This window comes from Pinus tabuliformis, chromosome 2_2 (genome assembly GCF_031772625.1).
Source record: "Pinus tabuliformis cultivar Carrire ecotype Pingquan chromosome 2_2, CPIR1, whole genome shotgun sequence".
Taxonomy (NCBI): Eukaryota; Viridiplantae; Streptophyta; class Pinopsida; order Pinales; family Pinaceae; genus Pinus; species Pinus tabuliformis.
The window spans coordinates 720515897-720660075 of NC_142300.1; the positions used below are offsets into that span (position 1 = coordinate 720515897).

The following is a 144179-nucleotide window of genomic DNA, read 5'->3' on the forward strand; positions in this document are numbered from 1 at the left end:
CCTTTCCTTCCTTCCTCCCTCCGCCATATCGTCTTGCTTTCGTTTAAGTCGATGCCCCAAGTCTCTCTGCCAACCTGCTTCGCTCTTCGCCACCTTTCCGGTCTTCAGATTATCTGTCTTTCTGCTTGCTCCTGCTCTTGAATGAATACCGCCACCTAACCCTTGTTGCACCAGATGATCGCCGCCGATCTTCTCCCCTGCCATTTTCATAATTCTACCTGTTTCTTGTCTTGGTATGCGTTCTCCTCTGCATGCCGTCGCTGCTAGCCTAATAATGATAGCTTTGATGTGTGGCGTGTACTGCCCTGTACTACATCCCATCACGGCCTTATGTTGTCCATCTTTCTCCACCCCGATCGGGGTCCTAAGATAAATATTATAAACTCAAGGGATTAAAACTAAAAACCCAAGTGATTATATAACCAAGGAAGTAATATCAAACCCAAGGGATAAATATTGTAAACCCAAGGTATATAAACCTTAAAATAAATATAATAAACCCTAAAATAAACATGTTTGACCATGGTTTACTTTTATAATGACACGATCTTTGTCACAACGTGACATTGGACTATGGTTGACCATGAATGATTTTCATATTGTGACTACATTTGTCACAATGCGACATTAGATAATGGTTGGCCATGGTTGAAAATGGTTCATTTTCATATTGAGACAATATTTTTCACAATCCGATATTGTACCATGGTTGACCATGGTTATCACAATGTGACATTGGACCAAGAGACAATTTTCCGTGCAATGTATAATTGGACCATTGTTGACCATGGTTGGCTATGATTATAAACAAAAGGGATTTATATTAAGCCCTAGAATTAATATTATAAACCCTCTGAATAATATTATACCTTAGGAATATGAACCCTTAGATTAATAAACCTAGGGGATTGATAATATAAACCCAAGGGAATAATAAACCCAAAAGATCAATTCTAAAACCCCAAGGTATTATAAACCATAGGGAATAATACTAAAGATTAATATTATAAACTCAATGTATATAAAGCCAAAGATAAATATTATAAACCCTAAAATAAACATGCTTGATGACGATTAATTTTCATATTGAGACAATATTTGTCACAATGTGATGCAGCACTGTGGTTGGCCATTATTCATATTCATATTGAGACAATCTTTGTCACAATTCGACATTGGACCATTGTTGAACATGGATGACCATGGTTGTCACAATGTGACCTTGGACCAAGAGAAAATCTTTGTCAGAATGTGACCATGGTTGGTTTCCATATTGAGACAATCTTTGTCACAATGCAACGTTGGAACATGGTTAACCTTGGTTGATCTCCATATTGATACAATCATTGTCACAAGGCGACATTGGTTGATTTTCATATTGAGAAAATATTTGTGATAATGTGATGTTGGACCATGGTTGACCATGATTATAAGCCCAATGGATTTATATTAAACACAAAGATTAATATTATAAACCCTATGAATAATATTATACCCTAGGTATATGATCCCTTAGATAAATAAACCCAAGTGATGGATATTATAAACCCAAGGTATATAAAACTTAAGATAAATATTATAAAACTTAAAATAGACATGGTACATCACAATTTATTTTAATATTGACACAATCTTTGGCATAATGTGACATGGAATGCAGTTTACCGTGTTTGACCATGATTCTAAACTGACAGGATTTATATAAAACTCTAGGATTAATATTATAAACCCTATGAAAAATATCGTACCCTAGGAATATGAACCCTTAGGTTAATAAACAAAAGGGATTGATATTATAAACCCAAGGGAATAATAATCCCGATGGATCAATTCTAAAACCCCAAGGTAGTATAAACCTAAGGGAATAATATTACACCCAAGGGATGAATATTCTAAACTGAAGGTATATAAACCCTAAGATAAATATTATAAACACCAAAATAAATATCGTTGACCATAGTTGACCACAGTTAATTTTCATATTGACAAAATCTTTGTCACAATCTGGCGTTGGACTATGGTTTACAATGATTAATTTTCATATGGAGACAACGTTTCTCACGATGTGACGTTGGACATTAGTTAGCCATGGTTGACCATGGTTGGTTTCTATATTGAGGCAATCTTTGTCACAATGCGACGTTGGACCATGGCTGACCATCTCTGTAAGGGACCACGTTTGACCATGATTCACCATGGTTCATTTTAGTATTGAGACAATCTTTTGTCACAATGCTATGTTTGAACATCATTGACCATGGTTGATTTTCATATTGAGACAATCAATGTCACAATGCTACATTGGTTGATTTTGATATTGATCAAATCTTTGTAATAATATGATTTTGGACCATGGTTGACCATGATTATAAACCAAATGGATTTATAATAAACCCAAATATTAATATTATAAACCCTATGACTAATATTATACCCTAGGAGTATGAACCCTTATATTAGTAAACCCAAGGGATTGATATTAATACTAAAAACCCAAGAAAATAATATTAAACCTAAGGGATAAATATTATAAAACCAATGTATAAAACCCTAAGATAAAAATTATAAATCCTAAAATAAACATGGTTTACCATGCCTTACCATCATTGATTTTAATATTGAGATAATATTTGTCACAATGCGATGTTCTACCATGGTTTTCCATGGTTGATTTCCATATTGAGACAATCTTTTGGAACAATGTAACATTGGACCATCATTGACCATGATTGATCATGATTCTAAACCCAAGGGATTTATATTAAACCCTAGGATTAATATTATAATTCATATGAATAATATTATATGCCAGGAATATGAATCCTTAGATTAATAAATCCAATGGATTGATATTATAAACCCAAGGGATTGATATTATAACTCCAAGGGTATAATAAACCCAAGGGATTAATTCTAAAACCCCAGGGTATTATAAACCTAAGGAAATAATATTAAACCCAAGGGATTAATGTTATAAACCCAAGGTATATAATCAGTAAGACAAATATTATAAACCCTAAAATAAACATGGTTAACCATGACTGACCATGATTGATTTTCATACTGGCGGAATCTTTGTCACAATATGATGTTGGACTATGTTTTACCATGATTGATTTTCATATTGAGACAACATTTGTCACATTTTGACATTGGACAATGGTTTGCCATGTTTCACCATGGTTGATTTTCATATTGAGACAATCTTTATCACAATGAAACATTGGACCATGGTTGACCATGGATGACCATGCTTACCACAATGTGACATTAAACCAAGAGACAATATTTCTCACAATGTGACCATGTTTATTTTCCATGGTTTACCATGATTGAACATGGTTTATTTTCATATTGAAACAATATTTTTCATAATGCGACATTGGAACATGGCTAACCACATTTGATTTTCATATTGAGACAATCATTGTCACAATGCGACATTAGTTGATTTTCCTATTGAAAAAATCTTTGTCACAATGTGTCGTTGGAGCATGGTTGACCATGATTATAAACCAAATGGATTTATATTAAACCTTATTATAAATGTTATAAACCCTATGAATAATATTATACCGTAAGAATATTAACCCTTAGATTAATAAACCCCAGTGAATAATACTAAAAACCCAATAGATTATAAACCCAAGGGATAACTATTATAAACTCAAGCTATAAAACCCCAAGATGAATATGATAAACCCTAAAATTAACATGGTTAACCATGCCTTACCATCATTGATTTTCATACCATTACGGGCTTTGTCTTAATGCGGCGTTGGACCATGGTTGATTTTCATATTGAGACAATATTTGGAAAATGTGACATTGGACAATCATTGACCATTTTTTACCATGATTGTAAACCATGGGATTTAAACTATGATGGTTGACCATGGTTGATTTTCATATTGAAACAATCATTACCACAATGCAATATTAGTTGATTTTGATATTGACAATTTTTTTTCACAAATGTGATCTTGGACCACGGTTGACCATGATTATAAACCTAATGGATTTATATTAAACCTAAAGATTAATATTATAAACCCTAATATTATGCCCTAGGAATATGAACGCTTAGATTAATAAACCAAAGAGATTGATCTTATAAACCTAAGGGATCAACTCTAAAACCCAATGGTATTATAAACCCGCGGGAATAATATTAATCCAAGGTATTAATATTATAAACTCAAGGTATATAAACCCTAAGATAAATATTATAAACCCTAAAATAAACATGCTTGAATGTTGTTGACAATGGTTCATGTTCATATTGAGACAATCTTTGTCACAGCATGACGTTAGACCATGGTTGATCATGGTTGAGCATCATTGATTTTCATATGGAGACGATCTTTGTGACATCGTGACATTGGACCATGGTTGACCATGTTTGAGACTATGATTGTAAACCCAAGGGCTAAACCCTTACATTAATAAACCCAAGGAATTGATATTAGAAATCTAAGGGACTAATAAATACAAGTGACTAATACTAAAAACCCAAGGGAATAATATTAAACCCTTGGGTTGAATATTATAAAACCAAGGTATATAAACCCTATTAAATACTATAAACCCTAAAATAACCATGTTTGACCATTGTTTGTTTACATATTGACAGAATCTTTGTCACAATGTTATTTTTTACCATCGTTGACTGTGATTGATTTTCATACCAAGACAACCTTTGTTACAATGTGGCTTTGGACCATCGCTGATTTTTATATTGATATAATGTTTGTCACAATGCGATGTTGGACCATGGTTGGCCATGATTGATTTGTATATTGAGACAATCTTTGTCATAATAATATGTTGAGCCATGTTTGACCATGGTTGATTTCATATTGAAATAATCTTTGCAACAATGTAACGTTTGACCATTGTTGACCATTAATTACCATGGTTGTCGTAATGTAACTTTGGACCAAGAAATAATCTTCCTCACAATGTGACAATGATTATTGACCATTGTTAACGATGGTTGATTTTCATATTGAGACAATCTTTGTCACGATATGACGTTGTAGCATGGCTGGCCATGCCTGACCATAGATGACAATGGCTGATTTTCATTTTTAATAATATTTAGTAATTAATGAATAATCAAATATTATTGATAATTAATTAATGATTATTGATTAATTAATTATTGTTTATTATTGAAAAACATATTTCAAAACAATAGAGGCGAACTAGGATTTTTGTAACCTGTCCTAGGGTTTCTGCAGCACCTGCTACGGCATGCTTGACTGACAAAGCTTAGTACTTAAGGAAACAGGGCGGATTGGAGGTTTTCGTGGTCCAGCCATAAGTGCGAAGGAAAATGCAGCCCCCTTAAGGGGAGGGCGATGCGCCTCCCCCAAAAAAGGACAACCAAAACCAGTAGACCGAAGACATTGACAAAGAAAATAGACAGAATGAGGGCAATACGGACAACAGCAAGCAATAGGACAATGAACAAGATCAGAAAGACAAAAATAAAGCAAGTTCCTCCACATGCAGACTGGTGGCAACTCACAGGCCAAAAGTGGAATTTCCCAGTCACCAAATTAATGCCAGAATACAATTTATGAGAGATCATGCGCTGATTGGAAAGTTTATTGGAATATGGCTAACTGAGAGAGCATTAAGAAGCTGGATAAGTACCAAATGGAACCCAAAGGGACACATCACTTTGCATCTAGGTCCAAAGGGGTTTTTCACTGCCATTTTTAACTGCTTGGAAGATCACAACAGGATTCTGGATGGGGGTCCTTAGTTTTTCAATTCTGCAGGACTATATATCAAAGGGTGGGTTGAACGATTCAATCCAAACAAGGAAGACCTTAATTATGCTCCCGTCTGGATAAGGTTGTACTCACTTCCTTGGGAATATTGGGAAGAAAACTCCCTCCAGGAGATTGGAAATGCTCTGGGCGAATTCGTTAAGGTGGTTGAGGAAACAAAATTATTCTGATACACGTATTATGCCCGGATCTGCATTTATATGGACCTCAAGCAAGCCCTTCCAGACACGGTAAGTCTCTTCCATGAAGATGTTGAATGGATTCAATTAATAGACTATGAGCACGTACCGTTTAGATGCAGGAAATTCCATGATCTAGGACACCTCTATAGAGATTGTCCTCTGAATAGGAAACCCCCTCCTCAAATGAACTCAGAAAACCAGGCGTCTAACAGTTTTACCAAAGTGGTAAACCGCAGAAGAGGGAACAAAAAATCGATAGCCAATCCCAAGACCAGGCAAGTTAATATGACAAAACCCTCAACGAGTAACAGCTTTGAGGCCCTGGCCAGTAATGATATGCAAGATCCTGATAATGGACCTCAAAATGACAAAGAATCCAACAAAGAGCAGCCGGAGGGAACTTCACAGCAACCAGGGGATATCTTATTCAATAAATCAACTCTTCAATCCCAAACCAAAACTCAAGCCTGGCATTTTCAAGGAATGGAAGTTGATAATCCTGAACCAAGCACCAAGACGCTGAAGGAAAGAGAGGAAGCCTCTCAAGAACCCCAGATCATGGAGGAAGACCCTGAGAATATTGACATTGGTGAACTGGATATCCTAGGACTCGAGCAAGCATGCAAGACAGGGAACTTTGACAAAATACCAGACCGGCAAGTGGACAACCTGGTGGAGGTCCTCAATCGAGCACAAAAGAAATACTCTCTAGGAGTCCAGATTGGAAGTCAATGGGATGGTAAGTTCATCACCAAAGACAACAAGAAGCGAGGAAGAAAAACAACCCTTAAAAGAACCATCAAGATAGGTGAAGTGCTAGTTGAGTCAGGTAGGTACGCCAAGCTGACCAAGTACTTCAATATCAATCTCAATCCTTCTCAATGAAGCTGATATCATGGAACATAAGGGGGCTCAACAGCCCTAGGAAAGACAGACTATTAAAAAATATGCTTATGCAGGAAAAACCAAATATACTCTTTTTGCAAGAAACTAAATGTAATTCGACAGTTTTGGAAAAAATAGCAGCGAAAGCCTAGCCAGGAGGGCTAGTAATAGGTGTTGATGCTCAAGGGGTGTCCGGAGGACTAGCAATTCTCTGGGATGCACGAGTAATTCAACTCGACAATATACATGCAAACAAGAACTTCGTTCAGGAAATATTTCATATAATTGGCACCAACACTCATGGTCATATAACTAATGTATATTTCCCTCACGAAACCATACAAAAAGCTAAAATTTTGGATACCTTGTCGGAGCTTAACTCAAATAGGCTATACCCGCTTTGGATATTTGGAGGAGATTTTAACATGATAGCAAGAATGGAGGAAAAGCAGGGAGGCAGAAGCAGAAGGAATAGAGATGGGAACCTACTAAAAGACTTTATTCAAAACAACTGGCTGGTAGATCTTCCTTCAAACAACGACGTGTTCACTTGGAACAATAAAAGAGAGGGATTGCAACAAATAGCTTTGCGTCTCGATAGATTTCTAATATCAGACAATGCAACTCACCTGGGAGGGGAATTCACTGCTTCCATCCTTCCAGTATCAGGTTCAGATCACTGGCCCATAGCTCTCCAATGGAACCGGCCAGGCAACAGTATTAGGCGTCCCTTCCGGTTTGAGGCCTTCTGGTTAACTCATCCGGATTTCTATGAATTTGTTAGATCAACTTGGCTCAAGTTCAATCCCACTAGTGGTACCGAGATGTCTATATTCCAGCAGAAACTAAAGCACCTCAAAGGAGAAATCAAACATTGGAATAATACCACTTTTGGCAATATTTTCAAAGCACAAGCTGCACTCAATCAAGAAATGAAGATTGTCCAGCAAAGGATCATCATCGAAGGTCGCTCCGAGGAACTCGTAAAGCAGTAACAAGCTATCAAATCCCAAATTCTAGATAGAGCACAATAGGAGGAAACCCTTTGGAGGCAGAAATCGAGAATCAGATGGCTCAAGGACGGGGAAAAGAATACAATTTTTTTCATAAAACCACAGTGCAGCGCAGAATGAATAATTACATTTCCCACATAAAAAACGAGCAGGGAGACAGAATTGAGATGCATGAAGGCATTGAAAATGAGTTTCTCAGATACTTTAAGAAAGCTCACTGATGAGCCCCAATTTTTGGTACAATTTGGGCTCATATTGGCCTACTTACCTTGCTCAACCATTCATCTTTTATCACTTATGCATTCATTTCTTAGTATATTCGTGTTGTTTGTAGGAAGAAGGGCAGACATTATATCTATGTGGCTAATACATGATGATTTCAGGTTTTTTGGCATTAAAGAGAGAAAAAGGCCACGCAAAAGGAGACAAGGAGACAGCAAAGGTGACATTGCGGGTTCATAGGGAGGTTGTCCACGGTCTTGATGACCTTCCTCGTGATTTTCACCTTAACTCCGAGCTCCAACAGCTCTCCCCACCGAGCTTAAAGGCAGCCAACACGTTCTACAGGATCAGTAGTTTTACAGCAGTTTGACTTTCAGTTGGACAGCCAAGCTCCACGAATGGAGGAAGCCAGCTTGATCTTCGTTTTGTATAAATATGAAGGTCGTAGCCTTTGTTAGGAGCTTTTTGAACTTTTGGACTGATATTGTAATTTCTGAGCACAGCTCGGTGTTTGTTTTTGTAAGCCAGTTTTGGCATGACATTAGACTTTTGATTATGAATAAAGGCAAGCAGATTTGGATCTAATTCTGAGCTTTTAAGGGAGCTATATCTCTCAGGCTAGGGCCCAACCTGAGAGCAATAGATATCCTCTTCTTGTAGTGTTATTTGCCTTTCTTTCCAGCACTTTGTTTCCTTGTTTGATATGCACTTCAAGAACACAGTCTGCTGATTTGATTTCTTTAATAAGATTGAGTAGGATTAGCTTATGGTTAAATCACTTTCAGTTGCTTAGATCAAAATAGGAGGTTTGTAATTCACTGGAGCTCCAAGAAAAGGTTGTTAGTGCCTTCACTTCCATCTCTGTTTAGGGATTGGGGTGCAGTCTATACCAACCAACAAAAAAATGCAGTCTTTTTCCACTTTTATCCAAGCTGCAACACAGTCGTTTTAATCGTGGATCCTTCCATGCATTTTGCTCTTGAGCCATACTTCTTCATTATAATTCCATGCACGACTTTTCTTCATGATTTACATCGTTGTTCATTGGTTTAATAGCACAGGTAGCACAAGTTAATGGATTCTCGTTTTTGGTGCAAGACATAAGTAATTTGTTTTATTTACACTGCTCAATATCATTCCACTTCCTTCTTCTTCTTCTTAACCACGCCGAAAGCCACTTACTCGACCTCTGTTCAGCTCGTTCACCTTCCAACTCTTCCATTGCCCACGTAGCTCCATCTTTTTGACCTTTCGTTGTTTTCATCCTTCTATTCACCAACCAACTCCGTGCACTCTCTCTCCATCCTATTTCTCTGCCCCTGAGCCATCACAAGCTCCATCTCCACCTTACCTATCCACCCATACCGCTCCATCACCTCACCATCACCCAAAACTCCCACAGTAGAACATCCTGTAGAAGTTAGCAGATTTCCTGTAGAATTCCTTAGTTTCCTGTAGGATCCCCTGCAGACATCCTGTAGAAGCCTACAAACTTGGTTTCCGAGCACCTGAACGTTGTAGACTTATGTGGACTAATGCTAGGGACCCTCTGGGACCTCTCCTAGCCCTCCTGACCTTTCCCAAGCTTTCTCTCCCTTCGCACCACCTCTGCACAGCCAAACCCTAATAAGAAACAAAACCATAATCACTCCAACCACTTAAGCAAAAATACAAAAACAATGTTCTTTTCATGGAAGTAGTTTGAGTTCATGCATTTCACATCATTAGAAGTAATGGCATCATTTTTAGACATTTGCACTCTCACTATTGCATCATAGAGGTTAAACTAGTCAGATTAGGGTTTACTAGGGTTTCCATGCTTTGGTTGGCTTTCAGTTCATTTTTGCACAGTAGATCAATTTCCCTTGAGATAGCCTTCATCCATCATTTAGAAAGCTTCTTCTGAGAGCATATAGAAGTTGGCTTGAGCCCTAGCGGACTTGTGCCAGCTGACCAAGTGACAGCTGCGACAAGAGCTAGTACTTGTGCATACAACACCGTCGCTTCCAAGTTTGTACGAACTACCGGGTTGATAAAATTAGAGATAGGAAGTTCCAGGAGTTGTAGCATTATTGCTACAATACTGGAGCCCACCATCTTTTTGGCGCCGTTGCCGGGGAAGCGTCAAAGTATTAGTAATTGTTGCTTTTCTTCTATTTTCTTACTCTTGCCTTCTGCTAAGTAGTTTATTTCATTTCCATTCTGCAAAAGTAGCATAGACATTTCCTGCTTTCATAGATTAGCATTTCCTGCTTTCATAGATTAGCATTTCCTGCTTTCATAGACTAGCATTTCATTTCTGCAAGCGTAGATTAGTGTTTCATTTCTGCAAGTGTATACTAGTGTTTCAATTCTGCAAGCGTAGACTAGCATTTCCATTCCTGCAATTTCATTTGAGCAAAGTAGATTACTTCTTTCCTGCTTTCAGTTTAATTCTGCATCTTTTATAGTTAGTTGTAGATCAATCTGTTTCAGTTTTACAGGTACCAAAGAAAAAAGCAAAAGCAATCTAAAAAAAAAAAAAAAGGTCTTTTCCATTTCATGCCTCGTAGAAACCGAGATAAATCAGGCAAATTCCTACCCAACACCCCCACCACATCACTGAGTCGCCCTTCTCTCTTCTTTGGTGACAGTGATCCAGAAGAACCTATAGGTGAACATCCCGAGATATACGAAGATCCTATAGTAGAAGAAGAGTTAGAGACCACTCCATCTGAAGCTATGGCTGACAATAGAAGAGAAGATGAGAGAATAGAAGGTGCCTTCCCCATTTGAGAGACCAATGGAGAGATGAAAATGAAGGACATTAGCCCCTCCGCCTTACCTCACTTCCATGGACTGACTACTGAAGATCCTGATACCTTCCTGTTTGAGTTTGTTGTCCTTTGTAGAACCTATGACTATACTGAAGATGAGCAAAAGCTGAAACTCTTCCCTTCAACTCTTAAGGATGCAGCATTACGCTGGTTCATGGGCTTACCTGGGAATAGTATCACCACTTGGGCTTAGATGCAACAAGCTTTCAATACCAAGTACAGGGATTACTGTAGGTCCAAGGAAACCAAGGGAGAAATCTTTCGGATGACCATGGGAAATGATGAGTCCTTAGAGGATTATGAGGAGAGGTTCCAACTTAGCTATAAGCGGGCCAGGTGCACACTTGACCCTGAATCCCTCAAGTTGGTCCTGCTCCGAGGAGTCCCCTAAGACCTCTTAGATACCCTTCACATGTTAGCTAGGGGGGACATTTACCAACTGCCTTATGAGGACATCAAGACTGTGTTTAGAAACCACTCTAGGGCAGCACGGAAACGAGGTAGAGGAAACCTCCTCTCAACTGGTGTCCCTTTCTCCAAACATGAGCTTGCAAATCAATTAGAAGATCTCAAGAGTGAGGTGAGACAGACCATTGCCATGCAGCTGGACACATTCAGGATCCAGCAGAAGAAAGGAGAAGCTGAGAGAGCCTTGGTTGTCTTCTGCCCTAGGTGCACAAGGAGACACCCTAAGAACAAATGCCCATTGCATTCGATTGAAGTATGTTTCGTTTGTGAGGAGGACCATCCCACAAATCAGTGTCCAACCTTACCTGGGTTTAAAGCCATGTATCAAGGGACAGAAGCTCCCACTGAACCTCTCTATTACCTCAACCAAAGGAGGCCACAAGGATCTAGACCTTATCAGCAGGGAATGCAAGGGGCAACTCAAGCTTATTACAGCCCCAACCAATCGACTCCTATGCCTTCCTGGGGTCCCCCTGCTCATCCTGCCTGGTCCATGCCTCCTCCACGGTCTTATCCACCTCAGTACCCTACTCAACCTACTTCTCATTCATATCATTCACATGCCCAGCCACAGCCTTAGTGGAATGCACCTCAGTCGGGGTGGAGGCCCCAGTACAATACTCCTCCCGCCATTTTGCCTCCACCACCAGTTCAACCTCAGCCATTACCTCCTGCTCCTCCAAGGCAACCTCAAATGCCTGCTCAACCGAACCCAAACCCCAACAATAGACAGGCCCAACAGGTATACACTGGGGAAACCTCATGCCCTACCTATGCTGTGGAGATCCAGGAGATCAACCTTCGATCTGGAAAGACTCTACCAGATCGCCAACCTCCTCCCCCAGAGGATGAGGAAGATAAATAGGAAAGTGAACCAAAGGCTATTCCACCCTTTCCTGAGAGACTGACAGCCACCACACAACCCAACCCAGAGGAGGATGAGCTTTTGGGTGAGCTCAAGCAGTTGTGTGTAAAAATACCACTTCTCCAAGCCATCAAGGATGTGCCAATATACAACAAACTGGTTAGGGAAAAGTGTTTCAAACACCCAGGCAGGAGGAAGAAAGATGCTTCAACCATCAATGTCATAGGACAACTGTCTGACCTTATGTTAGGACAAGTCATCTGCCCAAAGTACCTAGATCCTGGAAGTCCTGTAGTAGATGTCCACATCAATGGCACCATCATACCTCACACCTTGATTGATCTGGGGGCTGCCATTAATGTGATGACTAGGGATACCATGCTCAAACTCAATCTTCAGGGTTCCTTGAGGAAGACCTCGACAGTACTGCAATTAGCAGATCGCTCCACTGTGACTCCCGAAGGGATTGTGGAGGATGTCTTGGTCTCTATCGACTCTTGGGAATATCCTGCAGATTTCTTGGTTCTGCAACCCAAGACAAAGCTTACTGGATATCCTCTCATTTTGGGATGGCCTTGGTTAGCCACTGCAGATGCTTACATAAGTTGCCGTGCAGGAAATATGACCATAAAAAATGGTCCTATGTCCAAACAGCTAGTCCTATACCCTCCTGCCCAACCCTCCTTAGAGCATGACTTACCACTCTGGTTAGAGGAAGGAGAGGAAGACGAGGTGTACTCAGCACCTCTGTGCACCTTAGATACCACTAGAAGAGAGCCCCCAACCGAGGATGACTTGATCGAGACCTTGATCCAGAATCCACCTTCCAGTGCTCTATCCTTAGAGAAATTGGTGGAGGATGCCCAAGCTAGCGCCTTAGTGGATCTTTGACAACCAACCCTGTCACTCCCAGAGTCAAGACTGTGGAGTTCGGCCTTGAGAGAACGTTGAAGATCAGCTCCTCCCTATCTCCTTCCCAGGAAAAGGAGTTGTGTAGCCTGTTGGCCAGTCACCTAGATGCTTTTGCTTGGAGCTATAAGGAGATGAAAGGAGTCCATCCTTCGGTCTGTACCCATCACATATACATCAAAGAGGATTGTAAGCCGGTTAGGCAACCCCAGAGGAGAATGAATCCAGCTCTTAAGGACATTGTCAAGGAAGAATTGCAAAAACTGTTGGATGCCGGATTCATCTACCCCATCTCAGATAGTGAATGGTTGTCCCCTCTGGTGTTGGTTCCCAAGAAAAATGGGAAATGGAGAATCTGTGTGGACTACCGAGAACTGAACAAAGCTAACAAGAAAGACCATTTCCCTCTACCTTTCATAGATCAAGTGTTGGATGGACTGGCAAGAAAGAAGTTCTTCTCTTTCCTGGATGGGTTTAGCGGGTACAACCAAATCCAAATCAGCCCGGAAGACCAAGATAAGACCACCTTCACTTGTCCTTGGGACACCTTTGCCTACCGAGTCCTTCCCTTTGGGCTATGCAATGCTCCTGCTACCTTCCAGAGAGCTGTCTTAAGCATCTTCTCTGAGCTGGTCCATGATGCAGTGGAAATCTATATGGATGACTTTACTCCTTATGGGGCGAACTTTCAGGAAGCATTGTCCAATCTGGGAAAAGTCCTAACCAAATGCATTGAGATGAACTTGTCCCTTAGTCCTGAAAAATGTGAATTCCTAATGACCGAAGGGACCGTGCTAGGCCATACCATTTCTTGCCAAGGGTTACAGGTGGATCCTAACAAAATTGCTCTCATCAAGAAGGTTCCACCTCCTCAAAAGGTAAGGGATGTTCGGAGTTTCTTGGGATTAGCAGGATATTACCAGAGATTCATTAAAGACTTCAGCAAGCTAGCCTCGCCATTGTTTGGCTTGTTGGCAAAAGATGTGGAGTTTAAATGGACTGACGATTGTCAGAGGGCTTTAAATGAATTGAAGGACAAGTTGGTGTCAGCCCCAATCCTGAGAGGTCCAAACTGGGCCCTACCTTTCCACATCCACACTGATGCCTCGAACAAAGCCATAGGTGTAGCTTTAGGACAAGTTGAGCAAAAACTTCCATATGCCATTTACTTTGTTAGCAAAAACTTGTCCAAAGCTGAGCTGAATTACACTGTAACTGAGAAAGAATTCTTGGCTGTGGTCCATGCACTGAACAAGTTCCGACATTATATTACTGGCTATCAAACCTTTGTACATACAGACCATGCTGCAATTAGATATTTAATGAATAAAGCAGATGTGAATGCTCGTATTATTAGATGGTTACTTTTATTGCAGCAGCTTGATTTGACCATTGTTGACAAACCAGGTAGAGAAAATGTTGTTGCTGACTTTTTATCTAGATTGGATTCGTCTGCAGATGAGGATGGAACAGTGGATGACCAGATGCCCGATGAACCTCTGTTTGCTATTTCAATACTCTCTCCATGGTTTGCTGATATAGCAAACTACCTTGTTTCAGCACAGTTCCCTCCGCACCTATCTTCAAAAGAGAAGAGCAGAATCATCAGAAAAAGTGCCTCATTTACCTGGATCGGGGGCAATCTGTTCAAGCTTGGCCCCGATCAGATCTTAAGGCATTGTGTAAGGGAGGAGGAAGTCTTTGATATCCTCCTCACTTGTCATGATGGGCCTTGTGGAGGACATTTTGCAGCAAAGAGAACTGCCTTCAAAATCCTGCAGGCAGGCTACTATTGGCCCACACTTCATCAAGATGTCAGAAGATATGTCAGCTAGTGTGACCAATGCCAAAGAATGGGGAAACCGACCCAAAGGGATGAGATGCCTCTCCAACCTCAGGTGACTCTTGAGCCATTTGAGAAGTGGGGTATGGACTTTGTGGGCCCAATCAACCCTCCTTCGAGGCAAAGGTCTTACATCATTGTGTGCACTGACTACCTGACAAAGTGGGCAGAGACCAAAGCAATCAAAGCAACAACAGAAGAAAAGGTGGCCGAGTTCCTAAGAGAAAACATCTTCTATAAGTTTGGCTATCCAAGAGAGTTGGTCACTGATCAAGGGAGCCAGTTCACCTCCAACCTGGTTGAAGATCTACTAGCTCATCACAAGATCAAGCATAGGACTTCCACCCCCTATCACCCTCAAGCAAATGGGTAGGTGGAAGTCACCAATAGAGCATTAGAAGGGATCTTGACTAAGGTGGTGAGCAGCAGCAGAAAGGACTGGGCAGATCGCCTAGTTGAAGCCACATGGGCTTACAACACCACTTGGAAGACCACCACCGGCTTCACACCTTATGAGCTAGTCTATGGGAAGAAAGCTTTGCTGTCCATTGAGTTTGAATACAACACTTTGAGGATGGCAGCTCAGCTGGACCTAGATCTCAGCCATGCACAAAAAGAAAGGCTATTGCAGCTGAATGGACTGGATGAGCACCGAATGCAGGCCCTCCTTCACTCAGAAGTGGTTCAACTTCAGAGAAAGGTGTGGCATGACCAACATCTCCATGACAAGCAATTTCAGCCGGGAGATTGGGCTATGACTCCAGATACAAAGATTTCAAGGGGAAGCTGAGAACCAGATGGCTAGGGCCATATTCAGTGGAAAAATGTCATGACAATGGATCTGTTCTTATTCGGACCATTGATGAGGAAGCCATCCCCATGCTTGTCAATGGGCATCGATTGAAGATCTACAGGAAGTCTCTCTCAAGACAAGAGTTCATCAAAACTATGGAGAAGGCAGTGTTGGTCATAGAGAAGGGTTCTGCCCCTGCTTTGGGCATACCCTAAAAAATCTAAAAAAAAAATCTAAAAAAAGAAAAAATAAAATAAAAAATTAAAAAAAATTAAAAAATAAAGAAATAATAAAGATCCTTGGGTGAAAACCTTTCTGAGGCGCCCAAGGCAGGTGTTAGGGGTGAAAACCTCATTGAGGCGCCCCTATTGTCTTTTCAAAAAAAAAGGGAGATTGGAAAAAGATCCTTGAGTGAAAACCTCTTTCAGGCGCTTAAGGCAGATGGCAAGGGTGAAAACCTCAATGAGGTGCCCCTGTTATCTTTCAAAAAAAAAGAGAGAAAAAAAAAAAGAAAAAAGAAGAAAAAGAAACACAAGAAAAAACAAGGTCAGCAGATTCATTATGTAAAATTGCATGCAGGTGTTCTATGGAGGAGAGGAAGCCTCTCAACTCAAAGCCAAGGGTCCTCATCATGCAGTCAGGACACCTCACCAGCACCTCCTCCAAGAATACTCATTTTCTCCAAGGTATGTGCAGTTTTATTACAGCTTGAGTCTTCTACAGGAAGACGCAGATTTTCTACAGGAAGATGTAGAGTTTCTACAGGAAGATGCAGATTTTCTACAGGAAGGTGCAGACTCTCTACAGGAACGCAACCTTTCTACAGGAAGCGCTGTATTTCTACAGGAAACTTCCTGTAGAAGCCCAGAACGGCCCAGAATTCATTTCATGAGGAGATCTAACGGCTAAGGATCGGTTGGGACGCATGCAAGCCACTGTTGTCACCCTTGCACATTGTTGTTATCTTGTTCCACCATCCTTGTCGACATGCAACAAAGTTACCTGCACCAGTAAAGCAGATCGATGAGTCTCGAGAAAAAGCAAATTATAAATGGAAAAAACGCTAGAGATCTCACACCATGTGCATCCCAGTCATCCAGAAGCTCCGGGAGCGTGATCGTGAGGCCATCCATCGTCGTGCAGCATGCACCCAAGGAGGAAGAACTGTTCTAAGACATCCCGCGGGAGTCCTGTAACAGTTAAGCCTGCTAGAGTGGATACCATTCACAGCGCAGGCCATATGCAATGAAACGTGGGCGCATGCAACTAAAGCATCCCATCCATCATCGGTAGCTCGTGAACATGGACCTCCGGGCCTGTGTAAGTTCGCCAGCAGCAGGTAAATCGACTCATCAGCGTCCAAAGAACCGAAACATCGTGTGGAGCCGCGCAGGTAAGTGTCTCGACCCTTCCTTCCATCAGATTGCATGAATGTTACTTTGATTGATTGCTAAGTGTAAAGGTGAATGGGTTGAGCGGCCGTATGGCCATTTGGCCGGTCACGTCGGCCAGTTAATGGTCTAGTGGATGTGTGGGTGGCGGCCATGACAAAAAGAATAACAGCACACACGTGAGAGCAATCCCGTCGAAAAAAAAATGAGTTTAACCGAAGAGGCGGTGGCAGATCTGCGGGAATTGATGCGGCAGCAAGTGAACGCGCAGTTGAATGATGGGATGACGTCACCCAACGGTTCGGCGGGGACAGCTCACCCCCGCGCCACGGATTCCGCCGAATTCAAAATCTAATCGGCTAGATTGCACTCATGCATTTATCAACCACCGTTTTGAACTCGAGCGGCTATCCTGATCTTTCTGCAGTTCGATACGCCGAGCCTTTGGCTATCAGAATGATTTTGAAGCATACCCAAGGCGCAGACCGACTGCAGTCTTCCCGAAAATCGCGCGCTGCATTCTACAGGAACGCTGTCATTCTACAGGAACACTGTCATCCTACAGGAACGCAGTTTCTACATGAAAGCGGGTGCCTCACGTAAAAAGGTGGCAAATTAAAAAGGTAACCCTGAACTCTTCATGCACTGGTTATTAAAGGTGGCAGAATTGTCATCCACAGTCTGGTCATAGAAAAACGGTGAAATTGTTGTCTGCTGTGCCTATACTGTCATTCTACAGGATGTCGATTAATTAAACTGTGTTAAGTTCCTCAGGGATAAGTTTTGTGGGTTATGTGCATGACATTCTACGCTCTGTCTCAGTAAACCAAATTTCTTCCACAATCACCACCTCTGGTTAAGGAAACTGTTTTATCATGCCGGGTGGGTTTATAAGACGAGAACCCACTAATTCAACCAAGTTAAGGGAAAACCAGGAAGTGGTAGAGCTCTTCACACGGGTTCAATGGATATCTTTTTGTGACAAATTGCAGGGGTACGATGATGAAGTGGCAGAAGAATTTTTGCAGGCTCTGAGGCTGAAATCCAAGACACTGGCCACAGTGAACTTCAGGGGTCTAAGCCTCAAGCTCACCCCGCAATATATCAGTCGAATTACTGAACTTCCAATGGGTTTGCCATGGGATAAGGAAGAAAGGAAGTTGAGCCAGCAGGCCAAGAAAGAATTCTTTCCACCTGAGGAGGAATTCTCGGAGGACAAAACTGGGGTGCAAAGAACAAGCTTGCTGCCACCATGGAATGAAGTCAGCCTGCAAATCATGAAGTATATAACCTGTGAAGGCCGTTTTAGCATCGTGTACGCGTATCACTTTCGGTTGCTCACTGAATTGAGGCACCGGGTTGATCTTCCTGTAGAACAGACACTGAGCATTCCTTATTTCCTGTTATAGTCTCTAATTGAGTGTGCCACAAAATTAAAAGAAGGCATACCAGATCAGGTAGCCCACCATGGGTTGATCAAACTTCTTGTGGAGGATGCGCTTCATTCATATAAGGTTCCCCTCTCATGGGAATCATTCAGGAATTTGACAAGAGATGGAGACATAAAAATGTTGATTGAAGAAACGGGTTCCTCCAGCAGTGAGGAAAAAGAAGCAGTGGCCGAGGGAAAGAAAGAAAAAGGCTAGAAGACCCCGACCACAGTGCAGAAGAAAGAACAAAAGAAGAAGCATGAGGAAAAGGATGACAAAGAAAAAGGTGGCACACCCATCTTGTCAGCAAGAGAAAAGAGGTTGAAGAGCAGAACGGACAAAGCTGAGGTGGTCCACATCAGCCCAAGTACCTCATCAGCACCTACAACCAAACCAAAAAGCAAAACCCATGCAGCAAAGCAAGCAAAGGTGGCGACACCCGTGTCTATAGGAAAGCAGAAACAGGCTTCTACAGGAAGCCCGAAAACATAGAAAGGGTCTTCTACAGGAAGCCCGGAATTGGCAAAAGGGTCTTCTACAGGAAGCCCGAAAATTACCAAAACAGGGGCTTCTACAGGAAGCCTGAAAGAGGCTAAAACAGGGTCTTCTACAGGAAGCCCAAAATTGGTAAAGAAAGGGTCTTCTACAGGAGGCCCGAAAGTGGGTAAAGCAGGGCCTTCTACAGGAAGCCCGAAAATTACCAAAACAGGGGCTTCTACAGGAAGCCTTGAAAAGGTGAAACCCAAGGAGAAGAAGGTGGACATTCTGGCAAGGGAGGCAGCAGCTGTATTAGCTGGCCTCAGCACGCCACCTAAGCCAAAATAAAAGAGGAAGAGGGAGACCCCTCTATACTTTAAAGCTCGAAGAAGTGTTAGGATAAAGATGGGCAAGCCACAGCCTCTGTCCAGCAGCCCGATTGTCATCGAAGATACCCCTGCTTCTCCCAGGGAAAAGTCCCCCTCAAGGATAACAGTCACCTACGAAAAGGGGAGTCCAAATAAAAATACGTGGCAAGAAAGGTTAGACCTATTGACTGAAAAAACTCGGCTATAGGAAGCTGAAAATGTTCTACAGGACACTCTGGCCTGGCTACAGGAAACGGAAAAGAGGAAGAAGAAGTACATATACCAGAGCCCAGCCCTCAGCCTAGTCTGAGTTCATACTACACCTTTTTAGAGGCGGGCAAAATCATACCGCAGAAATTTACTGTACCCCTATTTTTTGCATTGGAGGAAGAAAGAGTCCGTACCCACACATGGATGCAGATCACCAAGTCAAAGGGTGTGGCGGACATAGGCCCCTTACAAGAGCAACTCAAGGAGGTCAGGAGTGAATTCACCATGGCTAAACATGTGGCCAATTGCCAACGTGTGCTTCTACAGGAAGAAAACCAGAAGCTGAGATTGCAGCTACAGGAACTAAGGGCAGGGGCAGGTACATCCTCCAAAGACACCACAGAGGAACAACAAGGCAAAAAGGAGCTGACCACCGGTCTTGAAGAGCCAATGACACTTCTACAGGAAGCAAGATAGCAGGCACAAATTGAAGTGCAAGCTCTAAAAGAACAGCTGCAGCAAAAGGAAGCACAATTGGCCTGCATGGCCAGCTGGGCCATGGAGGCAATACAGTGCAGACAACCTGCAAAATCCTATGGATTGTACTTAAAATATCAATGGCTGCAGTTCCAAATAAATACCTTGGCACAAAGAGGTATTTCTCAGATCCAAAACCCACAACAATTTTCTGAATTGTGCAGTACTAGTTCGTCAGAAGACAAAGCCAAATTAGCAGAGTTCTACCTCCACAATTTGGCTTTGCCTAATGAAGTCTCCTGGGATCCCAATATTGCCTTGGGTGATATGCAATTGATGGCATTCGCTTCATGGTTGAACCATGAGGATCAAAGAGCATCTGAAGCAAAATCGGTCATGAACCGAGAATTGAGCAAGCCACTGTTCATTCGAGCAGAACAAGAGGATCCGGTTGCACTCATCTCAGCACACCAACAGTTGTCTATTGATCCCACAGCTTCCTTGAGATTTATGGACCAACAGGCCCAAGCCATAGCTCATTTTGAAGACATGGAAATATTGTTAGGAGAAAGTGCTGCCCAAGCATGTACACGCAGATGGAATACCTTGGCACACAATTTGAAAATCCGAGAGTACCATACCCCAATTCGGATGAGGGAAGCTTTGGCAAGGGTAGACCTTTACAAGAAATCCATGCAAAGCCTCCAGGCCAGTTGGATTGGCCTTAAACTCAGCCCACCACTACTGCTGGGGTTGACTGAAGGCAATACAGAGGAGGATGACAGTGAACAATGGGAGGAGGTGAACAGGAAAGCAGGGTTTCATATCAGCAAGGAGGACACTACCACAGAGGCATGGGATGTAAGGGAAACAGTAAAAGCAATGAAGGATGAAGATTTGGATTAAGTTGCTCAAGGATGAGCAAATATTTTAGCTGGGGGGTGATGATGAGCCCCAATTTTTGGTACAATTTGGGCTCATATTGGCCTACTTACCTTGCTCAACCATTCATCTTTTATCACTTATGCATTCATTTCTTAGTATATTCGTGTTGTTTGTAGGAAGAAGGGCAGACATTATATCTATGTGGCTAATACATGATGATTTCAGGTTTTTTGGCATTAAAGAGAGCAAAAGACCATGCAAAAGGAGACAAGGAGACAGCAAAGGTGACATTGCGGGTTCATAGGGAGGTTGTCCACGGTCTTGATGACCTTCCTCGTGATTTTCACCTTAACTTCGAGCTCCAACAGCTCTCCCCACCGAGCTTAAAGGCAGCCAACACGTTCTACATGATCAGCAGTTTTACAGCAGTTTGACTTTCAGTTGGACAGCCAAGCTCCACGAATGGAGGAAGCCAGCTTGATCTTCATTTTGTATAAATATGAAGGCCGTAGCCTTTGTTAGGAGCTTTTTGAACTTTTGGACTGATATTATAATTTCTGAGCACAGCTCGGTGTTTGCTTTTGTAAGCCAGTTTTGGCATGACATTAGACTTTTGATTATGAATAAAGGCAAGCAGATTTGGATCTAATTCTGAGCTTTTAAGGGAGCTATAGCTCTCAGGTTGGGGCCCAACCTGAGAGCAATAGATCTCCTCTTCTTGTAGTGTTATTTGCCTTTCTTTCCAGCACTTTGTTTCCTTGTTTGATATGCAATTCAAGAACACAGTTTGCTGATTTGATTTCTTTAATAAGATTGAGTAGGATTAGCTTATGGTTAAATCACTTTCAGTTGCTTAGATCAGAATAGGAGGTTTGTAATTCACTGGAGCTCCAAGAAAAGGTTGTTAGTGCCTTCACTGCCATCTCTGTTTAGGGATTGGGGTGCAGTCTATACCAACCACCAAAAAAACGCAGTCTTTTTCCACTTTTATGCAAGCTGCAACACAGTCCTTTTAATCATGGATCCTTCCATGCATTTTGCTCTTGAGCCATACTTCTTCATTACAATTCCATGCACGAATTTTCTTCATGATTTACATCGTTGTTCATTGATTTAATAGCATAGGTAGCACAGGTTAATGGATTCTCGTTTTTGGTGCAAGACATAAGTAATTTGTTTTATTTACACTGCTCAATATCATTCCACTTCCTTCTTCTTCTTCTTAACCACGCAGAAAGCCACTTACTCGACCTCTGTTCAGCTCGTTCACCTTCCAACTCTTCCATTTCCCACGTAGCTCCATCTTTTTGACCTTTCGTTGTTTTCATCCTTCTATTCACCAACCAACTCCATGCACTCTCTCTCCATCCTATTTCTCTGCCCCTGAGCCATCACAAGCTCCATCTCCACCTTACATATCCACCCATACTGCTCCATCACCTCACCATCACCCAAAACTCCCACGGTAGAACATCCTGTAGAAGTTAGCAGATTTCCTGTAGAATTCCTTAGTTTCCGGTAGGATCCCCTTTAGACATCCTGTAGAAGCCTACAAACTTGGTTGTCGAGCACCTGAACGTTGTAGACTTCTGTGGATTGATGCTAGGGACCCTCTGGGACCTCTCCTAGCCCTCCTGACCTTTCCCAAGATTTCTCTCCCTTCGCAACACCTCTACACAGCCAAACCCTAATAAGAAACAAAACCATAATCACTCCAACCACTTAAGCAAAAATACAAAAACAATGTTCTTTTCATGGAAGTAGTTTGAGTTCATGCATTTCACATCATTAGAAATAATGGCATCATTTTTAGACATTTGCACTCTCACTATTGCATCATAGAGGTTAAACTAGTCAGATTAGGGTTTACTAGGGTTTCCATGCTTTGGTTGGCTTTCAGTTCATTTTTGCACAGTAGATCAATTTCCCTTGAGATAGCCTTCATCCATCATTTAGAAAGCTTCTTCTGAGAGCATATAGAAGTTGGCTTGAGCCCTAGCGGACTTGTGCCAGCTGACCAAGGGACAGATGCAACAAGAGCTAGTACTTGTGCATACAACACCATTGCTTCCAAGTTTGTACGAACTACCGGGTTGATAAAATTAGAGATAGGAAGCTCCAGGAGTTGTAGCATTATTGCTACAATACTGGAGCCCACCACTCACCAGGAACCCAACATAGATAGAATGCCTGCTATAAACAAAATTCTAAGGAACATTCGAAAATTAATCACAGAGGAGCATAATCTTCTCCTCCTCAAGCCCACAACTATGCAGGAAGTCAAAAATGTTGTTCATCAGTTGAAAACAGGGAAAGCGTCGGTTCTGGATCAATTCACCTCCAACTTCTTTCATAACTTTTGGGATCTTATCAAAGTGGAGGTCTAGCAAGTTGTTGAGGAATCTTGCACTTTACGATGGATGTAGCCAGGGTTGAATGCCACCTTCATCACTTTAATACCCAAGACAGAGGAATCCAATACTCCAGACAAGTACAGACCGATTGCTCTATGCAACATCATCTACAAAATTGTCTCAAAAGTGATAGCTACCAGACTGAAACCGCTGCTCCCTCTCATTATCTCGCCTGAGCAATCTGGTTATGTAGAAGGCCGGCAGATAACGGATGGTATCATTTTAACTCATGAATTAATCCACTCTTTGAAGCAAACCAAAAAACCAGGTATGCTGCCTAAAATTGATTTGTCTAAAACTTTTGATAGTATCAGCTGGGTTTACATTCAAAAAATTCTTACTGCCTTTGGCTTTGCCCCTTCCTGGGTTAGATGGATTATCAATATTTTGTCTTCCTCATTCTTTTCTGTGCTTATCAATGGTATCCCATCAGCTACGTTTCATCCTTCCAGGGGTATCAGGCAGGGAGATCCCCTTTCACCTTTTCTTTTTGTTATTATGGTAGAAGGACTAGGTAGGAGTCTAAATTCCTCTCTGCTTTCCCAGCGTCTCAAAGGCCTATCTTTCAGCAATTCTCCTGCCTATTCCCACTAGTAATTTATGGACGATAACATGCTTTTTGGTCATTCCTCGGTCCAAGAATCTCACCTTCTCAAAGCCCTCCTATCGAACTTCTCTGATTCTTCCGGAGCGCTTATCAATCATGTCATATCTCAAATCTTTTTCTTTAATACCCCTGCTCCCACTCAAAAAGCCATTTCCCGTATTCTCGGTTTTACCATTGCTTCCCTTCCCTCCAAATACCTAGGAGCCCCACTAATAGCCTCGGCCCTCAAGGAATCCTCTTGGAAAGACCTGTTAGAAAAGCTAGAGGCAAGGCTTTCCCTCTGGACTCATAGAGCTCTTAATATGGCCAACAAACTTGTTCTCATTAAGGCGGTTCTCCATTCCATGCCCTTGTATCTTTTCTCTATTCTTGCAGCTCCTAAATGGGTTCTCAAGGAGATAAAGAATCTCTGGCGCAACTTCGTATGGGGCAGTTCAAGCCCTAATCGAAAGTGGGCTCTGGTTAAATGGGACAATGTGTGTCTTCTGAAGAATGCTGGGGGTATTGGGCTAAGAGATCTAGGGCACAGTAATAAGGCAATGGGAGCTAAAATATGGTGGAGGTGGCTTGCAAATTCTAACACCCTCGCTTTGGACAACAAAATATCGGAATAATAGCCCTATTGAAGAAAGAATTCGAATGTCAAAGGTAAGCATTGGGTCTGTAATTTGGAATTTGGCAATTCAACATAGGGATCTAATACAACAACATAGTTTCTGGGAAGTTAAGAGTGGCAACACAGCAAGATTTTGGGAAGACTCCTGGCAGCAGCTCCCAAAGATAAAGGGCACACTCTCTAACCTTCCCTTACCAGAGCAAGGTATAAATCAACTAGAAAAGGTTAATCGGTTCTGGGACCCCTCTTCCACACAGGGATATAGACAATGGATGGATGCCAAACAAATTATGATGCACGGCTCTGAGCAAACTCAGCGCTCTCTCTCCTTAGAATTACAAATACGGCAAATCCTCATCTCAGAAGGATCGGACATACTAAGATGGGGATATGAAGAGAAAGGTACCTTCACCACAAGGGAAACATATAAGATAATTATCAAAGAACAGATAATCAAAGACACTTTATGGGATAAAATCTGGCATTCCTCAAATTGGTCGAAGGTGTCTACTTTTTTATGGCTCCTATGTCACAATAAAATTCTCACATGTGATAATCTTAGAAAAATAAGCTACTCTGTCCCATCTATATGTCTCAACTATAAGCAAGAAAAGGAATCAGCTATACATCTAATCCAAAAATGTCAAATAGGACGGAAGCTGTGGGAAAAGGTTACCTTCCAATGCCAAAAAGAAGGTAGAGTGCAAGGGGATATTAGAGCTACTATTCACAATTGGAGTCACGAGCCATATCAAAGAAAACTCCTCAACACACTATGGCAGCTTATTCTTGGTCTACTGATGTGGAACATCTGGAAGGAGCGGAATATAAGAGTTTTTAAGGATCAATCTATGTCTATAGAGCATATATGGACCAAATTACATCAGAACATTAAGGAGTCATTATCTATTAAAGGTTGGTCCCCAGAAGCTTTTCCTTCATTGCAGCAGGAACAATCAGTGTGGAACAATTGGAAGATACATTTAAATCAATAGCCTACCCTTAAAAACAATCCTACTAAGAAGAAACAAAAGTCAACAAAATGGACTCCGCTGCCCAGCAACATGTTCTAGCTCAACTTCGATGGAGCTTCAAAGGGTAATTTGGGAAAAGCAGGTTATGGGGGAGTCTTCAGGGATCATTATGGCACTCCTCAACTCATCTTTCTTGGCTCAAAAGGTTGGGACTGCAACAACTCAGTGGAATTGGAAGGACTATGGCGAGGTCTCACCCTGGCTCAGGACAAAAGTTTTTTTCCACTTATCATAGAAGGGGACTCGCAAATCATCATAAATATGGTCAGAAAACTAATGCAGGGGTCCCCCATACATAAGGTCAGTAACAGTTGGAGGATGGCTCAAAGGCTCGAGCTAATAGATAGATGGCTTTCTCAACATCAAGCAATTTCTTTCAAGCACACTAAGCAGGAAGGAAATAAGCTTGCTGATTTTCTTGCTAATATAGGAGTGGAAATTGGGGTAGATCTCTTTGTAGGCTCAATCTCCAGCATAGCCTCCGAGGATAAACTCTATGAGTTCCAGAATATTGTGAAGGATGATATGCTTCAGGAGGATGATACACACCCAGATGCGGGTGTTAATGTGCTGCATTTATGAGGGCTCGCTCAATGCAGGCAGCTGGCCCTGCACCTGGCTGGCGAACGAAGACTGTAGATCTCAATGGCATGCACATTTATTTGGATGCTGGACGGGATGATGGTCGCACAAATAATCATTAATGTGAGCCTGGCTCGAGAGTTCATGCTCAAGGTTTTATGTATGGCTCGGTATTTGGTTCACGCCATTGCTCCTGGTTCTTTTCACCTCCACCCGTTGTTCTTCCCGCACCCCTGCCTCGCTCAGGTAGTCTGGAAGCACGCCTGGGTTATCTATATCATCGGGTTCCTCTATGCTCAGTCCCTCTCTCGTCGACTCCGCCATTTTCCCTTTCTTAGCTGCTCTGTCAATTCGAGGATGCCTCGCTGTCGAGGAGTCTCTCACCGAGGAGGTAATACCGGTAACAGAGGCAGAGCCTCTCGTTCTACTCCTCAGAATGTAATCGCCATTGCTTCAGCCTCCCCGTCCTCAATGCCCTCTGGCCATGCTGGGCCTCTCCCGCACAATTCCTTTCAAACTACCCGCTTCACCTTCCATAGCAGGCTCAACAGGCCAGTTTTGTCTGCCAGTATCACGGTTATTCTTGCTGAGGAAGAGGACAATCCCAATTGCTCAGCCCACACCACCACCTCTCAATCTCAGGAAGACAGCGTCCTTCAGGGTGAGATGGCTAGGGTTGTGTTTAATGCAGATAATATGCAGGAAGATAGCCCTATTCCTGAAGCGTCTCCCCATACGACTGATTCAACTCAGCACGAGATCCTTGCTTGTAGGCCGGTTCATCATGTAGGCAGCATCCTCAACCTGGTAACTCCTCTAGAAGGTGGTATCGAAGGAAATGAAGATAATGGATTCGTCACCTGGGTTGCCTCGTCTAGCCAGGTGGACAAGGATGTGCCCGACTCTCCGCAACATGCCGATTGATGCTGGTTCATTACCGACGGGTGGCACTCTTGCCTTCGCTCTGTTTGATTTTATGCTATGTGTCTATGTTTTTGGGTCTCTGGTTATGGGTCTGGTCTCAGTTCTTGTTTGGTTTCGGCGCGAGCCAACCTGTTCTTGATCTGCAGCAACAACTCTGGGTTTGGCGAGTTCTGTTTTGCCTCTTTTTGTCCATGACGGGTATGACAGCATGCTTCTCAGTAAAGCCTCTGTAGGCGATAGTTATGATGTGTTAGACTCAGAACAGAATTATCTTTTGGTGGGTTAATGTCTAACAAATCAAGTTTTGAAGTCTTTAATCCTGAAAGGGCAGATAGTAGGATATGTATGTCTCAGAATCTCTGGCTGAGGGCTGGCCTCTGCCCCCTCTGAGGTCTCAACCTCCATGTACATATTTTTCTCTTTTTTAATAGAATTAGTATTTACGCAGAAAAAAATAAAATAAAATAAAATAAAAATAAAAAAATATAGTTTATTATTATGAACAATTAAATATTATTACTATTAATTATTAATTATTTTATATTCATTAATTATTTTTAATAATCGATTATAAATTATTGATTAATTAATTATTGATTATTATTATTAACAATTAAATATTATTAGTAATAGTTTTTATTTTTTTTTCTAAATTAGGCTAATTCTATTAAAGTAAGAAAACTGTCATACATAGAGGCTGAAGCCTATACTTAGCTATCCCAGAAGAGAGACATCAACCAGCTAAAAAGCTATAATTGAACTGCCAAGAAGGGAAACCAGTTCTTAACCCAAGGTTTTCAAAAATATAGTTTTCCTACCCACGCAGGGGAAACTAGCGAAATAACAAGTTTTGAATTATTGTATCTAAAAAAATTGAAAAAGAAAACCCAGATGAAGATCTTAGAATTGTAGTGTTCACCCAAAAAACACCCATTAAAAGACAAAAATTGAAAAACAAGTCCCAGTGCACCTGAGACACGTGGCGGTTAAGTGGCAAGCACATGGCACATTGAAGGTCCGCAAGGTGGCAGTTCAGGTAGCGAGCACAAGTCATCGAGGTTCCTGTTAGGGACATGGTGGCAATAGAGGCTGCTCCTCCAGAATGAAACATATGTAATGTTCCATGGTGCCACTTGCCAGTGGCTGAGCTTCCGTGTCACCCGCCTGCGTCTCTGGTTGCTCTTCGTCGATGATGCAACAATATTCATCAATGACCTAATGCTTCTGTTGAGCCGGATCCATTTCCTTCCCTACGCATCTGGTTGGTAGTTCTGAGCTTCGTTCCCCTGCACCCTAAAGACTAGACTAAGCCAAATCCATTTTGGCCTTGGGTTGGTTACTCCCAGTAGCGATGTTGCCTCCCACCGCAATACTAGAGAGCCTCATTGCTTCTGTCTGGGTCTCACACGTTGCTCTGTGTTCCTCAGGTGCAGTAGTTTGAATGCCAATCTCAGAGTCACGAGCCTCCATATTTTGCTTCTCCTCATGAAAACTGATAGTAATGGTTGCAATGATGAGGGGCTGGTTCAGGGCAGAGCGAAAGGAAAATTTAGCGGTCTGGGAGTTTGGCAGAGGAGCTGGTGGAGTGCTGCTGGGAGAAGGGCCGGAGGTGGAGGGAGGCATAGCAGCGGCCCCTGAATGGAAGCGTCCTCTGCCACTACAAGTATTGGGGTAGCAGTGCGAGTGCTGCTCAGCCAGGGAGGAGGTGGTCTCCGAAGCCGGTGAGTGCCTGGAGTGGGATAGGCTACCTCTGTTCCCACCTCTACAACTACACATCCTGTGGTGCACCATTCTTTCGGAACTGGAAGGTGGGTTGTTATCCGAATTGGGCTCATAGGGCTGTCGCGTTGCAGCGGAGCTAACAGGAAAATCAATAGAAGGATGAGCTACCAGGGCTGTGGGGATATGAATTTGCAGATTCAAGCTGTGGGTAAAATGGATGCCCAAACTGAAGTCGATACAGCAATAAAGATAGCATCGTCTACCACTGGATGTGCGGGAGCTGGGCGCTGCCATTGCATGACAGCAAAAGCCTTGCAGGGGTTGAGGTTGCAGAGGAGGAATTGCAGGAGCGACAGAGGTGTTTTCCCAAGAGCCCATTGTTGCTTTGAGCCGATGTTGAGGTCAATTACCAGCGTGGTAGCAATATTCATTCAAGGCGCATTCATGGTTGTAGTTAATGCCTTGAATTTCTGTGCCATCTTGTGGGAGGCCATGTGCGTTCTCCACATGCCAACCCAGTTGGCAGCCACCTTGGCTACCACCATTTCCACCCGCATCCAGGGTATTATTAATAATTAATAAATATTAATACTAACAATTAATTATTATTATTATGAAATATTAAATATAATTATTAATTAATTATTACTTATAATGATTTATTGTTATTGATGAATTTTTAATTTTATATTATTAATTGTTAATTAATTCTTTTCTCTTCTTTTCTTTTTTGTTAATTAAATGTAAACTTAAAGTTATTAACTAATTATTAATTATTAATGATAATTAATATTAATTAGAATCAATAGTTACAACACACCGAGTATCATTTGTAATTAATTGATCAATTAATTAAGTTATTAGTTAATTTATTAATTAATTAATAGTTCATTGTTAAGTACCAATTAATTAGTTCATTATTAATTATCAAATAAACTTAACCTTATTTTATTTCATTAATTAATAATTATTATTATTTAATAGTAATTGATATTAATTAGTAATATATATATATTAATTAATTAATAATTAACAATATTTAATTATTAATTAACAAAAATTAATAATGGTTAACTACTTATTTTCAATTGTGATTCATAGTCACTAAGTGGCTATTTATCCGTCTGAAGAGATCTATCCACCGGCTTATCAATTCTAAAACCCCAAGGTATTATAAACCCAAGGGAATAATATTAAACCCAAGGTATTATAAACCCAAGGTATATAAACCTTAAGAGAAATATTATAAACACTAAACTAAACATGGTTTGACTAAGGTTGACCACTGTTAATTTTCATATTGACACAATATTTGTCACAATGTGATGCTGGAATATGGTTGACCACGATTTATTTTCATATTGAGGCAACATTTCTCACAATGCGACGTCAGACATTGGTTGGCCATGGTTGATCATGGTTCATTTCCATATTGAGACAATCTTTGTCACAATGTGGCATTAGACCATGGGTGACCTTGTATGGCCATGGTTGTCTCAATGTGATTTTGGACAAAGAGAAAATATTTGTCACAATGTGACCATGGTTATTGACCATGGTTGACCAATATTGACAATGGTCGATTTCCATATTGAGACAATATTTGTCACAATGCGACGTGATAACATCGCTGACCATGGTTCATTTTAATATTGAGACAATCGTTGTCAAAATGTGACATTAGTTGATTTTCATATTGAGGAAATATTTTTGATAATGTAGCATTGGACCATGGTTGAGCATGATTATAAACCCAATGGATTTATAATAAACCCAAAGATTAATATGATCTACCCCATGAATAATATTATACCCTAGGAATATCAACCCTTAGGTTAATAAAATGAAGGGATTGATATTATAAACTAAAGGGATTAATATTATAAGCTGAAGGGATTGATATTAAAAACCCAAGGGAATAGTATCAAACCGAAGGGATAAATATTATAAAACCAAGGTATAATACCCTAAAATAAACATGGTTGACCATCATATTGAGATAATATTTTGCACAATGTGACATTCGGCCATCGTTGACCATGGTTGATCATGATTCTAAACCCAAAGGTTTGGTATTAAACCCTAGTATTAATATTATAAATCCTATGAATAATTTTATACCATAGGAATATGAATCCTTAGATTAATAAACCAAAGGGATTGATATTATCAACCCAAGAGTATAATAAACCCAAGCGATTGATATTATAAACCCAAGGGACCAATTCTAAAACACCATGATATTATAAACACTAAAATAAGCATGGTTAACCATGACGAACCATGGTTGATTTTCATACTAGCACAATCTTTGTCACAATGTGATGTTGGACTATGCTTGACCATGATTGATTTTCATATTGAAACATTTATCACAAAGCAAGGCCAGATAATTGTTGACCATGGTTGACAATGGTTGATTTTAATATTGACAAAATCGTTGTCACAATGTGGCATTGGTTGATTTTCCTATTAAGAAAATCTTTGTCATAATGTGATGTTGGACCATGGTTGACCATGATTATAAAATAAATTGATTTATATTAAACCTAATGATTAATATTATAAATCTTATGAATAATATTATACCCTAAGAATATGAACCCTTAGATTAATAAACCCAAGGGAATAGTATTTAAAACCCAAGAGATTATAAAAGCAACGAAATTAAATTAAGCCAAATGGATAAATAGTATAAACGCAAGGTATAAAAGCCATAACATAAATATTATAAACCCTGAAATAAATATGTTTTGCCCATGTTTTACCATAATTGATTTTCATACCGAGACAATCTTTGTTACAATGCGGTGTGAGAACATGGTTGACAATAGTTGGTTTCCATAGTGAGACAATCTTTGGTAAAATATGACATTGGACCATCGTTGACCATGCTTCACCATGATTGTAAATGAGGGAATTTAAATTATGATGGCTGACCATGGTTTATTTTCACATTGAGACAATCATTGTCACAATTCGACATTAGTTGATTTTCATATTGATAAATATTTTTAAGAATGTGACTTTTGACCATGGTTGACCATGATTATAAACCTAATGGATTTATTGTAAACTCAAAGGTTAATATTATAGACCCTATGAACAATATTATACCCTAGGACTATGAACCCTTAGATTAATAAACCCAACTGATTGATATTATAAATCCAAGGGAATAATAAACCTAAGGGATTAATTATAAAACCCAAAGATATTATAAAACCGTGAGAAAAATATTAAACCCAAAGGATTAATATTATAAACTCAAGGTATATAAACACTAAGATGAATATTATAAACCCTAACATAAACATGCTTCACTGCAGTTGACCATGGTTCATTATCATATTGAGACAATCTCTGTCACAACGTGACGTTGGGTCATGGTCGACCATCATTGATTTTCATATCAAGACGATCGTTGTCACATGGCGACGTTGGATCATGTTTGATTTTCATATTGAGAAAGTATTTGTCATAATATCATGTTGGACCATGGTTCACCATGGTTGAAACCATGCTTATAAACACAACAAATTTACATTAAACACGAGGATTTATATTTTAAACCCTATGAATAATATTTCACCCTAGGAGAATGAACCCTTAAATTAATAAACCCAAGAGATTAATATTATAAACTCAACGAAATAATAAACTGAATGGAGTAATATTAAACCCAAGGGATTAATACTAAAATCCCAAGGGATTACAAACCCAAGGTAGTCATACTAAACTGAAGGGATAATGCCTTACATTAATAAGTCCAAGGGATTGATATTATAAACCCAGTGGGCTAATAAACGCGAGGGATTAATACTAAAAACAAAAGGAATAATATTAAACGCTTAGGTTTAATATCATTAATCCAAGGTATATAAACCCTATGATAAATATTATAAACCCTAAAATAAACATGGTTGGCCATGGTTGATTTACATCTCAACAAAATCTTTGTCACAATGTGATGCTTGACCATCGTTGACCATGATTGATTTTCATACCAACACAATCTTTGTTACAAAGTGACACTTGACCATGGTTGATTTTTATATTGAGATAATGTTTGTTACAATGCGATGTTGGACCATGGTTGACCATGATTGATTTTTTCATTCAGATAATTTTTTTCACAATAATATGTTGAACCATGTTTAACTATGGCTGACCATAGTTCATTTTCATAGTGAAACAATCTTTGCAACAATGTGACGTTGGACCATGGTTGACCATTGGTGACCATGGTTGTCATAATGTAATGTTGGATTAAGAGATAATGTTCATCACAATGTGACGATGATTATTAACCACGGTTAACTATGGTTGACCATGGGTAGCCATGGTTGATTTACATATTAAGATAATATTTGTCACAATGTGATCATGATTTTTGGCCACGGTTAACCATGGCTAACCATGACTGAGTGTTAATCTTAGGTATGTTCTATGCTAGAGCAATTTATTTTAATTTTCACAATTAGCTCAATATCTTTTCCACATTAGCAATCACATCATCATTAAAGTAAACTGCAGATAGAACATAAATATAAAATGCAAAAGACAAGCCAAGACAAGAAGACACAAGATGTGGCACTAGCCAGGAACAAACCCCAATGCGGGGAAACCCTTAATAAATTATTCTTCTGTGTTCTTTAATATTCTAGCAGAGAGAGAGAGAGAGATAGTACATTTACAACAGAAGTCAACATTTTGACTTTCTATATCTACATGAGATTAGTTGAAGACATGTTGCTTCAACTAATTCTCCAAGGTGACTCCTTCACCCATCACAGTTCTGCATCTCATCCACTTGTTGCACCTCACCATGCTGCACCATGTTGTACTTATCATCACAGGGCTAGACCTTAATGACCATGCTATGCACTTCATGATGTTGTTTCTGTTACTATGCTGCTTCAATCATTGAGTTTCTCCTATCACGGATCTGCACCCAATGTTGTACTCATCGCTGATCTGCACTCAATGACTGCTATGCTGCATTTCATCATAATTTATTAATTATGATTGTACCTATCACTGTACTGCATTATGTGCTATTGCTGCACCATGTTGTCATCCTGAAATATGTGTTGGCTGCACCTTTCTTGCTTGTTGTCCCTACCTTTCTTGTTGTCCTTAGCATGCTAACTGTCCCTTGCATGCTTGTTGTTGCATGCTAACTGTCCCTTGCATGCTAGCTATAACATTTCATGCTTGGTGTATTTGCTGCTAAGTACCATACAACTATCCCAATGTTAGTTAGTTATCCCTTGCATGCTGCCCTCCTCCAAAGATAGATGTTCCAGTTGTTCTGGCAGTTCCTGGTAGTTTCGGCAGTTCTGGTAGTTAAGGCTTTTCCGACAATTCTGACTTTTCTGGCTTTTCAGGTAGTTTAGGCTTTTTCGCCAGTTTCGGCTTTTCCGACTCTTCCGACAGTTCTGCTTTTTTGGCAATTTCAGCTTTCTGGTAGTTCTGCCTTTTCAGGCAGTTCTGACTTCCAGTAGTTCCGGCTTTTCCAGCAATTCCAGCTTTTATGGCAGTTCAGGCTTTTCCGACAGTTCTGGCTTTCCTGACTTTTCTGGCTTTTCCGGAAGTTCCAGATTTTCTAGTAGTTCCAGCTTTTCTGGCAATTCCGGCTTTTCCGGTAGTTTCAACTTTTCCAGCAGTTCCGGTAGTTCCAACTTTTCCGGCAATTCTGGCTTTTCCGACACTTCCAGCTTTTTGAGAAATGTAGAGTGAATGTGTGTGTGACAAATGACTTCGAGTCCTATTCTATTTATACTAAATATAGAGGTTGAATAGACATGATTGTTGGGCTTTTGAGAGTACATAAGTTGCTGGCCGACTTGACAATTTGTCCATAATCAAAATAAATTCATATCTTCATAAATACTTATCTGAATCGGATGATCTTTAGATTAATCCTACACGTCTCGATGAGAGGGATCCAAGAAAAATATCAATTTCCATAAATAAGATGACCCACATGGAGTTTGGCCCTGGTTGCCAATTTTAACACTCAACATGGCTGATTTTCATATTTAATAATTCATTAATAATAAAATATTTTATTGAATTATTGATTAATTAATCGTTAATTATTATTCTTACCAACTAAATATTATTATTAATAATTATGAGATATTAATTATTAATTATTATTATTATTACCAAATAAATATTATTATTAACAACTATGAGATATTAATTATTAATTATTTATTTGTAATAATCGATTATTAATGGTGTTTTCTTTAAGAATATCAATTAATATTAGTTTTTGTGACACCATAGTGTTCCACCTCTCAATGGGAGTATGCTACAATCAGTAGTTTAACTTATGGGATGATGGACTTGTGTTATAGCCATGTATCATATTGTTTAAGCCTTGTATCTCATGTATTATCACTGTGATTATTTTCAAACCATTTTTCCATGTATGTGCTGAGTCTCTTATATGTGATTCAATGGAAATGGGAAAGAAAATATGACATACAGTAGAGTGGAGAAGATGTTTGTAGCCCATGACATTTTCATAGGGAGTATGATCAACTTGGAGAAGGCATGGTGTTATACCTATTATGCATTTCCCCTTTACATTGATGTCAAAGGGGGAGAGAGTATTCATCTTAGTTTCGAAATTTAGGTTTAGGAAGGAAGATTAGGTTTAGGTTAACATAAATGTCAAATGAGAATCTTGTTGGAATTGTATTGTTTCCATCTTAGCTTTGTAATTATGACTTCTATGCTTTGTAGTGGTCCAACGTATGATTTTCCATGAGTATTATAGTATCTAAAGCTTGTGCGTTGATGTCCTAAATTTGAATTACAAATGTGGTTGGAGAGGGTGTCTTTGGAAGAGTTAATGTAGGTAACAACCTCAAAGGCATGCTACAATGAAGAAAAGTGCCTCAAAGGTGTGTTGTAGCAATAATGAAGTTATATTCCTAGAAAGTGTGTTACAACACATGTTATGTGTATCGATGGTGTTTTATGACCAGTAAGTGGAATTTCCTAAACTATGCAAGCACTAAAGCCAACTCCAAGGAAAATTCTTATGGTATTTTCTCACAGTAAAGGGTTTAATAGTATAAGAAGGTTTTCTCCTCATCTATAAGGTGATCAAAGTTTAAAAGTGAAGGAGAAACATTATATATAGGAGAATTACTTGAGGAGTTATGTTCGGATGGACAAAAAGAGTGTGCCATTGAGAGGGAATTGAGAGAAGCAGTGTGGTTGTAGGACCATATTAAATATCTAAATTAAATGATATTTTACTATGCATGTCCCAGACAGTGTTGTTTGTAAGTAGCAATTATTAGAGAGGAGAATAAGTTGTACAGGATTTTGTGATAAAGAGAGAGGACTTTCTATTGAGATTTATTGATAATTTATCGAGATTGTGCTATAGAGAGAGTTCCTTTGATGATTGGGGTACAATCTGAAATATTTTAAAAAGTGGCCACAGAGACTTTGAGGAGGTAGTGGAATCCAACAAGTCATGCATTTCCAAGATAGGGGTAGTGGCTCCTTGATGGTAGTGGCCAACTAAATTTTTAAAGGGGTGGTGGTTCCTTGACTAAATTGTTACAGGGGTACTGGCTCCTTGCTAGTGGTAGCCAACTAATCTTTGTATTACAAGATTACTAATTAATAATAGATTTATAGGAATGAAATAGTGATACGGTGGTTTTTCTCCCTTCGAGGTTTCCACCAAAAATATATTATATCTCATTGTTAATTATTGTTTTATGTGTGATGTCTCTTATATGTTGATTCTTGATGTAGTTGAATGTTCAAATTACTACTTATATGTTGAGTTATTAGTCATTTAATATATTAGTGAACAAAAATAAAAAATAAAAGTTTATAATTTCCGCCACTACTGACTCATCCCCTCCATCTCAGTAGTGATCTACATTTATAATACTTGGCAGTGGAAAGACCTCCCCTTCCCATTTTTATCATTTGGCAATGAATTTTGTCAAACAGAAATTGTAGAAAATACAATTTGTTTTAGGCTTTAGTGATAGATGACATAGGGATGTTAAGAGACCTAGAATTGTCTAGGTTACATAGACATTAGTATGAAGACCAAGAACTTGGGAAACCATGGAAAAACACAACTTGGGCATAGAACTAGGATATATAATGTCATAAGGGGGATAACTGAACAGGGAAAACACTCATTCTTTAAAATAGTTTTTGACCATTTTTTGCTTGACATATGGAGCGAGAATTCCACTTTTATTACAATGTAGGCTTTGTTTATTCCTTGTAGACCGCCCTTTTCTGGAAAAAACAACATGTTTTCAATAAAATATGTTTTGTTTTAATTATTACCTTTCCCTCTTGAGATGAGACAATAACTATTTTATTTGAAAAGTACCGGTTTACATACCAGGACACCATTTATGTAAAGTGATATACTTGTGGGACAACAACCGGGAAATGTTTTGATGTAGATAGGTTATTGTGTCCCCCTATCACATCACAGGTACTCCGAACCACCCAAATCCATTTTTTCATATCATAAGTGGTTATCAAATGATACAAAATAATGTATCCCCTGTTGGAAACAATGTTAACACTAAAAGGGGAGTGAATTAGCATTAAGTCTAATTTTTAACTTTTTATGCCAATTTACTTTTCATATTTAAACTTGGAAAAATTCCATATAACCAACAACAACATATCATGTGGCAATAATATGAAATCAACATACAAGCACACACCATGAGCATCATACATGTGAGACACAAGGATTTATGTGGAAACCCTTTCGGGAGGAACCACCAAATCTTTTTGTTGTTATTGATGTAAAATGAGAGCACTTACTTTATTACATCAATATGTTTTGTGAGCCACCACTGACAGGAAGCACCAACTCCCTCATTTTTTAGACACGTATCCAAATTACTAAAAGCATCATTATAATTCCAAGGTAATAATATTAAACCTAGGGGATCAATATTATAAACCAAGGCATATAAACCCTAAGATAAATATTATAAACTCAAGGGGTTAAAACTAAAAACCCAAGGGATTATAAAACCAAGGAAGTAATATTAAAACCAAGGGATAAATATTGCAAACCTAGGGTATATAAACCTTAAAATAAATATTATAAACCCTAAAATAAACATGTTTGACCATGGTTTATTTTTATAATGACACAACCTTTGTCACAATGTGACATTGGACTATGGTTTACCATGATTGATTTTCATATTGTGACTACATTTGTCACAATGTGACATTAGATAATGGTTGGCCATGGTTGACAATGGTTCATTTTCATATTGAGACAATATTTGTCAAAATCTGATATTGGACCATGGTTGACCATGGTTATCACAATGTGACATTGGACCAAAAGACAATCTTTCATATAATGTAAAATTGGACCATCGTTGACCATGGTTGGCTATGATCTTAAACAAAAGGGATTTATATTAAGCGCTAGAATTAATATTATAAACCTTATGAATAATATTATACCCTAGGAATATGAACCCTTAGATTAATAAACCTAGGGGATTGATAATATAAACCCAAGGGAATAATAAACCCAAAAGATCAATTCTAAAACCCCAAGGTATTATAAACCAAAGGGAATAATATTAAAGATCAATATTATAAACTCAATGTATATAAAGCCTAAGATAAATACCATAAACCCTAAAATAAACATGCTTGATGACAATTGATTTTCAAATTGACATAATCTTTTTCACAATGTGAAGTTGGACTGTGGTTGGTCATGATTGATATTTATATTGAGACAATCTTTGTCACAATTTGATATTGGACTATGGTTGACCATGAATGACCATGGTTGCCATAATGTGGCATTGGACCAAGAGACAATCTTTGTCAGAATGTGACCATGGTCGGTTTCCATATTGAGACAATCGTTGTCAAAATGTGACCATGGTTGGTTTCCATATTGAGACAATCTTTGTCACAATGCAATGCTAGAACATGGTTAACCATGGTTTATTTTCATATTGATACAATCATTGTCACAATGCAACATTGGTTGATTTTCATATTGAGAAATTTGTGATAATGTGATGTTGGACCTTGGTTGACCATGATTATAAGCCCAATAGATTTATATTAAACCCAAAGATTAATATTATAAACCCTATGATAAATATTATACCCTAGCTATATAAGCCCTTAGATTAATAAACCCAAGCGATGTATATTGTAAACCCAAGGTATATAAAACTTAACATAAATACTATAAAACATAAAATAAACATGGTACATCATGATTTATTTTAATATTGACATGATGTTTGGCATAATGTGCCATGGATTAGCGTTGACCATGTTTGACCATGATTCTAAACCCACGAGATTTATATAAAATGCTAGGATTAATATTTTACACCCTATGAAAAATATTATACCCTAGGAATATGAACCCTTAGATTAATAAACACATGGAATTGATATTATAAACCCAAGGGAATAATAATCCCAATGGATCAATTCTAAAACCTCAAGGTATTATAAACCCAAGGGAATAATATTACACCCAAGGGAATAATATTACACACAAGGGATTAATATTATAAACTGAAGGTATATAAAGCCTATGATAAATATTATAAACCCTAAAATAAATATCATTGACTATAGTTGACCACAATTAGTTTTCATATTGACAAAATCTTTGTCAAAATCTAACGTTGGACTATGGTTGACCATGATTGATTTTCATATTGAGACAACATTTCTCACGATGTGACGTTGGACATTAGTTAGCAATCGTTGACCATGGTTGACTTCTATATTGAGACAATCTCTGTCACAATGTGACATTGGACAATGGCTGACCATCTTTGTAACAATGGGACCATGTTTGACCATGATTCACCATGGTTCATTTTGATATTGAGCCAATCTTTGTCACAATGCTATGTTGGAACATCATTGTCCGTGGTTGATTTTTGTATTGAGACAATCAATGTCACAATGCTACGTTGTTTGATTTTCATATTGATCAAAGCTTTGTAATCATATGATGTTGGACCATGGTTGACCATGATTATAAACCCAATGGATTTATAATAAACCGAAATATTAATATTATAAACCCTATGACTAATATTATACCCTAGGAATGTGAACCCTTAGATTAGTAAACCCAAGGGATTGATATTATAAACCCAAGGGATTAATACTAAAAACCCAAGAAAATAATATTAAACCTAAGGGATAAATATTATAAAACCAAGGTATAAAACCCTAAGATAAATATTATAAATCGTAAAATAGACATGGTCTACAATGCCTTACCATCATTGATTTTAATACTATGACAATCTTTGTCACTATGCGACATTCTACCATGGTTTAGCATGGTTATTTTCCATATTGAGACAATCTTTTGGAACAATGTAACATTGGACCATCATTGACCATGGTTGATCATGATTCTAAACCCAAGGGATTTATATTAAACCCTAGGATTAATATTATAAACCATATGAATAATATTATACCCTAGGAATATGAATCCTTAGATTAATAAACCCAATGGATTGATATTAAAATCCCAAGGGTATAATAAACCCAAGGGATTGATATTATAACCCCAAGGGTATAATAAACGCAAGGGATCAATTCTAAAACCCCAGGGTATTATGAACCTAAGGAAATAATATTAAACCCAAGGGATTAATATTATAAACCCAAGGTATATAATCAATAAGACAAATATTATAAACCATAAAATAAACTTGGTTAACGATGATTGACCACGATTGATTTTCATATTGGCAGAATCTTTGTCACAATGTGACGTTGGACTATGTTTTACCATGATTGATTTTCATATTGAGACAAAATTTGTTACAATGTGACATTGGACAATGGTTGGCCATGTTTCACCATGGTTGATTTTCATATTGAGACAATCTTTATCACAATGCGACATTGCACCATAGCTAATCATGGATGACCATGGTTGTCACAATTCATTAGACCAAGAGACAATATTTCTCATAATGTGACCATGTTTATTTAGCATGGTTTACCATGATTTACAATGGCTTATTTTCATATTGAAACAATATTTCTCATAATGTGACCATGTTGATTTACCATGGTTTACCATGATTTACCATGGTTTATTTTCATATTGAAACAATATTTTTCAGAATGCGACATTAGAACATGGTTAACCATGTTTGATTCTCATATTGAGACAAGCATTGTCACAATGCGACATTGGTTGATTTTCCTATTGAGAAAATATCTGTCACAATGTGTCGTTGGACCATGGTTGACCATGGTTATAAACCAAATGGATTTATATTAAACCTAATGTTTAATATTATAAACCCTATGAATAATATTATACCGTAAGAAGATTAACCCTTACATTAATAAACCCAAGGGAATAATACTAAAAACCCAAGAGATTATAAACCCAAGGGAATAAAATTAAACCCAAGGGATAAATATTATAAACTCAAGGTATAAAAACCCTAGATAAATATTATAAACCCTAAAATTAACATGGTTAACCATGCCTTACCATCATTGATTTTCATACCATGGCTGTCTTTGTCATAATGTGGCATTGGACCATGGTTGATTTTCATATTGAGACAGTCTTTGGAAAATGTGACATCGGACAATCATTGACCATTTTTTACCATGATTGTAAACCATGGGATTTAAACTATGATGGTTGACCATGGTTGATTTTTATATTGATACAATCATTGCCACAATGCGATATTAGTTGATTTTGATATTGACATTTTTTTTTTCACAAATGTGATCTTCGACCATGGTTGACCATGATTACAAACCTAATGGATTCATATTAAACCTAAAGATTAATATTATAAACCCTATGAATAATATTATACATAGGAATATGAACCCTTAGATTAATAAACAAAAGAGATTGATATTATATACCTCAGGGATCAATTCTAAAACCCAATGGTATTATAAACCATTGGGAATAATATTAATCCATGGTATTAATATTATGAACTCAAGGTATATAAACCCTAAGATAAATATTATAAACCCTAAAATAAACATTATTACGACTGTAGTTGACCATGGCTCATTTTCATATTGAGACAATCTTTGTCATAACATGACATTAGACCATGGTTGATCATGGTTGAGCATCATTGGTTTTCATATGGAGATGATCTTTATGACATCGCGACATTGGACCATGTTTGCTTTTCATATTTTGAAAATATTTGTCACATTGTGATGTTGGAATGTGGTTGACCATGTTTGCAATTTTGATTATAAACCCAAGGTCTAAACCCTTACATTAATAAACCCAAGGAATTGATATTATAAATCCAAGGGACTAATAAATGCAAGGGATTAATACTAAAAACCAAAGGGAATAATATTAAACCCTTGGGTTTAATATTATAAACCCAAGGTATATAAACCCTATTAAATATTATAAACCCTAAAATAAACATGGTTGACCATTGTTTATTTACATATTGACAAAATCTTTATCACAATGTTATGTTTGACCATCGTTGACCATGATTGATTTTCATACCAAGACAACCTTTGTTACAATGTGACTTTGGACCATCGTTGATTTTTATATTGAGATAATATTTGTCACAGTGCGATGTTGGACCATGGTTGGCCATGATTGATTTGTATATTGAGACAATCTTTGTCACAATAATATGTTGAGCCATGTTTGACCATGGTTGAATTCATACTGAAACAATATTTGCAACAATGTGACGTTTGAGCATCGTTGACCATTAATGACCATGGTTGTCATAATGTAACTTTGGACCAAGAAATAATCTTCCTCATAATGTGACAATGATTATTGACCATTGTTAACGATGATTTATTTTCATATTGAGACAATCTTTGTCACAATACGACGTTGGAGCACGGCTGACCATAGATGAAAATGGTTGATTTTCATATTTAATAATAATTAGTAATTAATGAATAATCAAATATTATTAATTATTGATCAAATAATTATTGTCTATTATTATTGACAATTAAATATTATTATTAATAATTATTATATATTAATTATTAATTAATAATTTTTCATAATTGATTATTAATTATTGATTAGTTAATTATTAAATATTAATACTAATATTATTAATCATTGATAATCTAGTCCTCAGCCACAAGCAAAGAAGTTTCTTATTATTGAAATGATAGAGACGATTACAGTAGGTGGTTTTCACCCACATTGTATTTCCACCTTATATCTTGTTTTCATGTGTGTGATTATTTGTTCTATTTTTACTGCACTTGGTTATTGTTTATATGGCTCTGATGCACTGATTAAAGATCAAACATTTGATGAATTAATTGAATCATAAGTTTGCAGGATATACACTAGTTTCCTTAAACACAGTTGCGTATACATGCGAGTTCCATTAATTGAAGTAGCGTATATAAATCTGAATTTGGAAATGAAAAATAATTGACTTGATAATACTAATTTGCCCCCCCACCCTCAGTATTATTTCCAACAATTGGAATCTGAGCAGGTCCTTCAGAAGAATCTTGATCGCTTGAAGGAAGATCCATGATCATGATTGATCAAGAAAGAGAGGGATCCATCAAACCACCAATCTTTGACGGAAGAAAATTTGATTATTACAAGATAAGAACCACAACCTATCTTCAGTCTCTTGGAACAGATGTCTGGGAAATTATGGAAGGAGGATATGCATTTCCATCAGAAATTCCTACAGATGCGGAAGGTAAAAAGAAATATGAAACCAATGCCAAAGTTTTTACTACATTATTGGGAACTCTGTCACAATCACAATTTGTCAATGTTATGCAGCTCAAATCTGCCAAAGAAATATGGGTCAAAATTGTTCTAAGCTATGAAGGAGACTCTCAGGTAAAACGTACAAAACTGCAAACTCTCAGAATTCAATATGGAACTCTCAAAATGCACAATGATGAAAGTATATCTAGTTACTTCTTACGTATAGATGAGATTGTTAATTGCATGAAGAATTTGGGTGAAGAGATAAAATAAGTTACTTTAGTTGAAAAGGTTTTAAGATCCTTGTCTGCTAAGTTTGAATCAAAAGTATCTGCCATAGAAGAAAAGAAAGATCTTCAGACTATTACTATGACACAACTGCATGGAATCTTAACTACTTTAAAGATGAGAAAAGGAGGTCCATCAGATATGAGAGAAGCCACATTCAAAGCTTCAAGAAAAGAAGAACTTAACGGATCTGAAGGAGAAGAAGACGCAAACTTTGTCAAGAACCTTCAATGGGGTTCCGAAAGATTCAGTGGTAAACTACCCTTCAAATTTTTTTCTTGTGGAAGAGTCAATCATTATGCTTCCAAATTTCCTCATAAAGATAAGGTTGATAAAGGTAAGGAAACTACAAAATGGAATAGAAAACAAAATGTAAGTAAGAAGAGCTACTATACGCATGAAGATAGCGATGGTTTATCAAATAGTGATGGAGATGAAAATAGTAATGACTATAGACATCTGATGGATTTTGAAGATGGTGATTTGTTGGATGATTTAGATGAAGATGACCTTTATGAAGAAACATATAAACTCAAAATCTATATAGAAGAAAAGAATATGATTATAGATATTGAGAAAACAAAAGCTCTCAATCTTAGATTTACTAAAGGATCAGAAACCTTAAATGAAATCATGAAAGTGAAGCATTCTCCTCTGATAAAGACAGGTCTTGGATATACTGAAGAAGCATCTCAAGCATAGAAGTCGTCAACCTCCACTAAAAGCTACCTTGATGCAGCAAAGAGAAGTGAACAGTTTTACAAGCAAAGGCATAACGAAGATCATCAAGTAAATTGGGTTCAATCTACTTCAAGGATGAACAGAAGCTACAACCAACCTCAGGTAAAACATGCTCAATCTGCTTCAAGAATGAATATCAATAGAAACTACAATCACCAGTTCAATATATTTGATAATCGCAGGAACTTCTTTAATGGCCAATGTTTTTCATGTCATAACTTTGGACACAAAGCTGCTCAATGTGTTGCTTACAAAACCATCATGACTAGAGAAGCACAAAATCAAAGGAATGTGACAAGGGTCATGAAAAGGGCCTACAATAACTTTTCTCTTCTTGAAAATGAAATAGAATGCTCTATCTATAAAAACTTCGGTCATGAAGAAACTGAATACATGACTAAATTTCGGCAAAAATCTCAGAAGGAGCAAACTTCATTAAGTCCCAAAATATGGAGAAAGAAAGAACCGCAAATAGAAAGATGTGGTATAGCATTATATGCAACAGGACAAGAAAATCAATGGTACATCAACAGTGGATGCTCAAAACACATGACAGATGACAAAGAAAAACTTCATTCATATAATGCCTTAGAAAAGGAAAAGAAGGTCTCATTTGGAAATGACACTCCTGCTGTCATAAAAGGTAAAGGCTCTGTTCTCTTAAAAGAAAAAGTTAAAGCTGGGAATGTTATGTATGTTGATGGTATAAAGCATAACCTGTTGAGTTTCAGTCAAATGTGTGATGAAGGAAATGAAGTAGTATTTAGATCAAATGGATGTGTTGTTCGTGAGCTTGATACAGGAGAAACAATGATCAAAGGTATAAGAACTCCAAACAACTTATACATACTCAAGGGCGGACAACAACAGTGCTATCTAAGAAAAAATGATGAACATTGGCTATGACATAGAAGATTGGGGCATCTAATCTTCCCTCAAATAAGAAAAGTGTGCAGATTCTAGGCTATTCATGATCTTCCCGGTATCAGCATTACAAAAATACAATATGCAAATCATGTCAATTTGGTAAGAAAACCAGAGCACATTTCCTTAAAAATGAAGGATCATCTAGTAAGCCTCTTGAACTTGTTCATACTGATTTATGTGGACCATCAAGGAAAAAGTCACCTCATGGAGAAGAATACTTTATATTGTTCATTGACGATTTTTCCAGAATGTGTTGGATAGGACTTCTAAAGCATAAAGATGAAGCATTTGAAATTTTCAAAGCCTTCAAAGCTTTGGTTAAAAATGAATCAGATCGAAAAATCAAATGCCTCAGATCTGATCAAGGAGGGGAATTTACCTCAAATGAATTCTTCGACTGTTGTGAAGAACATGGAATAAAAAGGGAATTCTCCACTGCAAGGACTCCTCAGCAAAATGAAGTGGTAGAAAGGATGAGTAGAACTATTCAACAAATGGCTCGTGCTATGCTAGATGAGTCTGGAACTCCTGCTACCTTCTGGGGTGAAGCTGCATTCGCTGCCGTCACTATTCTCAACAAAGAAAATGTTCCGGTAAACATCACTCAAACTCCACATGAACTTTCGTATGGTAAGACTCCTACTGTAAAATACTTCAAAGTTATTGGAAGCAAATGTTACATGAAAAGGGCTGATGAAAAACTTTGTAAGTTTGAGCCCAGACCAGATGAAGGTATTCTCCTTCGTTACTCTTCCCGAAGTAAAGGATATAAATGTTTTAATAAAAGACTTGGGAAAATCATTGAATGTATTGATGTTGTTGGTGATGAAGCATGCAAAAATAAAAAACAAATAAAAACAGAAGATTATAAAGAAGATGAGGATTATCCTCCCACATCAAATCAGACTAATTCTGAACAAGAAACCAATGAAGCAGCTGAAGAAGAGATAACGGTAGAAGAAAAGACTTCGTCCAGGTATGTTCAGAAAAATAATCCAGAAGCTCAAATCTTAGGAGAAAAGGGGTAGGTGTGCAGACTAGAAGAACCATTGGCGAAGCTTCAAGCTACCTATCATTACTATCTTCCACTAAACCTCAAAATGTAAATGAAGCATGCAGAGATGAATGTTGGGTCAAGGTGATGAATGAGGAACTTGAGAAAATTGAAAAGAAAAATACTTGGGAATTAGTTCCTAGACCTCATGATAAGAAGATCATGGGAACTAAATGGATATTCAAAAAAAAGCTGAACGAAAATGGAGAATTTATTAGAAATAAGGCCAAACTTTTTTGTAAAGGATCTGCTCAACAAGAAGGTATAGACTTTGAAGAAACTTTTGCACCTATTGCTAGACTTGAAGCTATAAGAATGTTCCTTTCTCTTTCTAATTTTCAGAAATTTAAAGTATACCAAATGGATGTAAAATCTTCCTCTCTTAATGGAGACTTAGAAGAAGAAGTCTATATTGAGAAACCAGATGGATTCATTCTTGGAAATGATGCAAAACTTGAATGAAGACTCAGAAAGGCTCTCTATGCTCTAAAACAAGCTCCAAGGGCCTGGTATTACCGTCTTGACAAATATCTCCATCAACAAGGTTTTTCAAAGGGATCAGCTGATAGAAATTTATACACAAAGAGTGACAATAATAAATTGCTAATACTTGTTGTGTATGTTGATGATATCATTTTTGGTAGCAATGAAGAAGCCATGAGTCGAAATTTTGCTTCAATAATGCAACAAGAATTTGAAATATCCCTACTTGGTGAGCTTACATATTTTCTTGGTCTACAAGTTCAACAAAACAAAGATGGTATTTTTTTGTCACAAACCAAATATCGCAAATAGATCCTGAAAAAGTATGGCATGGAAGATTCTAAACCCATATGTACTCTAATTGTAACATGATGCAGTCTCAGCTCAAATGATGAATCAACAGTGGTGCATCAACCAACTTACAGATCCATGATTGGAAGCTTGATTTATCTAACAGGTACCCGACCGGACATCATGCATGTAGTGGGAATAGTTAGAAGATTCCAAGGAAATCCAAAGGAATCAAATCTTCAGGCAGTCAAAAGGATATTCAAATATCTTCACGAAACAGAGAATTTTGCTTTATGGTATCCTAGAGATACAGATCTTACACTTCATACATATACAGATGTAGATTGGGCAGGAAGCGTTGATGATATAAAAGGCACTAGTGGTGGTGCATTCTATATGGGTTCTAGATTAGTGTCTTGGTTAAGCAAGAAACAAAGCTCAATTGCATTATCTACAACTGAAGCAGAATATGTGACTGCTGCATCTTGCTGCACACAACTCCTTTGGATGATCCAAACATTGCAAGACATACAGGTCACATGTACTCCACCCATTCCCATTCTATGTGATAATACAAGTGCCATTAGTATTTCAAAGAATCCAGTCATGCATTCCAAGACCAAGCACATACACATCAAATATCATTTTCTACGTGAACAAGTGCTTGAACAAAAGGTCAAATTGGAGTATGTTCCCTTCAAAGAATAGGTTGCTGATATATTCACCAAACCACTACCCAGAGAGACATTTGAATATCTCAGACAGAAGCTGGGAGTAGTTGATGCATCATCCTGCTGTTAAAACTTGTCTGTTTCAGAGAAAAATTGTTATACGTGAGTTTCATGAAGCGTAGTCGCATACATACGCGTGTTTCTGTTAAGACAATGGCATATATGTTGGTTTGAAGAAATGGGCCAAACTTAGGTTGAAAGGAGTCTAATATGGGTCTGACAGTGATGATATGGCATAGGTTCAGGGGGAGCATACACTTCTAATAATACATTGTTGGCATTATCTTAGAAGATATTGGTACAAATTCACAGTTGTTTTTTATTCAGGTGGAACAGGTTTAGGGGGAGAACATGGTTGCTGGTCTCGATGCTGATTGACGGATGCTACTGATGATAGTTGCTGATGATTATCATGGTCTTTTTTCAGATTTTTGGTCTCTATTATATATGTCATGTATATATTTTAACTTAAAGGTCATGGAATGACCTATTTTGTTACAACACTATGCATGGGATGGATGATGTAATGTTCTTGTTTTGACATGCATAAACAATTGGTATATCCCCACTTGATTGGGTGGATGAGTCAAACGTCGTAAATCCCCACTTGGTTGGGAGATGGATGTATGCATGAGTCATTGGTGATAGGAAGGTCATTTATGATGTACATATAGAGTAATGTTCTTTTAGAACATCTTTCTGCAGACCTTGCTTATATTCAGGGGTAGCATGGAGCTCATTCAACACACTCCAGCATATCAGAGAATTCAGCATGTACTTAGGGGTAGCATGACCTTTTTCCCTTGATGATAAAGGGGAAGAGTAACTTGGGTTATCATCAAGTCCAAAGGGGGAGATTGTTGGCATTATGACCTAGATTTGACACAGGTGTTGTCCTAGATGGCAACTCACTGAGATGTCAGAGTACAATTCAGCAGGTTAACAACTCAGAGTTATAGATCAGACTTCATAGAATGACGAAAGAGAAGTATATGCAGGTTCACCTTGAAAAAGTAGCATATACACGTGGGTTAAAAGATCAAAAAGTGTGTATAATGTACACACGAATTTTCGTGGAACAAAAGGTACGTACATGTTAGAAATCCAAGTTTTGGTCGATGGTATTTGGCCCATGGTATTTTGATCCATGGTATTGGTCCAAAGTAACTAGTCTGAAGTATTGATCCCAGGTATTTTGTCCAAGTTATTGGTCCTAAGTGGTTTTGGACCATGGTATTAAGAAAGGCCTAACACTATACAAGGAGAAGAAGCTCATTAGGCCAAGGCACTCAAGTATTGAATATTTGATTATGAGCAAGATCTAGTGCACAGGTTATTGGGTTAAGGTGCATAGCTGGATCTGAACCAAGGATGAACCTTAGCACTTGATGAAGGATAAGATCTAATGAGGGGTTGAGACCTTAAGGCTTGAAATGAAGTATCTTTATGTGGTTTGATCGTTTATCTAACAATTGGCACATGTTATAGTCAGTAAATATAATGATCTGGGTATAATTGAAGTCTGGAATAGTTGTAATGTATAAATCGTCATTTACAGATTCGTACGTAGGTCCACTTTAGAAAAGGCGCGTATACATGTTGGTTCTGCATATCAAAATAGTGTATACATCTTAAGTTTGATTTGCAGATCTGTACACAGGTTCATCTAGAGAAAGGTGTGTATGCACACAGGTTTGACACAGGGAAGTAGCGTATAACTTGTAAAACATGTTTTAGCTGCTTCTATTTGCTGTTGCAATGTTATGGGTTCTGGCTTGGGTTCTGGTTACTGTGTTCTGGTTACTGTGTTCTAGTTACAGTATTCTGAAAGATCTGATTAAAGGGGTGTCAAAGTGGTTGATTTGTTCAATTGTGAAAAGGAGATTGGTTGATGCAGATATATTTTAATTGAATGATGTTATTGATGGATCCAGTCTGAAAATTTATGAAACGTGGTCCCTCGAAGAAAAGAGAAGGTTGTAGCCTTCTGTAGGTTGGCACCTACGTACTAGTATTGGTTAGTGCAAGAGCTAGGGGGTTGTAGCTCCCTTCCAAGAGATGCTGGAGAACAAGAGAAGGTTGTAGCCTTCTGCAGGTAGAAGCCTGTGTACTTGTATAAGTCTGCACTAGTAAAAAAATTGTAAAAAGAAGTTTCTTGTTATTAAAAAGATAGAGACAATTGCAGCAAGTGGTTTTCACCCACATTGGGTTTCCACCTTATATCTTGTGTTCATGTGTGTGATTTTCTGTTCTGTTTTCACTGCACCAGGTTACTGTTTATATGGCTCTAATGCATTGATTATAGATCAACATTTGATGAATTAACTGAATCATAAGTTTGCAGGATATACGCTAGTTGCCTTAAACACGGTTCCGTATACACGCGAGTTCCATTAACTGAAGTATCGTATATAAATATGATTTTGTAAATGAAAAATAATTGACTTGATAATACTAATTCACCCGCCTCTCAGTATTATTTCCAACACATGGTCCAAGTTTCAACATATGGAAACTCCCAAAAGAAAAGTTATTGCAGAGATATGAGTACTTGTAATCATAAAGTTATTTAATAATACTTATTGAGATCTAACAATGGTTGAAATTGAAGGTGGGACTTCAATTTTCCACACAACTATAGAGTATTTATAGACATTTTTCTTGTAGCAGTCACCCCTAAGCCAAATCCACTCTCCAAGCAATTTTTTCAAGCAAAATCGGCTAGAAATCATGGTGACAAGTTTGTCCCCTCATCCAAAAGTCCAATTCTATCCTCAAACATCTTTCATTTGACCTAAATCCAATGACCCTTTCTATTTGAATTTTTTTTATCCTTTTTCTTATGTGTCTCTTCGTGTTCATCATGCAACATTCTTCAATATCGCTCTTTCTATCTACACATTTAACGAAGAATTGGTGCTCCCAGACAGCACTTAGGTTCTTCTTCCTTTTCGCCCTCACATCATGGATCTATGGTCACACTCTTCATGCCATTTAAATAAATTTATAAGAATTTATAATCAAAGTATATTAACATTACAAAATTAGCGTGAGTATACTTGGGGTCTTACAAAACCACACCCTCTTAAGAGGAACACCATCCTTGGTGTTCTTACTTAAATAAAGTTGATCTTTATAAATGATTATTACATATATCTCCCAGGTTGCTTCATGAGTCCCCAAGTACCTACAATTCACCTTGGATTGATTGGTCATTTAAATCCAAAGTGAAATCTACCTACAATTTCCAGCCATGACATCCATTATGCTAAGTCCTCCTTTAGGAAATAGATTCATCTCATTACTTTCCATGACACACAAAATGTATTCCTGATCCCAATTACTTTGTACATGGTTTTGTGAAAACCAATTCACTTTTCGAGTTCTAAAATCCCCTTTTGTTCTTCTTTAGTCCCTCAAATGATCAGTTTCTTCTTATGTGCATTCACTCACCTTCCAAGTTCAAGAACAAATTTCTCTTCTTCCTCAGTCCCTTAGGCAATCCATCCCTTGGGAAGGTCTCATCACACAAGAATAATTATCTTGGCCAAGCAATCCCTCTGTCTTTATTTAATAACCCAAAACATGTGTCATTGCACACATCATGACAACCAATGTATATCAGAGGGTTCCAGTGCCACCACAATGACCTAGTTTTTGAATTCTTCATCTCCATTATGTTATTGCACACTCTAATGTCATTAAGTTGAAGTCACTTTATTTCTTTTGTGATCAACCTAATTTATCTATGCTAGATAGTTTAGTGATTCACCTACATCACATGCACATGAATATGTTCCATAATTCCATGGAATCTTCATCTAGCTTTGTCTTTAAATACATCTCACTGAGTAGTTTGACCACCAATAGAAACACTCAGTGGTGGATATACCATCCCATGTAGTTTTTTTAATACAGTTCCATCCTTAAGTCCCTATCACTAAGTAGTTTCACTGCTAGGGAAGTACTTAATGTTGGATATACTACTCCACACAATTTGTTTTTACAGGTCCATCCTTGAGTCTAGCTCACTGAGTAGTTTCACCACCAATAGAAGTACTCAGTGGTGAATGCACTACTCTGCACAGTGTTTTCATATAGGTCCCAATGGCTTCCCCATGCTCACCCCCTGGTGAGCATAGACATACTTCCCACCATCTACTCAGCTCTATGAGCCTAGGAAACTCCCATTCAAGGAAGTCTACCTTGCCAAAGGTTTTCCTACATGGGCCCTTGTCAATCACTCACCCTTCTAGACCTAGAAAACCCCCATTCTAGGAATTATACCTATCCAATAGCTTTTTTGCATGTCCCCCTGTTAGTCACTCACCCCTCTGGGCCAAGGCTACCCCCATTCTTAGTAGTATACCTATTTAAGGGATTTCTTGAATGGGGTATTCATTATTATTATAACATAATAGCCATCTATTATGCTCTAATGATTATGCATGAACTGCTATGGTCACGTCATATTTTGGTGTGCTTCTCTACACTACTCATGGAGTCTCATAGTCAAGGACTTAATGATGACTTTATCCCATGAGATAAAAAAAATTCAAGAAGATGCAATTCCTTCTAAAAAATATTCTTCCTTCACCGCGAGCTAAATCATCCCATTTATGTCAAAGCATTTAATTTATTTCATTATTAACATGTTCATGAAATATAGCACATGCTAGGAAAAACACCTTTTTTTTGGGTGGAGGAGGGGCAGTGAATCAATATTTTTAATTCACTTTAACTTCCAATTTAACATTCAAAATTTTGTATGCTACTTTTATTCATGCAACCCATCTGTGTACGTGAATTTAGTGAAAGCAAACCCCGTATGTTCAGATTACTTAATTTTTCAGAACTTCCATCATATGTTTAACTTTTAATCATTACATTATTATTTAATTAGCCATCTAATATGTAGTAAATAACAAATAAATCACATCCGATAAGAAACACATCAATTCATATGGAGACCAAGATTTTAAGCGGAAACCCAATGTGGGAGAAAAAATCGTCTATCTCTTATTTATCATCATATAGAGAAATTATTCGTAATATTTTTTACTGTCACAAACTCTTACCAGCACACAGACACGTAACTATAGGAGGATACAACCTCCACTCGTTTTCCAGCACCCACTGGAAGGGAGATATAACCCCCTGATTGTGTTTACCAGCTCCTACCATAAGGGAGCTCCTACCCCCTCAGTAGAGGTTGTAACCCTCAGTACTTCATGGACCATGTTTCTAAATGTTTCATAATGGATCCACATGTCTCAAAAAGACATGAAAACCTATATGCTACATTTCATCAAACTTTAAAACTATACCCACACCCAACAATAAGCCCAATACCAAACTCAACACTAAATCACATAATCTGAAATAAAATCACTAAAACATTGTAAACCAACTAAATCAGTAGAATGTCAAGCGAGTAAATATTGAATAAATCCAATCACTAAACTAAATCTCAGTCAACCACTTCCAACAGATCAAATCAACACAAATTAGATCCACAACAAATTCAAAAAATCCTAATCAAGACATCATTGAGAAAAACAACAAATACAACACAACTCACCAACTGTCATCATCAAGTAGTGTTGAAAACCCTAATCAAATTCAACTCTGAATATATATGCAATTGGCATAGGAAGGATTCATGTATATATGAATTTCTTGTGAATAAAAACTGCATATAGATCTCAACTCATAAAATACTAAATAAATGAATTCCTAAGAACAGAATCAACTAAATACTATATATCAACTAAATTACTCAAGCACACAAGTCACTAAACAATATCAAACCAATATACTAACATGCAAAGTATCCTCCTCAATAATATTGTCATGTCATACAAAGCCAAGTCACCATTCAATAATTAATCATCAACACAGTTGGATATTAACTATTATGATTAAGACATCAGCAACAAATAATCAAAACAATCAACATCTAAACATCTATAAAAAACCCATATTAAGAAAAAATTTAAAGGAAAATTATCTCTGAATATATATAGGACTATTGTGAAGCATATTCGTGTATTTACACAACTATCCCAAAGAAAACCTTCGTACAAATTTTAAATTAATGAATCAATTCTTCATTACATGACAAAATCATATCTCAGTGCACATACCATTAAAGTCACATATCACTACAAGAAAATTCATATTACACCATCATCATACCTACAAATCTAACAAACATAAATACATTAAGCTAGTATCTCTGTTAGTCTTCAATATGCTTTTAGATCTATCATATTTGAGTCATCTCGTTGTTCCCTAGTACACACCTATTTTAGATAATATCACACATAAATAATATATTTCATTGCACACTTATCTCCTTGATCTCCATCTCCTTATATAGCTTTTTCCTTTGCCAATACCTCAGAAAAATCCTTTGGTAATGTCATCAATATTCATTGATGGGATCAAATAGACATTGTCACCACAATTACTATAGGAAATTGCCATGGTAATGACCCCTGGTATATAGTTTTCCATGGTTCAGATTATGTATGCAACTTTTGTTCACATGACCTATGTATTTATGTGACTCTTCTTCACAGGTGTCGCATATACTTTTCAAACATCACAATTACCATCTTCCCTCAAGTGAAACTTGTGCCAAGGCTAGCATCATACTTCCTCATTTATGAAATAGCTATTCCAACGTCACTGCAATCTGTATTAGTTCCACGACCATCATATTATAGCTAAGTTGACATCAAGAATATATTTATCAGGTAGGTTTTCGTTAACGAAAACACATTAGCCATAACGACAACAACATATTCATAGTGCTAAGGTTAGGAAACCTCCTCCTATCCATATAGAGCATGCATTGATTTGTAGATAACCGTTTCCAAAATTAGCCAAAGTAAAACTCATCCAATTCCTTTTCTTTTATTTTATATTTTACTACCATCATCATTGCTATTAGCACATATTTCTCTTCTTGCAATATTTATTAGTATACTTAAATCAACATTTCCTCATCGATGTTTCTCATAAGATATCATTTTTCATCACTTTTCCCTTTTTTCTCATGCTCACCAGAATTGTCACGAGGGTAAATATAACGTAAATATTGGAAATGGGTTATTCCTACCAACTTTCTGAATGGTGTTCCACACAAATTGGAACCCATTACATAACCTTGATACATTACCCAAACATGGAAAATAAAAATTTTTCCTTCATGTCATTCACATAGTGATCATATTTTCAAATATTTATCACTTACCGTGCTACTATGATGGCTTTCAACTAATGGCCTGTCGAGCCACACAGTGTCATTATCCTTTACATATCTTAACCATTATGTGTTAAATATTAGGAAAACCCTCATTTTTGTGTCATTTCCATGGCTATGAGATTGTTGCCCATTTTATTTCAAGTGGACTTAGGTAGGTCCATCTTAGTAGTTCTATCATATTTTTCTACCATTTAACTTCCATGTTATTGTTTATATCTAAGAATATGGCTGGTGTTTTGAGAGTTTGACATTTGTTATCATGTGATATGTATGTAATTATGTCACCACTATGTAGAGTACATATTGTTTCTCATATATTCCATGTACTTGCATTATACTATTGTATTAGGCATGCATTGAAGAAGAGAACTCTCGTACACATTTGAGTGGCACTTGTGAAAATCGTGCATGGGCTTGTGTATGAGATTGTTTCAATATTGTACTAGTCATGCATAGAGTTCAGCCATGGAGTTTGTCATGTATTGTAGTGGATCATTATGTTTTAGCCATCTATGCACCATAGAGTGGGAGATAAAGCTTTGTATTTTGTTGATTTTATTATTGGATCATGTTGGTTTTGTAGTCACGAGTCAACCAAGGCTTCAAATAGATATGAGAGTTGTTTCGGACTTGTAGCTGATGTTGGGCATCATTGTTGTAGCTATTTATTGTTATGAAGCCATGTATTTCATTGTGTATCATATTGTCATGCTATTTTGGTGGAGTTCTTGATTAGGTTGATGTCGGCTCTTGCATGAGTCAAGGAGGCACATGTAGTGGTGATTATTGGTTTAAAATAGTTTGAGCAACCATTTGTATATATCCCTACATGGTTGAGGAGCTTGTTGAACATGAGAGGATGTTCATTATTGACCAAGAAAATGTTTGGTAGCTGACATCCTTATTTCACATGCTTATCTTGTTGATATATATTGTCATTAATGTTAATATGGCAATATTCTAGGATACTAAATGATGATATGAAGCCAAGGGGAAGCAGAGTAGATCCGTGAAGAAACGGGAGCAAGAAGGCAAGGAGAAAAGCCATCAGGGAAGCCATTGGAAAGACATTGGAAGCCAAGAATAGGAGCAATCAAAGAAGATCTATTGGAAAAAGTTCATCAGAAGTAGTGTATCAGAAGACATCATGAAGTCAAAGCGTAAGAGGAAGAGGTCATTGGAAGCCACGAGAAGCAAAGAGGAACACATTGGCGAAGGTGCATAAATAGTTTTATCAGAGGAGTTAACATATCAAAGGAGTATTGAAGAATACCAGAGCAGAGAATATCGAAATTCATAGGAGCTATCAGAGCAGAGAATATTAGAGCAGAGCAAAGCTATCAAAGTAGAGAATATCAAAGTAGAGAAGAGCTATCGGAGCAAGTAAATTAGAAAACAAAGAGCACAACTATCGGAAGAGCGGGGGTAGGAGTGTATGTATGTTTTGATCGTGGCTGAAGGCTCCCACTAAATCCTAGCCATCGATCAAGGAAATCAACCCTTAGATCATGGGCAAACTGCAGGGGTTAAGGTAGGCTTTAATCCATGTGCTAGTCGAAGTCCTGCAAACCTCCGATTGCGACATGTTATACGAACCCGACTGCACCACTATGACATAACTTAATGCAATATCGCATCCGCCCATTATAACTTTCATATCAAAATTATAAATGGATGTCACATTAATAACTACGATTGTGATATTATTGTTGACCCACTACACCATTATAACATGATTTAATAGTATATCACATCCACATTGGAGGTTATGTATCACAGAGGGATGCCACTTAAAAAAATGTGATTGTGATAGCATTGCGGACCTATTGCACCATTATAGCATGGCTTAACTGAATATAGCATCCGTTCAATAGCAAAGTTAAAAAGGGTTGACACCACCGGACTGCCGATTGCGATAAGTCTTGTGAACATGACCACCAATTGCGATATAAGTTTTGGACCCAATTGAGTTATCAAAAGAAGCTTATTGGTATATCATATCTATCAGAAATAGGGGCATTGGCAATGTTATATTATGAAGCCAAAGGGTTGCGATTGCGGGAGTTTCCAAAAGTTGCAATTTCTAATTGAGGTAGTGATGTGTCAAGTGGTACATCCCTGTTGGTATAGCCTCTCCTATGAAATCCTCCATAAATATTGAGTCTATTGTATAAATATTTAAAACAGCCTCTCTGATATAATTTTAATATGCAACACTTTGTAATTCAACCTCTCTTCCAAATGAACATTTTTTTTGAGTATTGGTGAACTTGAAGAGATAGAGGAAGCCAAAGAGTGAGAAACCATAAGATCAAGTGAGCAAAAAGAAATCAAAAGGTTAGGGTGTATCAAGCATCTATAACAGAGAACAAGGAAAGTTTACAGGGGGTGTACTGTAAGAAACAGAGGAAGCAAAAGGTCTGGTAGACGTGGAAGAAGCAGGATGACATAAGTAAGTCGTAGGTCCAATAGGGTTGGGAGTAGAGAATTACAACCAAACAGATCTAGACTATTTACAGTAAAGGGTTGGAGCCCTTGGGGTTGGTGCCTCAGAACTAGAAGGATTGGTGTCTTGGGAGTTAGTGTTCCTGAATCCAAGGTTGGTGCCTTGACAAGATAGGGTTAGTGCTCTGGAGGTTGGAGCCTCACAAAAAGTCCAAGTTGGTGCTTGGGAACTGATTGAAGCCCTATATACATTGTACTTGATTTATGAGAAGATTATATTAATAAAATCACTTATTCCTGTTATTTATTTTTGCGTTCTAAATATAAATGATTTAAATGATAAAAATAAATTGAAAAGAAATAATGATTCACCCCCCTCTCAGTATTTCTAACATTTGGTATCAGAGTCAGCTTCTTCATATTAGCCTAACAACTAGAAGAAGGATTCTTAGTCATGATGAGAAATCGAGAAGTGTCAGGAAGACCTCCTCCGTTCGATGGCACAGATTTTGGTTTTTGGAAAAAGATAATGTCGTACTACTTAATGTCCCTTGGACCTGAAGTTTGGAATTCAATTTTAAATGAGTACATAGCTCCTTCCACTCTTCAAATAGATCAATACGAAAGAAAAGCTTACATTGCAAATGCAGAAGCCTTAAACTCCATCACTAGTGGAATCACTGATTCTGAATTTACAAAAGTCATAAATTGTAACTTTGCCAAAGAAGTATGGGATAAGCTAATTAGCTTATACGATGGGGACTCCAAAGTTAAGAAGGAAAAGCTTCAAAGTCATAGAAGGCAAATTGAATGTTTGAAAATGGATGATGAAGAAGATATTGCATCATACTTTCTCTGAGTAGTTGAAGGGGTCAACTCTCTTAAAGGATTGGAAGAAAAAATTGAAGAAAATGAGAAATTATGAAACAAAATCATCTTTCTCAAGGTAGAAAACGAGGAAACAAAAAGAAGGTAAAACCTCTTGAAAAATAAGCTAAAATAAAAATAAGAAGTTTGAGAAGAATATGAAGCCAAAATAGTATCTCTGAGGAAGGAATTGGAACAAATCAAAAAGGGTTGGGAAAGCTCTCAAATACTTGAAACTATCCTAAATAATCAAAAACCTGAACATGACAAATCTGGAATCAGTTTTAAAGGAGAATCTTCAAGTACTAATAATAATGCAAAAACATATGCTGACATACTTTCCAGCAACCCAAAAGAAGAAAGATTATTTCATCAAAGGCCCATCTCAAATCCAATGAATGAAGAGAGAGTAACTCCAAGGAAGAATGTTGATTCAAATCATGGTTATTACAACAGGTACAAAAATATCCTTTTGGGGCTTTGTTATTATTGTAAAAATTTTGGTCATCAAGCTAGACATTGCATGGCCCGTAAGAATGAAACGCCAAAATCGAAGGATCAAACAAACAAACCATATGGTCCCAAAGGGCAAGGACAAATCAAGACCTACAACTCTTTTGACCCTTTGGCCAAATTTGATCTGATTTGCTCATTATGTAATGATAATGGATACAATGAAAAAAATTTCCCTCTCAAAAGAAGAAAAGAAAGAAATGAGAATCCCAACAGGGATAAATGTGGCCTAGCTCTATGTGCTCACAGTGATGAAAATCATTGGTTTGTGGATAGTGGGTGCTCTAGACACATGATAGGGGACAAAATGAAGTTTGTCTCATTGAACAAAAAGGAAGGAAATGTATCCTTTGAAAGAGGATTTGCCAAAATTTCCAGAAAAGGAATTGTTACCCTTATTAATGGAAAAGGAAAGGATCAAAATGCTTTGCTAGTAAACGGGCTCAAACACAGTCTCCTGAGTGTTAGCCAAATCTGTGATCAAGGACATAATTTTGTATTTAGCACTAAATATTGTGAAGTAAGGAACTCTTCCTCAGGGGAACTTGTGGTGAAAGGGGTTAGAACACCAGAAAACATCTACATTCTCAACAAGATTCAAGAAGATAAATGTTACTTAAGTCAAACAGATAAAATTTGGTTGTGGCACAAGTGACTTGGACATACAAAATTCAATAACTTGATCAATATCAGCAAGATTAATGCAGTGCGAGAAATCCCAAAGCTATTCAAGCCAAATCAAGGAGTATGTGGTCCATGTCAACATGGAAAGCAAACTAGAACCAGCCACAAGACCAAGAAGTTTTCTACATCAAAGCCTTTGGAGATCATCATGCTGATTTATGTGGACCAACTAGAACTATAGCACTCGAAAGAGAAAGGTAACTTTCTTTATTTTTTGATGACTATACAAGAATGATGTGGGTATATTTCATAAAATATAAATCCGAAGCATTTGAACAGATAGAGGGGGAGAATTCACATCAAAAGAATTTGATGAATTCTATAAAGTATATGGAATTGAAAGAGAACTCTCTACTGCCAGAACACCCAAGCAAAATGTGGTAGTTGAAAGGAGAAACACAAAAGTTCAAGAAGTGCAAGAAAAATGTTAATAGCAGCTGACTTGCAGCCAAAATTATGGAGAGAAGTAGTTAGGATAGCTGTCTATACCTTGAATCAAACTCAACTAAGACCAAATAATGAGAAGACTTCTTATGAATTATGGGAAGGAAGACCTGCTTCAGTAAAATACTTCAAGATTTTTGGAATCAAGTGCTTCATGAATAACAATGATGGCTCACCGGGAAAATTTTATTCTCAGGTTGATGAAGGGATATTCCTTGGATATTCTATAAGGAGCAAAGCCTACAAGTGCTACAATAATCGACTATGGAAAATAGTGGAAATTATTGATGTGAAGATTGATGAAGACCTTCAAGAAAAAGAAATTGAAGAACATGAAGTTCACCCTCCCACTGAAGAAGAACTTGAAAAAGAAGAAAAAGATCAACAAAAACACAAGGAAAAAGAACCATCTCAAACCCCTTCAAAGATAAAGTTTCTCCAAAAACATCACCTAGAAGAGCAGATTATTGGCAATTTAGATGAAGGGATGCAAGCCTGACGAAGGATGACAAGTACACCAAAGAAAAATTATGTTGCTCCTCTATCCATGATAGAACCAGAAACATTTACTCAAGCAAGTAAGGATCCTCATTGGGTAAAGGCCATGGAAGAAGAAATGTCTCAAATTGAGAAGAATGAGACATGGGAGCTGGTACCTTATCAAAAGGATAAAAATATAATTGGAACCAAGTGGGTGTTCAGAAACAAAATGAATGAAGATGGACAAACCATCATAAATAATGCAAGGCTTGTTTGTAAAGGCTATTCACAAATTGAAGGAATTGACCTTGAAGAAACCTTTTCAACAGTAGTTTGTGTGGAATCTATCAGGATTTTCTTGACATTTTTCTTGCTCAAAATAGTTTAAAATCTATCAAATGGAAGTAAAATCATCATTTATTAATGGGGAACTTAAGGAAGAAGTCTACATGGAGCAACGAGAAGGGTTTAATCTAGCAGAAGGAAAACACTTTGTTTGTAAGTTGAAAAAGGAATTATATGGGTTGAAACAAGCTCCTAGAGCTTGGTACGCAAGATTGGATCACTATCTACAACAACAAGGCTTCAAGAAGGGGGTGGTAGGAAGTAATCTCTACATAAACATGGATGAGGATAAGTTACTAGTCACACTAGTCTATGTTGATGATTTGAATTTTGCTAGTAATAATGATGAGATGAGCCATGAGTTTGCTCAAAATATGTCAAAAGAGTTCAAGATGTCGATGATAGGAGAGTTATCTTACTTCCTTGGACTACAAGTATCTCAAACCATGGCAGACATGTTCATATCTCAAGCCAAATATCTTAAAGACATGCTTAAAAGATATGGAATGGAAGACTGTACACCCATGAGCACACCTATGACCAAAAAATGCAAATTAAGTAAAGATGATGATTCTCCTCTGATAGATGCAACTCATTACAGGTCAACAATTGGAGCCCTTCTATACTTAACTACTACGAGACCCAACATTATGCAACCAGCAGGAATGGTGGGAAGATTTCAACAAGCTCCTAAACAATCCCACTTGTTGGCTGTAAAAAGAATTCTTAGATACTTGAAAGGAACTCCTGATTTCAGTATTTGGTACCCTAAGAGCTCAACCCTTACTATGATTGCATACATCAATGCTGATTGTGTCGGAAGTGCCGATGATCGAAAAAGTACTCGTGGAAATGCATTCTTCCTGGGAGACTGTCTAGTATCTTGGCTTAGCAAAAAACAAAAATCCATTTCACTATCTACAGCTGAAGCCGAGTATATAGCTACCGCCTATTGTTGTACTCAAATATTATGGATGAAGGAATCTCTGAAAGATGTCAACATAGGTACAAATCAACCAATCACCATCTATTGTGATAACACAAGTGCTATCAGCCTTAGAAAATCCAATGATGCACTCAGAGACTAAACATATACCAATCAAGTATCATTTCCTTCATGAACAAGTAGCTGAACAAAACATCATCTTGGAATATATCAATACTAAGGAGTAGTTAGCTAATATTTTCATAAAACCTCTTCCTCGAGAAGCATTTGAACATCTTCGTCAAAAGATGGGGGTTATTTCTTCAACATCACTTGAAGTTGATTCATAAATATGTTGCATGACAAGGGGAGTTCTAGTGCACTCCCTTGCCACTGATGTCAAAGGGGGAGAGAAGAAGAATATTGCCATCAATGACAAAGGCGAAGATTCTTGAACTAGATTGTCATTAATGTCAATATGGAAATGTTCTAGGATAATAAATGATGATATGAAGCCAAGGAGAAGCAGAGAAGATCTGTGAAGAAACAGGAGCAAGAAGCCAAGGAGCAAAGCCTTCAAGGAAGCCATTGGAAAGAAATTGGAAGCCAAGAATAGGAGCAGTCAAAGAAGAGCTATCAGAAGAGTTCATCGGAAGAAGTTTATCGGAAGCCATAATGAATTCAAAGCATAAGAGGAAGAGGTCATTGGAAGCCATGAGAAGAAAAGAGTAACACATCGATGGAGGTTTATAAAGAGTGTTATCAGAGGAGTTAACATATAGGAGGAGTATTTCAAAATATCAAAGCATAGAATATCGGAAGTCATAGGAGGTATCAAAGCAGAGAATACTAGAGCAGAGTAGAGCTGTCAAAGAAGAGAATATCAGAGTAGAGGAGAGTTATCGGAGTAAGTAAAGAAGAAATCAGAGCAGAGAATACCAGAGCAGAGTAGAGCTGTCAAAGCAGAGAATATCAGAGTAGAGAAGAGTTATCGGAGTAAGTAAAGAGCATAGCGATCGGAAGAGTGGGGGTAGAAGTGTACGTCTATTTTGATCAGGGTTGAAGGCCCGCACTAAATCCTAGCCGTTGTTCAAGGAAGTCAACCCTTAGATCAAGGTCAAACTGCGGGGGTTAAGGCCAGCTTTAATCCATGTGCCAGTCGAAGTCCCACAAACATCGATTGTAATATATAATATGGACCCGACGGCACCACTATGACATAACTTAATGCAACATTGCATCTTCCCATTGGAACTTTCATATCGCAATTTATAAATGGATGTCACATTAATAACTATGAGTGTGATATTATTGTGTACCCGCTACACCATTATAACATGATTTAGTAGTATATCGCATCCACATTGGAAGTTATGTATCACAAAGGAATGCCACTTGAAAACTGCGATTACGATAGCATTACGGACCCGCTGCACCATTATAGCATGGCTTAACTAAATATCACATCCATTGAATCACAAAGTTAAAAATAGTTGACATCGTTGGACTGCTGATTGCGATAAGTCTTGTGAACCTGACAGCCTATTGCGATATAATTTGTGGACCCAATTGAGTTATCAAAATAAGCTAATTGTAATATCAGATCTGTCGGAAATAGGGGCGTCGGAAAGTTATATTGTGAAGCCAAAGGGTTGTGATTGCGGGAGTTTCCAAAAGTTGGATTTTGAATTGAGGTAGTATGTGGCATGTGGGACCTCCCTGTTGGTATAGCCTCTCCTATGAAATCCTCCACAAATATTGAGTATATTGTATAAATATTTAAAAGGGCCTCTCTGATATAATTTTAGTATGCAACACTTTTGTAATTTTTCCTCTCTTCCAAATGTACGTGTTTTTTGAGTATTAGTGAACTCGAAGAGACAGAGGAAGCCGAAGAGTGAGATTCCAAAATATCAAGCGATTGAAAAAAAAAGACAAAGGTCATGGCGTATCGAGCATCTATAACAGAGAACAAGGAAAGTTTACAGGGGGTGTACTGTAAGAAACAGAGGAAGCCAATGGTCTCGTAGACGTGGAAGAAGCAGGAGGACAAAAGTAAGTCATACGTCCAACAGTGTTGGGAGCAGAGAATTACTACCAAACAGATCCAGACAATTTACAGCATAGGGTTGGTGCCTCAGAAATGGAAGGATTGGTGTCCTCAGAGTTGGTGCTCCTAAATCCAAGGTTGATGCCTTGACAAGATAGGGTTGGTGCTCTGGAGGTTGGAGCATCACAAAAAGTCCAAGTTGGTGCTTGTGAACTGATTGCAGCCCTATATACATTATACTTTATTTATTGCAAAGCTTATATTAATAAAAGCACTTATTCTTGTTATTTATTTTTGTGTTCTAAATATAAATGATTTAACTAGTAAAAATAACAATTGAAAAGAAATATTGATTCACCCCCACTCTCAGTATTTCCAACATATGTTGCAAAAGAGATCATATTTCATAAGAGTATCAATTAGTATTAGTTTTTGTGACAACATAGTGTTCAACCTCTCAAGAGAAGTATGCTACAATTAGTAGTTTAACTTATGGGATTATGGACTTGTGCTATAGCCATGTATCATATTTCTTAAACCTTGTATCTCATGTATTATCATTGTGATTATTTTAAAACCATTTGTTCATGTATGTGTTTAGTCTCTTATATGTGACTCAATGGAAATGACAAAGCAGATATGACATACAGTAGAGTGGAGAAGATGTTTGTAGTCTATTACATGTTCACAAGGAGTATGATCAACTTTGAGAAGGCATGGTGTTATACTTGTTATGCATTTCCCCTTTACGTTGATGTCAAAGGGGGAGACAATATTCATCTTAGCTTCAAAATTTAGGTTTAGGAAGGAAGATTAGGTTTAGGTTAACATCAATGTCAAAGGGGAATCTTTTTGGAATTGTATTGTTTCCATATTAGTTTTTTAATTATGATTTCTATGCTTTGTAGTGGTCCAACATATGGTTTTTCATGAGTAGTATAGTATCTCAAGCTTGTGCGTTTATTTCATGAATTTGAACTAAAAATGTGGTTGAAGAGGGCATCTTTGGAAGAGGTCAAGTAGGTAACAACCTCAAAGGCATGTTACAATGAAGGAAAGTGCCTCAAAGGTGTGCTGTAGCAATAATGAAGCTATACGCCTATAAAGTGTGTTAGAACACATGTTATGTGTATCGATGGTGTTTTATGACCAGTAAGTGGAATTTCCTATACTATGCAAGCACTAAAGCCAATTCACGGGGAAATTTATATGGTATTCTCTCATGGTAAAGGGTTTAATAGCATAAGAAGGTTTTCTCCTCATCTAGAAGGTAATAAAAGTTTAAACTAAAGGAGAAACATTATATATAGGAGAATAACTTGAGGAGTTATGTTTGGACGGACAAAAAGAGTGTGCCATTGAGAGGGCATTGAGAGAGAAGCAGTGTGGTTGTAGGACCATATTAAATATGTAAACTAAATCCTATTTTACTATGCATGTCCCAGATAGTGTTATTTGTAAGTAGCAATGATTAGAGAGGATAATAAGTTATAGAGGATTGTGTGAAAAAGAGAGAGGACTTTCTATTGAGATTTATTGATAATTTATCGATATTGTGCTATAGAGAGAGTTCCTTTGATGATTGGGGTACAGTCTTTAATATTTTAAAAAGTGGCCACAGAGACTTTGAGGAGGTAGTGGCCTCCCACAAGTCATGCATTTCCAAGATAGGGGTAGTGGCTCGTTGATTGTAGTGGCCAGGTAAATTTTTAAAGGGGTGGTGGTTCCTTGACTAAATTGTTAAAGGGGTACTAGCTCCTTGCTAGTGGTAGCCATCTAATATTTGTATTAGAAGATTACTAATTAATAATAGATTTATAGGAATGAAATAGTGATACGGTGGTTTTTCTCCTTCGAGGTTTCCACCAAAAATATATTATATCTCATTTTTCATTATCGTTTTATGTGTGATGTCTCTTATATGTTGATTCTTGATGTAGTTGAATGTTCAAATTACTACTTATATGTTGAGATATTATTCATTTAATATATTAGTGAACAAAAATAAAAATAAAAGTTTATAATTTCCACGACTACTGACTCATCCCCTCCCTCTCAGTAGTGATCTACATTTATAACACTTGATAGTGGAAATAACTCCCTTCCCATTTTTTATCATTTGGTAATGAATTTTGTCAAAGAGAAATTGTAGAAAATACAATTTGGTTTAGGCTTTAGTGGTTGGATGACATAAGAAGGTTAAGAGACCAAGAACATGGGAAACCATGGAAAAATACAACTTGGTCATAGAACCAAGAGATATAATGTCTTCAGGGGGATAACTGAACGGGGAAGGCACTCATTCTTCAAAATAGTTGTTGACCATTTTTCGCTTGACATATGGAGCAATAATTCTAATTTTATTACAATGTAGGCTTTGTTTGTTCCTTGTAGACTGCCCTTGTCTAGAAACAACAACATGTTTGCAATAAAGTATGTTGTTGTTTTCATTATTACCTTTCCTTCTTGAGATGAGACTAACTATTTTATTTGGAAAGTACCGGGTTACATACTAGGATACCATTTCCGTAAAGTGAAATACTTCTGGGACAACAACCAGGAAATGTTTTGATGTAGATAGGTTATTGTGTCCCCCTATCACATCATCGGTACTCCGAACCACCCAAATCCATTTTTTCATGTCATAAGTGGTTCTAAAAGGATACAAAATAATGGATCCCCTGCTCGAAACAATGTTAAAACTAAAAGGGGAGTGAATTAGTATTAAGTCTAATTTTTAACTTTTTATGCCAATTTACTTTCATATTTAAACTTGGAAAAAATCCATATAACCAACAACAACATATCATGTGGCAATAATATGAAATCAACATACAAGCACACACCATGAGCATCATACATGTGAGACACAAGGATTTACGTGGAAACCCTTTCGGGAAGAACAACCAAATCTTGTTGTTGTTATTGATGTACAATGAGAGCACCTACTTTATTACATCAATATGTTTTATGAGCCACCACTCACAGGAAGCACCAACTCCCTTTGATTATTTTCTAGCACCCACTGGCATGAAGCGCCAACTCCCTCCTTTTTTAGACACCTATCTAAATTACTAGAAGCATCATTATAAATCGAAGGGAATAATGTTAAACCTAGGGGATCAATATTATAAACCAAGGTATATAAACCCTAAGATAAATATTATAAACTCAAGGGATTAAAACTAAAAACCCAAGGGATTATAAAACCAAGGAAGTAATATTAAGCCCAAGGGATAAATATTGTAAACCTAGGGCATATAAACCTTAAAATAAATATTATAAACCCTAAAATAAACATGTTTGACCATGATTTATTTTTATAATGAGAGAATCTTTGTCAGAATGTGATGTTGGACTATGGTTGACCATGATTGATTTTCATATTGTGACTACATTTGTCACAATGTCACATTAGATAATGGTTTGCCATGGTTGACCATGGTTTATTTTCATATTGAGACAATACTTGTCACAATCCTATATTGGACCATGGTTATCACAACGTGACATTGAACCAAAAGACAATCTTTCGTACAATGTAAAATTGGACCATCGTTGACCATGGTTGCCTTTGATCATAAACAAAAGGGATTTATATTAAGCCCTTGAATTAATATTATAAACCTTATGAATAATATTATACCCTAGGAATAAGAACCCTTAGATTAATAAACCTAGGGGACTAATAATATAAACACAAGAAAATAATAAACCCAAAAGATCAATTCTAAAACCCCAAGCTATTATAAACCAAAGGGAATAATATTAAAGATTAATATTATAAATTCAATGTATATAAAGCTTAAGATAAATACTATAAACCCTAAAATAAACATGCTTGATGACGATTGATTTTCATATTGACACAATCATTGTCACAATGTGAAGTTGGATTGTGGTTTGTCATGATTGATATTCATATTGAGACAATCTTTGTCACAATTCGACATTGGACCATGGTTGACCATGGTTGTCACAATGTGGCGTTGGACCAAGAGACAATCTTTGTCAGAATGTGACCATGGTTGGTTTCCATATTGAGACAATCTTTGTCAAGATGTGACCATGGTTGGTTTCCATATTGAGACAATCTTTGTCACAATGCAATGTTGGAACATGGTTAACCATGGTTGATTTTCATATTGATACAATCATTTTCACAATGCGACATTGGTTGATTTTCATATTGAGAAAATATTTGTGATAATGTGATGTTGGACCATGGTTAACCATGATTATAAGTCCAATGGATTTATATTAAACCCAAAGAATAATATTATAAACCCTATGAAAAATATTATACCCTAGCTATATGAGCGCTTAGATTAATAAACCCAAGCGATGGATATTATAAACCCAAGGTATATAAAACTTAACATAAATATTATAAAACTTAAAATAAACATGGTACATCATGATTTATTTTAATATTGACGCAATGTTTGGCATAATGTGACATGGACTAGTGTTGACCATGTTTGACCATGATTCTAAGCCCAAGGGATTTATATAAAACTCTAGGATTAATATTATAAACCCTATGAAAAATATTATACCCTAGGAATATGAACCCTTACATTAAGAAACACAAGGGATTGATATTATAAACCCAAGGGAATAATAATCCCGATGGATCAATTATAAAACCTCAGGGTATTATAAACCCAAAGGAATAATATTACACCCAAGGGAATAATATTACATGCAAGGGATTAATATTATAAATTGAAGGTATATAAACCTTAAGATAAATACTATAAACCGTAAAATAAATATCATTGACCGTAGTTGACCACAATTAATTTTCATATCAACAAAATCTTTGTCACAATCTGATGTTGGACTATGGTTGACTATGATTGATTTTCATATTGAGACAACATTTCTCAGGACGTGACATTGGACATTAGTTAACCATGGTTGACTTCTATATTGAGACAATCTTTGTCACAATGCAACATTGGACCATGGCTGACCATCTTTGTAACAATGGGAGCATGTTTGCCCATGATTCACCACGATTCATTTTGATATTGAGACAATCTTTGTCACAATGCTATGTTGGAACATCATTGACCATGGTTTTTTTTCGTTTTGAGACAATGAATGTCAGAATGCTACATTGGTTGATTTTTGTATTGATCAAAGCTTTGTATTAATATGATGTTAGACCATGGTTTACCATGATTATAAACCCAATGGATTTATAATAAACCCAAATATTAATATTATAAACCCTATGACTAATATTATACCCTAGGAATATGAACCCTTAGATTGTAAACCTAAGGGATTGATATTATAAACCTAAGGGATTAATACTAAAAACCCAAGAAAATAATATTAAACCTAAGGGATAAATATTATAAAACCAAGATATAAAACCCTAAGATAAATATTATAAATCCTAAAATAAACATGCTTTACCATGCCTTACCATCATTGATTTTAATACTGGGACAATCTTTGTCACAATGCGATGTTCTACCATGGCTTAGCATGGTTGATTTCCATATTGAGAGAATCTTTCGAAACAATGTAACATTGGACCATCATTGACCATGATTGATCATGATTCTAAACCCAAGGTATTTATATTAAACCCTAGGATTAATATTATAAACCATATGAATAATATTATACCCTAGGAATATGAATCCTTGGATTAATAAATCCAATGGATTGATATTATAAACCCAAGGGTATAATAAACCCAAGGGATTGATATTATAACCGCAAGGGTATAATAAACCCAAGGGATCAATTCTAAAACCCCAGGGTATTATGAACCTAAGGAAATAATATTAAACCCAAGGTATTAATATTATAAACCCAAGGTATATAATCACTAAGACAAATATTATAAACCCTAAAATAAACATAGTTAACCATGCTTGACGACGATTGATTTTCATATTGGCGGAATCTTTGTCACAATGTGACGTTGGACTATGCTTTACCATGATTGATTTTCATATTGAGACAACATTTGTCACAATCTGACATTGGACAACAGTTGGCCATGTTTCACCATGGTTGATTTTCATATTGAGACAATCTTTATAATAGTATGACACTGGACGATGGTTGACGATGGATGACCATAGTTGTCACAATGTGACATTAGACCAAGAGACAATATTTCTCATAATGTGACCATGTTTATTTACCATGGTTTACGATGATTGACCATGGTTTATATTCACATTGAAACAATATTTTTCACAATGCAACATTGGAACATGGTTAAGCATGTTTGATTTTCATACTAAGACAATCATTGTCAGAATGCGACATTGGTTGATTTTCCTATTGAGAAAATCTTTGTCATAATGTGTCGTTGGACCATGGTTTACCATGATTATAAACCAAATGGATTTATATCAAACCTAATGATTAATATTAGAAACCCTATGAATAATATTATACCGTAAGAATATTAACCTTTAGATTAATAAACCCAAGGGAATAATACTAAAAACCCAAGAGATTATAAACCCAAGGGAACAAAATTAAAGCCAACGGATAAATATTATAAACTGAAGGTATAAAAATCCTAAGATAAATATTATAAACCTAAAATTAACATGGTTAACCATGCCTTACCATCATTGATCATCATACCATGACTGTCTTTGTCATAATGCAGCATTGGACCATGGTTGATTTTCATATTGAGACACTCTTTGGAAAATGTGACATTGGACAATCATTGACCATCTTTTACCATGATTGTAAACCATGGGATTTAAACTATGATGGTTGACCATGGTTGATTTTCATATTGAGACAATCATTGCCACAATGCGATATTGGACCATCGCGACATTGGACCATGTTTGATTTTCATATTTTGAAAATATTTGTCACAATGTGATGTTGGACCACAGTTGACCATGTTTGTAATTATGATTATAAACCCAGGGGCTAAACCCTTACATTAATAAACCCAAGGAATTGATATTATAAATCCAAGGGACTAATAAATGCAAGGGATTAATACTAAAATCCCAAGGGAATAATATTAAACCCTTGTTTTTAATATTATAAACCCAAGGTATATAAATCCTATTAAATATTATAAACCCTAAAATAAACATGGTTGACTATTGTTTGTTTACATATTGACAGAATCTTTGTCACAATGTTATGTTTGACCATCATTGACCGTGATTCATTTTCATACCAAGACAACCCTTGTTACAATTTGACTTTGGACCATTGTTGATTTTTATATTGAGATAATGTTTATCACAATGCAATGTTGGACCATGGTTGGCCATGATTGATTTGTATATTGAGATAATCTTTGTCACAATAATATGTTGAGCCAAGTTTGACCATGGTTGATTTCATATTGAAACAATATTTGCAACAATGCGACGTTTGACCATCGTTGACCATTAATGACCATGCTTGTCATAATGTAACTTTGGACCAAGAAATAAACTTCCTCACTATGTGACAATGATTATTGACCATTGTTGACGATGATTTATTTTCATATTGAGACAATCCTTATCACAATGTGTTGTTGGACGATGGTTGACCATGGTTGATTTTCATATTGAGACAATTTTTGTCACAATACGACGCTGGAGCATGGTTGACCATAGATGACAATGGTTGATTTTCATATTTAATATAATTAATAATTAATGAATAATCATATATTATTAATAATTAATTAATAATTATTGATTAATTAATTATTGTTTATTATTATTAACAATTAAATATTATTACTATTAATTATTAATTATTTTATATTAATTAATTATTTTTAATAATCGATTATAAATTATTGATTTTTATTATTAACAATTAAATATTATTATTAATAATATTTAAATATTAATACTAACAATTAATTATTATTATTATTATGAAATATGAAATAGAATTATTTATTAATTTTTCTTTGTTTTCCTTTTCTATTAATGAAATTTAAATTTAAACTTATTAACTAATTATTAATTATTAATGATAATTAACTATTAATTAAACTCAGTGGTCACAACACGCCCAGTATCATTTGTAATTAATTGATCAATTAATTAACTTATTGGTTAATTTATTAATTAATTAATAATTCATTGTTAATTACCAATTAATTAATTAATAATTAATTAGTTCATTATTAATTATCAAATTAACTTAACCTTATTTTATTTATTTAATTAATAATAATAATTGTTCAATAGTAATTAATATTAATTAATAAAAATGTAATTACCTGTTTAATTATTATGATGATGATGATGATGATGGTTAACGTCTGCTGAGACCAAACATTGGTCTATCGGACCTAAATAAACAAATTATTTATTTTGATTTAAGATTTTATTCCCATGCTCAAAAAGCTTGAAGAGAAGCCTCCCGAGCTCACTATAATTTTGACATTGTAAAAGGCTAGGAAGGTCAGTATTGTAACAAAGATTATGAAACTGAGATCTAATGTGGTTGTACGCGGGGCACTCTAGGAGGAAGTGGTTTTCATCCTTGATGTTCCTATTCTCACATATATGGCACATCCTTTCCATCCATGGCGTTTTAGGAACTGCCCAACGACATGTTTCAGTATGGAGCTCATGAGAATTCATTCTAATCTTCGATATATTAATTTTCTTCTTTGAGCTAGTTAAAATAGAGAGATACTTTTGATCTTCTAGTTTGGGGTTCACGACCTTCTTATAATAACTTAATTTTCTTTTAGCCGCTAAATCTTTCTCACACCACATGTTTTCCTTGAACTTAGAAGTAACAATATCTTTAATGCTATTTATGTTTTTCAATGCATCATTCTCGTTGATCTCCCAATAGTTTAAACAAGCCCTTGTGTCTTTATGCCACCCTCGATTGAGCCTTAGGTGGTTTTGGCTGGAATTTAAAGCTAGCCTAGGAAGTCTATGATCATGTATGTTATTGAGTTTGTGCTTGTACAACAGAAACCTAATCCTAGCTAGGCTCTCAATAGGGGAGATACCTGCTTCTATAAGGAGAATAGGATAGGGTGTATTACTTTTAATTTTCAGGTTATAAGTTATAAAACGCTTCTAGATTTGCTCAATCTTTCTCCATGATTCTCTGGAGATGCTACAACCCCAAACATCACAGCCATATAATATAACAGGAGTGACTAAACTTTCAAAGAAGAACTTCTTTTTATCCCACATTATAAGGTTTGTCATTTTACAATTATTTTCAAGACCAAAATAAGCTTTCCACCCCCCATTAATCCTTTTCTCAATGCTATGGTTCCAGTTGAGCTTGTAATGAATATCAATTCCTAGGTACTTGTAACAATGCACTTCCTCCAAGTTATTATTGTCATACATAAAATTAGCGTAAGTTTCCTTCTTGGATTTGATAATCATAACTTTTGTTTTGTGAGTGTTAACAGTCATACCCATGGTAGAGTAGAAATCCTTAAGAAGCCTAAGTTGCTTATCAAGATCAGATGGGCACCTTGCCAAAAGAACAATATCGTCAACATAGAGAAGAAGGATGATGACTATCCCAGTTAATATCGTGCCATCACATCCCGCTTCCTCTCTATAGCCTTTGAGCTTATTGATGTAAATGCCAAATAGGGTAGGGGAGAGTGGGAAACTTTGTTTAACTTCGATGTTATACCTAATATCTTTCGACCACCCCTCATTGCTCTTTAGCTTGGCAATTACATTCTCGTATAACCTTATAGTAGTAGCTCTCAACTCGAGAGGAACCTCTAGCTCTTCTAATATATTCCAAAGGTTGTATCTAGGAACCGTATCGAAAGACTTTCTAAAGTCCACAAAGCAACAAAATAAATTGCATTTATCATTACGGCATTCCTCCGCAATGATCCTAAGCGTATTGAGGTGGTCTGTTGTTGAGTGATGCCTTCTGAAAACTGCTTGGCCTTTAGCCCGCTTACCTTCACTTTCAAGGCATATGCTTAACTTCTTTTCCAAAATACTACCATATAACTTGGCTAAGAGAGGGCTGATCATAATTGTCCGATAATTAGAGGGGTTATTTGTATCCCCACTTTTAAAAATAGGGATAATGAAGCTCTCAGTCCAAGGTTTAGGAAACCCTTGCTTGACTGCTTGATTGAAAAGCTTGTGGATGTGGGGGATGAGGACATGACCTCCAATTTTTAAGATTTCTGCGTGGTAACCTTCAATGTCCCTAGCTTTCCCACTAGCGAAGCGATTAACCCCAAACTTAATGTACTCTAAAGAGAAAACTTCTTTCGTTGTGAGCAGGGTTTCCAAATTGTCCATGACATTTGGAGATTCATATATATATATATATATATATATATATATATATATAATTATAAAAATTAGTAATGGTTAATTACTTATTTTCAACTGTGATTCATAGTTACTCAGTGGTCATTTCATGTAAATATGTCTGAAGAGATCTACCCATCGGCATATCTCGCTATCCCTAACCGCAAGGCATCGAGGAGATTTGACCCCGTAACCTATCAATTAACAAAATACTTAATAACAAGAACTTAACCAATTAAACTATCCCTATAAATTTATTATTGTTAATTTATCAATTAAAAATAATTAATTAGTAACCTGAATTAATTAAAACGTTATGTCATTACCCGCTCATTGAAGGCCCTCTAGATGGCCTAGACACCATCAGAATCACAAAAAAAAAAAAAAAATGAGTAAGCATCTATCGATCGGACATTTGACTTTAGTAGTTATCACGTTAAATATTAGTCGTTCAATCTATCGGGACATGATTCAAGGTTAAATTTACCATAGCTTTAACACTCCGATATAAAAAATTGCCATCAATTGTGGTCATTCTGTGCCTTACGACATATTAGAAATGCACATGACAGTTAAATTCATCGTAATTTCTATTGAAGGAAATATCAACCCTCTAATCCGTCCTCCATGTTAAAGAAACTCATTCATCCCAAAATTGGCTTTGATCTCATCATTTTAATGCTACATTTGATGTTCAATTCCTTTAAAAAATTGTAGAAAAAATAAAAACATGTTACGCGAGTTGTGGATGCAACACAATATGAAACGCATATCTACGGTATATTCTGTAATGTTTTGAAGGAGTGAAGAAAATAATAAGGGGTAACTTCGCCTCTACATGAGTCCGATGGTGCATCATTTGTCCAACACATCTGTTGCCAAGGAACATTGTGAGGATCGAGTGAACAATTTCATAGGAAGCAAACATAACTACAAAAAATGTAATTGGTTAAGCTTCTTATAGATATGAAGTGTCATTTATCTCATTTATTGGAGCACCTTCAACTTATTGTCATATGACAAGATTTAATATTTGTTGGACAAGATCAACCTCATTCTTCCGGACTTTCTCACTTTGTGTACATGAAATTGATGTACTTGAAATATTTGTGAGTTTTGTAATGATGTTTGCTGTGGAAATACTTCATTTCGTTGCAGCGATGTGGAAATACTTCATTTTGTTTTTGTTCAATACACTTCGTTGTAGGGATTTGTTTCTCTCTCCCATTGATACTATTTGTAATCTCCTTCTAAGAACTGAGAGAAGCCATGTTACCGTGAGCTACAGGCAATTTATTACGCAAAAGAAATTGATGGTGCCAAGTTTGTTTTGATGCGGTAAAAGGAAACGAGGGACAATGTGACCAGGGAATGATTGGAAAGCGACGGGAAGGGAATGGACACAATCTAAAAGGTCATGTAACTTTTAATACTCCTCAAATCACAAATGTATATAGACATTCAAACAGAGTATATGCTCTCGAAAATAAATTGTTGTCGCTCGTGTAAAAGTCAATATGGGTTTATTCATCATGGGTGGATATAGAACCTCTTTAAGTAAATAAATCTAAGGGATTTATTTTAAACTCTATGATTATAAACCCAAGGGATTTATATTAAGCCCAACGGATTTATATTAAATTCTAAGATTAATATTATAAACTTTATGAGTAATATTATACCCTAAGAATATAAACCCTTAGATTGATAAACCCTAGGGATTAAATCTAAAACCCCCAGGTATTATAAATCCATGGGAATAATATTAAACCTAAGGGATGAATATTATAAACCCAATGTATATAAACTCTAAGATAAATATTATAAACCTATGGGAAACAAAACACCAAGTGATTAAAACTAAAACCCAAGGGATTATAAAACCAAGGAAAAAGAAATTAAATCCAATGGATAAATATTGTAAATGCAAGGTATACAAACCCTAAAATAAACATGTTTCACAATAGTTTATTTTTATATTGACACAATCTTTGTCACAATGTGATGTTGGACTATGGTTGACCATAATTGCTTTTCTATATTGTAACAACATTTGTCACAATACGACATTAGCTAATGGTTGGCCATGGTTAATGATGGTTGATTTTCCTATTGAGACAATCTTTGTCACAACATGACATTGGACCATGGTTGACCATGGTTCACCATGATTGTAAACGCAAAGGATTTATATTAAACCCTAGTATTAATATTATAAACCCTATGAATAATATTATACCCAATGAATATGAACGCTTAGATTAATAAACTAATCGGGTTGATATTAAAAACCCAGGGGAATAATAAACCCAAAAGATCAATTCAAGAAGCTCAAGGTCTTATAAACCCAAGGGATTAATATTATGAACCCACTGTATATAAATCCTAAGATAAATATTATAAACCCTAAAATAAACATGTTTGACCACAGTTGATTTTCATATTGACACAATCTTGGTCACAATGTGACGTTGGACTATGATTCAATATGATTGATTTTCATATTAAGAAAACAATTTTCACAATCTGACGTTGGAAAATGGTTGGCCATGGTTGATTTCATATTGAGATTATCTTTGTCACAATGTGACACGTGACCATTTTTGTCACAATGTGATGCTAGACCAAGGGACAATCTTTGTGACAATGTTACCATGGTTATTCACCGTGGTTAGTTTCCATATTGAGACAATATTTTTCACAATGCAACGTTGGAACATGGTTGATCATGGTTGATTTTCATATTTATAAAATCATTGTCACAATGTGAAGTTGGTTGATTTTCATATTGAGAAAATATTTGTGACAATGTGTCGTTGGACCATGGTTGACAATGATGATAAACCCAATGGATTTATATTAATCCGAAAGATTAATATTATAAACCCTATAGATAATATTACACCCAATGAATATGAACCCTTAGATTAATAAACCCTAATGATTGATATTATAAACCCAAGGTATATAAAACTTAAGATAAATATGATAAACCCTAAAATAAACCCTAAAACACCATGGTATTATAAACCCAAGGGAATAATATTAAATCAAAGGGGTTGGTATTATAAACTCAAGGTTATAAAACCTAAGATAAATATTATAAACGCTAAAATAAGCATGGTTAACTGTGACGAACCATGTTTGATTTTCATACTAGCACAATCTTTGTCACAATGTGATGTTGGACTATGTTTTACCATGATTAATTTTAATATCAAGACAACAATTGTCACAATGCAACGCTAGATAATGGTTGGTCATGGTTGACAATGGTTGATTTTAATATTGACAGAATCATTGTCACAGTGCAACATTGGTTCATTTTCCTATTAAGAAAATCTTTGTCACAATGTGATTTTGGACCATGGTTGACCATGATTATAAAATAAATGGATTTATATTAAACCTATTGATTAATATTATAAACCTTATGCATAATATTATACCATAAGAATATGAACCCTTATATTAATAAACCCAAGGGAATAGTACTTAAAACCCAAGAGTTTATAAACCCAACGAAATAAAATTAAACCCAAGGGATAAACAGTATAAAGCAAAGGTATAAAAACCCTAACATAAATATTATAAACCATAAAATAAATATGGTTTTGCCCATGTTTTACCATAATTGATTTTCATACCGAGACAATCTTTGTTACAAAGTGGCCTCAGAACATGGTTGACAATAGTTGATTTCCATAGTGAGACAATCTTTAATAAAATATGACATTGGACCATCATTGACCATGCTTCACCATGATTGTAAATGAGGGGATTTAAATTAAGAAGGTTGACCATGGTTTATTTTCATATTGAGACAATCATTGTCACAATTTGACATTAGTTGATTTTGATATTGATAAATATTTTTCACAATGTGACTTTTGACCATGGTTGACCATGATTATAAACCTAATGGATTTATTTCAAACTCAAAGATTAATATTATAGACCATATGAACGATATTATACCCTAGGACTATGAACCCTTAGATTAATAAACCCAAGGGATTAATATTATACATCCCAGGGAATAAAAAACCTAAGGGATCAATTCTAAAACCCGAAGATATTATAAACCCATGAGAAAAATATTAAAACCAAGGGATTAATATTATAAACTCAAGGTATATAAACCCTATGATGAATATTATAAACCCTAAAATAAATATTCTTGACTACAGTTCACCATGGTTCTTATCATATTGAGACAATCTCTGTCACAACGTGACGTTGGGCCATGGTTGAGCATCATTGATTTGCATATCAAGACAATCCTTGTCACATCACGACGTTGGATCATGTTTGATTTCCATATTGAGAAAATATTTGACACAATATGACATTGGACCATGGTTCACCATGGTTGAAACCATGATTATAAACCTAAGGGATTTACATTAAACATGAGGATTTTTATTTTAAACCCTATGACTAATATTTCACCCTAGGAAAATGAACCCTTAAATTAATATACCCAAGAGATTAATATTATAAACCCAAGGAAATAATAAAATGAATAGTAATATTAAACCCAAGGGATTAATACTAAAAACTCAAGGGAGTCATACTAAACTGAAGGGAAAATACCTTACATTAAACCCAATGGACTAATAAACATAAGGGATTAATACTAAAGACCCAAGGGAATAATGTTAAACGCTTAGGTTTATATCACTAATCCAAGGTATATAAACCCTATCATAAATATTATAAACCCTAAAGTAAACATGGTTGACCATGGTTGATTTACATCTCGAAAAATTCTTTGTCAGAATGTGACGCTTGACCATTGTTGACCATGATTGATTTTCATACCAACACAATCTTTGTTACAATGTGACATTGGACCATGGTTGATTTTTATATTGAGATAATGTTTGTCACAATGTAATGTTGGACCATGGTTGGCCATGATTGATTCTTTTATTCAGACAATTTTTTTCACAATAATATGTTGAACCATGTTTAACCATGGCTGACCATAGTTGATTTTCATATTGAAACAACCTTTTCAACAATGCGACGTTGGACCATGGTTGACCATTAGGGACCATGGTTGTCATAATGTAATGTTGGATTAAGAGATAACGGTCGTCACAATGTGACCATGATTATTGACCATGGTTAACTATGGTTAACCATGACTGACTATGGCTAGCCATGGTTGATTTATTATATTGAAACAATCTATGTCACAATGCGACCATGATTTTTGGCCATAGTTAACCATGGTTGACCATAACTGAGCATGGTTGATTTTCATATTTAATAATAATTAATAATTCATTAATAATAAATATTATTAATAACTAATAATTAATTATTGAATTATTGATTAATTAATTGCTAATTATTATTATTACGAATTAAATATTATTATTAATAATTATGAGATATTAATTATTATTATTACCAACTAAATTTTATTATTAAAAATTATGAGATATTAATAATTAATTAATTGCCTGTAATAATTGATTATTAATGGAGTTGTCCTTAATGCAACTTTTTAGATTTTCAGGTGCAGGAATTTGGGTGAAAAAATTGAGGTTAAATCTTGATTTGTGATATTTAAACTGGTTTTTTGATTGTATATGGATCCAGCACTTTGAGAAACCCCTAGGGCACTTTGATTGTCGAGGGTTTAACCACCAAGCTTGTGATTTCATAAAATTCCTGCAAGATTTTAGAGAAATTACACTGGAAGAACCCACCAGAAAAACATCCCAAAAATCTCAAAAAAAACTCGATCATTAATTATCTATTAATTAATTATTAATTATTAATTATAATTAACTATTAATTACACTGAATAATGACAACACACCCAGTATCATTTGCAATGCAACGAATTAACTAATTGATTAATTAGTTAATAATTCATTGTTAATTATCAATTAATTCATTATTAATTGGTTATTAAATAAGCTTAAACTTATTTAATTAATAAATATTATTATTTAATAACAATTAATATTATTAAAAAATAAAAAATATTTAATATTAGTTGATAATAAATAAAACAATAATCAAGTAATAAAAAATTATTTAATTTTTAATTAAAAATAATAATTAATTAATTAATAATTAACAATATTTAATTAATAATTAGTTAATTATTAATTAAAACAAAAATAATAATGCTTAATTATTATTGTTAATTATTTTTTTCAATTGCGGTCTAAGGTCATTGAGTGACTGCTACATTCACAGGTAATAATGTGCGCAGATTCACTTGAAGGGATCTACCTGTGGGCTTCTCTCGTCGGGCCTAACCCTAAAGGCATAATAGAAATTTGACATCTCAACCTCTTAATCAGCAAAGTACTTAACAACTAGAACTTGATCAAACTTTCCCTTGAGGCTTATCATTGTTAATTATTAATCAATTAACAATAAAAAATTAATTAATTATAAAATATTTACCATAATTAATTAATTAATCATCCATTATTAACTATAGTTAATTTGTAATTATTTATTATTTATTATTAATTAACCATAATTAATTACGTGCTCAATCATGCCCTCTATGGCCTGGATCCCTCAGAATCACACAAAAAAATAATGAGTGAGCATCTCTCGATCCGATATTTGACTTTTTCATTTATCACATTCAATATTAGCCGTTTGATCTATCGGGCATGATTCAAGTTTAAATTTACCGTAGCTTTAACATTCTGGTAGTAAAAATACCATCGATTGCGGTAATTCTGCGCCCTATGACGTATTAGAAAGGCGCATGATAGTTAAATTCATCGTAATTTCTATTGAAGGGAATATCAACCCTCAAATCCATCGTCCATGTTTAACCAACTCATTCATCCCAAAATTGGCTTCGATCTCATCATTTTAATGCTACATTTGATATTCCATTCCTTGACAAAACGTTGATGTAAACTGTGGAAAAAAAAAATATGTTATGCGAGTGCTGGATACAGCAACGCAGTACGAAACGAACGTCTACTGTACTTTCTGTCATACCGAAAGATAGAAGAAAATGATAGCGGGTAACTACGCCTCTACATATGAGTCCAATGTACCATCATTTGTCCAACACATCTGTTGGCAAGGAACATTGTCAATATCGACTGAACAATTTCAAAGGAAGCGAACATAACTACAAAAAATGTTAATGGAGTACCTTCAGCTTATTCTCATATGGTAAGACTTAATATTTGTTGGACAATGCGACGTTATTTTCCCGGACATTGTCACTTCATGCACTTGAAATTTAGGTTGATGTACTTGAAATATTTGCGAGTTATGTAATGACGTTTGTTATGGAAATACATCATTTTGTTGCAGCGATGTGGAAATACTTCATTTCGTTGTTGTTCAATAAATTTCGTTGGAGCTATTGCTTTCCTTCTGCCATTGATAATGTTTGTAACGTCTTTTGGGAAGCGAGAGAAGCTGCAGGCAATTGCAAAATAAATTCACAGTGCCCAGTTTGTGTTGAAATCTTAATTTCCGGTGCTGCGCACTGTTTCCATAAAACTAGTATGTTTCCCAGCAGCAATTAAAACAGCAGACACATGGACAGCAGTTTTCCCAAAGCAATTTTCGCTGGAGCAAATAGAGCCGTGCGATATGGATGGGCAACTGCCTGCAACAAATTAATTTTGACGTGAAGTTGAATCTTCATTGACTGCCAAATTTATGAGTAAAGCAATAAATGAAATTTAATGTGATTGGTAAACGTTGGTAAAAATAGTAAACAACAGGTTTTATTGCAGACATCGCGAATATACCACAACACCTAGAAATCTCAGGAATTAGATTCATTTGTCTGCTGTTCCATACCTCGTTTTAATTTCCAATCTTGTCATAATAATTTTAAGTAGTTTGTCTGGTGTGTTGTTTTAATGTAAAATGCAGTAGCATAGAAACAGAGTCGCAGCAGTGTTAATCTCTCTGCAATGTAGCGCAGCAGCGCTCAAATGCAATTTCTGTGTTTTTGAAAGAATTTGCAGCAACACGAGCTCAGATAAATGAAGCTTTCATGCACAACCGTGCAGGGACTAAAGAAAATGTAAGAGAGAGCAAAGGAAGCCATGCAGCAGCATGAAGAAAAATGTTTCCAGAAGAGTGAAACGCACAACAGTGCAGATTTAAATGTAATTTGTTTTATGATTGTTTGCTATGAGAAAGAGTAGAAATGAAGCAACATAGTTTTTGTTGTTTGCATTTGAAATGCAAGTGAAGCACAACAGCAGTGCAATTGTAATCAATGAAGGGGAGCACGCAGTGCGTATTTTTGTTGTTGAATGTGAAAGGAATGTGCAACAGCGCGAGAGTAATTTAAGAAGTTGTTTTATGCACAACAGTGCAGTGATAGAGAGTGCTGAAACAATAGTGTTGAAACAGAGTGCTGAAACAGCAATGCTGAAACAAAAGTGCTGAGACAGAGTGCTGAAACAGCAGTGCTTAAACAACAATGTTGAGATAGAGTTGCTGAGACAGCGGTGCTGAGACAGTTTTTATAATAGAATATGCAGCAGTATAAATGTATTGAGATTTTTACACACAGCAGTGTAAAAGTTCAAAACAGAGACAGAGTATTTTGTTTGTTTGCAATGCATAAGCAGTGCAGACACAACAATGTCAATTTGCAGATATAAACAGATTGAAGTGCCTCTGAAGCAGGCATGTTGAAATCCCTCTATTAAGAGGTAGATGTTGCTTGTGTTGGAGAATCTCTCTGTTAAGAGGAAGCTGCTTTTTACATAGTTATTGGTGAATCCCTTTGTTGAGAGGAAGATGTTTTTAGCATAGTTTGGTGAATCCCTCTGTCAAGAGGAAGATGCTCTTCAGCATAGATCGGTGAATCCCTCTGTTGAGAGGAAGATGCTCTTTAGCATAGATTGGTGAATCCTTCTGTTAAGAGGAAGATGTTTTGTAATAGAAGTTGTGGAAATCCCTCTATGTAAAGAAGACGAATTTGTATCAGTTGGTTTACTGTTTATGAATACAAATTATTTTTGTGTTGCTGTTACACCGTTGCACGTTGTTGTTACACCAGTTTCTGCGTTGCTGAAACACCATTTTCAGCAAACAATTTTCGGTTTTCTGTGTTGTTAAAACAGAGCATTTTTTTTATCAGTCTGTTATGGAATTATCAGAAATTCCCGACAGTTTGTTAACACTCGGTAATAGGAAACGAGGGACAAGGGAAGCGGCAGGAAGGTAAAGGACACACGCTAACACGTCACGTAACTTTTCACACTCTTCAAATCGCAACCGTAGATAAATGTTCAGGCGACATAATAAAACCGCTTTCGGTGAATTAATAAATAAAGATTATAAGCCAAGCATCGCATCGCATTGAATGAATAAATAAGAGTTATATAGAAAAATTTAAAGCGAAATTGTTTTATAAATAATACTAAAAAAAAGTTAATAAAAATAATATTTTTTCATGCTCAAGTTCTCTTAATTTTCTCACTTAAGTATGTCCAAGTTCTCTTATAATGTAGGTTTCTAATATTATGTTTTTATTATACATAATTAGGGCATGTGACACCTCACAGTGGTAATAAGTTAAATAACAACAGACCCAAAGTAAGCACATTAATTCATGTGACATATACTTATATTTATACTCGACTTATTGCATGAAAATTGAAGATGCAACTGAGGTAGAATGTTTAGACATAGAGCATGGGCCAATTAAATATGATGTTTAGTCCATAAGTATTCCCGCTTTAAACAGAACTTTTAAGTCGCACAATATTTTAATAAGTATTCCCGCTTTAAACAGAACTTTTAAGTCGCACAATATTTTAATTTAAGTGGTATACATTGCACAAAATGAAATGATATAGTCATTCCCTTTGTTTATTTGTTAAAATAGATAATTAATTTCGCATGAAGAGTTACTTATAAAGTCAACTTGATTCAAATTGAATTAAGTCATATTTTGAATAAAGTCAAATTAATATGTTGTATAGTGAGTCCCTTTGTTTATTTGTTAAAATGGATAATTACTTTGCATGAAAAGTTACTTAGAAAGTCAAATTGAGTAAAATTGGATTAAGTCATATTTTAAATAAAGTCAAATTAATATTGTGTAATCAAATAAAAAAAAACCATAATTTATATAATTTGTGTGTATCAATATTTGCGTTTCTTCTTTCTACATTCCCAACAAATTAATATCAGACCAAAAGTCACAAAGGCAAAATATCTAAAGAGGGGGAGAATCTGAAACCGCATGTTGCAAAACCTTGGATAAAAAAGGTTGAAAGTTTCACAGTCGCCGTTGAATGATAAGTCGTAGATTGTCAATATTTTATGAAGAAAGTGAGGACCGCAGTCCTAAACGCATCAAGCTGAACGTTACTACATAAAGGGTACTTTTAAGACATTTTTTAAGACAAAAGAAATATTTTGTCTTAAAAAATCATTTTTTATTTTAGTTATTTTACATTAAAATTTAATATCAATTGATTTGTCTTAAATATAAACTTTAAGACAAAAATAGGTTGAGACAAAACTTTATATTTAAGAAAAAAATAGTTTAAGACAAAAGTAGTTTGAGACAAAAATATTTTAAGACAAAACATTATATTTAAGACAAAAATATTTTGAGACAAAACTTTATATTTAAGACAAAAGTAGTTTGAGACAAAAATTTAAAGAAAAAACTTTATATTTAAGACAAAAATAGTTTAAGAAAAAATTATTTTAAGACAAAAACAATTTAAGACAAAATTATTTTAAGGAAAAACTTTATATTTAAGACAAAAATATTTTTAGACAAAGCTTTATATTTAATACAATGACCACTTTAGATCAAACCTATTTTTATTACAATTAACAATTAAGACACAAACATATCAATTTAAGATAATATTATCTAATTAGAACTGAAAAATTGACTGTGATAGTGCGCCCTAAATCGGCCAGCTTGTAGACAACTATTGTCTTGTGCTTATACCAAGGTCGTTATTTTACTTACCATTCACGTTATCTTATATAAAGACAATGATTTTTTGAGCTCTTTGTTTTGTGGGAGTAGTCGACTAAGAAGAATACGACAAGTTTTACTGACAAGATTTCTCGGACATCAACTCCTCGTCTGTCCCTTTCATATATGCTGATACAATTAGAGACAACTTGTCTATTGTTGCATTCGGCACTACTACACGGAGGGGGAATTTAAGACAATTTTTTAAGAGAAAAGAAATATTTTGTCTTCAAAATTTCAATATGAGGTGATAGTAAAAAAAGGTAAAGATAAAGGATTAGGGGTCTGTCTACTAGCATTCACTGAGTGGTTGGTTCACCATGGTTGTGAAGTGATATTCAACAAAGGAAAAGCATTCCTGAGACACATAGCCACAGGGCAAGTGAACCAGATCGAGGTTCGTGTGAAGAACCTATATAAGCTAGATGTCGAAGAATGTGCTACATTAAGCACTAAGGTGGAGAAAGTGAAAGTCGCGATGTCGATTAACTTTGGCACAAAATACTTGGTCATTTGTATCATGGTACCTCGAATATTATACAACAAATAACCACTCACCTCTCTAAAGGATCACTTAAGCAATAGGATATATGCAAAGGATGTACATTACACAAGTACATAAAATCCACATTCCATGATCAGGACAACAAAGCACATGCAGTCCTAGAAAGGATCCACTATGATGTTTATGGACCTTTCTCGACAACCTACACTATCAGACATAAATATTTTGTCACTTTTATTGATGACTTCTCACGGAAGTGTTGGATCTTCTTCACATGGAATAAAGATGAGACATTCTCTAAGTTCGTAGAATTCAAGACACTAGTTGAAAACGAAGCTAGCAAGAAGGTGAAGGCTCTGTTGTAGAGGCTGCAACACCCTCCAAAATTTTTCCCTGCATTGAAATTTCAGAGCCTACTATGGATATTGTGATCAATCGTTCCTTAGTCACTTATTGGTAAGTTGATGATCTCAAGCTCCCCTTTTCGATCTTAAGATTTGTTCATGCTTTTATCTTTACATAGAATGTGTCATCTTTGGGCATGGGGGTAATCGCTTGTCATGCAAAGGGAGGTTTGTTTTGCTTCAAGGGGAAATATTTATGAGAATGAGACATGTTTAAAACTCATTTCACACACTCTTACACAAGTGTCGCCTTTATCCTCCCAAATTCTATAATCGAAGTCGCACTTGCTTAAGCTGCCACAAAGGTTGTTGCATTAAGTGAAGTATGTGTTATATGTTCTGGATGGTCTATGTGGTATCAATAAGTTTTCAAGTGTGTGATCGTAGTGAAGTTTTATCACTATTCACATAAGTTCCACTGATCCCACACTTAGCTAAATTTCGGAGTTTCCTTAGCAACCTAGCCTCATTCAACTTTCCTGAACTACACACTTCACACATGTAACCCTCAAGCTTTTCCATTGCTTGTTCGAACTGTGCAATGCGTAGAAATCCCAACCTCCCTTACCATTCAAAAATCTGCAGTGGTTTCCTCCAGTGTCCTTCCCTCAGTTAGAACCCACTGTCTCCAAAAACTGTGCAGTTTTGTCCCTTGACTACCTAGTCTGCCTTGCATCCTGAAATTGCATAGATGTGTCCTCCCACGGCCTCGTCCCATAATAGTGCCTTACATCCTAAAACTGTGTAAATGTGTCCTCCCAAGGCCTCACCCCGCAACAGTCACTACCCGTTGAAACTACACAATTATGTCTCTCACGGGCCACAAAGAAAGATGACATGATAGGCGACTCTCAAGGAGCTGAGGAGAAAATAAGCAGACCAAGAAACCCAAGGCATGATAGAATATTAGGACCGCATCAAGACTCCATCTGAAGCATAACCCTTTGAGGCTAGGTATGGAAAACAAAGCACGTCTTTTGAAATACACCTCTTAATGTAGCTTAAAAGTTTGCTTATCATTGTCGTATCATTCTGTCTTCAATGACATTCATGGTTGCAAGAACTGAAAGTCATTCCATGTGTTTGCTCTACGTGTCTTGCTCCCTTTCACTTGTTTATTACATAGCTTAGAAGATGAAGAGTATTACCAATTGTTTGTTTAAGCTACTGAGGTTGTGACCAACATAATCTTATGACTAACCAGGCACAATGCAAGGCATCCTAAGTGGGATGAAAGATGTTAGATGATATGTATGTAGTCAGTACACTCCTATTCATTACTCCTTTGCATTAATCCTTGCTTTGTATCTTGCATGTACCCTCACCACTTGTCAGATTTGGCTACTTGCTGCCAATAGTCTCTTAGCTCTTTCTTGACAGAGCGGGTGAAGGAATTTCCTTCAACCCGATTTCTTCAAGGCTCTTCATAGAAATTATAGAGCTAAGAGAAGGAGATGTGGAATCTCACTATCAATCTCTTGAAAATACTTTGCATGTTTGAATATATCCAAACAATTAAGCTACCACTCAACAACATTGTCAGTCTTGGAAGACTCAAGAAAGATCACATCTTTAGATATTATAAACTTCTTATTCACTTCATCATAGAGATGGTATGCTTTGGAGGTATGAGTACCCAAAGAAGATACATTTGTGACTCCTTGCACTGAGTTTTTTTATATGTTCCTTAGGTATGAAGGCAAAATATGAGGAACCAAAAACCTTGAGATGCCTCACCGAAGGAATGTGGCCATACCACATTTCATAGGGAGTCTTGTTTCTAATAGCAAGAGTTGGAAACCTATTATTTATATACACAACACATAGAACCACATCAGCCCAAAACCTTATGAACTTAACATGTGAACTATGCCAAGTTCATAGTGAAAGTAATACATTCCAATGAACTATGTGTTGAAAAATGCAGTAGTAAATTCTCAATTTGATTTTTCCTTGATTAAATTGAAAAAATTCAAATTTCCACATCAACGGACAACTTGGATGATGTTAACTTGTGTGACATGGCTTGTGTCACCTAGTTTACTCAATAAATTTTAGTTGGAGGGGTTAGAGTTCATTTCTACATATGTGATTGCTAACTTGTGGCAATAAAGGTCAATTATCTAAAGTTGTTGTCAGTTAAACTAGTTCTAACTTTTGGAGGAACTAGTGGAAGGTCATTTAAGCAGTGGGACTTCAGTCAAACTCGATGATCATCTAGTTAACTAGCCAATCAACCGAAAATAGTTGGGACATGAAGAGAAGTCAAGTTCCCTAAGATTGGTGGAGATTCGAAGGTAGTTTTAATTTCTTGTAGCTCACATAGTTGCAAGAACTTGCTATAACCATAGTGGAGGAGGTAGCTTGATTAAGAGTTTCTTGTGAAATTAGAGAGTGAATGATAGTTGGTAGCATTAATAGCCTACCAACAATTTGTTTTGCACCACACTTCAATGTTTTGGGCATTGTTTTTGAGGGTGGATATATTTTTTTTATGCTTTTTGGTCATGCACGTCCTCACTAAATATCTTTTGGGATGTTTGTACTAGGTCCTTGTAAATTTCTATTTGCCAAGGCTTAACTACTTATGATCTTAGGTTCTCACAACAATTCGACAGTTTATGGCACCTTCCAAATCACCATTCCTGAAAGGATCCAAAAAAATGACTTCAGAGGAAGATGAGAAGGGAAAACTCTTATTGGAACTAGCCTAGAACTAGTGGAATTGGTTGGTCCCAATGGTTTTAGAGTTGTACTAGTCTAGTTTGGCAGTTCAGATTGGATAAGGTTGGTCTTGTATTGAACTGACCTTAAAACACCAAATTCACTAGTTCTTTAATAAACTGACCAATTCTGAAGAATGTAGTGCAACATAGCTAATGACCACCAAATAATAATTTTTTAATATAAAACACTGAAAAAGGAAAAAAAAATTATTAACTTGAGGGCCCTACAAAACCTAACCCTAGTACTTAATGGTAATATTTAATTTTTAAAGTTAAAGTAAAATTTGAAATTCTCCTTATCTTTCCTTTTTGAAAAGGAAAGATAAGGACAACTTTTACTTAAGTTTTTAATATTAACATTGATTGTTTCGAGTTGTTTCAGAGTGGTTCCAACTTCGTTCAATTTTGAGAGAGTCAAATTTTAGATCCCATTTAAAACTTAGTGGTTATTGTTTGAACCGCTTCTTTATAATGAGTCCTAGACTTTGACTTCCAATTTTTTAGGTGCAGTTATTGCATAATCATATTCCTTGTGAGACTTTGCAGTAGAAGTTGATCTTTAATCCATTGCAAGCACTTGACCTAGCTTAGGGAACCATCAGCTACCCCTCCCAAGTTGCACCTAAACATTGAAATTTTCTTTTTCAGTAGACATTCATTTTATCCATTACATCATTTCTTCCACTGTGACAGTCCAACCACACCCCTGCCAGCATATGCTTGACAATCCATCTCATCCTTACTGCTACCTTATAAACACTCTTAAATCGTTTTTCTCCAATATAAAGGAGGAAGAACCAAAAACGGCCTTCTTGGCCCTCTTCACAACCCACAATATGTTTAGCTTCTCTCTTGTGCTTACACTCTAGTCTTCTCGTGGCTTCAAAATCATGAATCTTAAACACAGTCTCATGATGTCCATTCAGGGAAGCATAATTCACCCTTTGTTTGAATCAAATTACCCCCCTAGCATTCCCTTTACCTTTACATGCAGGAATATATTTTCCTTTTGGATGACTATTAAGCTTCCCATCTCTATTTCACCTCGCTCTCCTACCCCCATGAACCCGATAAGCTGAATTTAACCAATCTCAATGTATCTGAGATAAAAAATCCATCCAACTGGGTAGATTGAGTTGAGACCCTTTTAGAAACTAAATCCATCCCTCCAAATTGATATATCCCTCCCCGAAAACATCATCATGCTCCGTTCGAGATCTATAATTCCATGATCACTATAATTTTTCAAGTCCTTCATTTACATATTTGGTAACATCATCATTTAGATCACTTATACTTTGTTGTGTTGTTTCTTGTGTTATGGTTTCCTTTAACGGAAATATCTCCCTAGTAGGCACAAGTAACTAAATTCAAGTTCTTATTGAACACTTGCGTTAACATACTTAATTTTCATTTTGACCTATTCGGTTTCAAATTCTTGTGTGGTTGGTTTACTGGTTGACTACTAGCATTCACCAAGTGGTTATTGATGATCATGGTTAGTCTAGAGTGAACGTTGGACTTTGCCTTGAAAACCAAGCCCTAAGAATAAGCAATTATCATGGAACATTTCAGAGCCCATACTAGTGGAAGGCCAATTGTGCAGTGGGACTTTAGTCAAACTCAATGATCATCCAGTTAATTGATCAATCAACCCAAAATAACTAGTGCATGGAGAATTCGAGTTACCCAAATATGGTGGAGATTCCAAGGCAATTTAACATCAACTGTAGACTAGCCTTGATTGTACAGTTGTTGCATCTAGTCACATGATCAACCTTGGGAATTTCACAATCCATTTTGTAAAAATTCCTAAATAGTAGTGGCCTAATTTCTCAAGGAATTGCGCAAGGAAATATGGGCTCAAACAGAGGTATAAATTTACTAAGTCTGGGTTATAGCTTCTTAGTGAGACGAGAGATAGGTTATTCACTTGTAGGTTGTGCTCAGTTGAGCAAATAAATTGCAATACATTTCTATTCATCATATTAAAGCAAGTAGAGATTTGGTTTTTTAACATACTTCTTTCCTCGGGAAAAATTATGTGTGCATGTGTGTTATTTCTTATTGCATGTATGAAATTTTTGTTCTAAATTGTGAATTAACTTCGAGAGAGAAATAGAGTAGGTTTGTGTCTTGTGATTTTGATTAAAACTTCATAAGTAGTTGCAACTCTACACCATAATTTCCACAAGGATGGTGGAGGCAAATTACAGAATATTTGTTAGTAGACAATATCCCTACTTAAAAGTATCTATGACAACTTTTGCGAGAAGAATACATTGACGATAAAATATTGGATTGTGGAAGAATTAGTCACAAAATTCACAACGGCAATAATTTTGGTTGTAGGTGTGGAGGTAGATGGATTAAATGTAATTGTGTAGTAGACAAGTCACAGCTACTCCTTTGATATTTGTCGATGATGTGTTACTATTCGGTATATTGACCTCTTTTGATCGGTATCTGCACTCCTTATGAATAATAATAAATCTCATATGATTTCTTCTTATAGAGATGATGCATTGGTACTGGAGATTTATCATATTTTTGGTGTTATCTCCACTGCATTGGATGCAAATTTTAAAAATCTTAGATTTATGCTCCAACCTAATTGTTATGGAATTATGGATTGGAGTTGACTTATAGAGAAAATCTACTGTAAACTTTTATCATGGGCACAAAGGTGGCTCTCCCTAGGAGGCAAGTTGACTCTAGTTCGAGCAGTCCTTTAGAGAATCTCTGTATATTGGCTTCATATTTTCGCTCTGCTTAAGAATATTAGTAAATGTATATTTTTGGCTTCATCTTGGCATGAGACAATGTTTCATAAAGGCAGAGTTGGCCTGGTTGTTGTTTACTATGTATGGAGGCAATGGATAGCCAGACTCATCTATTTCTTTGATTCTCCTCAGAAAAATCATTTTGGAATGGTGTGTTTAATATGTTGCATTTACAGGCAGATTATAACTACTCTTTTGTGGTTGATTGTATTCGAGACTGGATTATTGAATATAAAACATTTGGACCACTTCCAATATACATTGGTGTTTCGACCCAAAGAATGCATTATTTTCCTGAGCTCCTTTGTTGTGATACATCCACCTCCATCCTTGTCAGTAAAGCTAAAAGCCTCCCTGAACTTAGACATAACCTCCATCCCATATTCTCTCATGAGCCCTGTGTAAACCACCATTTCATTCAAGGATGGGGAATTTGATGCGTACTCTAACCATATTTGTTAGATAATTTCCCCCTTTTCTTGCTTATTCATTCATTGCCAAACACTATACCACTAGTCCTAAGAATCTTGTGGATACTATCACGACAATAAATGTATATTTTTTTTATAAGAGACAATAATTGTATATTTACCTTTGGGACACTCCAAAAATATTTTGATGCACCTTTGTGACGTTTATGACTTGATGGCCTTAATTCCCATTCCATGTCCATCCATGTGGACACACTTTATGATGTTCTTCGACAACCTAATGTCCTTGTCAACTTCCTCTCATCTTCCTTGTCATGTTTTTAGGACTTGTGTATACAACAAGAAATTTGGGAGATGAATGCCATTAAGGTATAAAATCAAGGGGGTTTCAAGTCATTTATTTAGGGTTCCCACTAGCATAGTCCCACCATATGATCCACCCAATCCCTAAATTGGGGTCTACTGCTATTTCAATTAATTATTAGATGATCATGGTGGGCCATAATTCCAAGTTAAATATTATGACTCTTCATATGATATTATTGGAGATACTTGAGGAGACATATTTTTGGCTAAAGGGTTAAGGGAGGATTTTGACTTCAATATTGAACCATCAACCATATCCTCAACATATCTAACCAACAATCAAGAAGACAACTGAGGTGAAGCATGGGCATCCTCTCTCTCCCACATTGTTCAAGATATATATCAATCTATGAATGCCTCTACACTCCACCAACTGTGCATCAATAAAATTTTGGGTTTCCCCACTGTCCTCCAAGATGGATACATGTTGTCCTTGCATTGTGCCTTTGATTGCAGAGTGGCTAATAATCATAGTTTATTGTGGATGATTTTCATCCTATGTAACATCCATGGTCCAATTCATTTGTTTGGTGCCCAATGTTTGTGAATCATTGTATTGAATCATGGTAGCATATATTGCCTTCTTTAAAGCAAAAATATAATGAGAATAAATTAAGTTATGTCTCATGCAAATGTTCAATATTATTGTGTTGTGAGTGATTTTCATATTATATGTATCATGTATCTATAATCACTTATTTCAAGCCTACTTTAAGAAATAAAGGAAGAGGTGCAAGCCCTTGCCATAAGGACTCCCACCAACTCCTCTTCTCGTAGAAATGTTTCAAACGTTAGCCCATAAATCAAACACATGCCCTTGTTTCTCTAGTTTGGAAACCCTTGGATGTTTTTGACAGTGAACTCCTCCCAACCACTACTTTAACCATCTATTGAATGCCTTTGATTGGTATGTGTAAATTATTTTTATTGATTCCTGGAGAGGTGTGAAACCTAATTTTGCATGACATGATACAAACACCAAATTTAACCTGTGGTAGCCAAAATTTTAGCCTTACAACTCTCTCATCCAATATTAGATACTTCACTAATTATTCAATGGGTAATCTACTTAACAATATATTAAATATTAGAAGCATTCATATTAATGTAAAAAATAAGAATAGTATTTAATATTAAGTTATAATGCAGGTAACTGCCAAGCTGACATATTCTCTGCCATGGAAAGTGAATAGTCAGCTTGACTTTATGCCCGATGTTAGTTTTAAAACAATTAAGATAAAATTGTTTAAGAGAACTCACATAGATCTATAAGTGCTGAGATGATAAATATGATGCAAAAATTTACTCAAAAGTTCAATTGTAAAAGAGGTTTCCACTTATAGTAATATGACCCCATTCCTCCCTTGATAGATCCAAGGTTAGTATATTTTTCCCAATATAATAAATGTGCTTCTCTTTTATATTATTAAATTAGGTTGCTACAATAATCATGTCCTTATTGTTAAGGGGAGATTGTCTTAAAGTAAGTGTTTTCATAAGTAGCGTGATAGAAGTAACAATGGGAAACTATATCTATATATTTTTTTATACATGTGAAAAAGTAATCCCTAATTTATCTATGTCCATGGTAGTGAAAATCTATTTGTTATAGTGGTAGCTAAATTATTTGTCATGTTAGTATGAGTAGTGGTACCTTGTGGTCATTGTATTATGTTTAGTAGATATAGTGATACATGGTGTAATTTAAAAAATTTAATTTAGACTACATTTACATCACAATGTGATACTTTATAATTGTATCAAAACTTAGCAGTGAAGACATGACAAGTAACTAGATGTATTCAACAAAATTTTAATGCTTATCATTGTGTCTTTGAATAATATTTATAGTGCTAGCTAAATTGGGTAGTATTGACTTGCTTTTACAATTCACATAGATATCATCATAACTCATTGGTTTTGATACTTGATTATTTGAAAATAAATGCTAGTTAAATTAGGTAGTATTGACTTAGTTTTCCAATGCTAGTTAAATTATTAACTCGGTTAATGCTATCTTAGAGAACATGTGTAGTATTTCATCTTTTACATGCTCCATGTACCCATTTCGATTTCATGTTTTTCAGAGTTATTTTGCAGCCAATGCACCCAGGTTCGTTTTGCCAAGGTCGATGTGCAAAGGTTTGATTTCATTTTTACACGCTCGATGTACTCATTTTTTATTTAATATTTTTGAGGTTCAATTTTGCAGGTTAGGGTTTCCCTAAGTATGATTTCCTCATTTTAAATGAATTAAATCGAACAAGGAACCAATGTTCGATTTAAATACTAATTTATTTCCAATTGCGTACACAATCAGTTCTAAAATATTCTAATATGGCGATTCCACACTTAGATTCTCAAAGCCGCTTGTAGAAACACGTTGATCTACAGTAACTCACGATCATATTTTTGCACTAACATATTCATCTATCAACAATGATGATGGCTTTGAAATATCACTCATGACTCATTGGTTTGATACCTTAATTACTTTGGTTTTGCCATTTTGTATTCAAAAGTATATACGGGAACATAGAGGGTTTCAAGGAACAGAGAGGGTTTTTGCAAGGAACAGTGGAACGGAAAAGATTAAGAAATATTTGCAGATTCATGAAGATGGTGATAATGCCACACCAATGTCACTTTGTTTCTCTTGTGCTAAGAGATGGCTAGAGAATCGCCTCGATTTGTTCTAAAGGGATTCTCCAGACGACACGAGAAATTCGGCTTTTGGGAGGAATTGATGGAACAGAATCCAGCGGTTGGCCTGGCTGAACTACTCCATTCCATGCCTGATTCCTACCACGACTTTCCATTATGAATCCACTAGAAAATGTTGTTGCATCTTCATCAACCAAACCTTCCTCCACACCCCAATGAACCAACACCTTTTCTTCTACAACCAAACCTTCCTCCTCATCATCAACCAAACCTTCCTCTTCTTTTGCCCCATTGCAATGGAGGGTTTGTCGAGAAAATGGAGAGACAAACACCAATGTTTGAGAGCCACGAGACTAGGGTTTCTATGATGGGCATTAAGGGCATGAGGCCCAACGGCAGCAGAGAACATAGTCATTTATTCGTGGGTGGTGGGAGATAGATATTAAGACCCTCATTCTTAGGAAAAGCTGGAGACATGGGCGTTGACTGAGTGGGAAACAACAAGAAATAGCGGGCTAGGCCATCTTAAAATGGAAACAAGACAGCTGAAACCACTGAAATTTTTTTGGTGTAGAGGCCGAAAATCGTTTTGGCGCCAAATTGTTTTAGTTTTTATATGTTGGGGCTTTCACTGTTATTTTGCAAAGGAACTCGAAGCTGAGCTAGAAGTTTGAAGGAAGACAACAAAGGGTTTAGTTTCCACATGTATTTTCCTTTCAATTTGATGTATTTCCCTTGCAAAGATGTTGGCATTGGTATTATTTTCCTTGCGTAGTTGTATTCATTGGTATAGTTGTAGGAATTGGGATTATTTTCATGGTATAGATGTAGGCATTGGGATTATTTTCAGGGTATATTTGGGTTTGTGAGTATAATTTAACGTGTTTTCCAACTAGGGAAAGTACTTTTGAATTATATTAGTGCATGAAGATGGAACCCCAACCTAATTTGAATTAATTGGTCTCTAGCAGAGTCTATATATTGCATTCATGTTCATCAATAACATATTATTAGATTTTATTAGAAATTTGAATTGTCTCTCTCGTTCATTAGTTAATTTCTTAGTGGTTTTATTCTCTCTTGCTTCTTGTTTTGCAAGTAACTATCTAGTATTTTTTCACACTTATATCTTTCTATTGTAGTTTTATCTTGTCTAAGAAACTCATCTTGGTACCATTTCCCAAAGTCTTCCATTATTGTGATTTGAATCTATTCTCCTTCAAGGAAGTTTTGTTCAAGAATGCTTATTTTTATTTTTCTTATGTAATTCACTCTTGGAGCCATTTCCAAGAAGCTCATATGAATTGACTATCCCAACCCTAGACGAATCAAATAATGATTTGTTACTAGATGTATCTATCCTTTTAGCATGGTGTATTTTTATGGAGGTGATTTTCCTCATTTTATTTGTAGATAATATGTGTTTTTTAACCTCTGAACAAATCTTTATCTTTGAAATTAATCATTGGTATCATTAGGTCTTTGTTGCAATTGCTTTTGAATTTCAGATAGATTTTTTAGCAACAATTCATTCAATTCTAATGGTATTTCTCTCTCTTGGATTATCCTTTCATTATCTATCACGTAGCTTTAGAGTATTTCTTTTAGGATCCTCAATATTTCTGCAACATTTAGGAGTGTTTCTACTTTAGGATCCTCACCATTTCTGCAATATTTAGGGGTTTTTCTACATTCATCCTCTCTTGATATTCCTCACATTTAACATGGTTGGTTTCTTCAAGAGGACATCATACCATATTGTGTTTTTCTTGTGATGTTGGTTCCACTTTTTTCACTCAATTATATTTTCTTTTTAGTATTGTAATGAAAAAAATTCAATAATTAGTTGTAAATTAGCATCATAATCTAAATTAATTATGGAGTATAACCATTTATATGCAATTGTGTCTTATAACATGATATTGTTGCACCCTAACCCAACATACAACATTGTAACAATCCTAGTTCCTTTGGGTGTGTTTTGAGAAATGAGGTCATCCTTTTATGAAAATGCACTCCCCATTGGCTCATTTCTATATAATTCAACTTCTATGCAATAAATGGCCACATTGTGTCACTTGATATCTACCATTCTAGTCGATGCACTGGGATGATCTTTTGCTTGGATATGTGATCATGTCTTTGGCACTAGACTCTAATTCTTTAGCATGAAATAGATTCATATCACACACAACTTGCTTTTACTAGCAAGATAAAATCACATATAATATGGTAATTTTCTTTATCAACAATATAGGGAATGGTCCTTGTAAGTTCAATTGCAAATTTTGTAATCTATTGGTCAAAGTCAGCATTCTGTCTACAAGTTTGGTTCTTCTTGAATCCCCTTTACTAGGAACAATCATATCATCCAAAATAGTATAACCCTTAGCTACTTCTCCAGATTCTATAGGATTGTATGTGAGGAGAATACTTTCAGAATGATCTGTCCCATCCAAAACCGTAGCATCCTTTTCCATGACACACACATGGCCTCCAAGTGGGACATGCAGTGACAAATATTCAGTCTCTGATGTCACATCAATTTCTATAAGCTCAAGATTTTTCACTGGGGTATCATATTTTGGTCCCTCAGCATGTTCAAGCCTCTTCAATGGATTATCCAAGGAAAGTTGCTAATTGCAAACATCCTTGTCTTCTAGAAGAGATTCATTCATACTTAAACAAGGGGATATATTGTAACTTTTTCTAGGTTCATGAACTTTTGGATGGAATACTAAAGTCCAGGCCAAATCAGGTGCTTAAACAAGGAGATATATTATATCCCTCCGTGACCTCAGGGATCCTCAATGGAGTATCAAATTGGGAAGGTTTCTACTTTCTCACCACAATTTCTATATTTTCTCCAACTTTGAAATTTTGGGTCTCTCCAGCTTCGTCGCCATTGTCAACCTCAATTTTGGTAGGGTCAATGAATCACTCATGTTTTTCATTGTTGTCCATATCAAACAATTGTTCTCTAATTGGACTTGCATCAGTTATGCAATCAACAATAAAAGTTCTTTCCTGGCATGCTCCATATTCAACTTCATTCTTTTCCACAGCTATGTTATATCCCTCTGTAACCTCAGGGGTCTTCAAAGGGTTATCCAGTTGGTAAAGTTCCTACTTGCATGCAGCTTTTGTAACAATCTCTGAGATATTTTCTATAAGAGAATCAGCTATACCTTAACAAAATAATGCATCATTACTCTCCATAATCTTGGGCATATCTAATGGATCACTAATGTCCAATCCAAACAAAGAATTCAAGCAAGGAGATACATCAAGGCCTTTTGTAAGCATAGGCATCTTCAATGGAGTATCCATGCTAGAATGTTCTTGGTTGTAGACCACTGTGTCTACTTTCACAAGTTGTATATTTTGTCCAAATTTGAATTCTTGTGTCTCTTCAGCTCCGTTCTGTATATATTTTTCTTCTTGATCGTCCTCTTTTCTCTCAATTTTGTTAGGGGCAATGAATCCCTCATGTTTTCCATTGTTGTCCATATCAAACAATTTTTCTTTAATTTGACTTGCATCAGTTATGCCATCAACAATACTAATGCTTTCCTTATATGCTTCATCTTCAACTTCATTTTTTTCCATAGCTACATTGTAAGATCCATGTTCCACTTGATCACCATCTGTTAAGGGAATGTGAACATACTTGGTGATCTACTCAACTACATCTTCCTCCTTTTGAGGAGTTGAACCATACAACTCATTGAGGTTATAAAACTCATTTCCATTGTCTGAAAAGTTTCCTTGATGCACTTCATCCTTTGAAGCTTGAATGTTTTTATATGTTACTTGAAGTTCATTGGACATATCTACCTATTCAGGATTTTTCACTTTCATCCAAACTACATCAGGAGAGCCATCATTTTGCTTGTGAAAGATGGTTTCTTCAACATCCTGAGTTTCAGCCATTGAAGCAAGTTCATAATGCTCCTCTCTTTGATATATAGAGTCATGATATCCTTCTTTAGTTTTGGGATCACTCAATTTATCTTCTTGAGCTTCACCATTAACCAGTGAGATGTGACTTTTCTGAACATCATTTAGAACTAAAAGCTCCTCTTCACTGCATTCCCCAGGCTCTTGACCTTCACTATATGATTCCAGCTGTGACATATTTTCTAGAGACAAAGCCTTTGGCAGGAGTTCGAATTGGTGAGCACCATTCAAATTGTCTGCATCAAATTGAAGCTTATTTTTTAATTCTGGAGTGTTGCCACAATCCATTGGTTCACCTTCATAAGCTTCATTCTCATAAATCTGTTGGTTTTCATCTTCCTCCTTTTGAGGACCATTGAACTCATCAAGTCCAAAACACACTTTGCTTTTGTTTGAAAAATAAGACTTGATTTCATGAGCTTCATCCTTCACAGCCTCTCGAGCTTCCTCATTGTAGTTCTTAGGAGATACACTTTCTTGAGCATTCTGAGTTTCACTCTTGGAAAACTATTCAATTTTCTCTTCATTTTCAACTACAGAGACCTGATACCCTTCAGTGGTTTTTGAATCATTCAATTCATCCTCTAAACCTTCATCATTAACAAGTGATATGGGATTTTCCTGAAGATACTCTTTACTGCATTCTTCATCGGCTTGAGCTTCACAAAATCATACATACCTTGATGAGGGAACACATTGTTATAGTCTACAAAATCGATTGAAATGTTTCTTCTGTTTCAAGAATAGAATCAATTATACCTGAACAAGGGAACATATCATTATTATCTAGAAGCTTGGATTGTTTAATTTGTTCTAAAATTATCGCAACAAATCATTAGTGGTTGGGTTGTGTTTCATGGAGTAAAAACACTTATAAATGTGGAGAAAACACATTGTTACTATAAATACAGAGGAAACCCATATTTTTTCTTGAAGAATGATACCTGAGCAAGGGAACAAATCAGTACTGTCCTAAGAATTTATTTTATTTTGAACGGTCTCCTCAGCCATGACTGCTTTTTCAAGAACAGATTCATCCATAACTGAACAAGGAACACATCATTACTGTCGGTAAGGTTGGGCTTGTCTAATGGAGTATTGAAATCATTATAGCTAAGGGAACACATCACTAATATTAATACTAGGGGAACTAGAAAAGAGTTAAGGCATTCCCGAAGTAGCGAACAAATCAATACTACCTTCAAAATTGTTTGAAGAATCAACAATTTCATGAGCCGTGTCTGGTTCTGTTTCTTTATAATTACATGAACAACTAAATTTCTGCTTCGAGATATCACTCTCTATTTGTGTGTATACATGAATCCAATTAACCTTGTAATGAGATGACTCACCTGCATGTTGGGAAACACTACGCATTGGCTCATACATACTACAGACACTATCCACTTTCGAACCATACAATTCATCAAGGCCATAAAACTGTTTGTCATTGTCTGGACTCTGAATAATGAAATTTGTCTTCATGAACTTCATCCTCAATAGCTGAGTTATGAGGTTGCAGACCAACATCTCAAACTCGAATATTCTCATAAGCTTCTTGAGGTTCATCGTATGATGAATGAATCAGTTGATGATCTCCAAATTTCAAAGAAGCTGCATTAGACAACATGGGACAACCATCATTTTGGCTACTGTTATAATTCTTATGTGATTTTCGTTCTTCATCATCGTGAGTTTCAATTTTGTAAACCTATTCAATTTTCTCTTCGTTTTCAACTACATGATCTTGATATCTTTCAATTGGATCTGAATTCTTAAAGCCATAGTCGTGAGTTTCATTATTAACAAGTGAGATGGGATTTTCCTGAATAGAAGTAGCTGAAATGTGTTGTATGGTGCATTATTCACCATCTCGAACTTCATTGGATGATGCCTCCTTTCTAAATAACAATTCGTTCTTGTCAATGAAAAACTGTCTCCTTTCTAATTAAGATAAGAAAAGGAATTTTCTTTACGTATCCCATTGAATATAATCTTTTATATGCAATTGTGTTTTATAACATGATAGTGTTACACCCTAACCCAACATACAACATTGTAACAATCCTAGTTCCTTTGGGTGTGTTTTGAGAAATGAGGTCATCCTGTTATGAAAATGCACACCCCATTGGCTCATTGTTATATATTTCAACTTCTGTGCAATAAATGGCCACATTGAGTCACTTGATATCTACCATTCTAGGAGATGCACTGGGATGATCTTTTGCTCGGATATGTGATCATGTGTTTTGCACTAGACTCTAATTCGTTAGCATGAAATAGGTTCTAGCGGGGTGTTATGGAAATATGATTGATTCTCCTCTGAACATCTCAAATCTCCACAAATATGTGCATAGGTATAATACCAAGCCATGATATTTGTAGCTTGGGTCTTTGAGAAGTATGAGGCATGAAATTGGAATTATTTGGTTTAATCCCACACAAAAATTTACTCATGAATTGATGAAACTAGAGCTCATGGGCATTCACTGCATTTTCATTCATTTGAATTCACTTATTCCATGTGTGGTTAACAATATTGGAGGGTTAAACGTAATTCTGGGTTTCTATAACCTCTCTGCCACTAGTACTCTACATTATTTTATGTCTTTTCATTTTCCAATCATATTTTAGGGTTCTTTATTGCATATTAGAGCTCTTCTAAAGAAGCAAACCTTTATGTATATGGAGACATAAAGGTAGTGGTTCACCATGTGCTCTTAAGTTCAGATCACCCATACTCTAACAATCAATCAATGCTCAAGCACATATTTAGTGGTTGGGTTGTGTTTCATGGAGTAAAAACACCTATAAATGTGGAGAAAATGCATCATTACTATAAATACAAAGGAAACCCATATTTTTTCTTGAAGAATAATACTTGAAAAAGGGAACAAATCAGTATTGCCTTAAGAATTGATTTTATTTTGAACAATCTCCTCAGGAGTGACTGATTTTTCAAGAATAGACTCATCCATACCTGAACAAGGAACACATCATTACTGTCGGTAAGGTTGGGCTTGTTTAATGGAGTATTGAAATCATTATAGCAAAGGGAACACATCATTAATATTAATACTAGGGGAACTAGAATAGAGTCAAGGCATTCCCTAACGAGCGAACGCATCAATACTGCCTTCAAGTTCAAAACTATTTGAAGAATCAACAATTTCCTGAGTCGTGTCTAGTTTTTTTCCTTTATAATTACATGAACAACTTAATTTATGTTTTGAAGTATCTCGGTCTATTTGCGTGTAGACATGAATCCAATCAACCTTGTAATGGGATGACTCACTTGCATGCTAGGAAACACTAGGCATTGGCTCATACATACTACAGACACTGTCCACTTTCAAACCATACAGTTCATCAAGGCCATAAAACTGTTTGTCATTGTCTGGACTCTGAATAATGAAATTTGTATTCATGAACTTCATCCTCAATAGCTGAGTTATGAGGTTGCACACCAACATCTGAAACAAAAATATTCTCATAAACTTCTTGAGGTTCATTGTATGATGAATGAATCAGTTGATGATCTCCAAATTTCAAAGAAAATGCATTAGACAACATGGGACAACCATCATTTTGGCTACTGTTATAATTCTTATGTGATTTTCATTCTTCATCATCATGAGTTTCACTTTTGTAACCCTGTTCAATTTGCTCTTCTTTTTCAACTACATGATCTTGATATCTTTCAATTGCATCTGATTCTTAAACCCATAATCGTGAGTTTCATTAATAAGAAGTGAGATGGGATTTTCCTGAACAGAAATAGCTGAAATGTACTATATGGTGCATTCTTCACCATCTCGAACTTCATTGGACGATGCCTCCTTTCTAAATAACAAATCTTTCTTGTCAATGAAAAACTATCTCCTTTCTAATTAAGACAAGAAGAGGAATTTTCTTTATGTATCCCATGGAGTATAACCTTTTATATGCAATTGTGTCTTATAGCATGATAGTGTTGCACCCTAACCCAACATACAACATTGTAACAATCCTAGTTCCTTTGGGTTTGTTTTGAGAAATGAGGTCATCCATTTATGGAAATGCACGCCCCATTGGCTCATTGTTATATATTTCAACTTCTGTGCAATAAATGGCCAGATTGAGTCACTTGATATCTACCATTCTAGGAGATGCACTAGGATGATCTTTTGCTTGGATATGTGATCATGTGTTTGGCACTAGACTCTAAATCGTTAGCATGAAATAGGTTCTAGATGGGTGTTATGGAAATATGATTGATTCTCCTCTGAACATCTCAAATCTCAAAAAATCTCTGCATAGGTATAATACCAAGCCATGATATTTGTAGCTTGGGTCTTTGAGAAGTATGAGGCGTGAAATTGGCATTATTTGGTTTAATCCCACACCAACATTTACTCATGAATTGTGGAAACCAGAGCTCATGGGCATTCACTGCATTGTAATTCATTTGAATTCACTTATTCCATGTGTGGTTAACTATATTGTAGGGTTAAACATAATTCTGGGTTTTTATACCCTCTCTGCCACCAGTACTCTACATTATTTTATGTCTTTTCATTTTCCAAGCATATTTCGGGGTTCTTTATTGCATATTGGTGCTCTTCTAAAGCAACACACCTTTATGTATATGGAGACATAAAGGTAGTGGTTCACAATGTGGTCTTAAGTTTAGATAACCCATACTCTAACACTTAATCAATGCTCAAGCACAGATTTAGTGGTTGGGTTGTGTTTCATGGAGTAAAAACACTTATAAATGTGGAGAAAACTCATCATTAATAAATACATAGGAAACCCATATTTTTTCTTGAAGAATAATACATGAATAAGGGAACAAATTAGTGTTGTCTTAAGAATTGATTTTATTTTGAACAGTCTCCTCAGCAGTGAATGTTTTTTCAAGAATAGATTCATCCATACCTGAATAAGGAACACATCATTATTGTCGGTAAGATTGGGCTTGTTTAATGGATTACTGAAATCATTATAGCAAAGGGAACACATCATTAATATTAATGCTAGGGGAACTAGAACAGATTCAAGGCATTCCCGAACTAGCGAACACATCAATACTGCCTTCAAGTTCAAAACTGTTTGAAGAATCAACAATTACCTGAGTCGTCTAGTTCTATTTCTTTATAATTACATGAAAAACTTAATTTCTTCTTTGAAGTAACGCTCTCTATTTGTGTGTAGACATGAATCCAATCAACCTTGTAATGAGATGAATCACCTGCATGCTAGGAAACACTACGCATTGGCTCATACATACTACAGGCAGTGTCCAATTTTGAACCATACAATTAATCAAGGCCATAAAACTGTTTGTCGTTGTCTGGACTTTGAATAATTAAATTTGTCATCATGAGCTTCATCCTCAATAGCTGAGTTATGAGGTTGCACACTGACATCTGAAACTCAAATATTCTCATAAGCTTCTTGAGGTTCTTCGTATGATGAATGAATCAGTTGATGATCTCCAAACTTCAAAGAAAATGCATTACACAACATGGGACAACCATCGTTTTGGCTACTGTTATAATTCTTATGTGATTTTCGTTCTTCATCATTGTGAGTTTCACTTTTGTAAACCTGTTCAATTTTCTCTTCTTTTTCAACTACATGATCTTGATATCTTTCAATTGCATATGAATTCTTAAACCCATACTCGTGAGTTTCATTATTAACAAGTGAGATGGGATTTTCCTGAACAGAAGTAGCTGAAATGTACTGTATGGTGCATTCTTCACAATCTCAAACTTCATTGGAGGATGTCTTCTTTCTAAATAAAAATTCTTTCTTATCAATGAAAAGCTTTCTCCTTTCTAATTAAGACAAGAAAAGGAATTTTCTTTATGTATCCCATGGAGTATAACCTTTTATATGCAATTGTGTCTTATAGCATGATAGTGTTGCACCCTAAACCAACATACAACATTGTAACAATCCTAGTTCCTTTGGGTTTGTTTTGAGAAATGAGGTCATCCTTTTATGAAAATGCATGCCGCATTGGCTCATTATTATATATTTCAACTTCTGTGCAATAAATGGCCACATTGAGTCACTTGATATCTACCATTCTAGGAGATGCACTGGGATGATCTTTTGCTTGGATATGTGATCATGTGTTTGGCACTAGACTCTAATTCGTTAGCATGAAATAGGTTCTAGAGGGGTGTTATAGAAATATGATTGATTCTCCTCTGAACATCTCAAATCTCCACAAATCTGTGCATAGGTATAATACCAAGCCATGATATTTGTAGCTTGGGTCTTTGAGAAGTATGAGGCATGAAATTGGCATTATTTGGTTTAATCCCACACCAACATTTACTCATGAATTGATGAAACTAGAGCTCACGGGCATTCACTGCATTGTCATTCATTAGAATTCACTTATTCCATGTGTGGTTAACTATATTAGAGGGTTAAACATAATTCTGGGTTTTTATACCCTCTCTTCCACCAATACTCTACATTATTTTATGTCTTTTCATTTTCCAAGCATATTTCAGGGTTCTTTATTGCATATTGGTGCTCTTTTTAAAGAAGCACACCTTTATGTATATGGAGACATAAAGCTAATTGTTCGCCATGTGGTCTTAAGTGAAGATTACCCATACTCTAACAATTAATCAATGCTCAAGCACAAATTTAGTTGGAGCATACAAAACACACGCATCTATTTTTAGTTAGTCTTTAGCGAATGTCAGAGTCTCTTCATACAAATGCCCTCGTCATTGCTTTATTGAGGCTCGCAAGTTATGATGGTCAATGTTTTTTTCTATTAATCCTAGACTGTCAACATTTCCAAACATTTTTGAGGTGCTACAAGTCTAATTCATGAAATTGTATATATTCATATCGTTGATTTTGCTAGAAATCTAAGGTTGCGAGCATTTCCATGCATTTTTTATTCTGCTACAATTATAATTCATGTATACACTCTATATATACACCATTTTTCACATCCAACTGGGTAATAGGTATATACAATTGTTACACATTCGTTCTGTTTATGAGATGGAGCATGCACAACACATGCACTCATCTATTTCCTGTCAGTCTTTTTCTAATGCTCGAGTCTCTTCATACAAATGCCTGTGCTATTGTTTTATCAAGATTCATAAGGGAGGATGATCGATGTCTTGCTATAAATGTAAGGCTACCAGCATTTCCAAACCTTGTGACCAGAGGATGTGTTCTAAGCCTCCATAGGTTTTTAGTTTTTAGTTTTACCATTTACAGGGGGTTGATATAGGTGCACCCAGTGGACAGTTAGAAAAATGTCCATATTCATTTGAATATTTTCAAGATTACAATGACCGTAGGGCTCACTAGAGGGGTCTTCCATGGCAGATAGTCCATGCCATGCTAGAATATGGACTCCTAAAAGGTGTGAACCCTGAGTTTAACCAATAGAAATTCAAAATCATATAAGCCAATTCTTATTGGGCACAACATTCTTAACATTCTTTGCAATCACAGCACCTATGAAACCTGGTATCCAAAAACAACATAATAAAACAGAGGAGAAAAAATATGGCTATCTAGATTGATATCAGGTAGCTTTTTATTTCACATCTAGAGGGTACCTTAAACTTCTATTTAAAAAAAAATCTCACTTACATTGGATGTTTTCTTGATTTTCCCATTTTGTTATCCAATGCTTCTCGTCTCAAATCCCTCACTTTTTAGTCTGGTTGGTTCTTTCAGATTAATGCTTTTGCTTCTCTGTTTTAGCTTTAATGCTTCACCTGCTGCTTCTTTGTCTAGGGTATACCTATTTGTATTCTTTATTTCTGTTCCTGGTAATTTTTGCATCTAGGAGATGGCTTCAACACTCCCTCATTTCCACTATGACATGATGTACTTTCTATCCCATTAACTATTTTTGTCATCTTTTTTTCACATGCTTTGTAATACTAAGTAATTTTCCTGTCTATCAGTGGAAATCATGAAGTTCGATGCGTGCAAAGGAGTGTGCTTATGGATAACCTTGCAAAAGAATTGTCTACAGGAACTATCAGATTCAGTGCTAAAGTTGTTTCCATTCAACAGTCTACAGATTCTTCTTTAAATATAGTAAAACTGGGAGATGGAACGCTTATCAAAGCTAAGGTAGCATCTTATATCCAAACTTCTGATTCCCATTTGAAGTAGTAAAACGTGGGCATAAATTTAGTAATGAATTGAATCCCCTCTTGCTAAACAAAGGTAATATTAATAACCCATATGCGCTGGTTTCTATCAGACAGGAATTTCTGTGGTGGTTTCTCTCATACACGAGTACTAGATGTCCTTTTGTATTTGAGAAAAAATGACAGGGGTCTGTTGAATGCAAGTTTGATCATTAAATCTATCTTCTATGTTATCATGTTTCTCTCAACCATTTGGAATTTGTTTCTACTCACAGGTACTGATAGGTTGTGATGGAGGGAATTCCGTAGTCGCTGAATGGCTGGGTCTTCCAGCCCCTAGTCTTTCTGGGAGATCTGCTATTAGGGGATTGGCAACGTACCCTGAAGGACATAAGTTTGGGCCAAAGGCGCAGCTATTTTGGGGAGAACATTTGAGGGCAGGTTTTGTTCCATGCAATGAGAAGGATGTTTACTGGTTCACAACCCAGAGTTCACTTCCTTGTGGTATAATATTATAGCACCCTTTGTTATAATTGTTGGATCATGTGTAGGTGCAGGAAATCATCAATCTTAAAAATAGATTCTTCAAAAATTATTGAAACCTTCTATTATATTCCTTTCAGATAATTTTGAACAACTGTGTTGCGTTTGAATTTTTTATCTTGATATTATAATCCTCATATAGTAGTCACAAGCTCTGTGAACTATTTGACAGAAAATAACAAGAATATAAGGCATGCCTAACTGGATGTGTTGCAGATTCAGATATTGGACGTGATCCAAAGAGTATATTGGAAAATGCATTGGAAAGACTTCGAGACTATCCAGAGGAGATTCTGGATATAGTAAAGAAAACTCAAATAGACACTTTAACATTAACGCACTCAGCTTGAGGTGGCCATGGGCAGTGTTATTCGGAAAACTATGTAAGGGAAATGTCTGTGTTGCAGGGGATGCAATGCATCCTATGACTCCAGACTTAGGACAAGGTGGATGTTCTACACTTGAGGATGCAGTGGTGCTAGGAAGGTGCTTGGGAGAAGCAATGACAATCACGAATGGTCTAGAAGAAGACAAAAGAATTGAAGCAGCACTGAAGAAATATGTGGAGGAGAGGAGATGGAGAGCATTTGGGCTGATAAGTGGAGCATATATAATAGGAATAGTGCAACAAGGATCTGGGGGCTTTACACATTGTTATAGAAGCTATAAGGAGACTCACAATTTAAAGTAAGCTACTTTAGTTGTTCATTAGGAATTACTCAATTATACTCTTTATTTATTTGTATGCTCCAAACCCTACATTCTAGCACTTGCCTCATGAATTCATAAGTTACATTTTTTGTTTAGTGACTAGTCGATATATTCAAACTATCATTTATGTATGCAGACTACTATGGAGGGCTCTCGATGTTCTTAGTGTTGCAGAGTCCCTTCGCTTGAAGCATCCACAGTTACAGGGGTATTGTCATTACATCATTCAATTTGATCCTCTGTACTTTACCTCCAGCTGCTCTTCCCACTATAATTTAGCTTCTTGTATGCCAATTTATAGGGCACAGGTGACTTACTTCCCTTCAACATTTACCAAACAGCTCTCGTACACCGGCTTTGGAAAATGGTAAGTATGCCAGCATAACTCTTGGTTGATAAATGTCTCAGAAAGCATGCAAGACCATAGCAAACATAGATGTAGAAATTGTAAAAGCTCACCGTATTATTGTTTTTGCCCTCATGCATTCAAGATTTGATCGCCAAAACAATAACACCACAATGGCCAACACACAACTTATCTCAAGGCATGTAGCGTTGCGTTTAGAGTAGAAGCTATAAGGAGACTCACAATTTAAAGTAAGCTACTTTAGCTGTTCATTAGGAATTACTCAATTATACTCTTTATTTATCTGTATGCTCCAAACCCTACATTCTAGCACTTGCCTCATGAATTCATAAGTTACATTCTTTGTTTAGTGACTAGTCGATATATTCAAACTATCATTTGTGTATGCAAACTACTATGGAGGGCTCTTGATGTTCTCAGTGTTGCAGAGTCCCTTCGTCTGAAGTGTCTGCAGTTACAGGGGTATTGTCATTACATCATTCAATTTGATCCTCTATACTTTACCTCCAACTACTCTTCCCACTATAATTTAGCTTCTTGTATGCCAATTTACAGGGCATAGGTGACTTCCTTCCCTTTAGCATTTACCAAACAGCTCTCATACACCAGCTTTGGAAAATGGTAAGTACGCCAGCATAACTCTTGGCTGATAAATGTCTCGGAAAGCATGCAAGACCATAGCAAACATAGATGTAGAAATTGTAAAAGCTCACTGTATTATTGTTTCTGCCCTCATGCATTCAGGATTTGATCACCAAAACAATAAGACCACAATGGCCAACACACAACTTATCTCAAGGCATGCAACATTGCGTTTAGAGTAGAAGCTATAAGGAGACTCACAATTTAAAGTAAGCTACTTTAGTTGTTCATTAGGAATTACTCAATTATACTCTTTATTTATCTGTATGCTCCAAACCTTGCATTCTAGCACTTGCCTCATGAATTCATAAGTTACATTCTTTGTTTAGTGACTAGTTGATATATTCAAACTATCATTTGTGTATGCAAACTACTATGGAGGGCTCTCGATGTTCTCGGTGTTGCAGAGTCCCTTCACCTGAAGCATCTGCAGTTACAGGGGTATTGTCATTACATCATTCAATTTGATCCTCTGTACTTTACCTCTAGCTGCTCTTCCCACTATAATTTAGCTTCTTGTATGCCAATTTATAGGGCACAGGTGACTTCCTTCCCTTCAGCATTTACCAAATAGCTCTCGTACACTGGCTTTGGACAATGGTAAGTACGCCAGCATAACTCTTGGCTGATAAATGTCTCAGAAAGCATGCAAGACCATAGCAAACATAGATGTAGAAATTGTAAAAGCTCAACGTATTATTGTTTCTGCATCTAGGAGATGGCTTCAGCACTCCCTCATTGCCACTATGACATGATGTACTTTCTATCCCATTAACTATTACCAAACAACTCTCGTACACCGGCTTTGGAAAATGGTAAGTATGCCAACATAACTCTTGGCTGATAAATGTCTCGGAAAGCATGCAAGACCATAGCAAACATAGATGTAGAAATTGTAAAAGCTCACCGTATTATTGTTTCTGCCCTCATGCATTCAGGATTTGATCACCAAAACAATAAGACCACAATGGCCAACACACAACTTATCTCAAGGCATGCAACATTGCGTTTAGAGTAGAAGCTATAAGGAGACTCACAATTTAAAGTAAGCTACTTTAGTTGTTCATTAGGAATTACTCAATTATACTCTTTATTTGTCTGTATGCTCCAAACCCTGCATTCTAGCACTTGCCTCATGAATTCATAAGTTACATTCTTTGTTTAGTGACTAGTCGATATATTCAAACTATCATTTGTGTATGCAGACTACTATGGAGGGCTCTCGATGTTCTCGGTGTTGCAGAGTCCCTTCGCCTGAAGCATCCGCAGTTACAGGGGTATTGTCATTACATCATTCAATTTGATCCTCTGTACTTTACCTCCAGCTGCTCTTCCCACTATAATTTAGCTTCTTGTATGCCAATTTACAGGGCACAGGTGACTTCCTTCCCTTCAGCATTTACCAAACAGCTCTCGTACACCGGCTTTGGAAAATGGTAAGTACGCCATCATAACTCTTGGCTGATAAATGTCTCGGAAAGCATGCAAGACCATAGCAAACATAGATGTAGAAATTGTAAAATCTCACCGTATTATTGTTTCTGCCCTCATGCATTCAGGATTTGATCGCCAAAACAATAAGACCACAATGGCCAACACACAACTTATCTCAAGGCATGCAGCGTTGCATTTAGAGTAATAGGTTTTTAGTTTTACCGTTTACAGGGGGTTGATATAGGTGCACCCAGTGGACAGTTAGAAAAATGTCCATATTCATTTGAATATTTTCAAGATTACAATGACCGTAGGGCTCACTAGAGGGGTCTTCCATGGCAGATAGTCCATGCCATGCTAGAATATGGACTCCTAAAAGGTGTGAACCCTAAGTTTAACCAATAGAAATTCAAAATCATATAAGCCAATTCTTATTGGGCACAACATTCTTAACATTCTTTGCAATCACAACACCTATGAAACCTGGTATCCAAAAACAGCATAATAAAACAGAGGAGAAAAAATATGGCTATCCAGATTGATATCAGGTAGCTTTTTATTTCACATCTAGAGGGTACCTTAAACTTCTATTTTAAAAAAAAATCTCACTTACATTGGATGTTTTCTTGATTTTCCCATTTTGTTATCCAATGCTTCTCATCTCAAATCCCTCACTTTTTAGTCTGGTTGGTTCTTTCAGATTAATGCTTCTGCTTCTCTGTTTCAGCTTTAATGCTTCACCTGCTGCTTCTTTGTCTAGGGTATACCTATTTGTATTCTTTATTTCTATTCCTGGTCATTTCTGCATCTAGGAGATGGCTTCAACACTCCCTCATTGCCACTATGACATGATGTACTTTCTATCCCATTAACTATTTTGGTCATCTTTTTTTCACATGCTTTGTAATACTAAGTACTTTTCCTGTCTATCAGCAGAAATCATGAAGTTATATGCGTGCAAAGGAGTATGTTTCTGGATACCCTTGTAAAGGAATTGGCTCTAGGAACGATCACATTCAATGCTAAAGTTGTTTCCATTCAACAATCTACATATTTTTCTTTAACTATGATAAAAATGGGAGATGGAACGCTTATCAAAGCCAAGGTAGCATCTTAAATCCAAACTTCTGACTCCCATTTGAAGTAGTAAAACTTGGGCGTAAATTAAGTAATGAATTGAATCCCCTCTTGCTAAACAAAGGTAATATTAATAACCCATATGCACTGGTTTACATTTGAATTTATATTTTTTTGTTCAACAAGTTGACACTTAAAATGCAGAAATGCATGTTTTATGTGGAAATAAATTTTTACACTATATAGCATGTTCTATACCTCTTATTATATTGTGCTGAGAGACGAACTCCATCCCTAGCTAAGCATGGAAGGGAAGTGATACTCTCACTCTCTTTTATAAGTGACACATAGGGTTCATAAAAATATATATATTTCTTAGATATATGGATCTGCACTCTATCTAACTGATAAAAAATGAATTCAGAAAGACGTGAAAAATAAAACAGAATTGCCTGATCTAACTTTAGCACTGTATCTTTAACCTGAAATATAACGATAAACTTATCCTATTCTAAGGAATTTGTGCATGCCTTTGGTTTGAGTAGATTGTTTGATTGTATTAAATTTAACATTTAGATTTATTTTTTCATTTAAATTTGGCTATAGTTAGATCACCTAACATATCACATTTTTTTCATTTATGTTCTTCTTCCATATGCGCTACCGACTTACGGCATTTCCTTTGCAGCATATGGTGCAAATGCTAGTTAAATTTAAATTAATAAATATATAATTATAAAAGCCTCATTTAGGGAAAATCCCATATGATTGTTGAGTATTAATGTTGATTGAGATTCTGCAAGTTTTAGTCAAAGATTTTGTTCACTCTTCTAATAAGATTTTTCAAATACTTCCCATCCCACTGCAGATTAAAATAGGTGATGTACTTTCATTTTAAAAGGGTTTGAAACTTACCTAGTATTTTCACTAGTATTCACGACATTTTTGGGCTTTGATTGGGAACAAAGAGTGCTACCAACCAAAAATAGAGATGGTATCATCATTAAAATTTATGCTTATATTAAAGAGTATATTGGTTTTGTTTTTGATCCATTTTTATATTGAGAGTTTAATAAGTTTGCAGAATCTTATTTTTATTTCAATTATTAATTATTATAAAGATGGTAGTGGTTTTATTATAAAAATAAACAAAATGACTCTACTATTGCATTTGCAGGTGCTCCTCGGAATCATGCAAGGCAAGGCAAGTGATAATGAATAAATACTAAGAGTGCACACATTTCTATTTCAAGTACACACTACATTTATTTTATTTTATTTCAATAAGTAGCTCTTTTGGAAATGGTTGAGCAATGGTATAAAACTTGCCTTACAGGAATTTATTATTTTATTCTTAATAGGAAGAAGGATGGGTGGTTTGGTGTGCCTCCAAGAAATGATTAAGTGTCAAGAAAACATCTAGTGATAGAGACTTTTCTGCAACTTTAGCTTGTTATGAAGTTGATCATAATAGTTCATTACCCGAATTAGATTCATTGGATATGAAGCTTCCTCGGGAACTATATCACCACCAATTTGGATACCAATTGCTGCAATTCTTGGGCTGCAACAGGAGATGGAGCCAACTCGAATTGTGAAAGCCAATAGTGGAGAAGATAATTATGTAGGTCACCAATAGATTGAGAATTGGCCTATATCATGTTGCCAGGACCTGTGTCAATTTTTCATCTTTTGTAAAACCTTCATGAAGACAGAATTTCCAATCAATTGTAAATTCAAATTCATATACATTATTACAATTCTTTTTTATCAAGGAAGCCAATTCCAATTATACAAGGGTATTGAAATTGTGGTTTAACAACTAGATATGAATTTAATTTCCACCATTTAATGTGATTGAAGCTTTGAATTTCTATGTTAGAGAGTAAACCCTCTTGTAGGATGGAGAAATCTAGAACATTTATTTTTTGACTCATACTATGTCTTAAAATGAAGTTCCAACTGAGGATCCTGCATGTTCAAATGATGTGAATGCATTTTCAGAAAATATAAGTGTGTTGCCTTATTATTTTCAATGTTGCTTTCCAGAATTGTTTTTTCATTTAGATTTAAAATTACTTTGTTGTTAGCATTGAAAATAATGGATTTATCTATTTTTTATTCTGTTGGTATCCATAAACAACAAAGATTTAAGGTAATTAAAATCACTATTTGTGAACTTTGAATGTGAAACTACTTTGAAAGAACATTCAAAATGATTTTATTTATTTATTTTTAAATATTTTTTTATATTGTCTCTAGAGAGACAATAGTTTGAATTATGGACATATAGTCTCTATAGAGACAATATGTTTTTAATCTCAACTATTGTCTCTAAAAAGACAAAAATGTAATTGTCTCTAAAGAGACACAAATGAAGTTGTCTCTAGAGAGACAAATGAAATTGTCTCTAGAGAGACAAATCAAATTGCCTCTTATTAGGCAATAATTCTTGTCTTTATAGAGACAATAATAATATGTGTTCTATATTGTCTTTATAGAGAAATTTTTTTGAGACATTATATTTTGAGACACCCACTTAAAGACAATATTTAAGATAATACACAAGTTTCTTTTTGTCTTAAGTTAAGACAATTAACTCAAATATTGTCTTAAAACCGCCCTACATGTAGTAGTGAAAGAGTCAAAACACAACTGGTGAGTTGTCAAAAGGTTTTAAAACAAAAGTTTGGAAATTTGTTTTATTTTGAAAAGCTTTTGAAACGTGGTAGACCAGGTTTATTTTCAAAAAAAAAAAAATTGTGTGATCCCCCTAAGTCATCCTGTTAAAGTCATTCAAAGTGATACGTTTAAAGCTAGTGGTTTTAAAACTTTCAAAGGTTTAATAAAAAGGGTATGGTAGAGGTTTTTTAAGTTCATTTTCCTATATAAAAAGAAACAACAAATGTGCATGTGTATGGTATAAAAAAAATATTCTTTTGTGAGAGGATTTTTTAAAGGTTTTTTTTAAATAAAGGAAGAAGGGTTTTATTGATAAGAAAGTTTAGGATTTTGGCCAAGTTTGTTTGTAAAAGTATTTTTTGTGTTTTGTTAAGTATGGTGTTGTTTTTTGGGTGAAGATTGTCCCTTACATGGGTATATATTAAAAATAATATTTTTTTAAGGGTGATATGGAAGATAGCCTCATGCAATTAGGAAAGAAGGTATAAGATAGAGGAAAGACAACAATCACGGATCGCAAGGCACGACTGAGGAAGACTAAGAAAATGAACCGAAAACAAGAGGCAGAGATTGTTCCCATGTTGAGAGAGGTTCAGGCCACAACCGATGAACTTAGAAGTCTAGCAGAAGACAAAAAAGAAACTGAGGTTAATTTGCGCAACATGGATCTTCAAGCAGATCAACAAACCATAAATCTCTCAGCAGTCAATCAGGTGATGAATCAAGCAATGGTAAGAGAAAGATGAGAAGTCTGAAAGATATTTATGATGATTTGGATGTTAGTTCAAACTTTGCATTGTTGTCATTCTAACCTTGTTCGTTTAAAGAAAAAATAAGAGATGAAAATTAGGTGCAAGCCATGGATGAAGAAATTGAAGCTATTGAAAAGAATGACACTTTGGATATGGTTAATTTACACCATTGACTTATTTAAAGCAAGGCCTGTGGAAAAAGGATTATTGCAACAACTAGGAATACATTAGAAATGTTTTCTTCAGTAGCCAGATTGGGTACTATAAGAGCAGTTCTAGCCACAAAAACTCAAAACAAGTGGAAAGTATATCACATGGATGTGAAATCAACCTTCTTTGAATGGAATTCTAGAAGAAGAAATTTATATGTAGTTGCCTTCGGCTTATAAAGTTGAAGGTAAAGAAGATAAAGTAGTTTACAGGTTGAAGAAAGCACTCTATGGACTCAAGCACGTTCGGAGAACTTGATATAGTAGAATTGATAGATACATGATCAAGAATGGATTTTGCAGAGGCAACATATAGCCTACCTTGTACAAAAAGGTAAATGATCATGGACAGATTTTGGTTGTTTCCTTATATGTTGATGACATGATTTATACAGGTGATTTTGAATGAGATCAATTTAAAGTAGCCATGAAGAAAAAATTGAGTTGACAGATCTCAGACTTGTGAAATATTTTCTTGGCATAGAAGTTGAGCAATCTGAAAAAGGGATTTTTATTTGTCAAAATAAATATGTTAGATATTTGTTGAAAAGATTCACGATAAGAAATTTCAAACATGACCCTACACCAGTTGCAACAGGTACAAAGTTAAGCAAGGATGATCAAGGAACATATGTCAATCCAACTCTATTCAAAAGATTGGCTTGCAACGTCATTTATCTCACATCTACAAGAATGAATATTATGCAAGGAGTGAGTTTGATTTCCAAATTTATGGAGACTCCAAAACACACACATTGGAGAAGAGGAAAAATAATTCTAAAATACATAGTAGGAACTAGAGATTTTGGCCTAACTGCAAGTATAGAAAAGAAGGATTTGAATGGATATACATATAGTGATTTTGTAGGTAGTTTGGATGATATGAAGAACAATTCCAGTTATGTGTTCCATCTGGGTTCAAGTGTGATTTCATGGGCATCTAAGAAGCATCCTATTGTGACACTTTTGTGAGTAGAAAAAGAATATGTAGCAACAACATCAACAACATGTAAGTTAGTATGGTTAGGAAGAGTATCTGATGGACTCAAGCAGAAACAACAAGGGTCAACAACAATATATTGTGACAACGCCTCAATGATTGCACTATTCAAGAATAATGTGTCTCATCAAAAGAGCAAGCATATTGATATGAGATACCACTTTATTAGAGAACTTGTGAGTAATAGTTAAGATCATCTGAAGTCTTGTAAATCTAGTGATCAATTCATTGATATATTTACTAAGTCATTAGCAAAAGATGTGTTTGATTTTAATAGAAGAAACTTGGGTGATGTAAGCCTAACTGAGACATAGATGAACATGCATATTTGAGTTGTCATGAGTCATGTGTTAGTTTAGCAGTCGTAATTAATGAGTGTTAAAATAGCTAATTACTCCTGAATGAAGAGTTAGCTAAATTTAGAGAGTCAAATTGAGTCAAGTCATATTTTAAGTAAAATCAAATAAAAATTTTGTGAACAATAAAAGAACCCAAATTCATATTATTTTATGTATATCAATTTTTGTAGTTCTCCTCTTTACCTTCCCAACATTGTTGCATAATGGTATATAGTGTGTAAGATTTTGAATCATTTCCACATGAATGGAGCGATAAGATCACTATGAATTTGCGGTGAGAAATTCAAACGCACCCACGAGTAGAGGGTTGATGTAAGACATAGGCTCCGACACACCAAAATTTGCTCGATCCATCCATCATCAGATGGATCATATAAATTAATCAAATCTCCATAAACGCACATGCAACTTGACAATCATTTCTTGATTTCCACTAATAATTTCTGTAGGATTTGGTAGAAAGCATAGTTACCAAATTTGTTCATACGGCCTGAAAAAGTTGGAAAATTAAAAGGTTTGATTCGGTTTGTGAGTTAATAGGTGAATTTGAAGTTCGGTACGGTGTAGTAATATTAAGTTCACGGATAAATATGCAGACAGATTAATATAGTCAGACCGACTAATCAAATTTGTGAATTTCTAGCACCCCATTTACTCTTGAGAAACCCCTTCGAATCCCAGAAATGGTATACAGTTACCGGTCAAAGCTTATATTTTCTGCAAATAAGAATTTGTACAACGAATTCTTTGGAAATTAGTTAGCAGGCTTTACTGAAATTTATGGAAATCTATGAGTTTTGACTTTTTGGTGTATAAAATAATATAGAATACGTTATCCAAATTGGATGTTTCTCAGACAAAGTAAAAAGATGTGTTATATGCCATTTATAAAAGTTATAATTTGCGAATCTATTAGACTTAAATAGTAAGGAAAAAATTATGATTTATATTTCGTAGCAAAAAATCCTTAACTTTCTTTTAACGTGGACTTTGGTGGACTTTTTTGATTGTGATTTTGAGTAACTACAAAATTTTAAAACTTAACATTTTGTTTTATAAAAAATAATAAATGTGGTTATTATGTGTTATAAATTAGATTTTGATTTGGTTTGGTTATTGAATAATTAGTTAATGAAAACTTAAGTGTATATTTTGAAATAATATTTCCACATATTTAATATATGATTTTATTTTAAAAATAAAATAATTAGTAACATGGAATTTATAAATTTGTATGGAAATTTATTTTATATTGAATATGATATTTTGATATAATTGGTATTGATAAATACAAAAATTCTCACACTTTGTTATTCTAAATGTAAAATTGTGTGTTTTGTTTTTTTATATAAAACATTTACAACATTTATAATTGAAAACAATTTTAAAACAATTGTTTAGATTTTCAATGTTTTAAAATATTGAAAAATCAATATATTTGAATAACTATAAGAAATATACTTTCGAATTTTTGCTATATTAAATTTTAAATAACCGATTTTTTTTAGTATCGAATAGAATTCGAATTAGAAATAGAATTTCATAAGTTCGGTAGAAACGAAGCATGTTAAAGCAGAGTATGGACCTACCTGTCTTTTTCCGAATATCCCAAGTCTGACTGGAGTTGCCTCAATGTTTCCACACGGCGCAACTTCAGAGTGTACACATAGCTGACGTAGTTGGCATACGCTAAGGCCAAAAACGATATTAATGTATATATTTGTATATTATCCCAGCTTCACTTCCGGGAATCCAACTAATCTAACTACCTACAACTCCGATAAAATATACAAATATGATTCCATGGCACTTAATTACAAGCCACGTACCGAACAGTTGCATAATATGTTTCATGCAACATAGAGCAAATAAAACTGTCAATGTGGTTCTTATATGATTCTAAACAGACCTCCAAAAACCCAATATACGATTAAGTATATATAGCTTTGTAAATTCAATTAGTTGATATTGTGGACAAGTCTAACGCGTTCTAAATTAAATGGAATTCTTAATGTACCAGGTACATAATAATTGATATGGGTTTATTAACAGCAACTCACAACAGTTATCAAAGACACCATACTTTGATCTAACATGGCCACACCATGGAGAAACTTATTCTTATTGTGATAGTGTTTAAAAAATAATGAAATATGTGATTTTACATTAACCTCATCACTTTAATCTTGAGACAACTCCTCCATAAATTAGGAGAAATGAATTGACCGACTGCGAATCTGGCCGCCTCAAAGGCGGTTGTGATAACATGAAATGCGCCTGTGTTCATGTACTGGCCTCATGTACTGGCCACAACCAATGAGAGGGATCGATCAAATTGTCAAGAGCGGACTGCGTGAAGACAGTTAAAAAATATTGTTGCCACGGCCATCCCAGGTATGTCTTGATAAACCCTTTACAGAAGCTGCACTTACCCGTGTTTTGATTCGGATCCGTTCCTCTTCAGTTGTGTTCAGTTGTTGGTACATGAGCATTCTTGCCAAGATATTGATATTCTGTGGATTGTTTTGACAGTGTCATAAATATTTACTTCTCTTTAAAAAATTTCACTCATGTCATCCAAATGAAATATAATTTAAAAAAGAAATAGTGGTTAACCCTCACACACACCATTGTCGTGGATTTACTCCACATAAAAAAATGGAAGTGATAAATGATCGATGGCTAAGTATTCAATGACTCTTAAATTAAAATTTAAAAAGAGAAATGGTAAAAGTTCTTTTTTAAAAATGGACCTCAAATGCTGAAGTGCAAGTGTCTTACCTTTTCATAATCGACCTCAAATGGTAGGAGAATTGAGTTGTATAGACCTTTCCACCAGTTGGTAAACCAATGTTGCAGGTCCATGAAATTATTGGAATCAAGTAGCCATTTGCCTAAGCCTCCAGGAAGATAAAAACGAAACTGATGAAGAAGTTAACTCACCGAATTCTATCTCGACAGACTCTGCTACTAACAAACACATATGTGCGTCTGTGTCTTATTTATTGTTATTGCTTGGTATGTGAAATGACAGATTTATTTGTGAATGGTTCTCTTGGTCACGCGTTACCTGTGAATTTGTACTGTTAATTGATGCTCGGAGTATATGCCTCTACTCTTTTTTTAGAGTTAATTCTTGGCCATACGCTCTTCTTGTGAAATAACAAGCTTCTATTCAGGCATGATTCTGTTGGACACGCACTACTTGTGGGGCAGTATTTTTGACCGATTTATCTGTACACAGCCTACCTGTCGAGCAACAAAACTTGTAACTTTTTGATGATTCTGTTCTCAACTTAAGTTTGTTTATTGCCAATATACATAAACATATCCCCACTGCTTCAAAAATGGAAATTCTATAAGAGGTGCTTAAAAATAAATATGCTATAAACAGTATATGGACCACTTAGCATAAATATATCATCGCAACATTCGTATGAACCACTTCGCATAAGAATATTATCACACCATTATTATAAAGATGGTATTTGAAAAAAATCGGATCTTAATAAAACAGGAAAGAAGAGCGCATATTTCATTCATTTCACATATTTAAAATTTGCGCGATAGACTTCGGAATTCTGTTTATTTTCTGAATTTCGATATCTTGTTCACACCAAATATTCCAAAAATATATTCACACAGTAGAAGAAATTAGGCATTTTTCTAAAATATTTTCATTAATTCATAATATTTTGAAGTTCTTGTCAAAATAAATGAACATGTTAGAAGTATATTTTGAAGTTCTTTTTAAAACAAATGAACATGTTGAAGTACATAAACTTTAGCTTCTATCAATGTGTCTTACAATGTTTTGTTTTCCTAATATTCTGAGGAAAATGAGTTTCTGCAACAACATAAATTTTAGTTCACAATAATGTCTTACAAAATTTCGAGTTCACCATTATCTAATGACTCATAATCTGTGTTCATTGATTTTAAAAAAAAATTGTGTTAATATAATTGTTTTTTAATTAATATAATCAAAATTATAATAATTAAATTTAAAAATATTTATAATAATATTATGTGTTATAATAGTAATTTCAAAAAAAATAATTTAATTAATTTTGTAATATAAAGGATAAAGAGAACATGTGAAGCTTATTATGAATTTGAAAATAGTGATAATTAATAGATTTTTTGTTTTTTTATATATCGTTTAAAATGTTTAGTTACAATAATCTTAGAGTTGTGAAGCTATGTTACCAGAAATAGGATGACGACCACCGTTTCTACAGGAAAACGTATTAAAAACGAGACGATACAGAAAACGCCGTTCCCAATGTCATTCTAGTCTTTGTTGGTGCTAAATTTGTTTCTCCTGTAATGGGTCATTTTTTCTTACAATAGTTTTATGCCACAAGGTTTAGTCATCACCGGTTTTTCCTTGGTTACATCCTAGAAACTCTTGTTAACTCATCCCAAAAAAGCATTGTGCAAAACGCACAGACAGACAACTAGTTTCATGTTTCATTTTCCATTTGCACAGCTTAGGAACAATTTGTGGTGAATAAATTTTCAATGATTGAAGTAATGATTTGGTATTTATTTTTCATGTCAAGAGTTTAATATTTTTAGTTTCATTCTGTATAGATCATGGATTGAAATTGTGAAACCTCCAAACCTGTGACACCTGCAAATCTGGAATGTCTATCTATTGACAAAATCTCATTTGCGCGCTATTAATTATGTTAGATAATTATTGAATAAAATTGTTGACAGCCTAATAGGTATTTCTATGAATGGAAGAAGAATTTGATCCCCACAACTTTTTGGAATGAATCACATGGTCATTCTATAACCCAGATTTTTACTTCTTCTTATTATAACTAGCAATCCTCTGTACAAGCAGATCACATATCTTTCCCCATTTGTCCACGTAAATACACAAATATATAGTTCCCAACATTGAGCGATCCCCACTCAGCATATACTTAAATGGGAAGATGACATTTCTAGGCATTTAGTTACTTTCATTAAATTGTTAATTTGATGTTGTGTTTGTTTTGTTGCATGCTAAAGGCAATAGTTCATTAATATATTGTTGAAGTTTAGTTAACATAATAAAATTGCTAGGAAGAAGACTGGGTTTGGAATACTTGGTATTCTAGTAAATGAGTTTTTAAACTAATTTTAATGTTTTTTTCTCTCTCCTCATTTCTTGAATGCGAAACCTCAAACTTTGTTTCTCGTCTCGATGTCGTTTCTCGTTTCGTTTCCCGTTTCTCGTTTCTGATAACATAGTTGTGAAGAAAGATAGAGAAAATTTAAAGTATTTTATAAGCTAAAATCTAAATACTAAATTCAACACACTACATCCTATATTCTCTTCATAAAAGTTAGTATTTTTCTTAGTGAGAGCATGGCCATGATTAGATATTTGATTTACAAGAAAAACATAAACAATGTGGAAGAGGCTTTCTAATGTTGCTTCAAGGTATAATCAAAGCCACTTGCTGCTCATTGTTACTTGAGACTAATATATGGAAAAGAAAAATGCCAAGGAAGGTTATGGAGGAAAATATCCTATTTTCTTTAGGACTTAAGCTGGTTTTTGGGCTAGATGGGGTATCCCTCAAACTATTAGAGAAATAAAAATTTTATAATCATTTCTAAACAACTCTTTCAAAAATATTCAAATGGAAAATTTAATGATTCAAAATACATGTTGCAGAAATATTACAAGCTAAAGCATAACATAGAGAAACAATAAATGAAAACTTTCATAGAGGGCACCCTTATCTCAGATTCTAGATATATAAGTTTATATGGAATATTTAGGGGATATAATATAGATGCCAAGGAAACTAGGGGAATTCCTAGTTCTTGGTAATAAAAAAAAATATATCAAAAATGTTGATAAAAGTCTTCAAACTTCTAATAAGAATGAAAAAATATGAAACCTCAACCAAAGCCAATAGCCTACAAGAAACTTATTGGTATCCTTCATATGAATTCCATAGTTCAGCAACAACTACAAACTTTAAATAAATATGAGCTTTGAGAAAAACTATCTTCATCACTACCAAGTAGTAATAATATTATACTTTCTACAAAGCTTTAATGAGAAAATTTGCTCACAATATTCAAATAATAATCAAGAAAACACTGAAATGTCATACATTTGAATTGGCTTTGATTACATACTTGATGTAAAAGTAGAGAATGAATGAGAACAATTCTACATCAGAATGATTTATTACAATAGGAAAGAAGAAAAACCTATAATTTTGAAGAGAATAAGACATAAAATGAAACAAAATAACAAAATATGCAATTCCAGACTACTGTGGTTGGGTTTTCAATTGGTTTGGTCTTTAACCTATAAAATAATTCCTAGATACACCTCTCTTGGACATCGTGCCTCTTGAAGTAGCAAAGTTACGCCCCTGCCCCTCTCTTTCATTCTTTTATTTATTTTACTTGAGTAGAAAGTATTCAAATAATAACTCTTTAAAGATAGAATACAAATTAATTTCATTCATTGTTAGTGTACCTTTTCTATTTGTAAAACTATTGTATCTTCCTATACTTTATGTAATGATCTTTTAATAAATTTCACACTTTTAGCAGTGAATTTCTACTATGTAGAATCTAGGTAAATTTTTTCAATTAAGATTTCTTCTCATTGTAAGAGTATAAAAACATCAATGGATTTGACTGCAAAGCCTAACAATCCTTCTACAAAAAGATCACACCAAATGAGGAATGGAGAGAAATTACTTCATTGTTTGAGAGAATATGTTTTAAATCAACCTAATTTATAGGAGAAATGGAAGCTTCCACTGGTAGCTATAAGATAAGACTAGTAACGCAACATGTAAGGATGTTATGTAAGCATATCATCTCTAAGTCATTTTTATTTGAACTTTAACACTCCCCCACAAGTGAAATTTATGGAGGAAATAAAGAGGAAAGAGAACAAAGAATGGGTCCCATAAGGGGGTTATGCTTAGGTATCTCTATAGAAACCTCTCATAAGTAGAGATAGAGATAAAAACCATAGGAAAAACTCTCCCCCAAAAGGGAGTGCATAAAAAAGAAAAACAAGAATGAAGGGATGAAGGAGGGATGATTTAAGATGGTCCTAGAAAGACAATTTCCTTCACTCCGAGCATGTGATGTAAAATAAAAAAACCTGGATGATGCTAAGGAATTTGTAAAAATATTTGTTACTTATTCTTGACTATGTACATACTCGAGTCGAAGAATGCCATCTTGAATTAGTTGGAAAATGAAATGCATATGGATCTCAAAGTGTTCAGTTTGTTGATACTCCACAAGATTTTTACAAATATGTATTGCAATTTGAATATCACACCATAGAAGAGTAGGTTACTCATTTTGAGTGCTAAAATCAAGCAATAATTGTCAAAATGAAAGAACTTCTTGACTTGCAAGAACTACAACTCAATACTCAACCCCTATCGTAGATAACGGGTTCATTGAAAATTTCTTGCAGTACTAAGAAATAACAGTAGATCGAAGACAAAATCCAAATCCAGAGATTGAATTTTGATATCGACTAATCTTGCCCAGTAATAATATTTGAAACCTACAAGCACAAGAAAACTAATAGTGTATTGAATGACAAAATTGGAAGTGCCGTGAATATATTTCAGAATATGCTTCACTTCTTTTCAGGGACTTTGATGAGGATTGTGAGAGAATCAATAAAACAACTTGATTACATAAGCAATGTTAGGTTGAGTGTATGCCAAATAGAGTAGACTTCCAACCAGTTGATGAAAAAATGTAGGATCTACCTAATGTTAGGTGCACCTAGTGGTAAGCATAACATTGCATTTAAAAGGAGTATTTGTAGGCTTACAATTCATCATGACAAAATGATGAGGTAAATGAGGGGCATATTTTTGGTAGAAGAGGGTGATTCATTTTAAATACTGATGAACTTGTAATCTAAGAAAATAATGTAGCTTACTAAGATATTTCCTAGTAAACTATCCCATTAATGCATCCTTAACATTCTAAATCATAGATTCAGAAATCGTTGGAAGGATAAAATCATCCACATATAGAATTAGAATTAATAAATGATAGCCCAGTCTCTAAGGGTAAATTGTAGGGTCACAGTGATAATAGTTGAGATTTGAAGCCAAAAAAAAATTATCCATCTTCTCATACCAAACTCTATGTATGATACCTGGTTCCCCCAATGACGTACAAAGGTTACGGGGGAACCAATATTTCTTATCCTTGTACTAGCTTGATAATAAGCTCTAATACCACTTTATCACATACCCGTATTAAATTTATCCTAGCTAGACTTGAAAAACTTTATTTTCACCTCTCATGCATTTTTCTAAACACTTTACATGTAAACCTTTCTTCAAATACTTTGTATACAACCAATGAGTAGTATATTTCTATTATACACTTTGTCAAACTTTTTGTATGAAATCAAATCGGAAACATTTCTCCAATTCCACCTATAACATACTAACTATGACATACCACTCAATCATACAAATTTTATCTTTGTCTTTGAGGTATTTTATCAAATAGTTTGTGTGCAAATTATATTGAGACACCTTTAACACATTACTTAAAATTATTTTCATGTAAATAAGCATATAGCAGATAAAACAATATTTTCATACAACAATACTATCCTCATCCACAAAACAACATTTTTATTGGGTCATTTAATCAAACAATTTGTATGCAATTAACCATTAAACAATTTGAGAATTTTTTCAAACGCATTGCAAGAAAAATAATATAGAAAATTCTTTGCATGAAAATAGGTCTATCTCGTCAATAATAATACTACTATACAACAATACTATCCCCATCCACCAAAAAACCTTTTTATTGGGGGATTTCATCAAACAATTTGAATGCTATGAATCATTAAACCATTTAAGAATTTCTTTAAACACCTTGCAAGAGAACTAATATTAGAAATTAATTTCATGCAAATGGTGATATTTCAGCTATAAGATCACTATCATACAACAATACCATCCCATCCACAAAATAATATTATCATTGGGGCATATCTTCAAATAATTTTTATGCATTGTATTATTAAAACATTAAAGCATTTCTTTTAAAACATTGCATGCAAACTAATATATCAATTTATTTAGGAAAAATCCCTTGAATTAGTTCTAAAAATTAAAAAAATTATTAGTGGGAATTCCCCTCACCGTGGTTCTTATTTCAACCTCTGTAAACTTCTAGATGAAAACTTATACCAAAAAAGCTAACATGACATGTTCAATGAATTTATTTAGGAGCATTTAGGAATCTCGGCTTCATTTTATCATATATCCTGAAATGTTGTTTCCCAAGATATGAAAGCTGGAAAAACGATCAATGGGATTTCCCCTCACAATGGTCCAAGTTTCATCATCTAAAAAGCCCTAAAAGAAAAGTTATAGCACAAATTCCAATATGACATGTTTAAAACATGATTTTATGAGCATTCAAGAAGCTTGAATTCCTTCGATCATTTTTCCTAAAATATTGTGACCAAATATCTGATAGTTGGACCATATGACTAGTGATATATCCCCTCACTATGGTCTAAGTTTTAGCTTCTACAATGTCCGAGAGGAAATTCTATAAAAAAATTGCCAACATGATCTATTTAAATATGCATTTAGGAAGCCCATATTCTTTTGATCATATTTCATAAAATTTCATGACCCAAGATTATGCAAACTAGACTGGAGGGTCAATATGTATTTCAATAACCATGGTCCAAGTTTTATCCCTCATAACATTTTAGAATAAAAGTGATCGCAAAATTTCTAACATGACCTATTTAAATATGCATTTAAGAAGCCCATCTTCCTCTAATCATATTTCCTAAAATTTCATGACCGAAGATCTAAAGATTGGACTGGGGGCTCAGCAAGATTTCCCCTCACCATGGTGTTTGCATTATGACCTAGATTTGACACAAGTGTTGTCCTTGATGGCAACTCACTCAGATGTCAGAGTATAGTTCATCAGGTTAACAACTCAGAGTTACAGATCAGACTTCACAGAATGAGGAAAGAGAAGTATACGCAGGTTCACCTTAAAAAAGTAGCATATACATGCAGGTTAACAGATCAAAAAGTGTGTATAACATACACAAACAGTTTCACAGAAGGAAAGGTGCATACATGCTGGAAATCCAAGTTTTGGTCAGTGGTATTTGGCCCATGGTATTTGGTTCCATGGTATTGGTCCAAAGTAGCTAGTCCGAAGTATTGATCCCAGGTATTTTGTCCAAGGTATTAGTCCTAAGCGATTTTGGACCATGGTATTGAGAAAAGCCTGACACTATATAAGGAGAAGAAGATCATTAGGCCAAGGCACTCAAGTATTGAATATCTAATGATGAGAATGATCTAATGCACGAGTTATTAGGTTATCGTGCATAGTTGGATTAGAACCAAGGATGAACCTTAGCACTTGATGAAGGATAAGATCTAATTAGGGTTCAAGACCTTAAGGCTTGAAGTGAAGTATCTTTATGTGGTTTGATCATTTATCTAATAACTGGCGCATGTTGTAGTATGTAAATATGATGATCTGGGTATAATTGGAGTCTGGAATTGTTGTAATGTATAAATCGTCATCTACAGATCTGTACGCAGGTTAACTTTAGAAAAGGCATGTATACACATTGGTTCTACATATCAAAACACTGTATACATCTTAAGTTTGATTCGTAGGTCTGTACGCAGGTTCGTGTTGAGAAAGGTGTATATGCACGTAGGTTCGACACAGGGAAGTAGTGTATAACTTGTAAAATATGTTTTAGCTATTTCTGTTTGTTGTTGCAGTGTCCTGGGTTTTGGCTTATATTCTGGTTACTATGTTCTGGTTATAGTATTCCAAAAGATCTAATTAAAGGGGTGTCAAAGTGGTTGATTGGTTCAGTTGTGAAAAGGAGATTGGTTGATGAAGATATATTTTGATTGAATGATGTTATTGATGGATCTAGTCTAAAATTTTATGAAACGTGGTCCCTCGAAGAAAAGAGAATGTTGTAGCCTTCTTTAGGCCCGCACCTACGTACTAGTATCAGCTAGTACAAGAGCTAAGGGGTTGTAGCTCCCTTCCAGGAGAGGCTGGAGAACGAGAGAACATTGTAGCCTTCTACAGGTAGAAACCTACGTACTGATATAAGTCGGCACCAGTACAAAAATTGTAAAAAGAAGTTTCTTATTATTAAAATGATAGAGACGATTGTAATAGGTGGTTTTCACCCACATTGGATTTCCACCTTATATATTGTGTTCATTTGTGTGATTGTTTGTTATGTTTTTACTGCACCTGGTTACTGTTTATATGGCTCTGATGCACTCATTAAACATCAAACGTTTGATGAATTAACTGAATCATAAGTTTGCAGGATATACACTAGTTTCCTTAAACACAGTTGTGTATACACGCAAGTTCCATTAATTGAAGTAGTGTATATAAATTTGATTTTGGAAATGAAAAATAATTGACTTGATAATACTGATTCATCCCCTCCTCAGTATTATTTCCAACAATTGGAATCTGACCAGGTCCTTCAGAAGAATCTTGATCGCTTGAAGGAAGATCCATCATCATGAGTAATCAAGAAAGAGGATCCATCAGACCACCAATCTTTGATGGAAGCAAATTTGTTTATTGGAAGGTAAGAACCACAACCTATCTTCAGTCTCTTGGAATAGATGTCTGGGAAATTGTGGAAGGAGGATATGCATTTCCATCAGAAATTCCTCCAGATGCGGCAGGCAAAAAGTAATATGAAACCAATGCCCTAAGTTGTTACTACATTATTGGTAACTCTATCACAATCAAAAATTGTCAAAGTTATGCAGCTCAAATCTGCCAAACAAATATGGGACAAAATCATTCTAAGATATGAAGTAGACTCTCAGGTAAAACGTGCAAAACTGCAAACTCTCAGAACTCAATATGAAACTCTCAAAATGCACAATGATGAAAGTATAGTTAGTTACTTCTTATGTATAGATGAGACTGTTAATTGCATGAATAATTTGGGTGAAGAGATAAAACAAGTTACCTTGGTTGAAAAGGTTTTAAGACCCTTGTCTGCTAAGTTTAAATCAAAAGTATCTGCCATAGAATAAAAGTCGGATCTTCAGACTATTACTATGACACAACTGCACAGAATCTTAACTGCTTTCGAGATGAGAAAAGGAGGTCCATCAAATATGAGAGAAGCCGCATTCAAAGCTTCAAGAAAAGAAGAACTCAATGGATTAGAAGGAGAAGAAGACGCAAACTTTGTCAAGAACCTTCAACAGGGTTTCAAAAGATTCAGTGGTAAACTACCTTTCAAATGTTTTGCTTGTGGAACAGTTGATCATTATGCTTCGAAATGTCCTCATAAAGATAAGGTTGATAAAGGTAAGGAATCTGCAAAATGGAATAGAAAACAAAGTGTAAGTAAGAAGAGCTATTATACACATGAAGATAGCAATGGTTTATCAAATAGTGATGGAGATGAAAATAGTAATGACTATAGACATCTTATGGCTTTTGAAGATGATGATTTCTTTGATGCTTTAGATGAATATGACCTTTATGAAGAAATCTATAAACTCAAAATCTATTTAGAAGAAAAGAATATGATTATAGATACTTTAACAGTCCAACTTGATGAAAGAGAAAAACACAATGAAAAACTAAAATGTGAAATTGTGGGTCTAAGAAAGGATATTGAGAAAACAAAAGCTCTCAATCTTAGATTTACTAAAGGATCAAAAACCTTAAATGAAATCATCAAAGTGCATCATTCTCCTCTGATAAAGACAGGTCTTGGATATACTGAAGAAGCATCTCAAGCATAGAAGCCGTCAACCTCCACTAAAAGCTACCTTGATACGACAAAGGGAAGTAAATAGTTTTACAAGCAAAGTCATAACGAAGATCATCAAGTAAATTGGGTTTAATCTACTTCAAGGATGAGCAAAAGATACAACCAACCTCAGGTAAAACATATTCAATCTGCTTCAAGAATGAATATCAATAGAAACTACAATCACCAGGTCAATAGATTCGATAATCGCAGGAACTTCTTTAATGGCCAATGTTTTTCATGTCATAACTTTGGACACAAAGTTGCTCAATGTGTTCCTTACAAAACCATCATGACTGGAGAAGCACAAAATCAAAGGAATGTGACAGGGGTCATGAAAAGGACCTACAATAACTTTTCTCTTCTTGAAAATGAAATAGAATGCTTTATCTGTAACAACTTCGGTCATGAAGAATCTGAATGCGGGAGTAAATTTCGGCAAATATTAGAAGGAGCAAGCTTCATTAAGTCCCAAAATAAGGAGAAAGAAAGAACCGCAAACAAAAAGATGTGGTATAGCAATATATGCAACAGGACAAGAAAATCATGGAACATCGACAATGGATGCTCAAAACACATGATAGGTGACAAAGAAAAACTTCACTCATATAATGCCTAAGAAAAGGAAAAGAAGGTCTCATATGGAAATCACACTCCTGCTGTCATAAAAGGTAAAGGATTTATTCTCTTAAAAGAAAATGTTAAAGCTGGGAATGTCATGTATGTTGATGGTATAAAGCATAACCTGTTGAGTGTCAGTCAAACATGTGATCAAGGAAATGAAGTAGTATTTCGATCAAATGGATGTGTTGTTCGTGAGCTTGATACAGGAGAAGCAATGATGAAAGGTATAAGAAATACAAACAACTTATACGTACTCAAGGGAGGAAAACAACAGTGCTAGCTAAGAAAAAATGATGAACATTGGCTATGACACAGAAGATTGGGGCATCTAAGCTTTCCTCAAATAAGAAAAGCATGCAGATTCTAGGCTATTCATGATCTTCCTGATATCAGCATTTCAGAAAATACAATATGCAAATCATGTCAATTTGGTAAGAAAACTAGAGCATGTTTCCCTAAAAAGGAAGGATCAGCTAGTAAGCCTCTTGAACTTGTTCATACTGATTTATGTGGACCATCAAGGAAAAAGTCACCTCATGGAGAAGAATACTTTATATTTTTCATTGACGATTTTTCCAGAATGTGTTGGATAGGACTTCTAAAGCGTAAAGATGAAACATTTGAAATGTTCAAAGCCTTCAAAGCTTTAGCTAAAAATGAATCAGATCGCAAAATCAAGTGCCTCAGATCTGATCAAGGAGGGGAATTTACCTCGGATGAATTCTTCGACTTTTGTGAAGAACATGGAATAAAAAGGGAATTTTCCACCGCATGGACTCCTCAGCAAAATGAAGTGGTAGAAAGGATCAGCATAACAATTCAACAAATGGCTCGTGCTATGCTAGATGAGTCTGGAACTCTTGCTACCTTCTAGGGTGAAGCTGCATTCGTTGCCATCACTATTCTCAACAAAGCAAATGTTCGAGTAAACATCACTCAAAATCCACACGAACTTTGGTATGGTAAGACTCCTACTATAAAATACTTCAAAGTTTTTGGAAGCAAATGTTACATGAGAAGGACTGATGAAAAACTTTGTAAGTTTGAGCCCAGAGCAGATGAAGGTATTCTCCTTCGTTACTCTTCCCGAAGTAAAGGATATAAACGTTATAATAAAATACTTGGGAAAATCATTGAAAGTATTAATGTTGTGGTTGATGAAGCATGCAAAAATCAAAAACAAATAGAAACTAAAGATTATGAAGAAGATGAGGATTATCCTCCCACACCAAATCAGACTAGTTCTGAACAAGAAGCCAATGAAGCACCAAAAGAAGAGATAACGCTAGAAGAAAATACTTCATCCAGGTATGTTCAAAAAAATAATCCAGGAGCTCAAATCTTAGGAGAAAAAGGGGCAGGTGTGTAGACTAGAAGAACCATTGCCGAAGCTTCAAGCTACCTAGCATTACTATCTTCCACTAAAGCTCAAAATATAAATGAAACATGCAGAGATGAATGTTGGGTCAAGGTGATGAATGAAGAACTTGAGAAAATTGAAAAGAATAATACTTGGGAATTAGTTCCTAGACCTCATGATAAGAATATCATAGGAACTAAATGGATATTCAAAAACAAGCTGAACGAAAATGGAGAATTTATTAGAAACAAGGCCAGACATGTTCATAAAGGGTATGCTCAACAAGAAGGTATAGAATTTGAAGAAAATTTTGCACCTATTGCTAGACTTGAAGCTATAAGAATGTTCCTTTCTCTTTCTAGTTTTCAAAAATTCAAAATATACCAAATGGATGTAAAATCTACCTTTCTTAATGGAGACTTAGAAGAAGATGTCTATATTGAGCAACTAGACGGATTCATTCTTGGAAATGATGCAAAACTTGTATGGAGACTTAGAAAGGCTCTCTAGGGTCTAAAACAAGCTCCAAGGTCCTGGTATTACCGTCTTGAGAAATATCTCCATCAACAAGGATTTTTAAAGGGATCAGCTAATAGCAATTTATACACAAATATTGACAATAATAAATTTCTAATACTTTTTGTGTATGTTGATGATATCATTTTTGGTAGCAATGAAGAAGCCATGAGTCAAAATTTTTCTTCAATAATGCAGCAAGAATTTGAAATATCCCTACTTGGTGAGCTTACATATTTTCTTGGTCTACAAGTTCAACAAAACAAAGATGGTATTTTTCTGTCACAAACCAAATATCTCAAACAGATCCTGAAAAAGTATGGCATGGAAGATTCTAAACCAGTATGTACTCCAATGGTAACACGATGCAATCTTAGCTCAAATGATGAATCAACATCGGTGCATCAACCAACTTACAGATCCATGATTGGAAGCTTGATTTATCTATCAGGTACCCAACCAGACATCATGCATGCAATGGGAATAGTTGGAAGATTCCAAGAAAATCCAAAGGAATAACATCTTTAGGCAGTCAAAAGTATATTCAAATATCTTCAAGGAACACAGAATTTTGGTTTATGGTATCCTAGAGATACAGATCTTACAGTTCATGCATATACAGATGCAGATTGGGCAAGAAGCGTTGATGACAGAAAAAGAACTAGTGGTGGTGCATTCTATATGGGTTCCAAATTAGTGCCTTAGTTAAGCAAGAAACAAAGCTCAATTGCATTATCTACAACTGAAGCAGAATATGTGAATGTTGCATCTTGCTGCACACAACTCCTTTGGATGATGCAAAAATTGCAAGACATACAAATCACATGTACTCCACCCATTCCCATTCTATGTGATAATACAAGTGCCATCAGTATTTCAAAGAATCTAGTCATGCATTCCAAGACCAAGCACATACCCATCAAATATCATTTTCTACGTGAACAAGTGCTTGAACAAAAGGTCAAATTGGAGTATGTTCCCTCCAAAGAACAGGTTGCTGATATATTCACCAAACCACTGCCTAGAGAGACATTTGAATATCTCAGACAAAAGCTGGGAGTAGTTAATGCATCATCGTACTATTAAAACTTATCTGTTTCAGAGAAAAAAATTTATAAGTGAGTTTCATGAAGCGTAGTCATGTACATCCGCGTGTTTCTGTGAAGACAGTGGCGTATATGTTGGTTTGAAGAAATGGGCCAGACTCAGGTTGAAAGGAGTCTAATATGGGTCTGACAGTGATCATCTAGCATAGGTTCAGGGGGAGCATATACTTCTAATAATACATTGTTGGAATTATCTTAGAATATCTTGGTGCAAATTCACAGTTGTTTTTTATTGAGGTGCAACAGGTTTAGGGGGAGAACATGGTTGCTGGTCTTGATGCTGACTGACAAATGCTGTTGATGATAGTTGGTAATGATTATCATGGTCTTGTTTCGGATTTTTGGTCTCTATTATATATGTCATGTATATCTTTTAATGTAAAGGTCATGAAATGACCTATTTTGTTAACCCACTATGCATGGGATGGATGATGTAATGTTCTTGTTTTGACATGCATAAACAATTGGTATATCCCCACTTGATTGGGTGGACGAGTCAAATGTGGTATATCCCCACTTGGTTGGGAGATGGATGTATGTATGAGTCATTGGTGATAGGAAGGTCATTTATGATGTAAGTATACAGTCATGTTCTTGTTTTAGAACATCTTTTTGCAGACCTTGCTTATATTTAGGGGGAGCATGGAGCTCATTCAACACACTCCAGCATATCCCAGAATTCAACATGTACTCAAGGTGAGCATGACCTTTTTCCCTTGATGAAAAAGGGGGAGAGTAACTTGGGTTGTCATCAAGTCCATAGGGGGAGATTATTGGCATTATGACCTAGATTTGACACAGGTGTTGTCCTAGATGGAAACTCACTCAGATGTTAGAGTACAATTCAACAAGTTAACAGCTCAGAGTTATAGATCAAACTTCACAGAATGAGGAAAGAGAAGTATATGCAGGTTCACCTTGACAAAGTAGTGTATACACGCAGGTTAAAAGATCAAAAAGTGTGTATAACGTACACACACATTTTCATACAACGAAAGGCGCGTACATGTTGGAAATCCAATTTTTGGTCTGTGGTATTTGGCCCATGGTATTTTTATCCATGGTATTGGTCCAAAGTAACTGGTCTGAAGTATTGATCCTAGGTATTTTGTCCAAGTTAATGGTCCTAAGTGGTTTTGGACCATGGTATTGAGAAAGTCCTAACACTTTATAAGGAGAAGAAGATCATTAGGCCAAGGCACTCAAGTATTGAATATCTGATGATGAGAAATATCTAGTGCACATGTTATTGGGTTATGGTGCATAGCTGGATTTGAACCAAGGATGAACCTTAGCACTTGATGAAGGATAAGATCTAATGAGGGGTGAAGACCTTAAGGCTTGAAATGAAGTATCTTTATGTGGTTTGATCATTTATCTAATAACTGGCACATGCTGTAGTCTGTAAATATGATGATCTGGGTATTACTGAAGTCTGGAATTGTTGTAATGTATAAATCATCATTTACAAATCTATATACAGGTTCAATTTAGAAAAGGCATGTATACACGCTGGTTCTGTATATCAAAACAATGTATACATATTAAGTTTGATTTGCAGATCTGTACGCAGGTTCGTCTGGAGAAAGGTGTGTATGCATGCAAGTTCGACAGAGGAAAGTAGCGTATAACTTGTAAAACATGTTTTAGCTTCTTCTATTTTCTGTTGCAATGTTCTGGGTTTTGGCTTGGGTTTTGGTTACTGTGTTCTAGTTACAGTATTCTAAAAGATCTGATTGAAGGAGTGTCAAAGTGGATGATTGGTTCAGTTGTGAAAAGGAGATTGGTTAGTGCAGATATATTTTGATTGAATGATGTTATTGATGGATCCATTCTGAAAATATATGAAACATGGTCCCTCGAAGAAAGGAGAGGGTTGTAGCCTTCTGTAGGTTAGCACCTACGTCCTAGTATCAGCTAGTACAAGAGCTAGGGGGTTGTAGCTCCCTTGCAGGAGATGCTGGAGAACAAGAGAAAGTTGTAGCCTTCTGCAAGTAGAAGCCTGTGTACAGGTATAAGTCTGCACCAGTACAAAAATAGCAAAAATAAGTTTCCTGTTATTAAAAAGGTAGAGATGATTGCAGCAGGTGGTTTTCACCCACATTGGGTTTCCACCTTATATCTTGTTTTCATGTGTGTGATTTTTTGTTCTGTTTTTACTGCACCTGGTTACTGTTTATATGGATCTAATGCAATGATTAAAGATCAACATTTGATGAGTTAACTGAATCATAAATTTGTAGGATATACTCTAGTTGCGTTAAACATGGTTGTGTATACACGCGAGTTCCATTAACTGAAGTAGCGTATATAAATCTGATTTTGGAAATGAAAAATAATTGACTTGATAATACTAATTCACCCCCCTCTTAGTATTATTTCCAACACATGGTCCAAGTTTCAACTTATGGAACCTCCCAAAGGAAAATTTATTGCAAAAATATGAGTACTTGTAATCATAAAGTTATTTAATAACACTTATTGAGATCTAGAAATGGTCGAAATTGAAGGTGGGACTTCAATTTTCCACACAACTATAGAGTATTTATAGATTATTTTTTTTTAGCAGTCACCCCTAAGCCAAATCCACTCTCCAAGGAATTTTTTCAAGCAAACTTGGCTAGAAATCATGGTCATAAGTTTGTCCCCTCACCCAAAAGTCCAATTCTATCCTCAAACATCTTTCATTTTACCTAAATCCAATGACCCATTCTATTTGAATTTTTTTTATCCTTTTTCTTATGTGTCTCTTCGTGTTCATCATGGAACATTCTTCAATGTCGTTCTTTCTTTCTGCACATTTAACGAAGAAGTGGTGCTCTCAAACACCACTTAGGTTCTTCCTCCTTTTCGCCGTCAGATCATGGATTTATGGTCCCACTCTTCATGCCGTTTAAATAAATTTATAAGAATTTATAATCAGAGTATATCAAAATTACAAAATTAAGGTGAGTATACCATGGGTCTTACAAAAGCACACCCTCTTAAGAGGAACACCATCCTTGGTGTTCTTAGTTAAATAAAATTGATCTTTATAAATGATTATTACATCCATCTCCCAGGTTGCTTCATGAGGCCCTAGTACCTACAATTCACCTTGGATTGATTGGTCATTTAAATCCAAAGTGAAATCTACCTACAATGTCCAGCCATGATATCCACTATGCTAAGTCCTCCTTTAGGAAATAGTTTCATCTCATTACTTTCCATGACACACAAAATGCATTCCTGATCCCAATTACTTTGCACGTGGTTTTGTGAAAACCAATTCACTTTTCGAGTTCTAAAACCCCCTTTTTTTCTTCTTCAGTCCCTCAAATGGTCTGTTTCTTCTTATGTTCATTCACTCACCTTCCAATTTCAAGAACGACTTTCTCTTCTTCCTCAGTCCCTCGGGTAGTCCATCCCTTGGAAAGGTCTCGTCACATGAGAATAATTATCTTGGCCAAGCAATCCCTCTGTCTTTATTTAATAACCCAAAACATGCGTCATTGCACACATCATGAGAACCAATGCATATCAGAGGGTTCCAGTGCCACCACAATGACCTAGTTTTTGAATTCTTCACCTCCATTATGTTATTGCACACTCTGATGTCATTAAGTTGCAGTCACTTGATTTATTTTGTGATCGACCTAATTTATCTATGCTAGACAGTTTAGTGATTCACCTACATCACATGCACATGAGTCATATGAGATTCATCATAAGGATTTTAAATCAATTTACATCGCAACATAATCATATTAAAATGTAACTCAAGTCCTTACAAAGAAGAACTTAAACAGAATTAAAGCATAATCTTAATAGAAATTTCTTTAAACTGAGAATTGATACTTACCTAATGCAATATTTAGCCAACTTCAGTAAGTGGTTTATCAATTTAAGCAAGCACTCAATTTTGTATATGTTCCATAATTCCATGGAATCTTCAACTAGCTTTGTCTTTAAATACATCTCACTGAGTAGTTCGACCACCAATAGAAACACACAGTGGTGGATATATCACCCCATGTAGTTTTTTCATGCAGTTCCATCCTTAAGTCCATATCACTAAGTAGTTTCACCTCTAGGGAAGTACTTAATGTTGGATATACTACTCCACACAGTTTTTTTGTACATGTCCATCCTTGAGTCTAGCTCAATGAGTAGCTTCACCACCAATAGAAGTACTCAGTGGTGAATGTACTATTCCACACGTTGTTTTCATATAGGTCCCAATGGCTTCCCCTTGCTCACCTCCTGGTGAGCATATGCATACTTCCCACCATCTACTCACCTCTATGAGCCCAGGAAACTCCCATTCAAGGAAGTCTACCTTGCCAAAGGTTTTCCTGCATGGGCCCTTGTCAATCACTCACCCTTCTCAGCCTAGAAAACCCCCATTCCGTGAATTATACCTATCCAATCGCTTTCTTGCACGTCCCCCCTGTTAGTCACTCACCCCTATGGGCCAAGGCTACCCCAATTCTTAGTAGTATACCTATTTAAGGGATTTATTGAATGGGGTATTCATTATTATTATAACACAATAGCCATCTCTTATGCTCTAATGATTATGCATGAATTTCTATGGTCATGTCATATTTTGGTGTGCTTCTCTACACTACTCATGGAGTCTCATAGTCAAGGACTTAATGGTGACTTTATCCCATGAGATAAAAAAAAAATTCAAGAAGATTCAGTTCCTTCTGAAAAATATTCTTCCTTCACCATGAGCTCAATCGTCCCATTTACGTCAAAGCATTTAATTTATTTCATTATTAACATGTTCATGAAATATAGCACATGCTAGGAAAAACATTTTTTTTGGGTGGGGGAGGGGGGGTGAATCAATATTTTTAGTTCATGTTAACTTCCAATTTAACATTCCAAATTTTGTATGCTACTTTTATTCATGCAACCCATCTGTGTATGTGAATTTAGTGAATGCAAACCGCGTATGTTCAGACTACTTAATTTTCCAGAACTTCCATCATAAGTTTAACTTAATCATTACATTATTATTTAATTGGCCATCCAATATGTAGTAAATGACAAATAAATCACATTCGATAAGAAACACATCAATGCATATGGACACCAATATTTTAGGTGGAAACCCAATGTGGGAGAAAAACACCATTTTATCATCTATCTCTTCTTTATTATTATATAGAGAAATTATTCATTATAAGGGAGCTATAACCCCCAGATCGCGTTTACCAGCTCCTACCATAAGGGAGCTCCTACCCCCTCACTAGAGGTTGTAACCCTCAGTACTTCGTGGACCATGTTTCTAAATGTTTCACAATGGATCCAAATGTCTCAAACAGACATCAAAACCTATAGGCCACCTTTCATCAGACTTTAAAACTAGACCCACACCCAATAATAAGCCCAATACCAAACTCAATACTAAATCACATAATCTATAATAAAATCACTAAAACATTGTAAACCAACTAAATTAGTAGAATGTCAAGCGAGTAAATATTGAATAAATCCAATCACTGAACTAAATCTCAATCAACCACTTCCAACAGATCAAATCAATGAAAAATAGATCCACAACAGATTCAAAAAATCCTAATCAAGACATCATTGAAAAAAAACAAAAAATACAACGCAACTCATCAACTGTCATCATCAAGTAGTGTTGAAAACCGTGATCAAATTCAACTCTGAATATATATGCAATTGTCATAGGAAGGATTCATGTATATATGAATTTATTGTGAATAAAAACTAGATATAGATCTCAACTCATAAAATACTAAATAAATGAATTCCTGAGAAAAAAATGAACTGAATACTATATATCAACTAAATTACTCAAGCACACAGTCACTAAACAATATCAAACCAATATACTAACATGCAAAGTATCCTCCTTAATAATATTGTCATGTCATACCAAGCCAAGTCACCATTCAAGAATTAATCATCAACACAGTTGGATATTAACTATTATGATTAAGACATCAACAACAAATAATCAAAACAATCAACATCTAAACATCTATAAAAAAACCCCTATTAAGAAAAAATTTAAAGGAAAATTATCTCTGAATATATACACGACTATTGTGAAGCACATCCATGTATTTACACAACTATCCCAAAGAAAACCTTCATACAAAACTTAAATTAATGAATCAATTCTTCGTTACATGACAAAATCATATCTCAGTGAACATACCATTAAAGTCACATATCACTACGAACAAATTCATATTACACCATCATCATAGCTACAAATCTAACAAACATAAATACATTAAGCAAGTATCTTTGTTAGTCTTCAATATGCTTTCAGATCTATCATATTTGAGTCATCTCGTTGCTCCCTAGTACACACCTATTTCAGATAATATCACACATAAATAATATATTTCATTGCACACTTATCTCCTTGATCTCCATCTCCTTATATAGCTTTTTCCTTTGCCAATACCTCAAGAAAATCATTTGGTAGGGTCATCAATATTCATTGATGGGATCAAATAGACGTTGTCACCACAATTACTATAGGAAATTGCCATGCTCATGACCCCTGGTATATAGTTTCCCATGGTTCAGATTATGTACGCGACTTTTGTTCACATGACCTATGTATTTACGCGACTCTTCTTCAAAGTTGTCGCATATACTTTTCAAACATAATAATTACCATCTTATCTCAAGTGAAACTTGTTCCAAGGCTAGCATCATACTTCCTCATTTATGAAATAGCTATTCTAACATCACTGTCATCTGCATTAGTTCCATGACCATCATATTATAGCTAAGTTGACATCAAAAATATATTTATCAGGTAGGTTTTTTTTAAGGAAAACACATTAGCCACAACGACAACAACATATTCATAGTGTTAAGGTTAGAAAACCTCCTCCTATCCATATATACCATGCATTAATTTGTAGATAACAGTTTCCAAAATTAGCCAAAGTAAACCTCATCCAATTCCTTTTGTTTTATTTTATATTTTACTACCATCATCATTGCTATTAGCACATATTTCTCTTCTTGCAATATTTATTAGTATACTTAAATCAACATGTCCTCATCGACGTTGCTCATAAGATATTATTTTTCATCCCTTTTCCCCTTTTTCTCATGCTCACCACAATTGTCAGGAGGATAAATATAACATAAATATTAGAAATGGGTTATTCCTACAAACTTTCCTAATGGTGTCCCACACAAATTGGAACCCATTGCATAGCCTTGATACATTACCCAAACATGGAAAATACAAATTTTGCCTCCATGTCATTCACATAGTGATCATATTTTCAAATATTGATCACTTACCATGCTACTATGATGGCTTTCAACTAATGACCTTTCAAGCCACACAGTGTCATTATTCTTTACATATATTAACCATTATGTGTTAAATATTAGGAAAACCCTCATTTTTGTGTCATTTCCATGGCTATGAGATTGTTGCCCATTTTATTTCAAGTGGACTTAGGTAGGTCCATCTTAGTAGTTCTATCATCTTTTTCTACCATTTAACTTCTATGTTATTGTTGATATCTAAGAATATGGCTAGTGTTTTGAAATTTTAACATGTGTTATCATGTGATATGTATGTAATTATGTAACCACTATGTAGAGTACATATTGTTTCTCATAGATTCCATGTACTTGCATTATACTATTCTATTAGGCATGCATTGAAGAAGAGAACTCTTGTACACAATTGAGTGGCACTTGTGAAAACTGTGCATGGCCTTGTGTATGAGATTGTTTCAGTATTGTACTAGTCAAGCATAGAATTGAGCCATGGAGTTTGGCATGTATTGTAGTGGATCATTATGTTTTAGCCATCTATGCACCATAGAGTGGGAGATAAAGCTTTGTATTTTGCTGATTTTATTATTGGATCATGTTGGTTTTGTAGTCACGAGTCAACCAAGGCTTCAAAGAGATATGAGAGTTGTTTCAGACTTGTATCTGATGTTGGGCATCATTGTTGCAACTATTTATTGTTATGAAGCCATGTAGTTCACTGTGTATCATATTGTCATGCTATTTTGGTGGAGTCCTTGATTAGGTTGATGTAGCCTCTTGCATGAGTCAATGAGGCACATGTAGTGGTGATTATTGGCTTACAATAGTTTGAGCAATCATTTGTATATCTCCTTACATGGTTAGGGGAAGCTTGCTGAACATGAGGGGATGTTTATTATTGACCAAGAAAATGTTTGGTAGCTGACATCCTTATTTCACATGCTTATCTTGTTGATCTAGATTGTCAGTAATGTCAATATCGAAATATTCTAGGATACTAAATGATGATATGAAGCCAAGGGGAAGCAGAGCAGATCCGTGAAGAAACAGGAGCAAGAAGGCAAGGAGCAAAGCCATCAGGGAAGCCATTGGAAAGACATTGGAAGCCAAGAAGAGGAGAAATCAAAGAAGAGCTATTGGAAGAGTTCATAAGAAGCAGTGTGTCAGAATCCATCATGAAGTCAAAGCGTAAGAGGAAGAGATCATTGGAAGCCACGAGAAGCAAAGAGGAACACATTGGCGGAGGTGCATAAACAGTGTTATCAGAGGAGTTAACATTTTAGAGGAGTGTTGCAGAATATCAGAGTAAAGAATATCGAAATTCACAGGAGCTATCAGGGTAGAGAATACTAGAGCAGAGCAAAGCTATAAAAGCAGAGAATATCAGAGTAGAGAAGAGCTATCAGAGTAAGTAAAAAATAAAACAAAGGGAAAAACTATCGGAAGAGCAGGGGTAGGAGTGTACGTCTGTTTTGATCCTGGCTAAAGGCCCACACTAAATCCTAGCCATCGATCAAGGAAGTCAACCCTTAGATCACAGTAAAACTACAAGGGTTAAGGCCGACTTTAATCCATGTGCCAATCGAAGTCACATAAACTCTTATTGTAATATGTGATACGGACCCAACTGCACCACTATGACATAACTTAATGCAATATCGCATCCGCCCATTAGAAATTTCATATCACAATTTATAAATGGATATCACATTAATAAGTGTGAGTGCGATATTATTGTGGACCCGATACACCATTATAACATGATTTAATAGTATATCGCATCCACATTAGAAGTTATGTATCACAAAGGAATGCCACTTGAAAACTGCAATTGCGATAACATTGCATACCTTCTGCACCATTATAGCATTGCTTAACTAAATATCACATCTGTTGAATGACAAAGTCAAAAACAGTTGACGTCGTTGGACTGCTGATTGCGATAAGTCTTGTGAACCTGATCACCTATTGCAATATAATTTGTGGACCCGATTGAGTTATCAAAAGAAGCTAATAGGAATATCGCATCTGTCAGAAATAGGGGCATCGACAATGTTATATCATGAAGCCAAAGGGTTGTGATTGCAGGAGTTTCCGAAAGTTGCGATTTCGAATTAAGGTAGTGAGGTGGCATGTGGGACCTCCTTTTTGGTATAGCCTCTCCTATGAAATCCTCCATAAATATTGAGTCTATTGTATAAATATTTAAAAGGGCATCTCTGTTGTAATTTTAATGTGCAACACTTTTATAATTTTTCCTCTCTTCCAAATGAATGTGTTTTTTGAGTATTGGTGAACTTGAAGAGACAGAGGAAGCCGAAGAGCGAGAATCCAAAATATTAAGTAAGAGAAAAAAAAGAAAAAGGTCATGGCGTATCGAACATCTATAACAGAGAACAAGGAGATTTTACAGGGGGTGTACCGTAAGAAACAGAGGAAGCCAATGGTCTGGTAGACATGGAAGAAGCAGGAGGACAAAAGTAAGTCGTACGTCCAGCAGTGTTGGGAGCAGAGAATTACTACCAAACAAATCCAGATAATTTACAGCATTGGGTTGGTGCCTCAGAAATGGAAGGATTGGTGTCCTCAGAGTTGGTGCTCCTAAATCCAAGGTTGGTGCCTTGACAAGATAGGGTTGGTTCTCTGGAGGTTGGAGCCTCACAAAAAGTCCAAGTTGGTGCTTGTGAACTGATTGAAGCCCTATATACATTGTACTTTATCTATTGCAGATATTATATTAATAAAAGCACTTATTCCTGTTATTTATTTTTGTGTTCTAAATATAAATGATTTAACTAGTAAAAATAACAACTGAAAAGAAATACTGATTCACCCCCGTTCTCAGTATTTCCAACATATGTTGCAAAAGAGATAATATTTCATAAGAATATCAATTAGTATTAGCTTTTGTGACAACATAGTGTTCAACCTCTCAAGAGGAGTATGCTACAATTAGTAGTTTAACTTATGGGATTATGGACTTGCGCTATAGCCATGTATCATATTGTCTAAGCCTTGTATCTCATGTATTATCACTATGATTATTTTCAAACCATTCGGCCCCGTATGTGTTGAGTCTCTTATATGTGACTCAATGGAAATGACAAAGCATATATGACATACAGTAGAGTGGAGAAGATGTTTGTAGCCTATTAGATGTTCACAGGG

At 35.7% G+C, this 144179-nt stretch overlaps 1 protein-coding gene and 1 pseudogene across 1 annotated transcript; both read left to right on the plus strand.

The window, feature by feature from the left end:
* The first annotated feature begins 7305 nt into the window (after positions 1-7305).
* On the plus strand, positions 7306-7863 carry LOC149194700 (uncharacterized). Its single transcript, XM_089407762.1, has one exon. It carries the CDS (start codon positions 7306-7308, stop codon positions 7861-7863), a length of 558 nt encoding a protein of 185 aa, XP_089263888.1.
* A 20987-nt stretch (positions 7864-28850) lies between these two features.
* Positions 28851-108738, plus strand: LOC149194701 (monooxygenase 2-like; annotated as a pseudogene).
* The last annotated feature ends 35441 nt before the right edge of the window (positions 108739-144179 follow it).

Coding starts and splice junctions, on each gene's coding strand:
- LOC149194700 (XM_089407762.1), top strand. CDS start 7,306: ATGGAGGAAAAGCAGGGAGGCAGAAGCAGAAGGAATAGAGATGGGAAC.